The sequence below is a fragment of the Cupressus sempervirens genome, chromosome 7, assembly GCF_028749045.1.
Source record: "Cupressus sempervirens isolate cs-2001-9-10 chromosome 7, ASM2874904v1, whole genome shotgun sequence".
NCBI classification, from domain to species: Eukaryota; Viridiplantae; Streptophyta; class Pinopsida; order Cupressales; family Cupressaceae; genus Cupressus; species Cupressus sempervirens.
This window is the reverse complement of record NC_143124.1, coordinates 279,888,091-280,032,269: the sequence shown is the minus strand read 5'-3', so window position 1 is coordinate 280,032,269 and position 144,179 is coordinate 279,888,091. Positions and strand designations below refer to the sequence as shown.

General features: G+C 35.1%; 3 protein-coding genes and 1 pseudogene across 8 annotated transcripts; 1 reads left to right on the top strand and 3 right to left on the bottom strand.

Annotated features, from left to right (window-relative positions):
• Positions 1-25,590: 25,590 nt before the first annotated feature.
• Positions 25,591-122,615, bottom strand: LOC149546513 (caffeoylshikimate esterase-like; annotated as a pseudogene).
• LOC149546512 (uncharacterized) lies at positions 122,092-125,889 on the bottom strand. Its single transcript, XM_089791232.1, has 10 exons — positions 125,472-125,889; positions 125,263-125,385; positions 124,830-125,155; positions 124,517-124,659; positions 124,339-124,410; positions 123,867-124,252; positions 123,569-123,770; positions 123,171-123,471; positions 122,891-123,032; positions 122,092-122,785 (listed from the first exon to the last, which is right to left on the bottom strand). The coding sequence occupies exons 1-10, from the start codon at positions 125,577-125,579 to the stop codon at positions 122,657-122,659; spliced, it is 1,932 nt and encodes a 643-aa protein (XP_089647358.1). The 5' UTR covers positions 125,580-125,889; the 3' UTR covers positions 122,092-122,656.
• Positions 125,890-126,082: 193 nt separating this feature from the next.
• Positions 126,083-135,058, top strand: LOC149546511 (uncharacterized). Its single transcript, XM_089793987.1, has 11 exons — positions 126,083-126,173; positions 126,272-126,459; positions 126,543-126,665; positions 126,769-127,094; positions 127,251-127,393; positions 127,493-127,570; positions 127,659-128,005; positions 128,102-128,303; positions 128,482-128,782; positions 128,908-129,034; positions 134,607-135,058. Exons 1-11 carry the CDS (start codon positions 126,083-126,085, stop codon positions 134,967-134,969), a joined length of 2,289 nt encoding a protein of 762 aa, XP_089650113.1. The 3' UTR covers positions 134,970-135,058.
• A 5,690-nt stretch (positions 135,059-140,748) lies between these two features.
• On the bottom strand, positions 140,749-143,444 carry LOC149546510 (uncharacterized). Of its 6 annotated transcripts, none has more exons than XM_089794604.1 (6): positions 143,123-143,444; positions 142,988-143,043; positions 142,598-142,706; positions 141,612-141,934; positions 141,289-141,461; positions 140,749-141,120 (listed from the first exon to the last, which is right to left on the bottom strand). In XM_089794604.1, the coding sequence occupies exons 3-6, from the start codon at positions 142,631-142,633 to the stop codon at positions 140,795-140,797; spliced, it is 858 nt and encodes a 285-aa protein (XP_089650730.1). In that variant the 5' UTR covers positions 142,634-142,706; positions 142,988-143,043; positions 143,123-143,444; the 3' UTR covers positions 140,749-140,794. The 6 variants fall into 6 exon arrangements, with proteins under 6 accessions (XP_089650730.1, XP_089650726.1, XP_089650725.1 ...); XM_089794600.1 differs by having other exon boundaries at positions 142,593-142,706; positions 142,878-143,025; positions 143,123-143,443; XM_089794599.1 differs by having other exon boundaries at positions 142,593-142,706; positions 142,878-143,043; positions 143,123-143,442.
• Between the last annotated feature and the right edge of the window lie 735 nt (positions 143,445-144,179).

Here is a 144,179-nt window from a genome sequence, read left to right as displayed (position 1 = left end):
CAAATTAAACTAGACAATCATTAAATGAAATACAAACTATATATATATATATATATATATATATATAGAGAGAGAGAGAGAGAGAGAGAGAGAGAGAGAGAGAGAGAGAACCATTGAGATATTATACATAGCATAATACCATTTCAAGAATAACTATAGAATAAATGAGTTTACAGGCTGAAAGATGAAGATGGATGCAAGAAATGATTTCAGGTAGGTTAGTTATAAAAGGATTTGAACCAAAAAACAACATTGATTCAAATTAGATATTTTCTCCAATTGTTAAAATGACTTATATTCCTATTGTTTTAAGTATTGTGGTTTCTGAAGGTTTGCATTTAGAACAACTTAATTTTAAAATTATTTTTATTCATGGTGATTTGGATGAAGAAATATATATGGAAGAACCATTTGAGGTCAAAGGTAAGGAGAATTTAGTGTGCAAATCTAATAAAATTTTATATGGCTTGTAACAAGCACCTCATAAATGGTATATTAAATTTGACAATTTTATGAATGAGAATTGATACAATCGGTGTCATTTAGACCATTTTGTTTATTTTAAGAGTTTGATGATGTCAAGTCTATTATTCTATGGTCATATGTTTTGATATTCTTGTACATGGGGTCTAACATGGATCACATCGAGGAATTGAAATAAGAGTTAGAACATTTATTTTCCATGGAGGATTTGGTGGTAGCAAAACAAATATTTATTATGAAGATTTAAAAAGATTAAAAAAAAAAGCTAGAAACTTGACATTATCTCAAGCCAATTAAATTGAGAAGGTGTAGAAAAACAATTCTATATGGAGAATGTCGAAGTTGTCAATGCACCTTTTCCTAGTCATTTGAAATTGACTAAGGAGATGTGTCCTAAGACACAAGAAGAGGAGGGTAAAATGTCCAAGGTACCTTATGATTTAGCTATAGGGAGTCTAATGTATGTCATGGTGTGTACTACACCAAATTTTGCACATGTTATGGGAGTTATTAGCAGGTATATCAATCACCCTAGGATAGAGCACCAGAATGAAATTAAATAGATTTCCAAATATTTGAGAGGAACATCCAATAAATGTTTACATTTTGGGGACTTTACTACTTATTTAAAAAGCTATGTTGACTTAGATTTGGCTGGGGATCTAAATACCAAATAGAGTGCTATAGTATATGTATTTATTGTTGGTGGGACAATAATGAGTTGGGTTTCTCAATTATAGAAGGTGAATGCTTTATCCACTAACATAGGAAGATTATGTTGCTTCTATAGAGGTATTCAAGGAGATTATATCACTTCAAATCTTCATGGAATAATTGGGACACCCATAAAGGGACAATTATCTATAAACAAATAGCTAGAGTGTCATTCATATTCCCAAGAATTATTCTTTACACTCAACGAAAAAATAGATACAATTGTGTTACTAGTGCATTCAATTAGTTTTGAGATAATAGATAGTTAAAGGAGAAATTGAACTCATCTTTAGCTTCTATTGGTCTTCTAGAATGAGTATAATAAAAGAATTGTTGAGCCTAGAGTGTTTTTTTCTAGTGGGAGCTTCAAGGGAAGCATTGTGGATACAAGGTTAGTTTGCAAGTGGAGGTGGTTTAGTGTGGAGCTTGATTAGTTCCCAAGTGGGAGATTATTGATATTTGGTGATAGAATAGGAAAGTATTGTATATAGTTTTTCATAATTCTTTTAGGCAACCCAAAAAATATTTTTTTGGTTAGCTCGTCAAAGATTTTTGAGTTAACTCATCAACCATTTCCCAAGGTTGTCTTGTCAAGTATTTTTAGGGTTAACTTGTTAAGATGAAATGTAATATTTGATTAAAAAATAGATCTTTTAAGCTCAAGAAACCTGCATGCAAAAAAATTTTCATAGAGAAGGAGAGAGAAGAAAAGTACAAGGAATTTTCTCTAACAATATCCAAGATTGAATTATCAGCCAAAAGAATAAGTAAACATATACAATGGATCAATCCTTATAGAAGGAGATTGTAAAGCCTAAAAGGGAAACCCTAAGAGGTAAATTACATTTAATAATTAATATTTAATTATTAAATGGGAATGCATGTTGATAAAGTGAAATCTTAAGTAGGGAGTAAAGGTAATTAATTATACATAATTAAATTATTCATTTACTCTAACACCTACTTAAGATGAGCAATAATGTAGTTACAAAAAATGCATGAAAAAAAAGGAAACTACAATGTTGAAAGCATAAATGGGTCCCAACAACATGGGCTGATAAGGTACTGAACACAATCAAAACTCTAAAAAATGAAGAAATAGGGAAAACCTTGTGGGAAGAACCCTACTCCAAAAAGAGATAGAAGAACATTAAAAAGAAAAGAAGGAAGGATGGCCTCATTACTGAGACCCCCCAAGGAAAAATTCCTTCACCCCAAGCATTGAACACAACTAAAGATACTACATGGATAAAAAAGGTTTAGTGAATATGTTTGCAACCTTCTCAATAGTGGGAATATACTCCAACCTAAGAGATATATCATGAATCAAATGTTCAATAAAGTGCATATGAAGCTCAATGTTCTTAGTTCAATGATGCTCAACTAGGTAGTGGGAAATGTGTACAAAACTATGATTATCACACCACTAAAAGGTGTAACTATCAAGGGAAATCCAAACTTTGTCATCAACTGTCAAAGCAATAAAACCTCTTAACTAGCTAGCACAAGACCATGTGATAGGACTAGAACCAACATAGAAAATAAATCTAGAAGTAGACTTCCAATCATTAATATCACCAGCCCAATCCGAGTAAGTATAACATAAAATGTGAGGATCCCTTGATATAAAGTGAATTCCATGACATGTTGATGTAGGAGCATCCTGGGTTGCCTTTTAATCCTACTCATTTTTGTTCTTTTTGGCAATTTTCATTAAGTTTTTGTGTTAACCTATAGTGTTAACCAAGTTATAGTGTTAACCTATAGTGTTAATTGAGTTGCAGTGTTAACCTGTAGTGTTAAACAAGAGTTAACTTATAGTGTTAACTAAATTGTAGTGTTAACCAAGTGTTAACCTATAGTATCAACGAAGTTATAGTGTTAATTGAGTGTTTACCTGCAGTGTTAGCCAAGTTATAGTGTTATCTAAGTTTTAACTAGTAGTGTTAATTGAGTTCAGTCTTAACTAATAGTGTTAACTGAGTTTGCGGTGTTAACTGAGTGTTCCTTCATGTGTTGAGTCAACCTGATAGTTGCTGATACTTAGAAGTATTTTTTTGATGCTCACTCATGTCTTGGTTATGGCCTTGCTCGAGTTGTTTGTCTTCGATTTCTAGTGTGAGCCAACCTTGGAATTTAATTTGGTTGTACGTATTTAATTTTTTTTGTGAGACGACTTGTGGGTTAAATGTGCATTTAATGCAAGGGTTTATTTAATTTGTAACATACTAGGAAAACTTATGGCTTAGTTGGGTATAAGTAGGGGGTCTTGTGGAGTCTTAAGGGATAATAATCTAGCTTGGAGAAGAATATGTGGAAGAGGAGTGAACTTTGAAGAGCTAATAGTCGATGCTTAGGAAATAAGGAGATTTCTTATTGGGCTTGCAAGCACAAGTTTAGATCTTCCTTGGAGGCTTCTACTAGAGTGTAGTTCTAGACTAGCTTAGGATTTTGGGGTTGGATCTTGAGGGATCTTGCAGAACTAAAATTTTATTTTATTTTATATTTGGTCATAACCTAGAAGGCTTTATAGTCGGGCATATTGCATGTAATCAATTTTTTTTTTTATAAAGTGTTGAGGATTGGTATCAAATCTTATATCTTGTGTTGTGTTTCCAATGTGTGGTTATTTTCTAGGGGCTAGGACATCTCCTTTGGAGATTCTACTACCTTGCTTTGCATTAGATGTTATCAAAGTGAAGGTTTTCATGAGTGTGTAGACAGATTGCCGAAACTAAGGTAGTTTGTACCATGACCTAGGGTGAAAATTATCTGATCAAAGGTTGAAACTAGTTGATTTGTTATGGAGGGTTTGCAAAAATCTTAGAATATACCTCCAAGACAATTGGACCCTAGGGAAATTGAAGATCTCTATGATGTTGTTGAACTAAGGATCTTAGAGACTAGTAAATTTGGACCCAACTTTTTACCAATGTTGGTTGAAATTTTAACCTAGGTTCATCACTATTTTTCTCATCGAAAATTTCACCAAATTGTAGGTTGGTCAAAATTTCAAGTGATATGATCACTGAGATCATAAGTGCTATAGGTGGTGTACCTCTATAAGAAATACTTTAGCATAACTAAGAGGGGGGGTTGAATTAGTTATCCAAGGTCCTAATGCCCTAATAATACTTTTTCACTAAGTATAGTGAGCCCATTAAACTATCCATACACCCAAGCTTAAACATTCATCTTAGCAAGTTACTAAAAATCAACATGCAGGAATAAAACGTGCAAGATCAACACATAACATAGTGATTTACATGGAAACCCAATTTAGGAAAAACCACCAGTAACATGCTACTCCTTTTTCACTCTTCTAAAGTGATGCCCTATGAAAGGCATGCCCTGTTAAAGGTTACAAAAAACTGTTAAATGTGACTTGGTTAAAGGATTTAACCACCCAGTTAGAGGTTAGCCTAGTCAAAGGATTTTACAACATTCACTTGGAATGTCACCCTATTAAAAGATTTACAACATGGCTATTAAACCAACCTAAGTCCATAGGATTTAACCTAACTGTTACAATTTCTAGAGAGTAACAATAAGGGCTTTAATTTGATACAACTCACAACATAACTTGTAGACTTTAGATCTTACTTTAGTCCATTCATTTGCTTGGCTTCAATCACTGTAGCTCTGACAACTTGTCCTCCTCTCAAGCTTTGTCTTCTTGAATCTCCATGCTCATTATGCTAATGCAATCATATCTATGGTCACCTATCAAAGTAGAGTCTCTATACTCTCTTCCTTCTCAATACCTTCTTCAGCACCTCATGCTCTCAAACTAACCAACCTATGGCTTCATGACGTATGACTCCTTAAATAGAAGTCTGGAATACTTTTCCCATCCATTCTTCCCTCTCAAATTTTAGGGTTTCAATGGATTAGGTAGGATACAATGTATTTACCCCATATCTTGTCTCTTCTAGAAACTTAACATGGAATCCAACTGTATTCGTCCAAAAACGTTCAACTAGAACTTTGTGCCACTAGCTAAACATCCTAATCTTCCATCTGGTTCACAAACTTCAAGGTAAAAAACTTATTAGCTCAAATTTGGTGAATCTATGACTTTTCAAATAATGCAATAGCTCGGCACTATTGACTTTCTAACACTTGGCACATACTGTGTTACTCGACATCAACTGTGGATTCACTCAACATAAACTAAGTTTTACTGATGCTTGGTACATGATACTTGCTTGGCACTTGATACCTGCTCAGCACTTGATACTTGCTCAACACTTGATGTTCACTTGGCTCCCACTAGACTTAACTTTTACTCAGCTCCCATTGAATATTTTCTCAGCTTTAACTAGCTTACTTGGCTCCCTCTAATGAATTTAGTCAAGCTTTGTAGACAGTCTTGTTACAATTTTTTTTTTCTAAAATTTCTAAGTGTAGCCAACCTCTTCACCTTCAAGTGTATTGTCAATACATCATTTTACCATTATCTTAAATGATCTTTGTACTTCATTACAAAATCATAACTCAACCTTTCCCTTAGGTGCTTTTGTTACATCTTATTGATTAAATCCTCTTCATCGATAAACTAAGTGATAGTACTTAGATCTTATAAGCAGTTGTCATTCTAGCAAATAGTAGGTTTGACATAAGTGAAAAAACAATGATTGAACACATTCTGTAGCAACAATCTTCCTTCTTTACTTCAAAAATCTCCCTTCTTTTCTTATGAACTTTTCAATCAGATTCCAACAATCTCACTCTTTGACATTGATGGAAAACCAAATTTATCAACCATACCAAAATTGACTGATCAACCAAGTTAACAAAATCCTAACTAGGCTATAATAGTAAGTCAAAATGCAAAAAAAGAAAACTTGTTGACTTTTGTATCTCCCTCTAAACTTATTCTTCTGATTTGTCTCTTTACTGAATCTCCTAAGATGCTCCCTCTGAGATCTGTCATCTTGAATTCTTTGCTTGTGCTTTCTCCCTTTCATATCTCCTATTCATTTCTGTTATTTCTCTATTTTTGGGATTTGATCAATTTCAATTCTTTCTCCCTTTGATATCTTAGAGCTTCTATATTTGATCAGTTTCTGCTCTTTTATCCCTCTTTGACAACAATGCTAAAGACACATTATTTTAGCATCTTATCATGCAAGTGTAGCATTTACAAGAACTTCCAATATCTCCCTCTATCACCTTGCTTGTGACTTGTTTGGAATTTTAGTAATTTGATTACTTCAAGCTAAACCTAAAGTAAGTATCCTCTGCATCAACTCATATCATCTGAACAATCAACTATTTGATCCAAGGCAATCTTGTTGTTACTTAAGTAGCCTTGGTTAGGGGTATTACCCCTAACTTACCTCTAAGATATTCAAATGCATCTTTAGGTAATGGTTTTTTGAAGATGTCAAAATTTTGTTCCTTTGTGTTGACATATTCCATCTTCACTTGCTTGTCTTCTACCAATTCTCTTACATAGTGATACTTGATTGCAATATGCTTTGTTTTGGCATGCATCACAGGGTTCTTTGGTATGTTGATAGCACTTGTATTATCAAAATAGAGTATCATAGGTTTAGTTGTTTCTTCCTTCATACCTTTCAATAGATGCTTGATCCATATAATGTTGGTGCAGTTAATAGCAATAGCAACATACTCAGCTTTAGCCGTGGACTGAGATGTACAACTTTGCTTTTAACTAGTCCAAGTGACTAATCTTTTTCCTAAGAAAAGTGCTCCTCCACTGGTGATTTTTTGTCATCTATGTTACCTCCCCAATCTGCATCAGTGTGGGCCTTCAAATCAAACTTTTCAGTCCTCTTGTTGTATAAACCAAAATCATCTGTACCTTTTAGATACCTCATTATTCTCTTGATAGCCATAAGATGATTTTCTCTTAGATTTGCAAAAAATCTTTCCACTATCCCAATAGATAAAGCAATATCAATTCTACTATGTACAACATATTGGAGCTTTCCAATCATTGATCTGTACATTGTATGGTTTACTTCAGCTGAATCATCATTCTTAGATAACTTATGTCTTGTCACCATTGGTGTACTAACTAGTTTTGAATCTTCTAAGCCAAATTTTTTGAGTATCTCCTTGATATATTTTGATTGGGTCACAAATATGCCATGTTTCAATTGATGTACTTGCAATCCAACAAAAAAATTGATTTCTCCAAACATTGACATCTCAAATTCATGTGTCATCTGATCAACAAAGTTTTTGCATAGGACATCGTTTCCTCCCGATATTATATCATCAATAAAAATCTTAGATATCAAAATATCTTTACCTTTTTCTTCCTTGATATACAGGTTTTTGTTGTCATTTGTCTTCTCAAATCCTATCTTCACAAGATATTTGTGAAGTCTCTCATACCATGCTTTAGGTGTTTGCTTCAAACCATAGAGTGCTTTATGCATCTTGCAAACCATATCCTTGTTATTCTCATCAACAAATCCCTCTAGTTGTTCAATATAACTTCCTCTTCTAGTATACGATTCAGAAAAGTAGACTTTACATCCATTTGATAGACTTTAAAACTTTTATAGGTAGCATATGCAAGTAGAGTTATCACTCCTTCCATTCTTGCAACAAGGGCAAATTTTTCCCCATAATCTAGTCCTTCTTCTTCTACATAACCCTTGCAAACTAATCTTGCTTTGTTTCTTGTGATCTCACCATTTTCATCTAGCTTGTTTCTAAATACCCACTTGGTACCAATCACATTCTTAACAGCTGGTCTAGGAACTAGACTCCAAGTTTTGTTCTTCTTTATTTGATCAATCTCTTTTTCGATAGCTTTATACCAGTCATCATCTTGTAGTGCATCATTCACTATTTTAGGTTTAATTTTTCTTAATAGACATGATTCATTTCTTAGTCTATTCCTTGTCATTGGTCTCACATCTTTGTCACCAATTATCTATTCAGCAGGGTGACGTCTTCTCACATATTTGGATAATCTTGGTTTTGTCCTTGTTTCCATGTTTGGTCTCTCAAATTCAGAGTCACTATACACATCTTTGTCAGGTAAAGCTACATCTCTTCCATGTGTATTGATTTTAGAGTTAGAATGTGCATTTTATTCATTTTGTAACTCAGCTTCTGAATGTAGCTCAACATTCACTGGTTGTGACTTGACTAAAACTAAAACTTGTTGTTGAATCCCAATTTGATTAATAGCTTCTTTAGCAGGCATTCCTTCATAGAAATATACAAAGGTTTTGTATTCTTCTGGTCTCTTTGGTTCTTCAACTTGAACTTCTATATGCTCATCAAAGTTTACATTTGCACTCCACAATTTTGTTAGTGTTAGTATTTAAACAATTATATGCTTTACTTCTAGTGGAGTAAACAAGGAATATGCCTTCATCACTTTTTGCATCAAACTTTCCATTTCTAGAATCTTTAAGAATATAGAACTTACAACCAAATACTTTGAAATGATTTACATTGGGTGAGTGACCCTACCATAATTCAAAAGGTGTTGCACTTGTATCGTTCTTGATTTGTTCTCGATTCAGGGTGTGGACAGCTATACTTACAGCTTCTCTCCAATGCTTTAGAGCAATATTCTTTTCCATCATTAATTTTTTGGCATAGTTAATCACTGATATATTTCTTCTCTCAGCAATTCCATTCTATGGTCAAGTTCTAGGAGCTGATGTTTGTCTCTTGATTCCTTTGTCATTGCAAAATGTCTCAAATTCATTTGATGTGAGCTCTACTCCTCTGTCTGATCTAAGGCATTTCAAACTCTTCCCTGTTTCCTTTTCAACTCTGGCCAAATACCACTTAAAAATTTGAAAAGAATCAGATTTTTGCTTTAAGAACATGAAAGTCATCAATTTGGAATAATCATCAACAAACAACATTATATATTTGTCTCCTTTGTAGCTTTGCACTTCTATTGGACCACATAAATCAGTATGGACTAACTTAATTACTTCTTTGGATGTATAGGTTTTACTCTTGAAACTTGACTTAGTCATCTTTCCTAGCTGACATTGTTGACACATTGTATTATCAGGCTTCTTCAGTTTAGGTAAACCTCTTACTTTCTTCATTTTGCCAATGTTAATTGGATTATCTAAGTTGACATGATATAGCCTTTTATACCATAACCACACATCATCAAATCTTACAATAAAGTAGGTAGCATCTTCCATATCTAGGTAAAATAGATTACTTCTAGTTTGGTCTCCTTTTCCTATCAGTTTTCCATCAGTGTCATAGATTTTCGTAGTTTTGTTTCCAAATTCTAATTTTCATCATACATTGCCCAACTATGAGACACTCAAAAAGTTGTAGTTCAATCCTTCAACATAGTATGCATTATCACGTGATATTTTCTCTGTAAGCTTAATGAAACCTTTTTTTTTGATTTGACATGGAGCATCATTTCCAAATCTAATACTATTTCCATCATACTGAGTAAAGTTAACAAACTTACTTTTCTCTTCTATCATGTGATGTGAGCACCCACTGTCTATGATCCATCTATAATTCTTGTTTATATAGGTTACTAGTGTTGTAGGCTCTTCTTCATCAAACTAATCCTTCATGGCTACATAGAAAACTTCATCATCATTATCATCAAAATCCTTTTCTTCAACAATGTAGCACTTTTTGCCTCTATCTTTGTAATCTCTCTATTCATCTTCTCTTCTATTTTTCTACTTGTTGCATTCTTTGTAATCCTTTTTCTATGTGTACCTTGCAGCAATATGTCCTACCACATTACAATTAAAACAAATGATAGGCAACTTACCCTTGAATTTTCCTTTTCCTCTATGAAATATTCTAGCCAAAAATGCTTCCAATTGTTCCACATCTTCTTCATCTGTGCTACTATCACTGGATGCATATTTTGTCTTTCTTCCCTTCTTCTTTGATTTCACTTCTTTAGTATCTTTTAGTGATAGCTTGGCCTTGAAAGAAGATTCAACATTCTCAAGTCTGTAGTTATCAAAGTTAGATAACTTAAATGTAATAAATCTACCCACTATACCTTCAAAGCTTAGATTATTTCTTGGTACACATCTTAAATCTTGGATGGCTAATACTCTAATAGCATAGATAGGGAGAAAATTTCTTTAGAATTCTTTGTTGACAGTATCATCATCTAATTGACCACCTAAAAATCTTATTGCACTTACTAGTTCCTTTATTCTAGAGTAATACTGAGAAACATTCTCACCTTCCTCCATTTTCATATCATCAAACTTTCCTCTAAGGCTTTCTCTTTTTTCTCTATGGACATTCTAATCTCCTCCATAGATATCTTATAGGTATTTCCACATCTTGAATGTAGAATTACATCCTTTGATGTCATCAAATTCAGCATAGTTGAGGGTAGAGGCAATCTCTAGCATTACCTAATTGTGCTCCTATTTTTTCTTCAAATCTTTTGTAGTAGGAGCACCAATTGGATCAACATGTTTAGTATCAATTGAACTTTGGGCATGATCACCTATAGATCCAAGATGTAGCTTCATTAAAAAAATTCATGCAAAAAAGTTATCTTTGTTGAGCTTGGGAACTTCTCTCTTGGCCATTTTTATCATTTCTGCTTCTATTACATTTAAACCAAATCAGCAACAAAGCTCTGATACCAATTGTTAGACATGCTTTAGAATAACTAAATCAGTTATCCAAGGTCCTAATGCCCTAATAATACTTTTTCACTAAGTATAGTGAGCCCATTAAACTATCCATGCATCCAAGCTTAAACATACATCTTAGCAAGTTACTGAAAATCAGCATACAAGAATAAAACATGCAAGATCAACACATAACACAGTGATTTACATGGAAACCCAATTTGGAAAAAACCATTAGTAACATGCTACTCCTTTTTCACTCTTCTAAAGTGATGCCCTATAAAAGGCCTACCCTATTAAAGGCTACAACACACTGTTAAATGTGACTTGGTTAAAGGATTTAACCACCCTATTAGAAGTGGGCCTAGTCAAAGGACTTTAGAACATTCACTTGGAATGTCACCTTATTAAAGGATTTACAACATGGCTAGTAAACCAACCTAAGTCCATAGGATTTAACCTAACTGTTATAATTACTAGAGAGTAACAATAAGGGCTTTAATCTAATACAACTCACAACATAACTTGTAGACTTTAGATCTCACTTCAGTTCATTCATTTTCTTGGCTTCAATCACTGTAGCTCTAATATCTTGTCCTCCTCTCAAGCTTTGTCTCCTTGAGTCTCCATGCTCGTTATGCCAATGCAATCATATATGTGGTCACCTATCAAAGCAGAGTCTATGTAATCTCTTCCTTCTCAATACCTTCTTCAACACTTCATGCTCTCGCACTGACCAACCTCTGGCTTCATGACCTATGACTCCTTAAATAGAAGTCTGGAGTACTTTTTTGGCTTGATTCTTCCCTTTCAAATTTTAGGGTTTCAATAGATTAGGTAGGATACAATTTATCTACCCCATATCTTGTCTCTTCTAGAAACTTCATGTGGAATCTAGCTATATTCATCCAAAAATAGTTCACCTAGAATTTTGTGCCACCAACTAAGCATCCTTATCTTCAATTTGGTTCACAAACTTCAAGGTAACAAACTTGTCAGCTTAGATCTAGTGAATTTATGAATTTTCAAATAATGCAATAGCTTGACACTATTGACTTTCTAATACTTGGCACATACTGTGTTACTCAGCATCAACTGTGGTTTCACTCAGCATCAACTAAGTTTTACTAATGCTTGACACCTATGTCTAGCTTGGCACATGATACTTGCTTGGTACTTGATACTTGCTCAGCACTTGATACTTTCTCGGCACTTGATGTTCACTCGGCTCCCACTAGACTTAACTTTTACTCGGCTCCCATTGAAAATTTTCTCAACTAGAACTAGCTTGCTCGGCTCCCTCTAATGAATTTATCCAAGCTTTATAGGTAGTCTTGTTACAAATTTTTCTTCTAAAGTTTCTAAGTGTAGCCAACCTCTTCACCTTCAAGTGTATTATCAATACATCATTTTACCATTGTCTTAACTAATCTTTGTACTTCATTACAAAAACATAACTCAACCTTTCACTTAGGTGCTTTTGTTACATCTTATTGGTTAAATTCTCATCATCAATCAACTAACTGATAGTACTTGGATCTTATAAGCAGTTTTCATTCCAACAAATAGCAGGTTTGACATCAGTGACAAAACAATGATTGAACACATTCTATAACAACAATCTCCCTTCTTTGTTTATGAGCTTTTCAATTAGATTCCAATGACCTTGAAATGTGGTTACTGAAGATGGCTATGAGAAAGTTGTTGAAGACATTGAGGTTTGGATCAAGTGGTGAGGATAGAGCTAATTGTGTGGAGAGACCTATGGGAGATAGGGCTGGTTAGTTTGCTAGACCTAGATCTCAGTTAAAGTTGAAGAATAAGATGCAAGTTTCTAATTTCTCAGATACTTTGAATCCTGAAGACCTAATTGATTGGATTGATGAATTGGAATACTACTTTGAGCTAGAGGATATTGGAGATTCACTTAGAGTTAGGTTGGCATAGACTAAGCTGAAGGGATATGCTACTCTTTGGTGGAAGGAGAGACAACATGATAGAGAAGAGGAAGGTGAACTGAAGATCACTAGATAGAGATTGACAGTGGCTAAATTAAAGGCTAAGTTCATTCCTATTGATTATGAACTCGAGTTTTTTAAGAGATTACAAAATTTGAAGTAGAAAGATATGATTGTGAAAGATTATACAAAGGAGTTTTACTACAAGTTGACTATTCGGTTTGGACATAGAGAACTATCTAAACAAAAGGTGGCTAGATATATTAATGGCTTGAGATTCAATATTCATGATGAGGTTGGTATGCTAAATATTGCTTCGGTTGAGGATGCTTCTTAGTATTCTTTGAGTGAAAAAGAGAAGCTAAATAGGAGACATCAAAGTAATCCTTGAGGGAAGGAGAAGAAGGATCACTTGGTGAAGAACAAACTGATTGCAAAAGATGAACCAAATCATGTTGATAAGAAGAAAGGATAGGTAGAGGTGAGTTTAAGGGTACTTGTTTTAGATGTCATGAAAAAGGACATAGAGCTTATGAATGTCCTACAGCTGGTCACATAAGAGCTATTGTTGTGAACGGGGTTGAAAACCATATTAGTGAACATGAACAAGGGGAGAATTTACTAGCTTAGTGAGTATTGGTTAGTTAGAGGACAAGAGAATCTTGTCAGAGGAGTAATTTTTTAGGACTCGTTGTAAGTCTGGTGGCAAAATCTATCATGTGATTGTGGATAGTAGTAGTACTAACAACCTTATTACTAAGGAGATGGTTTAGAAACTTGGTTTGATAAGAGTGACACATCCTTGTCCTTATAGGATTGGCTTGGCTCAAAATGGACATGCTTTATAAGTGAGGGAGATGTGTTGTTGATTTTTAGATTGGACAATATAAGGATAAAGTGTTCTAAGATATTGTGAACATGAGTACTTTTCACATATTGCATGGTAGACCTTGGTAGTATGATCACATGGCTATACATGATTATGTCAAGAATGTGATTACTATTGAGAAAGGTGACAAAAAGAATTCCCTGATTCCTTTGTAGAATGAAGAACTCAGTAGGAGGAACTATGGTATTAGCAGATAAGTTGAGCTAAAGGATTATGAGAGGGTTAGAGATCAACATGGAATACAAACTTGTAGCACATCAGGGATGGATGAAAAGAAGCAAAAGTGGAATAAAGGAAAGAGTGTGCAAGTTGAAGACTTGGAGAATATGTATGTGAAGAACTAGTTTGGGATTTATATGTGGTGAATCCCAGAAGATGTTCTTCCAGCTATTGAGAACATCTATTTGTACCTAGCGTGTCTAATGCATTGTAACACCCTACCAAGGGATCCAAAGAATTAACCTAAAGTTTCTCTAAGCTTGGTAGCATTTTTTTTTTTTTAATCATGGAAGTAAATCCATTTACACCTTATACATAGTAACGGAAGCAATAGCAACAATCCAAATAAAAGTAAACATACTTACATAACAGGTTACATTCTTTATGGATCCCTTAATGTTGAATCACATCTAATTTAATTATTAATGATTCCATCTAATAATACATCCACATAAAGTAATAATGAAAAGTCCAACATTCTTTGAATTATATTTCTGATTGCTCAATCATCCACTGTACATGCCACAGGGTATGAAAGGTATAAAAGAATATACATCTTGTGAAAATAAAGTATATCACCATCCTAATTCTAATCCATGATGCAAGTACAATGAAGTAAATGGAACCATATGTCATACATGATACATCATCATAGAAGTTATAAACATCCATCATAACAGATAACCATAAATCACAACATAACTAATTAAGTGCACGGTTCCTCCCAACTGTAAATAGCATCATTAGACCATTGTGGGCCCTAGCCATCCGTCCATGCGTAACATTCCAAGTTACTGAAGAGATCATTGGTATTAACATAGTAGGAATATCACTCCTAAATCATACTACATCATATGCACAAGGAAATCTAACATGCAAAGTAAAGCATAAGATAACAACATCTAACATATGCCAATCATCAATATAAGGATACATGTCCACCATCATAATCAAAGAATGCATCAGCCACGGTCTCTCAAACAGATCTCAAATGGTAAGAGTGAAAAAGCACTACCACCCGACCGTGTGGAACCTAAATGGTCCACTCCCACTGTGTTGAGGAGATAATCTAAAGTCCCAAACATGTTATCAAAATCACATAGCATAAATGCACTCTAAGTCCAAGAATCCTAAAAGTATAGTAACTCAAAGGTTCCAATCACAAAATGACATCTAATCCCACAGGCACACAAAGACATCTAGGAAACCTACTATGCAAGCGAGAAAGTGTCATCGCACGGATCACGCTAGAGTTACCCTGGTAGTCTCCGAATAGATCTCGGCCCCCTAGTGATCCCTATGCAGCCACTAATATCCTCTCATATTGATGAGGCATACTATAGAATGCAAGGTCACAACCAAGCATTTTCTCTACTCCCATCCTAGTATGTACTAGCACTCAAGGCATGGGCAAGAACAAAACAGTTATCTTTTTAGGTTCATTAAGTCAGTATTAGGTGTGAATGTTTTAACTTATTAAGACAACTTAGAATGAGTTACCCTGGCAGCCTCTTAGGGCCCTAACCCCCATTGCAAGCCACTTCCCGACACTACAAGTAGATAACCTACCCTAAGCTCATGGAATCATAAATCACAAAATACCAAAATATATAATCCACAATATAAACATCAAACCTCCATGAGTCAACTAAAAAGCATCATAGATAATCATGACCACAACAGTTCTCTATTGGCAACTGAAGGTATGCCTGATAATCACAATAATCATTGGCTCTTAACAAGCAACCAAAAGGTATCTCAAAGTAATATTGATCGAAGACTCCAAAATGGTTGAGTCAAAACATGTCACAACATGACATCATCAAGATCAAATAACAATACAACCCCACCAATTAACTGGAAAGTAATCCAATACAACTGATCGATAACTCATAAACAATTACATAAATCACAACTTACACAAGAAAACTGAAGACAATATCAATCAGCATGCCATCACCTAACCATGGTTGAGTTTTAAAAGATCGAGATCAAAAGACATCATCATGACATCACAATCATAACCCCCAAGCCTCTGGTAGACATCCTATAACTGGTCAATAGCTAGTCAACCCAAAACTCAAAACAAGAAGCATAAAGAAACACAATGCAAGCACATGTTTTGGTTTGCTAAAATTACATAGTTGAATAAAGTGTGGAGGTCTCAGTTTTTGTTTTCAAATTTAGACATCAAGTGGAGAAATCTGTGCATTTTTTTTCTAACCCATGTAATAGTTTAAAATTTCCCACAACTCTAGAATCAATTTCCCAATTATTCTAAGAATAAACGTTATACATTATTTTGGTAATGAGTTATCATTTTTCAATAACTCAATTTACGATTTTAAGAAGAATCAAAATATTTGATAACTTAAATGTTATAAATTTTAATTAACCTTAATTAGACTAAATTCTAATTAAGTAAAATGATTAATTTAAAACTATATTATTTATTTAAAATTTTGAATATTAAAATTTCATTAATATTTTATATATATACATACATACATATGTACATATATGTGTGTGTGTGTGTGTGTGTGTGTGTGTGTGTGTGTGTGTGTGTGTGTGTGTATTTACCAACATATATCTTTACCATTGAATTCATATGATAATATTATAACGTATAATATTACCATAGAATGATAACATTATACGTTATAACCTTACCATCGAACCACACTACAGATCGCATAACAAAATAAATTAAATCATGTAAATGCAGGTATTATTCTTTCCATCATACCCTGTGATCCTTAAAATTACTACAGACTATATATATACTAGTGTGGCATTTAAAGCACGAAAATTGGGACATGTCTTTAGGCTGTCATGCTGCAACTGTCACTTATGTGACTTACTGTCACAGGTACCCTGTGACTTATGCATTAAATGAATTGTCATAGGTACACTGTGTATGTAGGTACCCTATGACCATTAAAGGCAGTGGGATGTAGGGGGAGGGGGGGTGTAACCTGCCCCTCTCATATATATATGTGTGTGTGTGTGTGTGTGTGTGTGTGTGTGTGTGTGTGTATTTACCGACATATATCTTTACCATTGAATTCATATGATAATATTATAACATATAATATTACCATAGAATGATAACATTATACGTTATAACCTTACCATCAAACCACACTACATATCGCATAACAAAATAAATTAAATCATGTAAATGCAGGTATTATTCTTTCCATCATACCCTGCGATCCTTAAAATTACTACAGACTATATATATACTAGTGTGGCATTTAAAGCATGAAAATTGGGACATGTCTTTAGGCTGTCGTGCCGCAACTGTCACTTATGTGACTTACTGTCACGAGTACCCTGTGACTTATGCATTAAATGAATTGTCATAGGTACACTGTGTATGTAGGTACCCTATGACCATTAAAGGCAGTGGGATGTAGGGGGAGGGGGGGTGTAACCTGCCCCTCTCATATATATATATATATATATATATGTATGTATGTATGTATGTATGTATGTATGTATGTATGTATGTATGTATGTATGTATGTATGTATGTATGTATGTATGTATGTATGTATGTATGTACGTATGTATGTATGTATGTATGTATCTATATGTATGTATGTATATACATATATACATACATACATACATACATATATATATATATATATATATAAACTGTAATGATCCCATCTTTTGGCCTTCACGTTCTCCAAAGTCTAAGTGGAGGATCAGAAGAAATTAAATTAATTTCTTATAAAGTCATTCAATTAAAATTAAAAGGTGACTTTGTATTTAATTAATTTAATTATTAATTACAAGGGAGTAGCTTCTAGGGTATGTATTAATTATTGGAAGGACGAAAGCCTCTCGTGATTTAATTAATTATTGCCAGGGAGGAATTTCTAGGGTATGCATTAATTATTGGAAGGAGGAAGATTCTAGCTCTTGCAATTAATTAATATTTTAGTTCCTTCCAAAAGGATGAAGAAAAGGATAAATAGGGTTGAAAGTCTCATTGTTGAGGATGGGATTATTGTATCGGATGATGATGACTTGCATTTGATAAGAGCTTGGATGTGTGAATCACACTCCCTTCTTTTGGCAATAGATGACATTCATTCTCTATTGTAACATTCTAGATGTCATTCCTTTAGGGTTTGGCCTTTGGAATACATTTCTTTGTACTTGATTGCAACATTTTTAGAATTAATATAATTTTAGTAGTTGGTTCAGCTTTTGGGCATTCCTGGGTGTCCATTACAGTGGTATCAGAGCTTGATTACAAAGTGTTTCATGAAGTTATAACTAGTAGGTGCCCATTACAGTGGTATCAAAGCTATAAGTCCTGCCATCCTGTGGAGATCATATAGATAGCCGGATAAAGGGAAAAGTGTTTGAAAAAATGTATATTAGTCCAGATCAAGATGTGATGTTCAGACAGTTATTGGGTACATTGGAGAAGGGGCAACATATGCAACAAGAGTAGAATAGGATGCTACAGGAGCAGAATAGGTGAATGGATATGATGTTGCAGCTTATGGCTAGATAGATGGGCATCAACATTGATGATTTGTATGTTCCTCCAGAGCAGAAGGTAGTTGATTCCTCAAGTGGGATCAAGACACGTATAGAGCCAGCCAGTTATGATGTTGGTGATATGGGTGTTTCAGTGAAATTAGTAGAAACATGTGCACAAAGTCAGGAGACCACATACAAAGCTTTTTTGAGAGATGGTGCTATAGTAATAGTGGGATTAGGAGAACATGAGGATACTACCATATCAGCAGCCACTTCTATGTCAATTGAACCATCCAATGAGGATTTTAATGGTATACATGTAGTGGTTGATGTATTTTCTAATGAAGCCACACATGTTGATGATTATGAGTTTTCATCAACTACAAATTTAGTTCAATTTTCTATTGCAGCAGTTAATGTTGTTCCTATGTCCATATATTTCGATGCGGCAACACCTATTATTGATACAATTAGCATGAGTACATATAGTTCACCTAAAGCTACATCTTTTTCAATGCGTGATGGTGATAATATGCATTCCAGTCCAATATATATTATGTGGATGGATACAAGGAAGAAAATGTTTCATAGATCTTCTATGGAGTTTCCTTATGGTGACATTTTGACTTCATCAGTGCAAGTTTTGATTGCTAGGCTATAGGGGTTGGTCCTGATGATGTGGGTTTGCAATTGGTTTAACTTCCATATGGATATCACACATTACTTTAATTGGGATCTAGGTGGAGGTTGGCATTCATTATGTTACTTAATTGCTTGAGGACAAGCAATTTCAAGGAGGGCAGATTTATAATGATCCCATCTTTTGGCCTTCACGTTCTCCAAAGTCTAAGTGGAGGATAAGAAGAAATTAAATTAATTTCTTATAAAGTCATTCAATTAAAATTAAAAGGTGACTTTGTATTTAATTAATTTAATTATTAATTTCAAGGGAGTAGCTTCTAGGGTATGTAATAATTATTGGAAGGACGGAAGCCTCTTGTGATTTAATTAATTATTGCCAGGGAGGAATTTTTAGGGTATGCATTAATTATTGGAAGGAGGAAGATTCTAGCTCTTGCAATTAATTAATATTTTAGTTCCTTCCAGAAGGATGAAGAAAAGGATAAATAGGGCTGAAAGTCTCATTATTGAGGATGGGATTATTGTATCGGATGATGACGACTTGCATTTGGTAAGAGCTTGGATGTGTGAATCACACTCCCTTCTTTTGGCAATAGAGGACGTTCATTCTCTATTGTAACATTCTAGACGTCATTCCTTTAGGGTTTGGGCTTTGGAATACATCTCTTTGTACTTGATTGCAGCATTTTTAGAATTAATATAATTTTAGTAGTTGGTTCAGCTTTTGGGCATTCTTGGGTGTCTATTACAGTGGTATCAGAGCTTGATTACAAAGTGTTTCACAAAGTTATAACTAGTAGGTGCCCATTACATATACACATATATAAGTATATATAATTTTTAAAATAGGAAGGGCTTTTCAATTCTATCAATTAGGAATTCTACTCATAATGATCATTCCTTAGATTTACCTATTAATTCATCTAATAGGTTTGATCATTAACAACTAAATCCTAGTTTCAAAAATTATTCAGATCTACACATGTGGGGGCTTTCTCACATAGAAAATTAAATATCCATTACAAGATTTAAACAACTGGAACATTCACACATAAAATCCTCAGAAAGCATTCAGAAGACATGAAGAAGATAGGAAGTGCAAGAAGCGAAATATCATAAGCCAAAATCACAAGTGTCTACCTAGACACTGATGCTAAATCACTTCTCCTCAAAAACTACAGAGCAAGCTCCTTCCTTCTCCAACATTCTCGGGTCCTCCAAACGTGCTCCCTAAGCTTCTAGGAGTGCCTGAACATAAAGAATTCTTAGGAAGCACCTAGAATGTCTCTCGAAACAACCAAAAGGTGTTGGCAACTAAGCATGAGTCTTTTCCAACTTTCTAGATGAGTCACAAGGTTGTAGACACCATGTGCTTAATTTGTTCGCTAACTCCTATGTTTATGACATATGTGCAATCAAGAGGTGTGTTCACTCCTAGGTAGACTTATAACTTTTATTTTAATTCTTTTATTACTTCTATTATTTTATTATTATTATTAATAATTTTAATTTCTAATTTCTTTTATTTAATTCTTTTTCTCAATTAATTCCCATTTAATTAATTAAAATCAAAATATCAAAAGATTGTGATATTATATTAATTTTTTCAAAATAATTAAATTATTAATTAAATCTTTTAATTTAAGACTGAATTAATAGAAAATTCACCATAGACCTCCAAGATAAAATATGAAAACCCATCATAGAAAAATCCATACAAAATTAGTCTAAAGGGTTAAACATCATGAATTATGTCATCTGACACATTCGGAAGGTAAAATATCTCAGATACTTGTCCTACCTCTCTAAGACAAAAAGGTTTAAGGGTTTAAGATTTGGACTTGAGAATTTATCTCCCTTCTCTTACCATTGAGATAGTGCGATAAGGTACGCTCATCCTAGCAATTCAAAGAAGTCAATACCCAGTACCTGCAACCTGCATAAAAACCATGCATGTACATATTATATATATATATATATATACATATATATATATATATATACATATATATATATATATATATACATATATATATATATATATACATATATATATATATATACATATATATATATATACATATATATATATATACATATATATATATATATACATATATATATATATATACATATATATATACACATATATATGTATATATATACATATATCTGTATATATGTACATATATTTGTATATATGTACATATATGTTTATATATGTATATATATGTATATATATACATATATATATACATATATATGTATATATATATATGCTAAGCTAAACAGGCAATGGCAAGAAGTGGTGCATCGTGTAGATCCCATCTAGCAAGTGACTATGACTCCCTTCCTTAACCACATTAGAAATACCATACATAAGATCAAACACGCACACCATACACATGCAAGTATGGGGTAAGTATCCATAAGAAAAAACACATGTGATAATAAACCATCTAACTAATCATCATCAATAACTAAAAATAATGTAATAATCATCATGCATATATGAAATGTAGAGTCTAAGTAATCTCATCGCATATTAACTGAATCCATAACACAATATCTAATAGTCTCGAAACAAAAATATTATCCATCATCATAAACTAGTCTAAAATAGTTCGGCAATAATAGCAACAATGTGTCCAGAAGAATGTGAACGAGGGCAGGGACTACATGCATGAGCAGCCTGGGTTGCCTTTTAATCCTGCTCATTTTTTATTTTTTTTGGAATTTTTTACTGAGTTTCTATGTTAACCAAGTTGTAGTGTTAACCTACAGTATTAATTGAGTTGCAGTGTTTTTGATAAGATAAACAGGTTTTAAGGGATCCTAAAACCCATAAGTTTTATAGAAACAAAGCTGATAATAAGCCAAAGAGGCCCAGCCAAAACAGAGGTCCAACAGCTGATAAAAAAGCTCAGAGGCCCAGCCCAAAACAACGGCCCATAGAAAGGCCAAAAAATAAACAAACTAGAACAGACTACAGAAAGCCTATCGAAAAGCCAAAAGCCAAGAAGATGAAAAGACAAAAGACAAGATAACTAGTCTTCAGTTATCTTTTCCATTTCCTGCATAGTCTGAGCTGCCTCGACTATCTTTTGCTTCTTCTTAGCCATTTGATCCTGGACCTTCTCCATGCCTTGATCCATACTGGTGAGAGTGCTAATTGTGGCCTTGTCATCATTCGAACTGGCCTTATCCCTGTTCTATCCTCCCTCCTCCACCAGCAAACCCCTGTCCTTATGTTTTCCAGCAAGGGATTGGATGTTGTCATTAATCGAACTCAGGAGAGAAATCATCTGACTTGCCAAGTTGTGGTTGTAGTTTTCAAGATTTCTTAATCTCCTTTCATTTAAGCTTTCTCTGTTATCCTGGTCCTCCTGGCTGTCATTACCTGTCTTATTCTTTATACTTTCCATCTGGGATACCCTTTCTCTAACTTCTTCCAGCTCATGGAAGAGCCATTTGATTGATGTAAATTTGTCAATCATACTACTGCAGGCATTATTCAGAAGGTTCATTCCAGTCTCCCTCACATTGTCTGAGATGGCCAGGATAGCTGGGTCTATAAGCTTCAATGTTAACTAAGTTGCACTGTTAATTGAGTGTTAACCAATAGTGTTAACTGAGCTCAATGTTAACTAGCACTATTAACCAATTTCATAGTGTTAACCAAGTGTTCCTTCATGTGCCGAGTGAACTTGATAGTTGTTGATACTTGAAAGTATTTTTCTGATGCTCGGTCATGTCTTAGTTCTAGCTTTGCCTGATTCATTTGTGTTCATTTCTAGTGTGAGATGACCTTGGTATTTAATTTTGTTGTATGTAATTAATTTATTTTGCAGGCTGACTTGTGGCTTAAATGTGTATTTAATGCAAGGGTTTATTTAATTTGTAACATACTAGGCCAACCTATGGCTTAGTTTGGTATAAGTAGGAGGTCTTATAGAGTCTTAAGGGATAATCATTCATCTTGGAAAATAATATGTGGAAGAGGAGTCAACTTTGAAGAACTAGCAGCTGAGGCTTGGGAAACAAGGATATTGCTTGGTGGGATTGTGAGCACAAGTTTAGATCTTCCTTGTAGGCTTCTACTAGAGTGTGATTCTAGACTAGCCAAGGGTTTTGGGGTTGGATCTTGAGGGATCTTATAGAACTAAAATTGTAATTATTTTTATACTTGGCCCTAACCTGAAAGGCCTTATAGTTGGGCACATTACATGTAATCAAATATTTGTATATAAAGTGTTTTGGGTTGGTATCAGATCTTATATCTTGTGTTGTGTCTCCACTGTGTGGTTATTTTCTAGGGACTAGGATTTCTCCTTTGGGGATTCTCTTGCCTTTCTCTACATCACATGTAGTATCCCAAATGTACCTCAAAATAAATTTGACAAATTTCCAATGACTCTCATGAGGATCATGTGAGAATTGAGAGACAATGCCAGCTACAAAGGAAGGAACAAGATATGTGTGCATCAAGTATAACAAACTACCCACAAGATGTCTATATAAAGTAGAATCCACTATAGGAGTAGAGAAAGAGGTAGATAAAACAACACCCAACTAAAAAGGTGTGGGACAAGACTTGCATTCAAGCATCACTAGTAAATTTGGACCCAATTTTTGACAAATTTTGGTGAAATTTCAACCCATGTTGGTCGAAATTTTGACCAAGCAGTTCGTCACAATCTTTCTTGTCAAAATTTCAACCAAATTGTAGGTTGGTCAAAATTTTGACAAACATATTTGTCGAAAAGTATTTATTTCTACTGACCATGATTTGTCATTTTTGGTCAAAATTTTGACCAAATATTGGTCGAAACTTACCAAGAATCGGTCAAAATTTTGACCAAATCTTGGTAGAAAACTTTCAAGAATTGGTCAAAATTTTGACCAATTCTTGGTGGAAAACTTTCAAGAATTGGTTGAAATTTTGACCAATTCTTGGTGGAAAACTTTCAAGAATTGGTCAAAATTTTCACAAATTCTTGGTGGAAAACTTTCAAGAATTGGTCAAAATTTTGACCGATTCTTGGTGGAAAACTTTTCAGCATTGGTCAAAATTTTGACCAAACTAGGTTGTTTTAAAAAAATATATAGTGGGTGAATCTCACAATGAATGCTTACTTGTGGACTCTCTCTCTTTGATCATCTTCTTTGGTCACTTGACCAACACAATTTTAGAAGAGGCTTGGTAGTGGTTGCCATTCTATAGCGTGTCTATTCAGCTATTTTGAAGTTGATCTAATGGTGAGCCCTCATCTAGCATTAGGTGGCTACTTGGCACTCTAGCAATTTGTTATGAACCTATCATGGCTAATGGGAGATTTGATAATGAAAGCCCCCAGCAACCCTCCAATAGAATCAGTGTTGGTGTTCAAGAAAGACAAAAATTTTAGATTTTAAATATTGGCATTAGCATCCTTTCTATTGGAGGGTCATGAAGCATCTCGATTTCTATGCAAGGGTTCCCCAAATTTATCTCTATGCAACTTCATTGGCACAATTTGCAGAATGGTTCAACAATGGTTTTCATTCCAACATGTCGTTATGGTTGCCTAGAAATAAATCTGAAGGGCAAGCTGTCATCTAGTAGTTGGGCTTCTTATCATGAGTGACGAGGGAGCTTTTGTAATTGGAAGCTCCTTGTGGCCATTAGATAGAGCCATTTCCAAGAACAAGAAAAGGATGAATGCAATACTAGATTCCAAATGAAATCAATGACATTAGATCTATAAGAACAGAATGAAGTAGCAACTCACTTGCTATGCACAACTCCCTAAAGATGCTTTTCTTTCTCACTCCATTGGCACAAATTTGGGAGTGTGGTTCAATAGTAGTTGTTGTTCCAGTGTGTCATTACAATGATCTAGAAAGACATGCTAAGGGTGGAGCTTACATCTAGCACTTGGGATGTTTGTGCAAGCGAGTAAGGGAGCATCTGTTGTGCTAGCCTAGTTAGATAGAGTAGAGCTATTGGCACCATCACCAACCACAGATGAATATTAAGAGTAGAGTTTGAATCCATGAACCATTAGGGATATCAAGTTTGATATTCTCAAGGAGGCCCTTCAAAAAATCAACCACCACGAGGATGCACATGAAGATCTTCCATGATAATAAGGTTTTAGCATAAATGGAATCATTTTTGTGATAATCGCCAAAATTCAAACTCTCATTGGATCACTGCATCCATAGGTCAGGTGTCTTGATTGGGTTGATGTATCTACAAGACATGTGTCTTCATGGGACTATTGTGCTCATAGGTTGTACGCTTTCACGTAATTTTTAGCAACTTTATTTTGTTCAATCATGAGTGCATTCTTGCATATTTTACAGAATACTCGACCTATAAAAGAGCAAAACTTCACAAGCTAATGAGAACTATCAAGATCATAAAACCACACATCTTTTCCAGACAATGAAAAATTAACATGACTTCAATTGTTATTGAAGTTGTGAGTCTCAAGGTGCAAACATCAGCTGTTGGTGGCCAACTAGCTCTTAGTTCTTCATCACATAAATGCCACTAAAAAAATGCATATTTCACATGATAAGGTCATAGAAAGACTAATTTTTTTAATAACAAGATATTTTACTACATTTTCTTGAAATGGGCAAGGGCAAAGAGACAAACGTGGACCACATTAGGACTCTAGTTTATTATCCATCCAATCAAGGATCTCACTAACAACTTCATCTCGCTCATGTTCAAACAATAAATCATGAAAAAGTCCATCATAAACCTTTATTATTTTATGACTTGAAGCTGCTTGATCATATAAATCTTGAGATGTAGTAGGATCTGTCATGGTGTTTGCAGTTCCATGGAGGAATAAAAAGGGAACATTTACTCTTTTCATGTTTTGTTGCGAAAATGAGCAGATTCAAAGTACTTCATAGTTTGTTTGCACTCTAATTGGTCCAGTGTATACAAGTGGATCATAGTATTTAGCAATAAGTGCTTCTAGATCATGAGATATAGCTAATCCTCTCTTACTTGCTCCACTCAACTGATATCTTGGTAAAACAAGTGAAAATAATGGTGCAATTGCCTGCCATAATTCAAGCATACATTAATCAAAATCCTTTTTTTTTTTAATATAAGATTTAAAAAAACTAAAATCTTGTTCAAATTTTCTCTGTCTTAAAGCTGGTTTGAACCTTTTATTTTTATTTTTAATGTTAGCAACTTCTTAATTATTTTTTAAAGAAATTGATTTATGTATAAGTGCTAATATTAATGTATTGATCCTCCGGCCTATATTGATAGATGCCCCTAACATCATAGTACTCAATCATGAGTTCCATACTTCTTAAATGATCTTTGAATAGTTTAATATAGGATAGATGCTCTTAAAAATAAATCTAGTTCAAAATTTAGTGTCTTACCACAAAAATTGGATGTTAGTCCACACACACAGTGCTGGAGAAGTTGTGACAATTCCTCATACCATTTTCTTGACATTAGGATCTAATGCTACCTTCAAACATTTATTATATGAAAGTCAAGGTGAGTAGATGCTAGAAACATTTAATAATCATATTCACAGTAAATAAATGACAAGAGGTAGAAAAGTGATGTGTTTAATTACTTTAGGATTGAAAGCTAGAATTAGTAAATCCAACTTATTTATCAAAATCATGTCAATCAAGGAATTCTCCAAGTAGGATCTTAATAATTTGGAACCATTAAATCAAGAAGGAAATAATACTACCTTTAAGATAATTCCCCCTCCTTTTGAGTGGCCCAACAAAAAGCATGGCACTCTCGGTTATCTGATCTTACTTTTTGTAGAATCATTTTTTGTAGGATAAGGTGGTGTAATATATTATTGCATGATTATAATAATATCTTCCTATATTTGTTAAAATTATGGGAACTTGTTTATGCATACCATGCCTTCAACAACTTGATCTAGTGATGGTACATATCCATGCAACCCATCACTACCACCATGGCCTCTAAACCAAATGATTAAATAAGTATTCCCTACAAAGGACACCAAGGCCTATAAAAGAAACTTTTGCAGCTAATGGTTTGTATTCCTTATTAAGGAAAAATAAAGTGATAGCATGTCAAATCTTAGAAGGAGCTAAAGAATCTTGTACTCATGGATGCTTATAATAAATTATAATAAAGCATACAGATGAATATTTTTAATACATAATAAGCCAATGGTGGGCATTTATGAAAACTGATTTTAAACTATGTAGTTCAAATAAACTGAGCCAAAAGTGGTGCACAAAATAATAGAACTCGGTTTGCTGCCATAGAAATTACATCAAGAGAACGTAAAAAAATGTTGATAAAGAAATGTATGTTTTTAATTCAAATAAGACATCCAAAGAAAGGCATTAATACCCACAAAAATAGAGAAACACATAGACACAATAAACAAAAATTTAAAAAAATAGACATGGATACTAATAGTTGAGCATATGCTCTACCACAAGCACATAATTCTGTTCATTTTCTCTTCAAATCCCACGATGATCATGATATTGGATCCATCTTCCACACTGCCTTTAACAACCTTAGACTTTCCTTAGACTTCCCCAAGCTTCTTGTATTTCCCACTTAAAATACAACAGTAATACCATAGCTCTTTCTACAGCAAAAACAAAATTCAAAATCATGATTAATTTAAGAACCAAATGATATAAAGAATATACAGTCCAAGAAACATATGCATACATTACTTGTGTTGCCTTGTCCATTTAGATAAATCAAGAGGATATTGTTCATTCAATTTTTTAAATTTTAACATTTACAAAAATGAAAAACTTGAAAACCTTGTCTACACATTGCATCAACTTCCATACAATTACAATAACACCACAAGGATAATCACCCCAAATTGTTCAACCAAAATTATGATATAGACTCATACATCAATTTCTTGTTTTGACCTACACAATGTTTTGTATGCAGTCATCATATTGATGATTCTTTGTTTTCTTGTAAAATTTAGTATTTATAAGAATGATTGATGACCTACAATTTATCTATCAACAAGATAATATAAAAGTGGAAGACTCTTCAAAACCCATGATATTGAATTCAATGAAGAAGTTTACATTTCTAGAAACAAATTGTGTAACTAAGTAGAGACATTTTTCCTAACTGACTACTAGCAACAAGATACTTGTAATGAAAAAAAAAATAAGTATCATGATTCCTTCACTTATTGCTCTAATCCTTCTATGTTCCTCTTTTTTAGAACTTATTCTCACTCTTAACATTTATGAAATGCTCTATTCAGCTCTCTTACAACCACCTTCAAAGCCTTGTTTCAGTACTATCAAGTTATAGATCTCATCATGCATAATTTTGTAATACCATGAATGTGTGATTACGATGCAATGTAAATTGTGATTTTATTTTTACATATACAAAGATTATTCTCTTCTTTGGCATCAATTTATAATCCTCAAAATGTGAGGTTTTCAAGTACCATACATAACTGCTAAAAACAAATAAGTTGAGAACAAATCAAACTAGCTTACACACACACACACACACACACACACACACACACACACACACACACACACACGTCAAAGAAATATCCTCTTAAATCAAATTTTTCTAGATACCTTAGGTGCAAGGCAATGAATGGTGGCTTGCCCTATATTATACCAACAAGAGTGTGAGATAGACTCTGAATAGGTTCAACAACCTTGAATGCTTGGTAATTAGCATGGAAATAGAGCTTATGAATTGAATTAAAATAACTCAAGCAAAAAATGTGGAGAATTGAGCAACTTTATAGGTACAAGAACCAACTAGGCAACTAATCTACTTTTCAACTGTTCATATCAAAACATAAATTTGTCTGAATCATGATGATAAAATTGAGAATCAAATTGTAAGAGACTAGTACTAACCATTAAGTGATGCAAAATAGTCCTTAAGGAGGAAAAATTAAAAAGATTTAACTAAGAATGGCATGAAGCTTTTGAGTGTGAAGATATAGAAGACCCATACTCAAAAGTAAAGGAGACACTTGCCCTCCACAATTTGCTTTGGCATGAAAATAGAGTCAAATCATAATGGAAAAGAAAAAGAATAATCAAATACAGAAATTAATCTCAACACATACAAGCTTTTGGACAATGTGTTATTTTAACAAAGACAATGAGAGAAAGAAGAAAATCTGATGCAGAATGTAGAGTGATGGACAATTTGGGCAAGTCATATCCTATAATGACTATTGTTATGTGTAACTGTTACTAAAGGGTTTTTACCCTTCATTGTCTTAGACATGCATCATATAACATGAAATTTTTTATAGGGGTGATAAGTTGAAGTTCTATTTTGTTGAGAGTTCCTTAGAAGTAATGTCTCTCCTTTGATAACATTTTACAATTCTTGTATCATATCATAATTCAGTACAATCTTGTAAGATAAATGCTTTAAAGAATTGTAAAATGGACAATTGTTGCTATGCTATCCATAGACTTCACTCATTTGAAATTGAATTCTATTTTGTTTCTTAAAAGTCCCATTTTAGCATGTATAAATAAGGTAATTAAAGAATTTGTGAATGTATGTATGTTTTTTTTCATTCAATACAAATAATAGAGCATCACTATTAAGTTGTTTTTGCAGCAATATTTTTGTACTTTTCATTTTAAATAATTTGTTTTCATCTAATAGATATATATTTATGTTTTTGTTGTGATTTGCAGGAGGGGGCCTATCAAGTTTTTTCTTCAGAAAGTCAAAATCTTTTACATGTTTGGCAGATATTGCTTCAGTGAAGAAGCTTGCCAAGAGAAAAAAAATTCTTACAACAAGAGACGAAGAAATTTGTTATAATATAGTAGTAGCTAGGAAAGAAATCATTTTCACTCTTCACAAAATAATAGTTCTGGCATTTCCAATAAAGTGTTGCATTCTAGTAGAAGTATACTTGCTCTTGCTATTGCCATGAGCTAGTCAGATGACACTTTAGAAAGGAATGAAAAAGATATAGGCCTCCCTTTACTGCCACTGCAAGGGAAGTGTTAGAGAATTTTTATTTCTCCAAGATTATTCTCATTAGCAAATTTACAGGGTGCTTGATGTTGTCTCAAATTTATATTGGCCCTATTTTTTGGAAGTTTGATTGGGATATTTTGGTAATTCCCAAAGGAAGAAATATGGATAACTGGTGGTGGTAACTCTCCCCTAAGGATAAGTAGTCTCAAAATTAGATACCAATTCCATTAGGATAATTGCAAAAGCTACTACCTAATCACTCTATCTATATGAGTTACTGTTATTTGTAAATAGTTTAAGAACATTATATATGTAATATGATTTACTTCTTACTAACATCTGCTAAATTTGGGGCTTCTAAAATGTATCATCTATACAAAGTTGTATTTTAGTAGCTCATTTCTTAAGTAGTTTTTTATTGGCATTTGAGAAACTGTGTAGTGTTTGATAGTAGTCTACATGAATATGATTTGAAGCTTTATACATTTATGAGCTATTATGAATTTCTAATTTTACACATGTGTGTTTCATGTGTTGTGGTAGTGGGATGAATTGGCTAGTTTACTATTCATTTAAAAACCAACTATTCTTCATATAAGTCAGTGAAAAAACAAATTAAAATGACACACTTCTATGCATTGAGAGATCCCCAATTCGAGCAAAGAAACAAATTCTTGTAAACTTAATATTTTTGGTTGTTGTTTGGCTTTTAGCTATAAGATAGAACATATATACTTCAAGCCTTATAATGCTATTAAGAGGCCATCTAAATTACCATCACTAAATTTGTATGGTCTACCTACTAGAGGTAGGAAAGGTTTGAAGAGGTGATCTCTAGTTGAGTCCCTCAATTGGAAGTTTGTCATTTTCCTTTTTATTGGTAACATGCAAACCACAAAAAGAATGCAAAAAGATGTAGAATTTGGTCCAAATTGAAAGCATAAATGACATATGAATCCAATTAATATGCTAAACCACATAGAGCAATGCCTATGGGAGGTGGAGGGTGTTTCTATCATTGTAGGTGAAAATGAGAAGATTAGTGTGGGGCATTTGCCCAAGAAAGCCTATACTTGTAATGGTTGGTACCAAGTCTAGAGCTAGGAGATAAGGGAAGAATAGAAGAAATATTTCTCGAAGGTTACCAAGCAAGTCAATTTGATAGATTGGGCAAGAGTAATGTAGAAAATATAATTTTGACAACTTGGGCAAGTCATATCCTGCAATGGTTGCTATTACATTTAGCTATTGTTGAAATTCTCTTCATATCCTATTTGCAAGCAATGCTTCAGAGTTTGAGTTTACCTCTCAAATCCTCTAGCATATTTTAATTTTGGATAAGTGTAAAATTCAAAGAATGATTGACTCTAAAATCTTGAATTTTGGATGTTCTAAACTTTGAAGATGGAATTATATAACATTAGTTATGCTCATATGTTGGTCATGTCAGATTGATGCAATGCATTTTCCTATGACACTTGGTTCTAGAATTTGTTTGATACAATTCGTTTAAATGTTATGCTTACTAGTCCCATGATAGGGAACTTTTTTGTATCTACACAATTCAAATTTTAATCTACCAGAAGCTCTTCCCCTACACTTACTGATTTTATCACACATACAAAAACATAATTTCCCTTGCGTGCCTCGAATATACAATTCACCAACTTATTAGTTGACATAGGTTGAGAACTATTTATAAATCCTGCAATATTCCCAATTGCTTTTGGTCTTCCATTAATATACATAGTGAACATTTTACTTTGATCATTTTCTTTGCATTGCATATAATTTGGTGACAATGCATACCTACACATACTTTTTTTTATATTGCACAATCTGCATCCAATTGTTGTAATTGTAATAGGGTCCTACATACTCTATTAATTCAACAACTTTATTGTAACAAACATTTATGCTATCCATGGAAAATAGGCCCAAACCATTCATAACCTTCAAGTTCACCAACAACACTATAGCAGAGAGAAGAGTTGTTTGGGAGCCTTGATATAGGGGCTCATGTGCCTTCTCAAGTAAAGGTATATCAAGACCATCTTCATCATCATTATGAAATGTGCTAGTACCATCATCATGAGCATCTTCATCACCTACTCCAATACCATCTTCTTCAATCATGTCCTCTGGCACGTTATCATCTTCTTCTATGGGAGTGTTATCCTCAGCTTGGATATTCACACCTCCATGTTCCTCTAGTAGGAAATCCATTTTTAGCAATGGATGAAAATCGTGGCCCCCTTCAACAAGACCATGTTGCCTACAAGGACTCTAGGCTATTGTGATTAGAATTGTTTGATTCTTTAAGCCCTTACACTTTTTGTAAGGACAATTACTTTTATTAGCTTTTCTTCAGAACTGACACAACAATGTAGCCATTGTCTCATTATTTTGTTCTGGGTTCATATTGTCAGGTGTGGTCTTTCTTCACAGGAAAATATATTTTCAAAAGAATTGGACATGTTGTACTTAATGTTTATATAACATTCAGTTATTGTTGCCGAACTCTTTTAGGCCAGTTTATGCTTGATGATTAGTAGCATTATCTTTCAAATTATTAGATATTGTTTTCATACTTAGTTGATTATATCATGAGAGTACTTGGTACTAGTTACTTCATGTATGCATGAGTATACCTTGATGATGATTATTTACAGTCATTTCAGTTATATGATGATGGATTATTTATACGTGTTTTCTATGGATACTTACCCCATACTACATGTGTATGGTGTGCATGTATGTTTTTCTTTATGTATGATGTTTCTAATGTGGTTAAGGAAGGGAGTCATAGTCACCTGCTAGTCAGGATCTACATGATGCACCACTTCTTGCCATTGCTTATTTAGTTTAGAGTATATGTGTTTGTACATGCATGGATTTTATGTAGATTGCAGGTATCGGGTATCGACTTCCCTAAATTGCCAGGATGAGCATACCCTATCACAATATCTCAATGGTAAGAGCAAGGAGATAAATTCTTAAGTCCAAATCCTAACCTTTAAACCAATTGTCCTAGAAAATTAGGACAAGTATCTGAGATGATTACCCTTTTGAATTCATCGTATGACGTAAATTCATGATTATAACCCTTGAGTTTGATCTTGTATGTCATATTTTATGATGGGTTTTCATATTTCGTCTTTTAGGTCTTTGGTGATTTTTCTGTTAATTAAGTCAAATTAAAAGATTAATTAATGATTTAATGTAATGGAAAATTATTAAGATAATTTCAATATTTAATTAATTAGGGAATTAATTAAATAAAAATAATTAAATTTAAAGAGAAAATTATAGTTCTAATTTGAGAGCATAATAATATTAATTTAATTTAATAATAATATATTTCGGAGATCATTTTTTTAAAAATGCTAAATATTATTATTACTTAAGTTAATAAATATTATATTTAAAAAAATAACACTTCAAAAATTAAATAAAAAGTGAAAGAGGAGTTCATTTATTAAATATATTTTAAATTGCATAAAGTGTGCATGATTATCCAAAAAGTTAATAAAGAGTTTAAAAAAAAGGTTGTGATCAACAAGTTCCCTTGTGTGATCACACAATCAGTGCCCTGAATTTAGGGGAGAACTCCATATCAAAGATTGTGAGTTCTTTTCGCAGGGACCAGGATTTTTGGAGAAGGGATTTTTCAGAGAGAAGGTTTTGAGAGAAGAGAATTTTCTCATAATCTTTAGGTGATTGCATATTAGCATTAGACTCAGGTAGGGTCTTATGTTTTGATTGCTTAATGAATTATGTAATTAGATATTCCTGTCTACATTGTGTTTGTGGAATTTTTTTTCCAATTTTTTTTTGTATGAATCTTTCAATCTTTCATTCTGAATTTATTGATATTCATATCGAATTTATCTGTATAGCAGGATTGAAAAAAGTAATTAGAAGCCCTCATTCTGTAGATTTAAAAGTTATTAATTTAATCGAGAAGGGTTTTGAAAAGAAATGGAAAACTTTATAATATAAATTTGGCTGGTTTGTCATATTTTTCATATCAGGGTAAATTTGTAATTTCTATTTTATATATATATATATATATATATATATATATTGAGGTGGGGGCGGGGCCATTAATTCCCCACACCCCAATCTCCTTGTCACAACCATTAAAGCATGTGTGTGGCAGGTGGTACTGTTGCCTATGGCAGCAATAACACCTGCGGTCGAGGGGTTAAAGGTTGACAAGCCTTTTTAAAATAAATGCATCTTTCTTTTTTGTATTCAATTTTTTTTAAATTAAATTATTTAGAATTTTAAAATTAAATTATAATTTATTTATTAAAATTTTAATTTAGTTTAAATATGATTTAATTAAAAGTTAATTTTAATAAGATTTTATTAATTTATTTATTTATTTATTTATTAATTAATTTATTAATATATGATAAATAAATTAAAAAGAATTATTATTGAAATATAGTTATAAATAATTAATTTAATTAATTGTCGATAGAATGTTATAAATTGATAATGGGGATTCTTTATTTAAATTTTAATAATATTAAATAGTTGCCAACTAATTATTTAAAATTTAAGAAAATCTTTATAGAGATAATGCTTGCTTTAAGATCTTATGCTAATAAGGCGTTCATATTTAAATGTGAAAATGAATTGTGTTATATGGGATTATAGTAAACTTTATCAGACCAAAAATGTACAACGGAATGGAAACTTAAAACTAACTGTAAACTCAAACTACGTGTCTTCAAAATCAAATAAAACTATGAATTACACTATTTGTTAAGTGCTTTCTTGTATGTCACCTTTTGGGGATGGACTAGAGTATTGACCAATCAAGTTGTGTTACAAAAGGCTTGGGAGTTCTATGTTTTTGATATTATGACAATTTGATTACGATCTTTTATACTTAACCATGGTAATGAGTTTGGTATGCTTTATGATGAGTTTGTACTTATTGATCATTATTTCTTTTTAGTGTTCTTGTGTGAAATTGAGATGAATGGTATGGCCTATTTGATTTAACCTTTGAGTCTTTGATCAGTTATTTTTGGGATGTTTTCTAGTTGCGTGTAAAGAACTGAGGTGTCATTGTGAATTATCTTTTAATGCTTTCCAGTCATTTGTATAGGGCTGAGGTGAAAATTATGATTCTTTGATTTGTTCTTTTATGAGCCTAGGGTAGTTAATATGTATGTTAAGTTTGGAAGTGGTTTGCAATGGAGACTGGGGCCCAAAGTGGCTACTAGGGGAACCCATTGTAAATAGTTAATAAGTGAAAACACTACACTAAATGAGAGTAAAATGAACCTAATAAGAGTCTTTGTCTTTCCTTGCCCATGCCTTGAGTGTTAGTATAGACTAGGATGGGAGTAGAGAGGACACTTGGTTGCAACCAAGCATCGTTAGTATGCCTTGTTAGTACGAAAGGATACTAGTGCCGCATAGAGTCACTATGGGGGCAGACGATTAAAAGACTAGCTGGGTAACCCTAGAGTTGGTTTGTGTGATGACACTTGCCTACTAGTAGTATAGATTTCTTATGTGTCTTGTTTGCCTCTAGATTTAGATGTCGATTTATCTTGGAAACTTTGAGTTAGATTACTTTTAGGGTTTTCCTTGACCTAGATATTATGTTTGATTGTTGGGATTGATATCCTATTTGGGACTTGAGACTATCTCCTCAGTATGGTGGGAGTGGACCTTTTTGGGTTACAACAAGGTTGGGTGGTAGTGCTTTTTACTTTTACCATTGAGATCCATCTGTTGATGTCATGGCTAGAGTTGCTTGTTCTACATTTCCTTTCATTCTATCTTGGTGTATTATGATGGATGGTTATATTTATTTAATGGATCATTTTACTTATTGTATTGTACTTGTTTCATGGATCTGAAAGGGATGATGTAATCCAATTTATAAATGTATATTATTTTAGCGTTTCATACCCTGTGATATGTACATTAGATGATTGTTCATTCTGAATTTATTGCCAAGTGGCATTCAAAACAAATGTATATTATTTAAATGGACTTGGACTTGTAGTTATTCTTTCATGTGGATATGTTATTTATTTGACTTAGTATTAATTAAAATTTAAATGTGACTCAACATCTTGGGATCCTTAAGGAATGTAATTTGTTATGTTTGCTTATGTATGATTGTATGTTATTGCTTCCACTACTTTATGATTGTTGTACATGTTATTCTTTAAAAAAAAAATGTTTGGCAAACTTAGTAAAACTTTAGGTTAGTTCTTTTGGATCTCTTGGCAGGGCGTTACACAACTTCTTGCACTTACCCATATCTACACATATGGTTTCGAAAGAAAAAATATATCTAACTAATGTGTATATTATCCACAAAAAAATTGGACATTTTGTACTTAATGTTTATAGCTACACATATGGTTTTGAAAAAAAAATTTGGTGTAACTAATGTGTATATTTGCAAAAAAATTGGACATGTTGTACTTAATGTTTATATCTACACATATGGTTTTGAAAGAAAAACTTGATGTAACTAATGTGTATATTTGCAAAAAATGGATATGTTGTACTTAATGTTTATATCTGAACATATGGTTTTGAAATAAAAATTTGGTGTATTTAATGTGTATATCTACAAAAAAATTGGACATGTTGTACTTATTGTTTATATCTGCACATGTGGTTTTCAAAGAAAAATTTAGTGTCATCAAGAGTTCAATTGTTCTATGAAAGTCCTAGTTTATTCATACTTGTCCAAAAATTGTAAACTTTCTATTCATATGTTTTGATGGATTGGTGCTCACATTAAAATTCAACCCTTTCCATCTACATGATTTAGTTTGTAACATAGATCTTTTGGACTAAAGTTTATTCTTGGACTAAAAGCTTTTATCCATCCATAAATAGCACCATCAACCTCATCTATGTTATACTTGTTGTTTACCCTAAGTCTGGATTGAGGATTTATAGGTAAATTTTTGTTTTCTTTCATTCTTGCAACCCAAACTTCTTGGTACCTAGTGGATAATTGTATTGGAAGGTGGAGATAGTATGCAGGGTGAGGATATTGGGAGTTTTCATCAAATGGAGATGCAACACTAAATTTCATGACTGTGACTGCAAGTTTAACATGTTGATTGCTAAGAATCACAACACAGAAGGTGTTCTAGGATTGGTAAAGGAAAAATATTTTGTGACAAGGATGGAAATACCATGCTAATGATTTTTTTAGAAGAATTCTCTTCATGGGTTTCGTGGGAATGAGCCTATAAGGCCAAACAACATTTTGAAGCCTAAAAGGCCTAGGAACTATGGCTTGGTAGGAAAGAGCCAAAAACTTGTGATCTTAAACCAATATTAGATATTTAGATATGGTTTTACACCTAATAAAAGATTATGTAAATATTTTTGGTGGTTGTGTGGAAGCTTGTGAAGTTTAGAGTAAATTTGGCAAAAATAGGGCTACTAGGAATGAGCCCCTTTTAGACCTCCTAGTGCAACTTTTGAATTTGGAATATTGGGAAGGGCTAGACCTGTCAGTTGGCCACTAAACCTTGTAGAAGGTTAGAGAATGATATGTTAAGGCATATGGTGACTTAAGATCCTATAGGATGTAGGTGAATAGAGGTGACTCAATTGCATAGTAGTTATTGTATTTAAGAGGGAGGTGGGTTATTAAATTTGTTAGAGATTTACAACTTTAGTCAGATTACTCTAACCGATGCAATCAAATGTATAAGTGACATGTTGGCCTTGAAAATTTAATCTCTATCCTTTACCTTATCATAATTTATCTCTATGATATATATGATTAATAATCAGTGAATTAATAATCACCAATTGTGTATATGTATTTAATAACAGTCATATTATTAAATACATATACATGAACGATTATATTGAAATAAATAATAATCACATTATTGCTCAAGTGCATCAATAATTAATATCGATATATTATGGTGTATTGTAGAATATATAATCAATCATGATTGTGATAATGATATCATTGAGTAAGGGTAATCAAATAGTTGTTAATGGTAACAAATGATAAGTCCATAAATGGCATGTCTCACGTAGAGACATGTCTCTATGTGAGATGTGGCTCCACATTACCTTATTTATTGAAGTCATTCCAATACTTAGGAAAGCACATAAATTATTTTAAGTGCAGAGTAAAACAAGTATACAACCATTCAACTAATTATATCTCAGCAGTATTAAAGTCACTATAAATCAATATTGATAAACTTATCTTGGTGAGAATATTATGAATTGAAAACAATGGTCATTGAAGGTTACAGATCTATATAAGATTCAATACATATTCATTTGCTTATTACCTATTCTTTCAACCAAAATAACCATTGTATATTGGTATGATTCAATATCTTCAATATAAGCCAATATCTTATGAATTGCTTATAAACTGCACTTTCAATAGTGATAAGTTGTGTTCAAAGTTGTGAGCTTCTTATCTAAGAAATCTTAAGTTCAAATCTATTCAAACTTAAAAAATGATAATAATTAATATAAGCTTTGTTAATAGTGAGGGCACCTGGGATACTTTGAACATCAACTTAGTTTCAATTCTTTCTAATAATAATCTACCCAGTCCAATTTAGCATCTTGGGTGTATCCTAATTTGCTTCCATAGCCAATAGGGCTCCTAGCTTGTTCATTCTATACAATTCCTTTTCCTCCATGGAACAATTGAAAAAATCTTTGCCTACTTCTTGCATTTGAGAAGTCAGAGTGTGGGATTCCATGATTGATGATCTGAAAGAAACCCCAATTTTGTATAGCTCTAGAGATTATTGCAATGGTCTCTTTTTGAAGATGTGGAGAGCCCAAGTCATGCCAATCAATGACTAGAATCTGGGTGTTGTGTGTGGTTTGGAGGGGAATTGTTTTGATCCCACTTTATGATAATGTCTAAGCTCTTGGTAGACTACCCAATTCATCCATTATTAATGCATTCATTCTTACTACCGATGAAAGAACATCAGTGCCAAAGAAACCTCATAATGATCATGATAGAGAATACATTTTGGTAGTAATATAATGTTCTTTCATCAGTAGTAATATAAACGCATTCATTTATATATTTGTTTTTGGTGCATATTAGAACATGTGGTCTTTGTTGTCTAGGTGTTGATGATGAAACCATGGACCCTCTAATCTCTCTTATGGAAAGGGCTTCTATAGGTCTAAATCTTGACAATAGTGAGAAAAACTACTATAGGATTTCTACCTAGAAAATAGGAGCCCCAATTCTTTAAGCATATATTTTCAAAGACTACTTGGATTACGATAGTTTTGCCAATGATTATCAGGTAGCATTGTCTTGTCTAGACTCTAAACAAAACCAACATAGTCATTTTTTTAAGTAGAAACAAAAGGAAACAAATTGAAATTACCAAAATGGAAAAGAAAAATGCATATGAGCATTAAAAAAAAACATTGTCAATGTAGACTCAATTTCTAATCTTGTTATTCAAACATGTTCAAGTTGCTTCTTATAATGATAGAAGCAACTACAACATTTTTGTGTATGCATTAAACATGACTGTCAATAATATAAGCATTAAATTATAGATTCTCAGAGAAATTTTGATCAAGAATAGATTTTAAACACCAATGAGGTTATTGGAGAACCAAAGAAACCTTATAATGATCACGATAGAGAATACAATTAGAGAAAAGACCAGAACCTACACCTATCATCTTTCAAGAAAGATAAGAATGTTTTTTATTGTACCCACCCAACCAACTATATCCATCTGGGTTCCTAAAGTTGGTCAAGGAATAGTTGTCAAGTTTAGCAATTGGAGTTGTCAAGTTGACAACACTAAACTAAGAGGCAAGACTAACCAAATGTGGCTGTATGGTAGTTAGAGAGGTTAGTTATTGGTAACATGGGATGATACAAGTCTATAAATTTTATAAAAGCGTAACCACATAGAGAGGAGAGGAGTTAGTATATGAAGTGTTAACATCAATAACATAAAGGTTTCCTAAAATTTCTGTCTTTTTAACAATTTTTACAGTCATTTGCAATGTTATTTTAGGTCTAGATGCTTTTTTTTTAAAGAACACTTATATGATGTGTTAGAGTGTTGAATCAACAGTATCTTGGCTTTTGTGGCACCTAGACTCATTAAGGGAAATATTCAGGTCTGAATAAAAATCACTAAAATTTTCTTCTAGAGTAACCTAAGAGGGAAAAAATAGGATATATTGCATGTAAGTGATCATGGAACCCCCAAACCTTGGAGAAAGAGAGAAGAGGGTTGTATTTTATCCCTCCAAAAGTGCAAGTTGGCATGCAATAGTTTGTATGTGCTTTGAGTCAAAGCAAAGTGATTGTGTAACTATCTTTGTGTTACCAAAATAGTGACAAGGTATTGGATTAAGGGCTAAGTTATCCATTCAAAGAGTTGGAGAGTGCTATGAGAGTTAGGAAAAGAATATTTGGGAGTATAATTTTTCTTTGAGTGGTTGGGAGTGGTTGTGTACCCAAGGAATGATCTATTCAATGACAATTTAGTGGAATGGGTGATTGAACTGTAATAACAATAAAAGATGTAAATAATGTTATTGATTGGGATATGACATTTAGTGTGTTATTAGGCATTGAGGATAGAGTGCGATAAGTCCAATGTGTTGTAATGGCTAGAGTCCCAAGGGATTAAGGGATTTGGTTTAGGGTTAAGTCTTATTTGTAGTGGTTGATGGAATAGGACAGTGACAATGCTATGTTAGTAGAGTTTGGGTATGAAAAGAGTCTTTAAAAGAGTGGAATATGATTGAGGGATCAGTGGGAATGCCATATGATCCTAGGTTATGTTGAAGAGGATGGTATGTGGTTATAGGGTATAGGGGAAGCTCTATGCAATCAGTGGTCATGAAGAAAATAAATGGAGTCATTAAGTGTTGTGAGGGCAATCAGCAAGTGTTGAGGATACAATTAGTAAACGAGATGTGATCAAAAAATGAGTGTGATTAGAGATTGAGTGTGATTAGTATGTGGAGTATAGTGGAAGGTAGAGATAGCCAATGATTAGTTTTTGGCCATTAATAGTTCTTGAGAGTATGTGATCAGTTGAAATAATCCTTGTATTGATCCAAGAAATGGGATAGTGTCTTTGATGAAGACTAATGATGTGAGAAGTTGTATCGCACTATGACTCTGAAAAATTTGTCCTAAATTAATAGGACTTTTGATTGGGCCCATTATCTTCTACATCATAGTGGTACCAAAGCAAGGGATTAGATCCTTGCAAGGTGAAGATGGGTCCCACAAGGTCAAAGAGGGAAATGCTAGACTTCTTGAGTAATGGGAAGAAGAAAAGAGAGGAAGAAGAGAGAAGGAAACAAGAAGAGAAAAGAGATATGAAAATGAGGCAAGAGGAATTGATAAGCATAAGACAAGAGCTTGAGGCAAACATGAGGAAGTTGGATGAACTTATAGAGCAGGATAGGAGGAACACTGAGAGATGGGAAGAATAGTGTAGACCAATTTTAGGAGCCCAGATGGATATAGAATACAATTAGAGAGAAGATCAGAACCTACACCTATCATCTTTCAATAAATATAAGAATTTTTTTGGTTGTACCCACCCAACCAACTAGATCCATCTGGGCTCCTAAATACATGTTTCGACTACTGCAATAGAGGTTATCTGCTAGTCTAAAGTATGAAAAAAAATTGAAGGAACCAATTGAAGGGAAGCAATTTCAAAAGGCATATTTAGGAAAATAAATGTTTCTATTGCTACAAAAGAGCTTGGAAATAAGTCTAAAGGATGAGAATAAAATAGAAAAGAAGGGATTAATAAGCCAAAGAGTGTGTAGCCAGTGGTAGTGACTCTGGTATTTGAAATTGGTAACTTGTACAGAGAAGGGATTCACAAGATTAGGTAATTACTAATGAGAATGAAAACACTTTATCAATAGGTTAGTTTAAGGATAGTTAACATGCTTGAAAACATGTGATAGTTATGTAAGGAAAGTGACCAATGATCTAAGAAAATGAAAAGTTTAATATAAATTTCTAGGACTGTGATGATAGTTTATATGGTTGTCTTAACAAATAGGTCAAACCCATATAAGATGATTGTAAGGACTTGAGAATTATGAGTTGCTATGTTGAAAAACATGATGATCATGAGGAAGCTAATTCGGTTGAAAAGGTCCATTGTCAAGATGAAAAAGAATTTTTTGCACTTAGAAAGATGTTAGATAAAGATAGAATTGAAGATTTAATGCCTCGTGATGAGCTCTTGTCAAACTTGAGTGTTTAATCTAAGCCTAACACCATGGAATGAATTAGTTTTATATTGGATAAAGATAGAAATGAAGATTTAATGCCTCGTGATGAGCTCTTGTAAAATTTGAGTATTAAATCTAAGTCTAGCACCTTAGAATAAATTAGTTGTCTGAGACAAGTGCAAAGTTAACCCCACTCAAGACAGATGCATCTCTGTTAGGTCCCTATGGTTAGTATATATAGATATAGTGAAAGGTTGATCCATGTTTTGAAACTAGCATTGGTGGATGATTCTCGTCAAGGTCAAGAAGAGCTAAATGTCTATTCTATGCAACTAGAAAAACCTATCTTTAGCAACACCTAGACAATAGATGCCACATGTCCTGACATGCACCCAAAAAAAAAAAATAACTGAATGCATTTATATTACTACTGATGAAAGGACATTATATAAGTACCAAAATTTATTCTCTATCATGATCATTATTTTAATAACTACCAAAAAAGGAACATTATATAACTACCAAAATGTATTCTCTATCTATATAGAGAATATATAACTGATCATGACTATATTACTACCGATGAAAGAACATCCAACAATGCATACATTCAACAATTTGTAACTTGAATGTCTTTGAAGTGAGTGGATAGTGATATAATAGAGGCTTCATACATTACACTTAGTTGGATTTTGTGCAATTATTATGCAATTATTAACAAGACAACCAATTATAAATGACATAATATCATTTTGATGAAACCCTTACCAAATACATGCTTTAAAAAAAATTACTTATCAATTTGATGAAACCCTTGCAAAATACATTATGTGATAAGAAAAGTTGTAGATTTATACCACTTAACAATGGCAACTCAAAACCTTTCAATCATCTACAATGGCAACTCGAAACCTATCAAACGTCTGTAATGGAAACTAAAACTTGTCAAACATCTGCAATGGTAACTCGATCAACCTACAAAACATACAAGAAATTCAAACATAAATAGAAAAGGCACCTAAGGCAACTCGAAATACAATAAACAACAAAGGTATGAAAGTTAACTCGGTGGAAAATGATTGCTTCTTACCTAAAATGGCGCCTGTGCTTGATGTAATCATTCCTTGTCACATGTTAGTTCACTGATCAATCCCTCCCAATGATCAACTATTTAGTAGCTTCAATAAGAAAAAGGAATCACTAAGTAAAAGCCCTTCCAAATCAGTAGTAGTTGCTGAAAATTCCTACCCAAACAAAGTGGTAAACACTAAAATAAACTCACAATAATTAGTTATATTAAAAAAATGCTACTAATATGTAAAGCATGGTCAATGACTAAACATAAATAAGGTTGGCCAAAATCAAGCTACATATATATATGTGTGTGTGTGTGTGTGTGTGTGTGTGTGTGTGTGTGTGTGTGTGTGTGTGTGTGTGTGTGTGTGTGTGTGTGTGTGTGTGTGTGTGTGTGTGTGTGTGTGTGTGTGTGTGTGTGTGTGTGTGTGTGTGTGTGTGTGTGTGTGTGTGTGTGTGTGTACGTATGTATGTATGTATGTATGTACATACGTACGTACGTATGTATGCAATAACCTAGAAAACACCAAAGATAATTCATCAAAATTGTGATTCACTTTAGTATCTAGAACTTTTGTATCAAATGTATATTGTCCATGTTTTCTAAAACCATTCATTTGAGACATTTCTCCTTTTGACTATCATTCATAGAATTTATAAAAATTTGCAATTTGAGAGTTTGAAGAGTTGTAGGAAAAAGGATTTATTATGGGCTATCATTTGGAGAGTGCAATAAATGCATATCTTGATACAATAAAACTAGTATACCCTCTTGAAACTAATTATCCTTTCAATTGAATATGGATAATCCCAATTGAATTATTACTCTTCAGAAGGCATGTAATATGTTAGAGTATTGTAATTTGGTATAGCTATTCAAAATTGATTAGGGTGCTTCAAAAATTGGAGAATTTTCTATCAAACAAAATGTAAGATATCAATTTTTTCTCAGAGAGAAACTCCATATAAGAATTTAACCAATATATTGAATTCTAAAGGGTTTTGTTGGCATAGCCACTATATAGTGGATTCAATGGTATGTGATTGTATTCAGCTTTATCTTATAAGAGGTGTCGGTATAATGATAATGACAATATCTTTAATCAAATCCCTCTCCACAATCTATATATACATAAATCTTAGTGTGATAGCAAGATCTACAAATTTTGTGAAGGGAGAAACAATTTTACAATGTTCATCCTCGTTAGAAATTATCGGTCTAACATTACTATATTCTTATCATTTGTAGAGAATAGAGAGAAGATCCACATGTTTGGAGGATAGTGGAACCTTAGGGATATTTCTAAAATGCCCACCAAGCTTTTTTTGTATTGTGTATAGAAGCTCTTATAAAATTTTGATTGGGGATAGCTTCTAAACACTTACTATCCATCCCCACATCACAGGAATTGGGAGAAACAGTGATCTTAGGATAGAAATACATTTCAAGTTGCACTGGTGGTTCTTCAATAACTGGAATATGAACAAATATATATAATCTTGGAGCTAAAGAAAATTAAATCTATGGACACAAATCTAGGATTTAAACAAAAAATTCTTCAAATTGAATATTGAGACTGGGTGAGAGGTGCACCTTCATGGCTTTGCTATCATGATAGAATATGGTGTGTAGAAGTAGCATAAGCAATAGGATTTAAAAAGACAAAAATTAATGAAGTTTCAATTTTTGAAGGGTCATTATATAATACCCTTTCCTTTATTAAACTTGTCATAAATTTATTTAAAATCATAATCACTTGGAATATAAGATGATTCTTCAGTCCATTTTCATTTGCTCTTCATATTCTCATGAATTTTTATGAAAGCACACACATCAACACTTACATGAAGACGCACTAACGATATTTGTTGACAATGTTAAATTTAATGTTTTGGACCAAACCTTGTGATCCATCTTCAGGTTAACCTCATTTTTTTCACGTAGTTTCTTCTAGAAATTGTTTGTTGTCTAACATTTCTAAGAAGCCTTGCACATCCAATATTAAGAACTTCCTCTTTAATGACCTTTTAAAGCTTAAATTCCAACCTCCAAGTGAAGGTGCCCCTCGAATCTTAGCTGAAAACCTTTTGTGGGTGTGATGTTGTTCTTACATTGAAATAATTCAAGAAGAAAAGATCATGCTAGTTTTTGTTAGGTTTTCCTGCCAATATATTATTGACTTTATTTGTTATGCAATGAAGACAAAATAAACAAATAAACCAAATTTTTGACACACACACATACATAAAGGTCCCATCTCAGAACTATTGAATGTCTAAAAGCTATTTTAAAATACTTAGCTTGCAATGCTTGACTGACAAATTTTTCTTTGCATTTCAAATTTTCTACTTCAACTTCATGTAAAGGAGTATTTGGTACCAAGTTTTTTTCTTTTTCACTTGTTGGAAAATAATTTGACAAGCAAGTTGTTTTTTGGGAGAGAATTCTTTGTTCACAGGACATTATAGGGAGAACAGATGTTGAGATATTTATGGGGGCTGGTGTTAAAAAATCTCAAGATTTCAAGGCAAAATTTATACAACATGGATTACTAATGAAGCAGGAAATTACATTTGAAATAGAGTTGTTTGGATCAAAGACTTTCTTAATCTATGTAGAGCCTATTTTCAGCAAAACTAGAGATACGATTGGAGTCAATTATATGGGAATGGATATTACTAAATAGGTAATTTATTGTTCCTTGGACTTTCAATCTTGTTATATTCTTAGTTGTTCTCATGATTTAATGTTCATCCCAGTAATGGCTCCTTCACTTTGTTTAGAAAACATTACTTGGTTGAATTAGTTGAAACATTAAAAAATCAATTAAGTGCAACTAAGAGAGCTATTACTATCCTGATATATTTTATTTGACCACATATGATTATATTGAGAGATTGCATATGATACAACTATCAAAGTTCAAAATTTTCCTTTTAAAAGTAGTGAAAAGAAGACAAGAACATTAATAATGACTTGCATCTTGAAACTGCTATGAGATTTTAAAAAAATATGGCCTTCTTTACTCATACTTAAGTTAAGATAGCTAACTTCAAATTTTAAAGCATAAGAGAGTAAACATTAAACTGGAGGGAACTACCTTGTATCTAGCTAGGAAAATAGAGAGCGGTGAGAATCAAAGTCTTCAATTGGAATGCATTTTTTGTATTGTACAATTATATCATGCTAAGGAAGAAGAAGGTATTCAATAGTTGACGAGAAACTATTATCACCAATAGCTCTACTTTTGAAAAAATTAGAAGATTCCCCTATTTCAAATCATAGGTGAATCAATGGAAAGAAGGACAGAACCTGATCCAAAGAAAAAGGATCTATTGCAAGCCCCAGCTAATGGACCTATTTGGATCATGTAAGAAAGGAAGGAACTTAAATCAAAGTAGAAAGACATGTTGTAGGACCTAGATAATGGATCTATTTCTCCTAAAGAAAAGATTGTAGAGTTATAAAGTGTCCTTATGTAATTGCAACATTTACATTCTTACTATAGTACTCTATATGTTGGTATTTTCAATATTATTAATCTCTTCGCTACACATATTTAAGGATAGATGCTCAGATATTTAGTTCCTTTTATAATCAAAGCTAATATTGCTCTTCAGGTATATACTCTTTGTTTTGCCTAATGGACAGCTTGCCAACTTGTTTTCTTCATGATTTGCCTCAGTTTTTATTATATCTACATAGACTAATACAGAGCTCTTGAACCTTTTTTTGAAAAAATAATAATAATAATTTAAGTAAGGTATAAGGAGCAAAGGTACGTCGCTTGCTAGTAGTTTTTGCATTCAACAAAATTGCTAAATTTCCAAGACACTAAGTTTTATAAAGGCTTTAGAATATGTTATATTGTTAATGTCATATAGATACATACTTATTTAGGAAAAAATATCTCCATACAATTGTGTCTATCTAGGTAATTTGTATCTTTTATTATGAACACAACTCTGTCTAACTAGACATGACACAGTCCCATCCATTACTTGTACATATAAAAAATTGTGGAATTACTGATATACATGGTCCAACTCCAGATTGATATGTGAGCAACAAGTCTGCTATAAGTTTCTTTCTGGTAACTTAGCAGAATAGCAATTATAGAATTAGGTTCAATGGAAAAAGCCAAAAATATTGCCGCAAGAAAAATAAAAGAATGGTTTCAATTTCCATTTGAATTTGGATGCAAGGTCTTGGGCTGATTGGTTCACCATTATGATTTCCTTTTAGTTGATAATCTTTTAAATAATGCTATCTATAAGCATGTGTTAGTATGGGGAGGATGGTGATAATTAGAAAATCCACTACTCAATTTAACTCCCTGCCTCTTTCCCAATTGGAAAGTCATTTATTTCATGTGGTTCTTATGTTTCTAATGGTGAATTGGAAAGAAAATGTAGATACTTTCAAATAGCTAAAACTAATGAGATTCTTGTATGCCTAACAACCATCTAGCCTATATTATGTTTGAAATGTGAATTATAAGATGAGTCTTTTATGAACTAACAAGTTTTCTACAACATGAAATGTACCTAGCAAACTAATTGAGTTTGAACTAATTTAAGGTGCCAATTTTTGGTCAAGTCTCTCACCTTAGCTTGTTTACAATTTTATGTAAGTCATGTTATTAATTACTTGTTGGATCAAGGGAAATTCATTGTTGTAACAGGTAGAATGAGCATTAATTTTAAGATTGAAATATATGATATAATCTTATATTTAAATATAATCACATTATCTTATAGACAATCTTGTTCTAGTAGAGGACATTCAATACTTACAAGAACAATATAGATGCAGATATAGATACTACGATCTAGGTAATGTAAAATAAAGATAATCAACCAACAACAAAGGCCTTGAGAAAGAACTTACAAGAAAATTTTAATCGTGGATGAAAAAAATGAAGATAGTTGTAGAGGTTTCATAACCTATATTTCTTTATAGCAGGGTTTTCTTGTCATTACAACACATTTATTTTCTACTTTTATAGCTAGCTTCAAGTAGAAATGATGTTGAAGGATATAATTTGATTAGTGAAGGAAATAATTTAAAGCAATTTCCACTATTAAAATTTTAGTATTACCTTTTCAAAAATTTATGACACTTGGAACCAATAGAAAGACTTAGCTACTATGTTAGGCCATAGTTCTCCAAGTCACTGAAAAATGCTCTTTGTATGGGAAATTTTTGCAGGTTGCAAAGAGAGAGAAGTTGGCAAAGCTTTGCGAGGAAATAGAAGTGTGAAATTCTATAGAGACAAAACTCAACAAAACCATAGATATAACTTGTAAATAGGTGGAATGGAGATGGGAGGTAGGTTTTACTTTTATTAGGTCATCATGCCTACTACATGAGAGATATATAGATTATTCAATTATGTATAGTAAGTTGTGAAAGCATTTTTGAGGTATTATCCATCCATGAATTAGAGAACGCATCATTTTCCTATTTAATGCCTATCATTTCAATTATAATAAGTGAGATTTATTCAGTGTAGCTTAATCCATTAAAAATAAAATCCATGCATAAATATGGAGAATTGAATCTAGGAGGCATTACAAAGGCAAATTATTTTAAATTTGAAAGACCTAGAATACTTAGGATGAAGAGTAATGTTTTTATTTATAGTCTCAACTTTATAATATGTTATCATTATCTATACAAGAATGATGTTGGACACTTTATTGTTTAAAATTGAATGGTTTTTCATATAATTTTTATTTGTAGAGAAAATCACGAGGGAAAAAAAAATGTTAGCAACCATGTCTCATGAGATGCGTTCACCATTAACTAGTGTTGTTGGCATGGCTAAAATACTTTCAACAACCAAATTAGATCCAGAACAACAATAGTTACTAGGTCTCATGATATCCTCTGGGAATTTGGTTCTTCAACTTATAAATGACTTTCTTGACCTGTCCAAAGTTGAATCAAGTTGGGACCTTGACATTTATGTAGATTATTTTCTAATCTCTATCCTTGAGTTCTTATCTGAAATGTTCTTGTAGTAAAGAATGGTTCTAAGATAGGCATACTTGTAATCTTCAGTTGTGAATTTTTTATATTCTACTTTTTTTCATGCTTTTTTAAATAGTCATGAAAAATAAATAACACTAGTTATTGCCAAAGAAAGTCTATGTAGCTTGAAACAAATCAACATCAAATTTATTTAGATAGAATTATTAAGAAAATGAAACAAATAAACATCAAATTTCCCTTACGTCTCCTAATGATAAATTTTCATAAGTTGTCTTGAAGTACAAAACTAAGAGAAAATAACACATCTCTTTCAACAAACATAATCAGCAAGAAAAACATCATCATAAGGTAAAAACTCAATAGTTTTACTCCTAGCATTCCAAGGTTAAGAGCTCCAACCAAGTTGTGGGGAGACCAATGAAAATGAAAGGGAGCCATTTTGAAATATTGGTTTTCTTTCTATGATAGTTCTAGTTGAGAGTTTAAGAAAAAAGATGGTAGGCTATAGAAGTATTGTTTGATTTTTTTCAAGCTTGAGAAAGAGCTCTAATCCATGTGAAATATGGATTCAATAGATAAATTTTTGAAGGCAGCATAGATGTTACACAAGAATTTAAAAAAATAAATGTGATCAATATTAAAAAAACTACTAATGGCATCATCTCAACGCTAAGCTTTGGATTCTACCATATTAACACCTTGATTCCTATATAGCAAAGAATGAGATCTAAGATGTATCTGAAAAGTACAACTCAATATTGTTGGACAAAGAAGAAATAGATTAAATTTGGCATTGGGCACATATGAAGCTAATGATTTTCATGCAAAAAGATTGTGGCACAGTCCAAAAGAAAAAAAAATGTATTCATCTTGAGAGGAGAACTATCCACTAATTTTATTATTATAGTATAAGCTTCAACATAAGAGGAAATAAAATTAGGTCTTTTTACACCAGTTTGATAGAGAGAAATTTGAAGAAAAGAACCTAGAATTTTTTAATGGTTGATGGTGTATCTCACAAGATTTCCAATAGAATTTCCATTTTTGTTAATGGTTGGTGGTGTATCTCACAAGATTTCCCAGCTCCTTCAACTGAGTATAACCTCACTAGAGTCCATGATTGACTACACTACCTCTAAACTTGGAACAAATAATGTCAACATTTTTTCTATCCAATGTTTCCAAGATCACTACATCAAGATTGCAATAGTATTTTGTTGCTTTAGTTCAATTTGAAAGAAAACCCACTTCAAGACTTGTAGCTTGCCACACCCTAGGCACTATCAATTCAACAAAATAAACCTCTTTTAGTTGGCAATGATTCATGAACATTACATCCATGCCATCATCTTTTGTTTTCTTCTCTATGTGGATGTATTTTATTCACAGGGGAGATATTCTGAAATCATCCAAGGTGTTATATGATTTTTTAGTATTTCTCAAAGTTATACAGATTGTTCCACATCAATGACAAACTATTCTACTTGGGTATGTGTCTCTGAGAAAGATTGTTATTAAAAGTTTTAAGAGTTGCAGACAACTCTATTGCATTGGGCTTGTTTCTCGTGCTAGTTTTGCATTTTCACATGTATGGTAATAACAATATATAACCACTTAAAGCAATACAAGATGCTGAAACTATACCATTAAATGCATACCTTGTTTACTTTTTCCACCAAATAAAAGACACAAGAATGTTTAGATTTTCTTTGAAGAGTGATGAAGGAAAAAATGAAATAATGGTAGTTGTTTGTCATGAAGACACCAGTGAGTGGAGTCCTAAACACATTACCTTCAAGATGCTCAATTTGAAACCAGGCATGGAGTCAATCTACACTAGTTGGGATGAGAGATGGTGGTTCTAGAGAGCTTAGGGAAAAAACATGAATGTGATGACAAAAGTAAAACCCAATTTTCTTTGTTTTACCCATCCTATATTATTAAACCTGATTTGGTAGAAATTTTGACCAAATTGGGAAACCCTGATTTGATCAAAATTTTGACCAAATCGAGCAAAATAAAAAATAAAAAAGCATTCATAGGCCAATATTTACATTGGTCAAAAATTTAGGTCAAAAATTAGGGAGAAATGTATTAGTGCATGCTAAATCTCTGAAGCATATCAAGAGCATACTTCTACTAGAGTATGGCTATCCCATTTGAAGACTAAACAACCTATAGGCACAAAAATTAGTGCAAAAGTCCAAGGTCTTTCATATGAAACTACTATCTCAAAGCTTGTTGAACACTATGAATCATAGAGAGTGAGATACCTATAATAATGAGATCATCAACATATAGCACAAGTATGAATAGATCAGCCCCATGATGCTGAATGTACACTATAGGATCAAAATGATAGTGTCTAAAGTGTTATGCAAGAAATAAGGAATTCATCTTCTCATACCAAGCTCGAGGGTTTTGTTTAAGATCATACAAGGACCTCCAAATTTTTCACACCATAGAAGAGTCTTGCACAAAACCCTGAGGCTACTCCATATAGATTTCCGCATGTAGGTATCCATACAAAAAGGCATTGTTCACATCCATTTGATATACTATTCATCCCTAAGAAGATGCAAGAGAGAGTAGAAGGTGAATAGAATCCATCTTGGTGAGGTGAAAAGGTCTCAGAGTAATCAATACCCTCCACCTGTGAAATGGCCTTCGCAAAAAGATGTTTCTTACACCTATCAATAGAATCATCTGCAACATACTTGGTATGACACATCCACCTACTCTGAACCAAATTTATTCCTTTCAAAAGAGGACAAAGATCCAAAGTGCAGTTCTTCATCAAAGAAGAATACTCCTCATCTATAGCCTTGTCCCAATTTGAGCATCTTGTCACCTATTAAGAACACTATGGACCATCTAAAATGGCATGACTCAAAAGTCTAGTACTAGATGTCTAAGCACAAGTGTGATGAGAATCTAAAGGATCTCTTGTCAGAGGTCCAATTGCATCAGCAGTATCATGAGCCCACTTGGGCACTCACGAAACATCAGGGGGAGGAGGAGAAGGTGGATCATCATCAAGATCTTCCTCAAGAGATAAAGACTCGTGCAGAGTAGAATACAAAGTACTAGGAAGTGAAGGAGAAGTTGGTGATGGAGGCTCCATCAAAGGATAACACTCATCAAACTAGGCATCTCACAAAAACAAGACCTCTCTAGAATTAGGATCAAATAACCTATATACCTACACATCCTGATAGTAGCCAAAACAATATGAGTGGTCAACTCTTCCTCTTCACAGCTTTCCTCTATGCATCTAGAGTAAATTCCCAAGCCTCACTACCAAAAATACAAAATGTAGAAACATTGGGCTTGACACGAGTCCAAGCCTCCTCAGGAGTCAAATGTCACAATGGCTTACAAGGCATCCAATTCTAAATAGATTTGAAACAATTGATAGCCTCAGCCCAAAAAGGACACATATGTCGAGGCTGTATCATATAAATGGCTATCACTTATAATATTATGTTCTATCTCTCACGAACCCCATTCTACTGAGGGGTATGAGGAACTATGAACTAATGATGTAAACCATGCTCAGTACAAAAATCTCTAAAAGACTGATTCACATATGCCCTACCAATGTTAGTGTGTATATGCCTAATAGAAAGACTAGACTACTTCTCCAAAAATGTCTTAAATATGGAAAATGAATCAAAGAGATCTGACTTGTACTTCAAAAACTACACCCATCTGTGTCTAGAGAAGCCATCTATGAAGGTAAGCACATATTAGGCACTTAAAAATGTGAAGTGGAGAATGACATAAAATCACTATGTATAAATCCTAATGGTGCACTAGTGTTTGTGGATCTACCTATCGAAAAAGGATCACTATGATGTTTTGCAAGTGCACAACCTTGACAAACACTGCTAGTACAAGAGATATGAGGTAGCCTAGTCGCTAGTTGTTGTGTACTCATTTGCTATAGATATGTATAGTTGACATGGCCAACATTCTCATGTCAATTCTTTCTCACTGTGCTACATGAGCAACAAGGGAAACACCTATTGAATTAAAGCTCTCTAAAAGATTTGAGCAATACAAATTCACAAAGAATGAGGAATACCTGCATGTAAAAACTTGTCATAGAGAAGAAAAAGATAAGAGAACACAAGGGTTTTGCTCTAAAAATATGCAAATTGTATTCTTAGAAATTGAAAAAGATGCAAGATAATTACAAATGATCTATCCTTATAGAAGGAGATCGAAACTTGAGAAGGGTAACCTAAAAGATTAAAAAAGTATCCTAAAAGGTAAATGTTATTTAATAATTACTAATTAATTACTAAATGAGAATGAAAAGGTTCATAAAGTGAAATCTTAAGAAGTGAGTAAAGTCCATTTAATAAATAAAATAAAATTAATGCTTTTCTCTAACACACCCCCTTAAGATGAGCAATAATGCAGCTACAAACAATGAAGACAGAGCAAGGAAACTACAATGCAATGCTGAAAGCAAACTTGGATCCCAACAACAAGGCCTAATGAGGTACCCAATCACAACCAAATTTCTATGAAATGAAGAAATAGAGAAAACCCAATGGTAAAAAATCTACTCCAAAAAGAGAGCATGAAAAAGAAGGAAGGACTCATCACTAAGACCGCCCGAGGACAACTTCCTTCACCCCAAGCATAGAACATAGTTTGAGATACCGTAGGGATACAAAAGGTCTAGTGAAGATGTCTACAACCTATTGAGCTATAAGAATGTACTCCAAGCTCAAAGTGCCATCCTGAATCAAGTGCCTAATGAAGTGCATGTGAAGCTCAATGTGCTTGGTCCATTGATGCTTAATTGGGTTGCATGAAATGTGTATAGCACTCTGATTATCACACCATAGAAATGTGGGATTTTTAGGAGGGAATTCCATCTCTGTCATCAATTCTCAAAGCCACAAAACCTGTTGACTAGCCAATATAGTTTCCCTATATTCTACTTCTGTAGATGATAATACGTGAGCATCTTACTTCTTGCAAGACCATGTGATAGGACCAGAACCAAGATAGAAGAAAAAACTAGAAGTAGACTTGCGATCATCAATATCACTAGCCCAACCTGAATTTGTGAAACCAACAATGTAAGGATCCCCTAATGTGTATTGAATGCCATAAAATTTTGTACCTCTAGTATACCTCAAGATACATTTGGAAGCTCACCAATGACTCTCATGAGGATCATGGGAGAATTGAGAGACAAGTCCAACCACAAAGGAAACACTAGGATGTGTGTGTGTGTGTGTGAAGTACAACAAACTACCCACAAGTTGTCTGTATAAAGTGGAATCCACTATAAGAGTAGAGAAAGTGATAGATAAAACAACACCTAACTAAAAAAGGTGTGGGAGAAAGCTTGATATCAAGCATTTTGAATCTCTAAAGCATATCAAGAGCATACTTCTACTAGAGTATGGTTATCCCATCTGACGATTGAACAACCTGTAGGCCCAAAAATAGTGCAAAAGTCCAAGGTTTCTCATCTCAAGCTTCTCTCTCAATGCTTATTGAACATTTTGTATCATGGAGACTAAGCTTCCTATGATGATGAGATGATTAACATAAAGCACAAGTATCAATAAGTCAACCCTATGACATTGAATGTAAATTGTAGGATCAAAATGACACTGAGTGAACTATGAAGCAAGCAAGAAAAAATCCATCTTCTCATACCAAGCCCTAGGGGTCTGTTTGAGACCATATAAAGACCTCTGAAGTTGGCATACTAATGAAGAGTCCTACACAAAACCATGAGGTTGCTCCATATAGATCTCCTCATGAAGGTCTCCATGCAAAAAGAAACTCTTCACGTCCATCTAAAAAACTATCCATCCCTATGAAGTTGCAAGAGAGATTACAAGGTGAATAGAATTCATATTGGCAATAGGGGCAAAGTTCTCAGAGTAATCAATACCCTCAACCTATGAAAAACCCTTTGCAACAAGACATGCTTTGTACCTATCAATACAACCATCTATTAGGATTTCATCATAGACAAAAATAACAATTACATGCAAATATAACCAATAAAAAATAATAATAGATCACATAGAAAAGAACACAAGGCACCAAGATTTAACGTGGTTCACCCAATCCTTGGGCTACGTCCACCAAATAGTAAGTCCAATATTATTATGATCTGATGATTACAACTTGATTACAATTCATAATCCCTTATAGCTCAATACTGCCACAAGAACCAATTTTTGCGTCACCCACCAATGAAACAATCCCTAACCCTAAGCCCTTTTATACAAGTATTTTTGTGCCACTTTAGGGTTACAAAATGTCAACCATATGTCAGCCATACATCAACCACAACATATGAAGTATAAAGTATGAATTTATGAAGTATGTATAGTACTTCCCTAATTAGTCACCACAAACTAATAATCTCCCACTTAGGGACTGATCAAACTCCACACTAGACAACAATCCACTAGTACATTTGCACTTATCTTTCTACCAAATTTTTTTGAACAAAGCTATGATTTCTTCTTCTTTTTTTGTTTTCACTCCCATGTTGGTCAAAAATTAAAATTCTATGCCCAGTTTGGTCAAAATTTTGACCAACCTATATTTTCCCAAATTGAATTTCAACCAACTCAATGTTAGAAAAAAAAAATGTTTCAATCATTCATGGGTAAAATAGAAAGAATTTCATTCATTTGCGGGTATGAGTGCGGGCATCAAAAAAATTCAGATTCATTCACATTGGGTGGGCTTTTCTCATTTTGGTTTTGTGTAGATCTAGCTCCATACACTTGGGTTCCCTACATGTAGGCCTAGGGAAAAGAATAGTAGGGGTAGAATAGAATTGGGCCCCTACACTACAGTGGCATTAGGATGTAGTTGAATTTTCCTCCCACACACCCGACTATCAAACTCAATCTACAACCCATTGCTCCCTCTATATTCATGCATTGAAAACTACAGAATAAGAGCTCCATTTCATTTTTGGGCATGGTTTTAGGTTCTTTGACTTATCTAGAGATTCTCTTGCAGATTGCACACAAATCATTTGATATGTCGTCAAAATAAATTATTACCTCTACTTGGATGATGCAATAAAAACTAGAGAAAGTTTTTCTAAAACATTTTATGGCTTCTGACCACCTCCATTATCCATAGCTATGAGCTCATTCTTCTGGCATTGACATTGACAGTTTAAGGTGAGAAATATCCCTTTTGGTATGTTCAACATCATTTTATTCAATGGAAAATCTTTGTTCATTTTCCCTATGTTTGTAGGTTTTCATTGTCTCTTCAATTAGAAGAAAAATGATTTAGATTAATTTGATCATTTCTTTGATTCATCTCTTACTATTAATTTTTGTGGGGGTTTCAAATAGATAGATCTATGTCTAATTTCAATCACGTATTTAGCACAAAGTGTTTAATTTAAATTATGAATTTTATTGTAACACTTTTCTCTCTCTTTTAGTCATGGGATATTTGCAAGAAGTTGGTTGTGAAAGTTATTCTCTAAATAATTCATCTCCATCTTCCTCTGCTCTTCCAAAAGTTGAAGCCTACTTGGATAACCTAATTAAACTATAGGATTTCTAGATTAGGGAAGAAATGAAATCCATCTTTCTTGGATTGAGAGCTGAAATAAAAAATGATACACTTTAATTTAGGATCACCTCAACAACTAAAACTGGGGTTGTAGATATATGATAGAGAATATAACATGTAGCCAATTTATGTGATAAATAATTGATTATATTCAACTTAGGAGATGTATGAAGCCTGCTTGGATAACGTAATTAAACTACAAGATTTATAGATTAGGAAAGAAATGAAATCCATCTTTCCTAGATTAAGAGCTAAAATAAAAAATGATACACTTTAATTTAGGGTCACCTCAACAACTATAACTAGGGTTGCAGATATCTAATAGAGAATATCTTCAAAAATAAGAAAAAGAAAAATTATCCTGCTACAAAAGCATGGAAACATTAGCAGATGTTGCCAACAAGAAACTGGTTTTATAGGAGCTATTTTAAGGATTTGATGAAAGATGTTTATGAATTGATGTGGATCTAGGAAAATAAACTATATTTGTAGTGGATTTATTTTTTGAGATCATTTGGTGAAAAAGTCAACTTGCTTATTTATGTAGCTGAGATGTATGTAAGAGGGTAAAACTGAAGAAAGAAGGATGTGTACATTGAATGCAATGTCTCCCACCTTTTCTATCATTAAATCAAGAGATTTATTTGTAATATTCCATTTTATGGTAATATCTTTCAATGGTGTCTCTTGAGATTGACACATATTGGCATTCTCTATTTGGCTTGTGGAGATTCAATACTTGTTCAATTAAGAGCGTGTGTCATTAGCTCACAAATATATACCCAAATCTAACATGAACCACATTCCATCTATTTTGCATCAACATATTTGTAGTTGAAAGTTCTTTTCAGACATCAACAAAGAATTTGGTATCTATTTCAAAATAAAATATGTGTGGTGGAAAAGTTGCACAAAAAGATGTATGGAGAGGGGAATGTGTAGAACTAATTAGGGCTGTGAAGAACGAATGTTGATTATGAAAAGATGAGTTGGTAATGAATTATTTTTAAATGTATGAAGCTTAAGCACTATAAGAAAATTCTCAAACGGTGTCCAATTATGGTTGTTATACTTAAACGTATAATAGATGTGATTAGTGTTAAAATTTTCATTCATTCTCATAAGAGATGGGTTCTTTTGAACCACTACTCAAGAGTCATCTGTGTGAGTTTGACACAAAAACTATAGAGTAAAATCATGATATCAATATCACAATGTGCTTTAAGTTACATGATTGAATGTGCTCTTTAATTCATGGTCATTGTATGTTTTTGCATCAAACACTATGCTCATAGAAAAACCCATGGTCAAATGATGCATCCATTTTCTAGTACTGCAAATTCTATAATTTTCAAGAAATACATTTTAATCCCGAGACACTATTTAGAAATTGGTCGAGTATTGACTTCTTTTTATAAATGAAAATTGCTCATTGGACTCTTTCAAATAGACTTGGAAAAATAGCTTGCATCTATTACTCAACACTACAAACATGTATAACACCAAATTTATGAGCCTCAACTGTGACATTCCCTTTTTTTTAATAGAACAAACATGCCACATACACTAGAGCTCTGAGGTTCAACAATAATCTTGAGTATTGTCATTATGGTGAAACCGAATTAAGGTTAATTTAATCAACATGAAAACAATTGAATCAAACTTCATACCTTCACTCATATGCCCAAATAGGCTTAAGAAACAATAAAAATAAAAAAATGCTGAAAATCGTAGCAATGTCTGACAAGTATTCTTCAATTATCCATTGGGTTGCATTCTAGTTGTCAAAATGGGTGGGGATTTGGTTGAAACAAGGTTTAAGTGCTCAAATCATTTTTTACCCTACTAAAATTCATTCATTTGAGATCAAAAAACTAAAATAACATAATGCTAAGAGTGTGTTATCAATTTTCCCATCAAGCTAATAGTAAGGCACTGAAATTAAGTACATAATTAACTTTGGTATAGGCTTGCAAAATTTATTGCCATCCATTATTCAACACAAAAAATAAATATAACCCAGAATTCTCAACCTTAATGTTATCATTTTCTATTCAATAGAACAAACATGCCACAAACACCAAAGCTCTAAGAAACTCTTGTCATAATCTTTATCTCTAATTCAACTTGTTTTATTTATATCAACAATAATCTATAAACATAAAAAGTCATAATTTCAAAATTTTCTTAAATTTATTTTTAACTCCAACATCATATCTTCACTAATATGCTATGGGTGATACTGTGTCCCACATTTACTAAATTGGCTTCACAAAAAACACAAATAACAAACACCATGACTAGAGTAAGTCTTAAAAATACTTCATTAATTTAATGATTCATTAGGTTCCATTCTAGTGGAAATAATAGAAAATTTATTTACAATAGCAAAGACTGAGGTTCAAATTCAAGTTAAGAGCCTTTAATGTCGATATGGCTTGTAGATGTACCTTGGGGATTGGTTTTCAATCAATACTCAATAGATTGGTTTTCTTCCAACTAAACTTCCACAAGTCCTTTCAAACCTATTAAGGAGGAAAAACTTGTCAAAAAGGTGAATACTACTGAGAAGGAAAAAGTAAAACCTGTTGTGAAGACAAAGCCTTCACAGAAAGAGTTTGATGTAGGTTCTCAAGTTGCTCAAAAAAGTCGGTCAATAAGCTTGGATCTTTGGCTATTGAGAGGAATAGCCCAGGTTTTTTTCTACTAGCACTTGTGTTTTTTTTTTTCTTGGTACTATGAGTCTTGCTATTAAGTGGTTTTCACTATTTTTATATTTTCTATTTCTATAGATCACATGAAAGCATGTTGTAATTCAAATACAGGCTTCTTTCTCTAAGTCAAACATAATATTATACTTAAAAAATAAATACAAAGAGTTGTTTTTAATGGTTGAAAAAAACTTATTACTGATATCAGTTGTTCTCTTCAATATGCTTTGTAATTGAAGGAAATACTCAAAGTTCTACTTAGTGGTCCCCGACCATCACAGTATTTTGACATTTGTGATCATCTCACATTATTTAGATCACAGTCTAGTATACTTTAAGCCTTTTCAATGCTTGCATTTTAGTTCTACTCTCTAGGGGTAGCTATTTCTACCAATCATTTACAAATAGTTATTTAGATGTCATTTTAGTCACCTACCTAAAAAAATAGAATTTTTTGTGTTGGTTTTACTTAATCTTTTTTAATACAATAGATTAATGAAATACATAGCTTAAGTTATATGCATTTTCTTAGTGTTTTTCTTAAAGAAAATGGACACACAAAACATAACTTAAGTCTTTTTATTTGTAGGTTAATGAGGGCAATTATGAACATGCTATAGCCATATTCAATCAGGCAAGTCTTATTTCTAAATGCTCTATTTGTGGTGCATCATCAAGGGATATTTTTTTATTGTTTTGCATAATGTGGCATATGACATGAAACACACTTTTTTCATGTATAGCAATGACATATCTAATACATGAAGTATGCAGATATTAAGGGATAATCCAACATCTGCTAAGGCACTAATTGAAAGAGGAGCTACATATGCATTTCAAAGAAAGCTTGAAATTGCAATTTCAGATTTTGCTAAGGTTGAAAAGTAAACACTATATACTATCATCCAATTGAGTATTCTTATTGTCATTGCATTGAATGATTTAATTTTTTGGTTTTGCATTGGTAAGGAAATACAATCAAATCCATCAACTGGTGAGGCTTGGAAAAGATGTGGGCAGGAAAGAGAAACATTAGGAGAAAACAAAGAGGTAATAATCTATATTTTTTTATATTTTTGAATCAACTTGTCTCTTAGCTATAGCATAGCAATGCCATTGCTCAATTTACTTTTTAAAACTAAATACGAAAGTTTTGGGTCCTTTATGGAGAGATTGGAGATGGAGTAATATGATGCCCTCCTAGTGCCATGTGACTAAAACTCAAATCATATACAACAAGTTTCAGCACAAGTGTCCCATCTTCTTGAATTGAACAATGATTTAGGTACTCAATATTGAGGATTGATAGTTGGTTAGATGTGAATGTTTTGAGATGAATTCAAGTTTAAAATTGAGTAAGAAAGGGATCACTAATGTGATGTCTATTACAACAAGAAATAGTTGATGTTTCTCCATGCTTCTTGCATAGAAAAAAAATTACTCGATTCTTTTGGATAGTAGTGGGATGACAAATTTATAACTAGTGGAAATTCTTTTGCTTACTTCTATTTGGCGAGAATCCTCAATTGCAAGACATTTTATAAGTAATCAGTTTTGATCATGAGTGGTCAAAGATGCATTGCCCTAGTAGATAAAAAAAAAATAGATACTATTTCAATGTGTTTCTAACATGGTATCTTAAAGCTACATTGTAAAACTTGTGAGTGGCTTCCTATTTTTTTGGGTTGAAACAAGCTAAGTTATTTATATTCATATTGCTTAAGTATTCACTAGATGACTCACATATCTACCTACAATCTCAAGCATCTCGTTAACATAGGCCAAAATGAGCTTCCACATATCAAAAATAGGGATGGATATCTCATAGATATTGCTCAAAATTCATATGTACAAAACAAGTTCATGCCTAGACAAAACCTCCTCATTGCCATTTTTTGATTTATAAAAATAATATTTGAAGAGCTTAAATGTGAAAGAAAAGAAGCATTGATGATAGCAAAGCTGACATCTTCACTATAACTAAAACAAAGAAAAAACATTTGTAAGAAGATAACAAATCGATCTTAGCTCCAATTAGTTGGTCCAAAAAAATCTTCTCTTTACATTTTTTGTTCGTGAAAATGCATGCTTTCCAGGCTTTGCCATGGGTACACAAGGTTTGTCCTCTAGGTGGTGAATTTTCCTAGTTATGTCTTAGTTGTACCTGGAACAAACTTGTAGTGCTGGGTATATATTCTAGTATACCTAGTAGGGGCCAAAAATAGGCAAAGGCTATAGCATAGGCCATTGTAAATTCTAAGTATCATATAACATTATTCCAATTGCTTTATCCTAGGTGGGTGTGTTCTTGTTTGTCTTAAATTCTATTTTTCCATGAGGCTTAATTCATTCATGATCCTATTTTTAGCTTCCCACTCTAATAATTTTCTCCTCAATTTACCAATAGACCTACTTTATTAACCTTTCTACAAGTATTTAATACCTATTCCTTGCAATTTTCTATTTTGTTTTTTCCCTTAATCTTTTCAATGGAAGTGATTTGAAAAACATTGATGTTCTTAGTAAACATGCTCTTGGTTCTAGACACTTTGTTGTTCTATTTGGAGGTTGACCTAAGCTATGGGAGCTTTCAAGTTCAAACCCTACTTTCTAACAAAGTCACAGCTCTGAGTTAAGATTTCCAGAGCTTTCAACTAGATTGCCACTTCATTTGACAAGGGAAAAACATTAACAAAACCTTAGGTGTGAAAAGGAAAGCGACTGTTACAAACTCAAATTCTAAACAACCAAAAAGAAGAGTAAATATGATTGATTTCAATTGGCTTCTTGTGTTGAATAATGTCCAAATTTTAGACTAGATAGAATCTCAAAGGGAGCTCTCTAAATTTTGGAGATTCAACTTCATCAATGTGGCCTCCAATGAAAAGAGGGGATTATTAGTAGATTGGAGGAGAAATACAAGTTTGACATCTTAATTCCAAACTTATGAATGAAAATAGGGCACAAGCCATGTACCACGTTTTATGATAGAAACTAAAGTTGTGGGATTTGGAAGGCTTCCCTCTCAACTAATTGGATAGGCCCTTCATTCCTTTCTTGCTACTATGTTTCGTCGACATGCCCTGGATCTCTACAAAAAGGGTCACTAGGAATCTTACCCTTTATATACTACACAAAAATAAAAAATAAAATTAAGGGAGGGGGCAAGCATTGGACTTAATGACATAGCTTTTTGCCAATTTAGTGAAATGAGAACCATACTGCAATATTGGCACCATGGACCTGCAAGTTTGAACTAATGATCTTATATACTTGATCATTTTTTTTCCATGAAAATTTCTTTTAAGGATGAAGCTTTCCTCACAGAACATATATGAAACATAAAAGTGATAAATCTAATATTATTGTTTTGTCAGAGTATCTTCTGAATCTATGATACTACATAATTATAATTGACTTATGTCCTCTCTCCTCACATTTCTGTCTAGTTGCAGGAACTAAAAGAGTAGTGTGATGCAAAAAGGTAGATGGTAGTTTATTTATTCTTTATCCCACCCCCCCCCCCCCCCCCCCTTTTTTTATGTTAACTGGTACTATTAGATAAATATATATTTTTTATTATATTATCAATTTCAGACAAGCATACGAGCATATACAAGCAGAGAGAGAAAAAGGAAAATCTAAGACTGGTAAAGGGGAAATATTTACCTTTGAACATTTGCAGTCAGCTAAAGAGGACTATGAGAATGAAGTGACACTCCTTGTTTTCTAGTTAAGTCTTTGAAGCAAGGGCAATCTCGCAATCTTTTAACTCAAGCTAGTCATCACTATACCACTCAGGTTTATAACTGCAATGCTTGCACTCTTCCCTCACTCTATCTTTTTAAGTTTCAAGAAATCAATATTTTGTACCTTTCTCACCAATTCATTCCTTTTCTTGATGGAATAGTTGCATTTATATAGAAAGGGGCTTGCTACTCTTGAGGCACTTGAACCTCATGTAAAGAAGATTGTTGAGGAGCAGCATATTGAATATCAACTTATTGAGCTAGAGGAAGATGATGGAGAAGTGAGTTTTGAATTCTATCCAGAATATGATGAAAAAATGAATTCAATGTAGACCTATCAAAGACCTATTGATGAAAAAATGAAGTTAACAAATGTCCGCTATATTAAGATGCTTCCCAAGTTAAATGAAAGTTATTTTGGAAGCTTTGCCTCAGATGTATGCTTCATCCTATCAATCACCGCCTTATTTTAATTAAACCAAAAGCATAATAATGCCTAATGGAAAACTTATACACCCTCAAATAAAAATGGAAATACTCATTAAATGACCCATTATTTTGTGGTAACCTTGGTCATGTTCTAATTCTCTATAATACATCATTAGAATGAAGAAATTGGAATAAAGAAAATCCAAAAGTAATTACCAGTCATGATCACACTTAAAGTTTGTTCTTAACTTTTAACCATCTTTAAGTGTCCTCTATGAATTGCATGGTTTTAAGCCATAAAGATGATTTTTGTTTCTTCCACTTAGAGATCAAAAACCCATTGTTGTACTGAGATTCTAGTTTTTGTAGAAATTGTGTAAAAAGAGGAGCTAAGAGATAATCAAGAAATATAGAATATTTGGTGAAACATGAAAAATTAAATGATGACCATAATAGTGTGTTGTGAGAACATACATTATTTTCTCATTATATTGCTTCTTTTCTAAAAGCAATGGAGTAGACAAATAGTAAGAACCAACTTATACAATCATATAATAACCTTTCTTCCTCTACAAGTCTCCATGCAGTGATTAAATAGGTTAAAGATACACAACATAATGGTCACATGGATCTTTTTGCAAGTATTACAACTAACTTTTTTGAGCCTTTTGTAGCCAAGCAGTCATATAGTTTCTAATTTTTTCTGCCTGCTATTGTATTTTGAGATATCTATTAATAACTATTTTTTCTCTTTAAAAAAAAATTAATTAATTAACTCGTGTGCAATTGCCAATTGGCAAAAGGAAATCCTATAATCTCTCTACTGATGCTACAAACTCTCATTTCCCCACAAAATGTTGGGTTTGAACTTACTCTTCCGAGGTAACTGATGCTATACAATTTGTAAAGAACTTCTAGCACAGGCAGTTTTACAATGCAACAGCTTGAATGGGATTTCCTGAGGTGTAAGAATGGAAGCAATAGGCCCCTATATTCTACTTTTGGCTCTTTGTGGCATACATCTCCATTATCACAACCATAAGCACTCTGATAATTCAGGTCTAGGTTTAAGTATGAACATTTGATTAGTTTGAAGAGGCGAGAAGCTGAATTATAGAGAAATTTATAGGGCTTATAGAGTTGGAGCAGTCCTCTGAGTATTCAAGGTAGCACTGAAGAGTGCAAGGCATTGTTAATATCTTATAAATACTTTTAAAACTATCTCCTCTTTAATAAATTTAGAGACATAAAAGGAATGTTAGGATCGTAGTTTGAAAATAAGTCCAGTGCTTGCAAAACTCGAGATCCTCTTCACTAGGCAAGTCAAATAATAACTTGATGACAAGTTTCTATAAAATTGATAGCAACATTTTCTTAAAATCCTTGCAAGTAAATGTCAAAAAAATTTAAAATTGGGAATTCATCTAGTTTAGTTTTCTTGCATATAGATATGCATACAAGTCTATTGAGAATCTCTATTGTATTATCTATTGATTCATATCAAGTTGAAGACATCTGCTATAGTTCAACATACTAATCAGTGATCAGGTTTAGTATCACTGCTGATATTCTAAGTATCAGGATTTCATATGGATGATTAATAATCATTAGGCTATGCATATTTACCTTTCATATAACTTGATGTGCATAGTTGTTGAGTTTGCTTATTTACCTTTCATATAACTTGATGTGCATATTTACCTTTCATATTACTTGTTGTTCACAGTTGTTAAGTTTGCTTACACTATTTAATATATGTTTCTCATCCCATAGCTTCTATATTTTTGGTTCATGTGCTGTTGAATTGCTCTAAGGGTGAAGATTGTTTGAAGTAAGTCAACTATATGCTTGTACTCATTTTCATCTTTAGTTTTAGCTTCAGATGTTTTATGTGCTTCTGCCATGATAGAAACCTTCTCTCCAAATGAAAGAGTTGAGCAAGACCTATCAAAAAGTAAAACAAGAAATGGTTATTTTTTTTTCAAGCAAATAGATGCATTGCCAAAACACTTGAAACTAGGGATGGATGTAGAGTTGTGTTTAAGAAAAACCCATAAAGAAGAAAGTGCAAGGCTAGAAGAAGTAGCCAACAACCTATTTCCGCCTGGGGCTGTACATGTAATAGTTAAAGAGGATGCAATGCTACCCCTAATTGGAAATTGAAGAACTTCCCAATCCATAGCCCTTAAATCAACAATTTTGACGAAGTCGAGATTAGAAACCTTATTCAACATGCTTTCACTTTTTTTCCACTTTAGCTTCTACATCAGCACTCAAATAGGGGATAGGAGCCCACAAAAAAGATGAAGACCGTCAGTTTGTGGTGCAAGTTAATTAGTGATTAAGAAGACAATAAAGAAGTGCCCTCTCAAAAAATGTTACAACCACAATGTCAACCTCGTGGAGATTAGAAATCTTATATTAATTGGTGGCTTTGACCCCAAAAAATTTGGCTGCATCTACATCACTCACATAATTGATGCTGCCCTATGCATAAATGTCCATTTGTTCCATGCTATATCAAGCAATTGTTTCTTACCCAAGGCATTTAATTTGTAACCCTTTAAATCTCTACAAAGATAAAATTGGAGCAGGAGAATTTTTGTTCTCAAAGGTGTCCTCTGATTGTAAAGCATCCATTCCATTATCTATTGAACTAGATATGTCTTGTTTGTTGAACATATAATAGAATGGATGCTTTACAATTAGTGGACACCTTTGAGAAGAAAATCTATCTTTCTCCAACTTTATCTTTGTAGAGATTTAAAAGGTTGCAAATTAAATGGCTTGGATAAGAAACAATTGCTTGATACAACGTTAAAAAAAATAAAAAAATCAACCAAACATTGGTGGAAATTTCAACCAATTCTTGATATTTTTCTACCAAGAATTGGTTGAAATTTCCACCAATTATTAAAAAAATATGACCAAACATTGGTGCAAATTTTGACCAATTCTTGATAGTTTTCTTCCAAGAATTGGTCAAAATTTCTACCAATTCTTAAAAAAAATTGACCAAACATTGTTGGAAATTTTGAACAACAATAACAAATCAGAGCTAGCAAAAATTAAATTTTTTTGATGAATGTATTGATCAAGATTTTGACCAACCTAGGTCAAAATTTTGACAAAAATTCATCGAAAATTGATTCCAAATTTACTAGTGATCTCCCACTTGGAGATTGATCATTTAGCAATACTACTACCACATGGGGCTCCCACTAGATCAAACCACCCTAGACATTGTTGTTCTTTTATTCATGTTCAATCTAGAAGACCAACTGAAGTTGAAGAGGAATTCAACTTCTCCCTTGTCACTAACTTTGCAAACATATCCACTAGATTGTCATCTATATGTATCTTATCCAGCTTTAACTGCCCATCATCCAAAATTGATCGAATGAAATGGTTCCACAACTAAATGTGTTTTGTCTTTGAATGCAGAGTTGAATTCATTGCAACATGAATGACACTCTAGCTATTTGTAAAAAAATAACTATTCCTCTGAAGGTGTCCCAATTCTTCCAAGAAGAATTAAAGCCATATCATGTCCTTGGTTGCCTCTGTAGCAGCAACATACTTGGCCTCTATAGTGGATAAAGCATTAACCTTCTGTAACCTAGAAACCTAGCTTATAGCTACCCCACCAATAGTAAATACATACTTGTAGTACTCTGCCTAGTATCAATATCCCCTACCAAATCTGAGTCAACATATCCTTGTAAATTAGTAGTAGAGCCACCAAAATGTAAATACTTACTGGATGTTCCTCTCAAATATCTGAGAATCCATTTTACTACATTCTAATACTCAAGTCTTGGATGACTCATATACCTACTAATGGCTCCCACTACATGGGCAATATCTAGCATTGTACATACCATAGCATACATCAAGTTCCTATAGTTGAAGCATAGGGTACCTAATACCCATTTTGCCTCTCGCCAAAATTTGAACTTTGAACACTTCACCCCACCCAATGGTCACTCTCCATATTCAAATATTTAAAATACCATGAAATATAAAAAAAATTAAATATTTAAAACCTTATGGCATTTTCTTTTCTTCCCTAAATTTATTTTCGTCAAATTGCAACTTTCCACACCGTTAGATCTTTAGCGATCTACGATGGGTGCTTTCCCGTATTTTGAAAATGCACTACCTTTATGTAATGTGGGGAAGCCCCTTTGTAACAAGTGGATCAGTGGGTCCTTTCATTTTGTGTGGGCTGCAGGAAGGAAGAAGGTTAGTCCAGCTGCGATTCTATTGGTGCCCACTTTTCGACATTCTGAGTTCTGTCAGACTTCTTGAAAATGTAGGGAAGCACTTTTTGGCCACGTGGCAGGTGGGTCCATCTTCTTTGAGCCACTACAAATAGGGTGGGCAAGGTGGTAGGGTGAGTTGGTAGTTTGATTGGTGCTCGCATTCCCGCATTTTGTCTCTTGTCAGGCTTTTTGACAATGTGGGCATGCCCCTTTGTGACATGTGTCCCATGATGTCTTATGTTTCCAATTGTACCTTCCACTGTCAGATCTCCTGGGATCAATGGCTAGTGCATGCCCACAATAAGGAGTTGCAAGGAAATTAAACAATGCAAGTATGCACCCTTGTGACACATGGCATAGTGTGATGTCATGGGCCCACCCTTCTCAGAGGGAAATCAAATAACTTGTCTTCCGTAGTAGTTGTCAAGTGAGGTGGAATGTAGAGGAATTATTTCATTGGTCCATCCAACTAACTAGGTGTATGGTCATATGAGATTCTGATCGCCATAGATTGTAATGAGATCAAGGGCCAGCACTTTCCTGCATTATGAAGTTGCAAGGAGATTAAGGAATGTGGGCAAGCACCTCACTGCCACGTGTCTCTGTGGGACCTATTTCTTATGTGGGTCACCAAGGTGGTGCTAGTTGTATGCTAGGGTGATGCTAGTTGGGGCTAAGTTAGGCTGAGTTAGATGTCGAAGTGTCTTGTGGGCACGGGTTTTTATGGATAGTGACAGTATATGGAGAATCTCTCTCGATCGTTGATCTTATGGAGATCAATGATCGACACTTTCCTACAATATGTAGATGCGAGCACTTTAAGAAATGTAGGAAAGTGCCTGAAGGACACGTGTCCTAGTGGGCCTGGCCAAGGTATTAATAGTTAGCATTGACAGTTGGGCTGGTAGTTATGTGACTTTCACAGTTAAGATTTTGAGGAGGTGGTATATTTAGTAAAGAAGATATTGGTCAACTGCGTGGAGATCTTGTGGGGTGGCAAAATAAAATGAGACTATTGGCCCACATGGTGCATCCTAGTGATATAGTTAGGTTGACCTGATAACTTTGTTCATTTATGAGCTAGAAATGGAGGGAATCGAGTTCTGTTGCGTGATCTAATCCCTGTGATCGATGCCAACTACTCTTGAATGAATGTTGAACCTAAGAGAACACTCCATCTCCCCCAGTTGATCCATCTACCTAGTCAAAATTATTTAATGGCACTGTTTCTATCTTCTCAGGGTCCTGTTCCAATAAAGATCAGATATCATTGCATCTGGATCTGTGCTCAGATAAGATTTTCTTTAGATCTCCATGATTATTCTCTATAGGGCTTAATGGCGGTGGTTGTGGAGTAACTTTAGTTAGAGGACATCTCAATTATGCCTGAACTATAAAGGCAATTTTTGTAGATTTTGTTCTAGTCGACTCTTCTCTGACTTCTCTGATATTGCTCTACAATTTCATGTGTAAATTCCCTTTGCCTCTGAACTATATGAAATTCTTCCTTATCTCCTTCAGCCATTGGTGTGAAGTGCAAGAACTATTTTCCTCTCATTGGTGTATTGTGGATATCTACAATCTTGCATGACTGTATCTCTTTTGGCCTATGAATGACATATAAGTGAATCATTTCTTTCCTTATGTCATTTATTTGGGTTTTGTGATTTGCATGTGATTGTTAGATTAAAGCAAGTTTGAATGTGTATATCTTTTGGTGTCATGATCTTTCAATAGTGCATCTATGGGTAGAGATTGGTTTGAACACTCTATTTTGGTGCATCACCCCATTAGATTAGAATAGGTAAATTTTCTTTTGTGCATTCCTTCTCCCTTTTCCTCTCCAAGAGTTGTTAGGTGCATCCTAATAGTAAAGGAAATTGGCCTTCTCCAAAGACTCAACCTCATAGTTCAAGTCCCATAGCTTGGAGGTTGTTTCCATGTTTCACAAGGTTGTCCTTAGGTAAAAAATTTGGACAAGGGTGCAAACTTTTGTGACAACAGGTTTTGGCACGCCCAATTCCAAAAATTTCAAGTCTATTGGTGTCAAAAGGAAGATTTCAAGACTAATACTGAAGAGATAGTACTGGCTTCAGTGTTCAAGCCTTTAAGAGGCTCATTCTTCAAGTACTTGGTGACTCTGAGCTTCAAATACATCTAGTTCCAGACCGAAATTGCAATAATTCATGCCCAAAGCTAAAACAAGGGCATCTTCTAGAGGTAAGTTTTAGTAAAAAGAGCTTTCATTTTCAAATCCTAGAAGAAGGAGGACTAGAGCATCTTTGTCACCAGCTAGGAGTGCAATAGTAACAAATACAACTACAAGATCTATCTCTACTCATCCTACTATTAGATCTCAGCCTAGATTGCCATCAGCACATATCAATAGATCACTTGTCTCTATGGAACAACCTAGAGCCCACACTTTTGCCACCTTTAATGGTGGAAGTCCTCTTTTATTGGCCCAAAGACATGACATACCAATAGCTACACTCAAAAGTATACCAGAATTTACTAGTGAAACTTCTATCTCTCCCTCAGAGCACATTTAAGAGGTTGCAAATGTCTGTAATATCCATGGTATTACAGAAGATGATGTTGCAGTTAGGCTTCTAGCCTCATCCTTGAAAGGAAAATCATTACAATGGTATAGAGGTTTTGCTCATGGTTCTATAATGGATTGGGATGGATTAGCAGCAAGATTATGCAAACACTTTGAGGACAAAAGTGACCATTTGTCACTTTTAGAACAGTTGACTACTACAAAAAGATCCCCCCATGAATGTATGACTGATTTCAACTATAGATTTCAAAAGACATGGGATAAAATACCTACTTCAGTAAAACCTACCCCTAGTAATGCCTTCTTGCATTACCTTAGAGCTATTAACAGTGATATTGCCACTACAATCCAAACTATGGGAGGAGATACCTTGCCTAATGCCTATGACATAGCAATAAAGTCAAAAAATATCCTAATACAAGGAGGTAAGCTAGCTCCAAGGCCTCCTATGCCCTTCTTCCCTGAGACTCAAAACCACCAACAGATAATGGCTCCTCTTCCCACAACTTCCACATCACAATCCCTTGCCCTAGTCCCTCAACCTTCCACATCTTCAAATGGAATAGATGATATCAAGGAGATGATGCAATCTATGATGTTGAACATAGATAAAAGATTGCAAAGTCAAGAGAAGAAGTCGGAGGATAGTTTCTCTGGGATGCAGAAAATGAGCAATAAGGTAATGACCTTAGAAAGACAGCAAGCTCAAGGTAGTAAGGCTCATCAATTATAGCATCAAACTATGAATAGCAGTAGGCCTCCAAATCAGAATTATGGGAACAATTCTTTTGATCAAAATAGGCAAAGTAGTCATGCTTCAACCTCAAATGTAAACCAAAGTAGGGCCATAGTTCCTCAAAACAACATGGCCCAAGATTAGGATTTTTGTCCCTCCTATAACTACTCCTTTGGTCGTTGCATGTGTCAGAAGTCTAAATCTTATTTGGCTTTGACCATCCAAGAGCCTGTAGTAAGACAATCATACAAGGAGGACCAATTTAAAGAGGCCTCATATATGCAAGGACAAGGATATTGCTCCATTATGAATCATTAGGTGGAGAAACATTATAATGTAAACTAGGATTCCATTGCTCACAACACTAGGAGCAAAAGAAGAGCTACTGAAGATGCTACCCCTCCTCTTCCCAATCAAGCCTCAACTTCAAATGTAATATCTCATGATCAATCAGCAAATGATCAATCAAATACTTTTCAGTAGCAAAGGCAAAATAATGTCAAAAAGGATGTAAGTGATCCTCAAGTTGCCCCATCTCAACCTCCTACAAATGTAGCCCCCAAGGCTTCTACCAAAGCACCTACTACACCATTCAGCATGGTAGAACAAATGAAGAAAACAAATGTGAATATTTCCATGTGGGATGATGTTGTTACTATATCCATGCAAAAGAGGTCGTTGCAGTAAGAGATGGAAAATATTGAATTAAAGGATCAGCCACCGAGCATGGAAAGTGCCACAAGCCTAGTACAACTATCAAGGGAGGAATAAACAAGTAAAAAGGTTAGACCCCCTCCATTTTATGTTTCTTTAATTATAGGGATAAACTAGTCCACAATTGCATGATTAATTTAGGGGCTAGTAGTTCAGTGATGCCTAGGTGTGTTGCTGATGCTTTAGGAATGAAATATGAGCCCATTGTTAGGGATGTGTTATAGTTGGGTGGTAGTACTATCAAGATTGTAGGGATCCTTAGGAATGTAGAAATTTCCCTACATGCATGCCCTGGTTGTATTGTAACTCAAGATATATCCATTTCTGAAGTCAAGCCACATTTTTTCATCTTTCTATCAAGAGATTTCATTGCCCAAATAAGTGGTTACGTATCTTTTGATTGGTCATATATGTTTTTTAGGACAAGATATGGGACCAAAGCTTTGATCAGAGCAGAGCCTCTAGCCCTCCATCATATCGAGCCCTACACCCCTAATCTCATCAACATGAATTGCACTATCCTAGAAATGGATGAAAATGACATAGTGAATGAGCCTACTACTTCCCTAGTAGAGATACTTGATTTTCTCTTAGATGAATGGACTAATGCATATCAATTTGATCCTATGTCAGAAACCCTTGAAATAGGCCTCAATACATATTGTATATTAGAGAAAGATTCTCTAGTTCCCAATCTTGTGGAGACTAAAGAAGATATGAGTGGGGTATGGAGTATGTACTTTGATGGCTCGAGGCATAAGAATTGATCAGGGGCTAGTGTGATGTTGATTTCTCCTACACAAGTAAGGTATTGCTTCTCCTTTAGGCTCTTGTTCAATTGCACTAATAATGTGGCCTAGTATGAATCCTTGATTCAGGGTCTCCTACTTGCTTATAAAAGGGGAATTCAAGCCTTAAGTTTATATGGAGATAGTGAGTTGGTGGTTAATCAAGTGAGAAATCAGAATATCACCAAGAATGGTTTGCTCAAGTCTTATAAACATAGGTTATGGGATTTTCTTAACGGTTTCAATGCATTTAATATTCAAAGCATCCCTAGAAAAGAAAATAGACATGTTGATAGGCTTGTAGCAATAGGTGCATCTCATGATGTGCCAAAGAATATTTACGAGGAGAAGAAGAAAAAAATCAAAATGGTAGTAAGGCCTATCATCCCTAAAAAAAACATCCATTGGAAAGTGTTTGAATCTAATGAACAAATTGTAGGCTTCTTGCAGAATGAAGCAAAATTTTCAGATAGAAACTAGTCAAGACTATAGGATCAGTATAGTGATCAAATCATTAATCTCAAATCCAACAAATTGCCTAAGGGCCTCATTACCTTAGAGAGTGTTTTTAATCCTGATGACCAAGCAAGAGGAAAAATAATGAACCTAGCTACTGACGAAGATGATCACACCTCAATCATGGTTGCTGATGGAAAATCTTTAAACATGGGGAAGGTATATTCTTGAGATTGAGCAAGAAAGTTTTATTCATCTATGTCAAGAATTTAATGATATGTTTGCCTGGACATATGATGATTTAAAGGGTTTTGACCCAAGGTTGTTTTAGCATACCATAGATTTAATTGATAATGTCAAACCAGTAAGACAAAAATAGAGGCTAGTGAATCCCAAAATTGAACCCTTAAAGAGAAAAGAGCTATCCAAATTGATTGAGGCCAATATAATTTTCCCCATCAAGCACTCGTCATGGGTAGCAAACCTTGTCCCTGTTAGGAAGAAGAATGGAGAAATTAGATTGTGTGTGGACTTTAGGGGCTTTAACCAAGCTTCCCTTAAGAATCACTATCCCCTCCCTTCCATGGAGCAGATTTTGTCCAAGGTCAGTGGTTCAAAGAGTTTTTCATTTCTTGATGGATTTTTTGGCTACAATCAAGTACTGGTCAAAGAGTCTGATAGGTACAAGATTGCATTTAACACCAAGTGGGGTACCTATTTCTATTGTAAGATGCCATTTGGGCTAACCAATGCAGGTGCTATATTTCAGAAGGCAATGGAAATGGCCTTCAAAAATGTGATTGGAAATTTTGTATTAGTTTACCTTGATGATATTATAGTGTATTCAAAGAATGTAGAAGATCATTTTGATCATTTAAGGCAAGTGTTCTCAAGGTGTAGAGAGTTTGGGGTATCCCTTAACCCGAGCAAGCATGTCTTTCCTACCAATGAAGCAAAATTATTAGGACACATTGTATCTGAGGATGGTTTAACCATTGATCTAGAAAGAACAAAGGCAATACTTGCTCTCCCTCTTCCTAAACATAAGAAAGGGTTGCAAAGTTTCCTTGGTAGGATAAATTTTGTGAGAAGATTTATCCCTAATCTTGCTACCATGGTAAAACCCCTTACAGCTATGCTCAAGAAAAGTATTGTTTTTTGCATGGAACAAGGAAGGGAAGGAAAGTTTTGAAGAGATCAAGGTAGTCATAACCTCGGCCCCCACTCTCATTAATCCAAACTTTGAAAAGGATTTCATCCTTTATACCCTAGGTGGTGAGTTAAGTATTTCTGCTATCTTGACTCAAACAAATGATAAAGATGAAGAGCAGCCTGTAGCCTTCTTTAGTGAAGGGTTTAAAGAGTATGAGGACAAATACATCTATGTAGAGAAGCAAGCCCTTGCAGTCATGAGAGATTTAAAGAAATTTAGACACCTCCTATCTCATAATCAAATTCATCTGTAAGTACCCCATGCCCATGTGAAAGATTTCCTTTTGAGAAAAGATATTAGTGAGAAGAGAGCAGGCTAGATTACTAAAGTAATGGAATATGATGTTGACATCCAAATCACCAAGCTAGTAAAAGGGAAAGGCTTGTGTAAATAGATGATATCACCTTAGGAATCAGATGAGGAAGTTGCTATGATACAAACAAAACAACAAGGGACAAGAAATGATGACCCAAGGAACTGGATAGATGATATGAAGAATTTATTATTAGGTGATGGATACTCTCAAGGATTAGATAGAACCAAAAGGAGATAGTATAGATTATAGTCAATTCCTTATGTTATAGTTGATGGTATCATTTTCAGGAAATATTTTAATGGAGCACTATTAAAATGCATTAGCATAGACCAAGCTAAAAGAATGATCAAAGAGCTTCATGATGGTCCTAATGGTGGTCACTTCTCAGTAAGGACAACCACAATGAAGGTCATGACGGCTGGTTACTACTAGTCGTCCCTGTTCCATGATTTTCATAGGTATGTGAGGAAATGTGAAAAATGTGCTTTCTTTTCTGGTAAGAAAAAGCTTGCAGCTCTTCCTCTTCATCCCATTTAGGTGGACCAGCCTTTTGCTCAATGGGGATTGGATTTCATAGGCCCTATCAATCCTCCTTCTAGTTCTAGTCACAAAAGGATTTTACTTGTTATAGATTACTTTACCAGATGGATAGAGGTAGATGCATTAAAGGATGCCATAGAATCTTCAATTGTTGAGTTCCTTGATGGAATTGTGACTAGGTTTGGTGCCCCTTCAACCATTATTTTAGATAATGCAAAATCTTTTGTGGGAGCTCAGATTTGTGCATGGGTAGTTGATCATAATATCTACTTGAAGACATCCTCAAACTACTATCCTCAGGGAAATGGTTTGGCTAAGTCCTCTAACAAAAACCTTATTAGGATTATGAAAAGAACTATAGAGGATAACCAGAGGTGTTGGCATCAAAAGTTGAGGACTGCACTATGGGCTGACAGAATAACACCTAAGAGGTCAATAGGGAATTCACCATTTATGTTAGTATATGACAAGGAAGCAAGGCTTCCAATTTTATTAGAATTCCCATCTCTAGAGCTAGCTCATTAGCTGGAGCTAATTGAAGATGATGCCATGATAGTAAGAATGACAGAACTGATGGAGCTAGAAGAAAAAAGAAATTAGGCCATGCAAACCCTAGAGACACATCAATAATAGGTAAAAGGGAGTTTTGATAAGAAGGCTAGGGTCAGAACCTTCAGGGAGGGTGACTTAGTTTTGAAATGGGATATAGATAGAGCAAAGCCAAGAAGACACTCAAAATTTGATGTATTGTGAAGTGGTCCCTATGTGATTGTCGGTTGCAAGCAGGCTAATGCTTTCCAATTAAGCAAGCTTGGTGGTGAAATTTTTCCAATTATAGTCAATGGAATCTATCTCAAACCATGTCTCTAATAGGGTTCAAAGTTTTGTGTACATAAGTAGCTTAGTTTCTTCCTGTTATTTTCCTACTTTCTAAGAAGTGCATGAGCACATGTGTTTTGCTGAGTTTGTAGAGGCTGCAATGATAGAAATTTTCAGTGTTTTATTAACGCAGAGGTAGGGTTAGGGTTTTATAGTGCACTGACCTACATCTTTCATGACTCTATATCCCAATGGATGTTTCAGGCCACTGGTTGTATGCATAGCTAGCTTGTGTCCCCTCTGAGTCGCCAAAAATGTTACCCATTTTACCTCCAACCAAAATTTGAACTTCGAATACTTTGCCCCACCCAACGGTCACTCTCCATATTTAAATATTTAAAATGTCTTGAAATACAAAAAAAATTAAAATTAAAAACCTTATGGCATTTTCTTTTCTTCCCTAAATTTATTTCCGTCGGCCTGCAACTTTTCGCACCGTCAGATCTCTGGTGATCTATGGTGGGCGCTTTCCCACATTTTGAAAATGCACTACCTTTACATATTACGAGGAAGCCCCTTTGCAACACGTAGATTGGTGGGTCCTTTCATTTTGTGTGGGCCATAGGAAGCAAGAAGGTTAGTCCAGTTGGCAATTCTATTAGTGCCCGCTTTCCCACATTCTAAGTTCTATTAGGCTTCCTAACAATGTGGGGAAGCACTTTTTGGCCATGTGGCAAGTGAGTCCATCTTCTTTGAGCCACCACAAATAGGGTGGACAAGGTGGTAGGGTGAGTTGGCAGTTTGATTGGTGCATGTATTCTCACATTTTGTCTCTTGTCAGGCTTTCTGAAAATGTAGGCATGCCCCTTTGTGACATGTGTCCCATGACATCCTATGTTCCTATTTGTACCTTCCACTGTCAGATCTCCCAAGATCAACGGCTGGTGCATGCCCACAATAAGGAGTCGCAAAGAAATTAAACAATGTGGGTATGCACCCTTGCGATGCGTGGCATGGTGTGACATAATAGGCCCACCCTTTTTAGAGGGGAATCAAATAGCTCTTCTTCTGTGGTAGTTTTCAAGTGAGGTGGAATGTAGAGAAAGTGTTTCATTGGTCTATCTAGCTAACTAGGTGTACAGTGATATCAGATTTTCATTTCCATAGATTGTAATGAGATCAAGGGCTGGTGCTTTCCCGCATTATGAAGTTGCAAGGAGATTAAGGAATGTAGGCAAGTGCCTCGCTGTCACGTGTCTCTGTGGGACCTATTTCTTATGTGGGTTGCCAAGGTGGTGCTAGTTGTATGCCAAGGTGATGCCAGTTGGGTCTGGGTTAGGCTGAGTTAGATGTTGAAGTGTTTCGTGGGCTCAAGTTTTTTTGGACAAGTGCAGTATATGGAGAATCTCTTCGGATCGTTGATCTTGTGGAGATCAACAATTGGTGCTTTCTCACAATATGGAGATGCAAGAAAGCACCTAAAGGACACATGTCCCAGTGGGCTCAGCCAAGGTATTAACAGTTAGCATTGATAGTTGGGCTAGTGGTTATGTGACTGTCACAATCAGAATTTTGAGGAGGTGGTGCAATTAGTAAAGAAGATGTTGCTCAACTGTGTGGAGATCTTTTGGGGTGGTAAAATAAAATGAGACTATTGACCCACATGGCTCATCCTAGTGACAGAGTTAGGTTGACCTACTGACTTCATTGATTTATGAGCTAGAAATTGAGGGAATCGAGTTCTGTTGTGTGATCTGATCCCTGTGATCGATGCCAACCACTCTTGAATGAATGTTGAACCCAAGAGAACACTTCATCCTCTCCAGTTGATCCATCTACTTGGTTATAATTATTTAATGGCGTCATTTCTATCTTCTCAGGGTCCTATTCCAACATAGATCAAATATCATTGCATCTGGATCTGTGCTCAAATCAAATTTCTTTAGATCTCCATGATTATTCTCTGTAGGGCTTAATGGCGATGGTTGTGGAGTAACTTCAGTTAGAGGACATCTCAATTATGCCTGAACTATAAAGGCATTTTTTGTAGATTTTGTTCTAGTTGACTCTTCTCTGACTTCTTTGATATTGCTCTACAAATTTCATGTGTAAATTCCCTTTGCCTCTGAACTATATGACATTCTGCCTTATCTCCTTTAGCTATTGGTGTGAAGTGCAAGAACTATTTTCCTCTCATTGGTGTATTGTGGATATCTGCAATCTTGCATGAGTGTATCTCTTTTGGCCTATGAATGACATATAAGTGAATCATTTCTTTCCTTGTGTCATTTATTTGGGTTTTTTGATCTACATGTGATTGTTAGATTAAAGCAAGTCTGAATGTGTATATCTTTTGATGTCACATGATGGTTCAATAGTGCATGTATGGGCAAATATTGGTTTGAACACTCTATTTTGGTGCATCACCCCCTTATATTAGAATAGGTAGATTTGCTTTCATGCATTCCTTCTCCCTTTTCCTCTGGAAGAGTAGTTAGGTGCACCCTGATAGTAAAGGAAGCTAGCCTTCTCTGGAGACTCAACCTCATAGTTCAAGTCCCACAGCTTGGAGGTTGTTTCCATGTTTCACAAGGTTGTCCTTAGGTAAAAATTTTGGACAAGGGTACAAACTTTTGTGACAATAGTACCTTAGACATCTTATCCTCCTCTTCTTGTGTCTTTGGACACATTTCCTTAGTCAACTTCAAATGACTAGGTAAAGGTGTGCTGAGAGCTTTAGCATTCTCCAGAGAGAAACATTGAACACCTTCTCAACATAATCAGCCTTAGGTAGTGTCAATTTCTTATTCTTCCTATCTCTGCAAATCTTCATACCAAGGATTTGTTTTGCTGCCCCCAAATACTTCATAGCAAATGCATGTGCTAACTGGCATTTCAACCCCTTAATGTGATCCATGTTAGACTCATCTACAAGTATATCATCAACATATAAACATAAAACTAATGTAGCTATCATCATCCAAGCTCTTAAAATAAACACAATGATCTAAATGACACCTACTATGTTCATGCTCATGCATAAAATTGTCAAATTTTAGATACCATTGTTGAGGTGCTTGCTTCAAGCCATATAAACTTTTCTTCAATTTGCACACTAAGTTCTCCTTACCTTTGACCTCAAATCCATATGGATGTGCCATATATATCTCTTCATCCAAATCACCATGAAGGAAGGTTGTTTTAACATCAAGCTGCTCCAAATGCAAATCTTCAATAGCCACAATACTTAAAATAGTATGGATAGAAGTTATCTTAACAACAAGAGAGAATATCTCATCAAAATCAATGCCCTTTTTCTATGCAAATCCTTTTTACAAATAACCTAGCTTTAAATCTTTGCTTGCCTCCATCCTCTTCTTTTAACCTATAAACCCAATTATTTTATAAAGCATTTTTACCTGCAAGCAACTTGCATAAATCCCATGTCTTATTTTTCAGCAAAGAGTCCATTTCATCTTTCATTGCAAACTCCCTCTGAATCTTAGTATCCACATGCATAGCTTCATCATAACATTCAAGTTCACCAGAATCAGTAAGTAAAAAAGAATACATGGAAGGAGAAAATCTTTTTAGAGGTCTACTTAGCCTTGTTGATCATTTAACATTCATGGGGTTGTGTGTTGTTTTGGTTGTTGCACATCATGAAAAATTGCTAGAACATCATCCTTTGGAGTATCATTCAGCACTACATAATCATCTTCTTTCTTCTCATGTTGCTACAATAGATCTTTGTAGAATACTTTCTCATTGAATATGACATCCCTGCTTGTTACAATTTTACAATTTTCAAAATCCCAAAGCCTATAACCAAACTCATTAATGCCATATCCAACAAATACACATTTCTTTGACTTAGCTTCCAACTTGGTTCTATTTTTAGAATCTATATGAGCAAAAGCTTCACACCTAAAGGTCTTGAGAAAAGAATAACTCACCTTCTTACCAGTCCATGCTTCCTCTGGAATACCTTAACTCAAAGGAGTAGAGGGACCTTTGTTAATCAAATATACAATAGTATTGACAGCCTCTGCCACATGTGTAAGGGCAACCCAACATGCAACCTCATGCTCCTTACATGCTCCATTATAGTCTTGTTCATGTGTTCAACCACTCTATTTTAGTGTGGAGTCCTTGGAACAGTTTTTTGTCTATGAATACCATAAGTGGAGCAATAATATTCCAATTCATGACTACAATACTCACCACCATTATCAGATTTGAGACATTTTAATTTCTCGCCAGTCTCATTTTCAACCAAGCATTTCCATTTCTTAAAAGTTTGAAATACATCAGATTTCTATCTAAGAAAATAAATGCATACTTTTCTAATTGCATCATCAATAAATGTAACATAATAATGAGTGCCACTGAGGGAAGATACCTAAGCCAATCCCCATACATCTATATGCACAAGCTCTAATTTCTCCCTTTTATTTTCCTTCCCAGTCTTTACAAAACTCACTCTCTTTTATTTTCCATACACACAACTTTCACAAAAATCCATATTAACACATATCAGACCTGGTAAAACTTTCTTTGAATGAAGTACTTTCATACCTTTCTCACTCATGTGCCCAAGTCTGTCATGCCATAGTGTTGTATCAGAATCTATAGCAGCTATTTGTTCTCCTTTCTCAGCTATAGCAACTGTTCTTGAATATTCATTTTTCTCTGAAATAATCAAAGTAGAAGGAACAATATAACCTATACAAAGATATAAGGTGCCTACTTTCACACCTTTTGCTACTACAAGGGAACCTTTTGAAACCTTCCAATTTTTATCATTAAAAGTAACTACACAACCCTCATCACCGAGTTGCCCTGCTGAAATTAAATTTCTACTTAGCCTTGGAACATGTCTTACCTCATGTAGTAGCCAATGATTCCTATTCTGCAACTTAATCTTAACTTTTCCCTTTCCAACAAACTGATAGGGTTCATTATCCCCCAAATAAACAAGCCCAAAATCCCCTTGGACATAATCAATGAAATAACCTCTATGAGGTGTAGCATGAAATGAAGCACCAAAATCTAAAACCCAAGAATCATTAACACTTTCTAAACACATAAGCAAAACATCCTCTTTGGATTTGTTACTTACCACATTTGCCTCCTTGTCTCCATCTAGTTTATGTCCTTCATTTTTCTTTTGAGTCTAGCAATCTTTCTTTTTATGCCCTAGTTTCCCATACTACCAGCAGTCATTTGGTCCTCTTGATTGAGACCTCCTCCCTTTTGACTTTCCTCTTGAGTTCTCACAATTTCCAAAATTGTTTCCTCTTTTAGTCATTCTACCTCTACTTTGTGTGTTCAAAGCACTTCCTGATGTAGATCCACCTAAGGATTCCCTACAAGATTTCTCACTCAAAATAACATTGATCACGTCATCATACTTTAGAGTACTAGATCTAGGAACAAAATTACTCACAGCCATTACCAATCTATTCCAGCTTTCAGGTAGAGAACACAAAATCAAGAGAGACCTAATTTCTTCATCAAAATTGATAACTAAAAAAGATAATTGACTAGTAATAGTATTAAACTCATTTAAATGATTGACAATAGATCCACCTTTTTCCCTTTTCATATTAAATAAATGCTTCTTGAGAAATACCTTGTTTGAAGCAAAGGGGTTTTCATATAGTTTCACTAGGGTTTGCATCAACTCATCCACCTTCTTTGCTTTTGTAATATTAAATGCCACTAATAGTGCTAGGCATAATTGAATGCCTCTAAGTGCCTTTCTGTCTAAAAGATCTCAGTCGTCATTTGACATAGATCCTTGATTCTTGGTTTTGCCTTCCAACTACTTCCATAAATCTTTTTGATAAAGATAGTCTTCAATTTGCATCTTCCATAACTAAAAGTTCTACCCATTAAACTTGTCAACCCTCAACTTACCCTCATTTTCCATCACTCCCACTCAACCATGAGACTCCCACTCAATAGTGATACTTTCCTATAGAGGATAATTGAAAAAAAACAACCTCGCTCTAATACCACTTATTAGGATTTAATCACGGATAGAAATAACAATTACATACAAATATAACCAATAATAGAAAATAATAGATCACACAGAAAAGAACACAAGGCACCAAGATTCAATGTGGTTCACCCAATCCTTGGACTATGTCCACCAAACAAAAAATTCAATATTATTACAATCCAGTGATTACAACCTGATTACAATTCATAATCCCTTATAGCTCAATACCACCGCAAGAATCAATTTTTGCAACACTCACCCATGAAACAATCACTAACCCTAAATCCTTTTATATAATTATTTTTATGTTTCTTTATGGTTACAACATGTTGGCTATATGTTGGCCACAATGTATGAAGTATGAAGTATGAATTTATGAAGCATGTGCAGTACTTTCTTGATTAGTCACCACAAAATAACACCATCTGCAACATACTTGGTATGGTACACCCATCGGCACTGAACCAATTTTCTTCCTTTTAGAAGAGGACAAAGATCCCGTGTGTAGTTCTTATCAAAGAAGAGTACTCCTCATCCATAGGCCTATCCCACTCTGAGTGTGCTATTGCCTATAAAAAAACTTTGTGGATCATCTAAAATGGCATGAATCAAGAGGCCACTACCTGTAGTCTAAGCACAAGTGCGACGAGCATTAGTAGGATCACCTACCAAAGGTCCAACTACATCAACAATATCATGAACCCACTTGGGCACTTGCTGCGCAACTAGTGGAGGTGGTGAATGGGGATCAATATCAAGATGTTCCTTAGAGGATACATAATCCAGTGGAGAAATAGAGAAAGTACTGGATAGTGAGGAAGAAGTTGGAGGAGGATCCATATGAGGATAACGCTCATCAAACTAAACATCTCGCTAGAACAAGACATCTCTAGAATAAGGATCAAACAACCTATATCCCTTCACATCCTCACAGTAGCCAACAAAAATGAGTGGCTGACTCTTCTTCCCCATGGTTTTTGGCTGAGCATTTGGAATAAATGCCCAAGCCTCACTACCAAAAATGTGGAAAGTAGAAACATCAGGCTTGACATGAGTCCAAGCCTCCTCAAGAGTCAAGTGCCATAATGCCTTGTGAGGCATTTGATTCTGAATATAGTTGGCACAATTGATAGCCTCATCCCAAAATGAAGAACTCATAGCTCAAGACTATATCATGCAATTGGCCATCTCCCATAATATTGTGTTCTTTCTCTCTACAACCCCATTCTGCTGAGGGGTGTAGAGAATGAAGAACTAATGTTGTAAACCATGCTTAGTGCAAAAATATATGAAAGACTAATTCACATATTCCCCCCATTGTCAGTGCCTATATGCCTAATCAAAAGACCAGACTAGTTCTCCACAAATGTCTTAAAGATTCCAAAAGAATCAAAGACATCAAACTTGTTCGTCAAAAAGTACACCCATGTGCATCTAGAGAAGTCATCTATGAAGGTGAGAACATATCAAGAACCTAAAAAAGATGGAGTGGGAAATGACATAAGATCACTACACTCAACTCCAATGGTGCCTTAGCATGTGTGGATCTACTCGTCGAAAAAAGGATCTATGTTATGTTTTCCAAGGGCACAACTTTGACAAACACTGTCAGTACAAGAGATCTAAAGTAACCCAATCACTAGCTCCTATGTACTCATCTATTGTAGATATCTATAGTTGACATGGCCAAAATTCTCTTGCAAAGTTTGTTCACTGTGTCTGCATGAGCAATGAGAGAAACACTTGTATAATTGGAGCTCTTAAAGCCATTGAACTAATATAAGTGAGACTTAAGATCAACACTCCCTGTAGTAATACCCAAGTCATGATCATAGAGGTCTCAAATAACCACATCATGTGGTGAGAACTCAATTCTCTTTCCAGAGCCTAAATGACAAATCTGAAAGATAGACAGAAGGTTCGTAGAAATGGCTGGAACCAAGAGAACATATTATAGTGAACCACCTTCTAAAGAGATAGTTCTTGAACCTATGACTAAAAGGTGAGAAGAATCACCAACTGCAATATGTATAGTAACACACTGAGAAAATGAGGTAACCAAATCTCTTGAGTGTGTCATATGGTGTGAAGCTCAAGAATCAAGAATCCAAGTAGATATAGAAGACAATGCTCATCCAGAAAGAGCATGTCCTTTCCCTGAGGGAGGAGGTGGTGGCTTCAAAGAATCAATAATATGCTATTGCATGGCCTCCTCTAAAGCCTCAAGATATTTCCAACATTGGGAAACTAGATGTCCTTCCTTGCCACAAAAATTGCAAGGATCACCCGTGAACTTCTTAGTCTTGGAGGAAGACTCGCTAGACTTAGAAGATTTACCCTTCTGAGAGGGTTTCAAGCACCTGATTTAGGAGTAGGTTTGGAGGAACTCTCACTGCCTATGTTTTCGTGTAGATCTCTGAGCCACCAATGCCTATGGGTATGTGCAGGATCATGGTGTGCCAAAAAGTGGCAATGTGAAAAAAATAGAGTTTGAAGATGTCTAAAAGCGCTTCAAAATCCACTTTGACTTTTTTCACCTATCTAGGTACCAATCTTGGAAAGTAAGGCCCAACCCTTATTAGATATCTGATTTCATATCGGATATCGGATTTCATATCGGATATCTAATCTGAAATCGGATATCTGATCCCAAATCAGATATCCGATCTCAAATTAGATATTCGATATTGTCAGCACAAAAATATTGGAGGGACAAAGAATTTATGAGTTATATGACTAATTTGAGTTATGAAATATATAAATATATAATATGACTAATTAACGAGTTATGACTAATCTATAAATTTAAAATATATATTAATATATATATATATATAATTATATTATATTATATTATTATTATTATTTAATATAATAACGTAACAATTAATATATAATAATATATTATGTTGTTATTATTATTATTATTATCTATAAATATAATATATATTATTATATTATATTATTATTATTTTTTCTATATTATTTATATATATGTTATTAATATATATCATTATTATTATCAACTATAAATTATAATCTATAATATATTATTATTATTATGACCTATGTTATTAATATATAATAATATATTATGTTATTATTATTATTATCTATAAATATTATATATATATATATGATTATTATACTATATTATTAATATTATTACTATAATTTTATATTTCTACTATATTATTTGTATTTGTTACTATAACAATATTTTATAAATGTTTATATGAGTCGAAAGGGGTCATACAATTACCTATGACCCCTTTCGACACATTCTATGATGACATATGTCTCTAGGGGTCCTAGGACCCTTAGGGACATATTAGAATCATTTATATGGGTCGAAAGGGGCCATAGGATGACCTATGACCCCTTTCGACACAATCTATGACAACATATGTCTATAGGGGTCCTAGGACCCCTAAGAACATATTACAATCATATATATGGGTCAAAAACTATCATAGGATGACCTATGACCTCTTTCAACATATTTTATTACAACATATGGGACCCATAGGGATATATTAGAATCGTTTATATGGGTCGAAATGGGTCATAGGATGACCTATGACCCCTTTCGACACATTCCATGATGACATATGTCTCTAGAGGTCCTAAGACCCCTAGCAAAATATTAGAATTGTTTATATGAGTTCAAAGGGCTCATAGAATGACCTTTGACAACTTTCGACACATTCCATGATGACATATGACTCTAGGCATCCTAGGACCCCTAGGGACATATTATAGTCATTTATATGGATCAAAAGGGGTCATAGAATGACCTATGACCCCTTTCGACACATTCCATGATGACATATGTCTCTAGGGGTCCTAAGACCCCTAGGGACATATTATAATCATTTATATCGGTTGAAAGGGGCCATAGGATGACCTATGACCCCTTTCGACACATTTTATTACATCTGTCTCTAGGGGTCCTAGGACCTCTAGGGACATATTATAATCATTTATATGGGTCACAAGGGGCCATAGGCTCACCTATGACCCCTTTCAACACATTCCATGACAACATATGTCTCTAGGGATCCTAGGACCCCTAAGGACATATTATAATCATTTATATGAGTTGAAAGGGGTTGTAAGATGACCTATAACCAATTTTGACACATTTTATTACAACATATGTCTCTAAAAGTTCTAGGACACTTAGCGGCATATTGGAATCGTTTACATAGGTTGAAAGGGGCCATAGGATGACCCATGACCCCTTTAAACATATTTCATGATGACATATGTCTCTAGGGGTCCTAGAACCCCTAGGAACATATTATAATCATTTATATGGGTCAAAAGGGGTCAGAGGACTTTTAACACAATTTATTACAACATATGTCTATAAGGGTCCTAGGACCCCTAGGGACATATTATAATTATTTATATGGGTTGAAAGAGGTCATAGGATGACCTATGACCACTTTTGACACATTTTATGATGACATATGTCTCTAGCAGTCCTAGGACCCCTAGGGACACATTAGAATAGTTTATATGGGTTGAAAGTGGTCATAGGATGATTTATGACCCCTTTCAAAACATTCAATAATGGCATATGACTCTACAGGTCCTAGGACCCCTAGGGATGCATTAGAATCATTTATATGGGTCGAAAGGGGTCATAAGATGACTTATGACCCCTTTCGACATATTTTATTACAACATATGTCTATAGGGGTCCTAGGACTCCTAAGGACATATTATAATCATTTATATGAGTTGAAAGGGGTCATGGGATGACCTATGACCCCTTTTGACACATTTCATGATGACATATGTCTCTACGGATCATAGGAACCCTAGAGAGATATTAGAATTGTTTATATGGGTCAAAAGGAGTCATAGGATGACCTATGACCCCTTTCGACACATTCTATGATGACATATGTCTCTAGGGGTCTTTAGGGGTCCTAAGACCCCTAAGAACATATTAGAATCATGTATATGGGTTGAAAGGGGCCATAGGATGACCTATGACTCCTTTCGACACATTCTATTATAACATATGTCTCTAGGGATCCTATGACCCCTAAGAACATATTAGAATCATTTATATAGGTGGAAAGGGGCCATAGGATGACCTATGACCTCATTCGACACATTTTATTATAACATATGTGTATAGGGGTCCTAGGACCCCTTGGGACATATCATAATCATTTATATAAATCGAAAGGGGTCATAAGATGACCTATGACCCCTTTCAACACATTTCATGATGACATATGTCGCTAGGGGTCCTATGACCTCTAGGGACATATTAGAATCATTTATATGGGTTGAAAGGGGCCATAGGATGACTTATGACCCCTTTCAACACATTTTATTAAAACATATGTCTCTATGGGTCATATGACCCCTAAAGACATATTAGAATCATTTATATGGGTCGAAAGGGGCCACAGGATGACCTATGACCCCTTTCGACACATTTTATTACAACATATATCTCTAGGATCTTAGGACCCCTAGGGACATGGGTATGTGTAGGATCATGGTCAACCAAACTATGGCCTTAAGTGGTAGTGAAAAACTAACAAATCAGGGTTATGTCAACTTGACACATAATTTTAAAGTGGTTATGGAATTTATATCAAAAATTTGTAAGAAAATAATCTGTAGGACATTGAATTTAGTTTCCAAACTACTAGGCCTTATCAAGAGAAAAAAAAATAATTGATTGGTCAAAAGTTTGAATTTTAATGCACTACTGCAAAAATTTCAGGGCAAAAATAAAAAGTAGGTGTATGTCTGACCATCTTAATCAAAATAAAATGATAATATTTTTTAAATATAATTATAGATATGAAAATTAGACTCATGCTCGGATGTGAAACATATTTTTCGATATTTTTATTCCAAATAAATAATTAAATATGAATTTTCTACCAAAACTTTTTTGAAAAAAAAAGTCTCGTGTCTGACCACCTTAACTAATAGAAAATTTTACCAAATTAAATTTTTTTTTTTTATACTAGGTAAAGCATAGAACGTGACACAACTTTTAGATTTAAAAAATGTTGTACTATTTGAAGTTATAGCTATTTTTCAATCAGTATGTCAATCAGTACTTTACAATAATCTTCATTGATAATTAATTAATAAATACTTATCGATCTCAGAATTTGACAAAAATTCTATTGATGGAATCTAGAGAGCGATATTAAAAAACCCTTTTTCGTTTCATTCAATTTCGATCAAAATAGCATTGTTAGATGCCTAGCTGAAGTTTGAGTATCACTAAAACCCTCTTCAAACACATCTTTTGGGTTGACCAGGTAGGATTGGTAAATACCAAGCCTAATTGAATATCCGATATCAAATCAGATATCCGATATACTTCGAAAGAATTTGGGTGAGAAATTTCAAATACCAACCCATTTTGGAGGTAAAATTGTGTTTAAAAGTTATAGCTTATGATTTATAAAATATTTCGCTTATATTACTATGTAAAGACGTATTTTAATATATTATATATATAATAACGTAATGTAAAGATATAAGATATAATCTATTAATATATAGTAATATATTATGTTAATCTTATTACAATCTATAAATATAATTTATATTATTATTATTTTTACTAAATTTAATAACGTAATATATATATATATATATATTATATAATATGTATTATATATTATTATATTAATATGTATAATAATATAATATATGTATAATAACGTTATATATATATATATATATATATATATATATATATATATATATATATATATATATATATATATATTATTAATATATATGTATATTATTAATATATGAGTCAAAAGGGGTCAAAGATCAACCATTGACCCCCTTTGACACATTAAATGAAGACATATGTCCCTAAAACTCCTAGCGACATATTACAATGGTTAATATGGGTCAAAGGGGGTCATAGGGTGACCTATGACCCCTTTTGACCAATTAAATGATGACATATATCCCTAAGGGTTGTAGGAACCCTAGGGACATATTAGAAATATTCATATTGGTCAAAAGAGGTCATAGGGTGACATATGACACCCTTTTACCTATTAAATGACGACATATGTCCTTAGGGGTCCTAGGAATCCTAGGGACATATTAGAATCATTCATATTGGTCAAAGGGGGTCATAGGGTGACCTATGACCCCTTTTGACCCATTAAATGACAATATATGTCACTAAGGGTCCTAGAAGCCCTAAGAACATATTAGAATCGTTCATATGGGTCAAAGGGGGTCATAGGGTAACCTATGACCCCCTTTGACCCATTAAATGATGACATACGTCCCTACGGGTCCTAGGACCCCCAAGGACATATTAGAATTGTTCATATACGTCAAAGGTGGTCATAGGGTGACCTATGAACCTCTTTGACCTATTAAATGATGACATATGTCTCTAGGGGTCCTAGGACCCCTAGGAGGACCCCTAGGGACATATTAGAATGGTTAATATGTGTCAAAGGGAGTCATAGGTTGACTTATGACCTCTTTTGACCAATTAAATAACGAGATATTTCCGTAGGGATCCTAGGACCCCTAGAGACATATTAGAATCGTTCATATGGGTCAAAAGGGGTCATAGGTACCCATTAAATGATGACATATGTCCTTAGGGGTCCTAAGACCCCTAAGGACATATTAGAATTGTTCATATAGCTCAACAGGGGTCATAAGGTCCTTTGACCCATTAAATGATGACATATGTCCCTAGGGGTCCTAGGACACCTAGGGACATATTAGAATGGTTAATATGGGTCAAATGGGGTCATAGGGTGGCCTATGACCTCCTTTGACCTATGGACATATTAGAATAGTTAATATGGATCAAAAGGGGTTATAGGGTGACCTATGACCTCTTTTGACCCATTAAATGACGACATATGTCCCTAGGGGTCTTAAGACCCCCAGGGACATATTAGAATGGTTAATATATCTGAAAAGGGGTCATAGGTTGACCTATGACCCCCCATGACCTATTAAATGATGAGATATGTCCCTAGGGGTCCTAGGACCTCTAGGGACATATTAGAATGGTATATATGGGTCAAAGGGCATCATAGGGTGACCTATGACCCCTTTTGACCCATTCAATGATGAGATATGTCTCTAGGGGTCCTAAGACCCCTAAGGACATATTAGAATGGTTAATATGTGTGAAAGGGGGTCATAGGTTTATCTATGAACCCCACGACCCATTAAATGATGACTTATATCCCTAGTGGTCATATTAGAATGGTTAATATGGGTCAAAGGGGTTCATAGGTTGACCTATGACCCCCCATAACCCATTAAATGATGAGATATGTCCCTAGGGGTTCGAGGACCTCTAGAGACATATTAGAATGGTTAATATGGATCAACGGGGGCCATAGGTTGACCTATGACCCCCTTTGACGAATTAAATGATGAGATATGTCCCTAGGGGTCTTAAGACCCCTAAAGATATATTATAATGGTTAATATGTGTGAAAGGGGGTCATAGGGTGACCTATGACCCCCCACGACCCATTAAATAATGAAATATGTTCGTAGGGATCTTAGGACCCCTAGGGACATATTAGAATGGTTAATATGTGTGAAAGGGGATCATAGGTTGATCTATGAACCCTCACGATCCATTAAATGACGAGATATGTCCCTAGGGGTCCTAGGACCCATAGGGACATATTAGAATGGTTAATATGGGTTAAAGGGGTTCATAGGTTTACCTATGACCCCATATGACCTGTTAAATGATGAAATATGTCCTAAGGGTCTGAGGACCCCTAAGGACATATTAGAATGGCTAATATGGGTCAAAGGGGGTCATAGGTTGACCTATGATGCCCTTTGACCCATTAAATGACAACATATGTCCCTAGGGATTCTAAGACCCCTGAGGACATATTAGAATGGTTAATATATGTGAAAGGGGGTCATAGGTTGATCTATGAACCCCCATGACCCATTAAATGACAACTTATGTCCCTAGGCGTCCTAGAACCCCTAGGGACATATTAGAATGGTTAATATGGGTCAAACAGATTCATAAGTTGACCTATGACCCCCCATGACACATTAAATGATGAGATATGTCCCTAGGGGTCCGAGGACACCTAGGGACATATTAGAATGGTTAATATAGGTCAACGGGGGTCATAAGTTGACCTATGACCCCCTTTGACCAATTAAATGTCGAGATATGTCCCTAGGGGTCTTAAAACCCCTACGGACATATTAGAATAGTTAATATGTGTGAAAGGGGGTCATAGGTTGATCTATGAACCCTCACAACCCATTAAATGACGACTTATGTCCTGAGGGGTCCTAAGACCCCTAGGGACATATTAGAATCGTTAATATAGGGTAAAGGGGTTCATAGGTTGACCTATGACCCCCTATGACCCATTAAATGATGAGATATGTCCCTGGGGGTCCAAGGACCCCTAAGGACATATTAGAATGGTTAATATGGGTCAAAAGGGGCCATAGGTTGACATATGACCCCCTTTGACCCATTAAATGATGATATATGTCTCTAAGGGTCCTAGGACCCCTAAGGATATATTAGAATGGTAAATATGTGTGAAAGGGGGTCATAGGTTGACCTATGACCTCCATGACCCATTTAATTATGACATATGTCCCTAGGGGTCCTCGGACCCCTAGGGACATATTAGAATGGTTAATATGGGTCAAAGTGGGTCATAGTTTGACCTATGACCCCCTTTGACCCATTAAATGATGACATATGTCCCTAGGGGTCCTAGGACTCCTAGGGACATATTAGAATGGTTAGTATGGGTCAAAGGGGTTCATAGGTTGACCAATGACCCTCCATGAACCATTAAATGATGAGATATGTCTCTAGGGGTCCGAGGACCTTTAGGAACATATTAGAATGGTTAATATGGGTCAAAGGGGGTCATAAGTACCCCCTTTGACCCATTAAATGATGGCATATGTCGCTAGGGGTCCTAGGACCCTTAAGGACATATTAGAATGGTTAATATGTGTGAAAAGAGGTCATAGGTTGACCTATGACTCCCCACGACCCATTAAATGACGAGATATGTCCCTAGGGGTCTTAGGACCCCTAGGGACATATTAGAATAGTTAATATGGGTCAAAGGGGGTCATAAGGTGACCTATGACCCCCTTTGACCCATTAAATAATGAGATATGTCCCTAGGGGTCCTAGGACCCCTAAGGACATATTAGAATGGTTAATATGTTTGAAAGGGGGTCATAAGTTGATCTATGAACCCCCACGACCCATTAAATGACTACTTATGTCCCTAGGGTTCTTAAGACCCCTAGGGACATATTAGAATGGTTAATATGGGTAAAAGGGGTTCATAGGTTGACCTATGACCCCTCATGACCCGTTAAATGATGAGATATGTCCCTAAGGGTCTGAGGGGTTCATATGTTGACCTATGACCCTCCACGACTCGCTAAATGATGAGATATGTTCCTAGGGGTTCGAGGACCTCTAGGGACATATTAGAATGGTTAATATGGGTCAACGAAGGTCATAGGTTGACCTATGACCCCTTTTGACCCATTAAATTATGAGATATGTCCCCAGGGGACCTAAGACCCTTAGGGACATATTATAATGGTTAATATGTGTGAAAGGGGGTCATAGGGTGTCCTATGACCCTATGACCCCCCACGACCCATTAAATGATGAAATATGTTCGAAGGGTTCCTAGGACCCCTAAGGATATATTAGAATGGTTAATATGTGTGAAAGGGAATCATAGGTTTATCTATGAACCCCCACGATCCATTAAATGATGAGATATGTCCTTAGGGGTCCTAAGACCCCTGGGAACATATTAGAATGGTTAATGTGGGTCAAAGGGGTTCATAGGTTGACCTATCACCCCCCATGACCCGTTAAAAGAGGAGATATGTCCCTATGAGTTCAAAGACACCTAGGGACATATTAGAATGCTTAATATGGGTCAAAGGGGGTCATAGGTTGACCTATGACTCCTTTTGACCCATTAAATGATATATATGTCCCCAGGGGTCCTAAGACCCCTAGGGACATATTAGAATGGTTAATATGTGTGAAAAGGGGTCATAGGTTGACCTATGACCCCCCACAACCCATTAAATGATGAGATATGTCCCTAGGGGACCTAGGACCCCTAGGGACATATTAGAATCATTAATATGGGTCAAAGGGGGTCATAGGGTGACCTATGACCCCCTTTGACCTATTAAATGATAACATATGTCCCTAGGGGTCCTAGGACCCCTAACGACATATTAGAATGGTTAATATGGTTCAAAGGGGTTCATAGGTTGACCTATGACCCCTCATGACTAGTTAAATGACAAGATATGTCTCTAGAGGTCCGAGGAGTTCATAGGTTGACCTATGACCCCCCATGACCTGTTCAATGACGAGATATGTCCCTAGGGGTCTGAGGACCCCTAAGGACATATTAGAATGGTTAATATGGGTCAACGAGGGTCATAGGTTGACCTATGACCCCCTTTGACCCATTGAATGATGAGATATGTCCTTAGGGGTCTTAGGACCCCTAGGGATATACTATAATGGTTAATATGTGTGAAAGGGAGTCATAGGGTGACCTATGACCCCCCACGACCCATTAAATGACGAAATATGTCCATAAGGGTCCTAGGACCCTTAGGGACATATTAGAATGGTTAATATGTCTGAAAGGGGATCATAGGTTGATCTATGAACCCCCACGATCCATTAAATAATCACTTATGTCCCAAGGGGTCCTACAGCCCCTAGGGACATATTAGAATGGTTAATATGGGTCAAAGGGGTTCATAGGTTGACCTATGACCCCCCATGACTCATTAAATGACGAGATATGTCCCTACGGTTTCAAAGAGCCCTAGGGACATATTAGAATGGTTAATATGGGTCAAAGGGGATCATAGGTTGACCTATGGCCCTCTTTGACCCATTAAATGATGACATATGTCCCTAGGGGTCCTAGGACCCCTAGGGACATATTAGAATGGTTAATATGTGTGAAAAGGGGTCATAAGTTGACCTATGACCCCCCACAACCCATTAAATGACGAGATATGTCTCTAGGGGTCCGAGGACCCCTAGGGACATATTAGAATGGTTAATATGGGTCAAAGTGCTTTGTCCCATTAAATGACGACATATGTCCCTAGGGGTCCTAGGACCCTTAGGGACATATTAGAATGGTTAATATGGGTCAAAGGGGTTCATAGGTTGACCTATGATCCTCCATGACCTGTTAAATGACGAAATATGTCCCTAGGGGTTCGTGGTTCATCAGGGACATATTAGAATGGTTAATATGTGTCAAATGGGGTCATAGGTACCCCTTTTGACCCATTAAATGATGACATATAGAATGGTTAATATGTGTTAAAGGGGATCATAGGTTAATCTATGAACCCCCATGATCCATTAAATGAAGAGATATGTCTCTAGGGGTCCTATGACCCCTAAGGACATATTAGAATGGTTAATATGGGTCAAAGGGGTTCGTAGGTTGACCTATGACCCCTCATGACCCGTTAAATAATGAGATATGTACCTAGGGGTCCGATGACCCCTAGGGACATATTAGAATGGTTAATATGGGTCAGAGGGGGTCATAGGTTGACCTATGACCCCATTTGACCCATTAAATGATGAGATATGTCCTGAGGGGTCCTAAGACCCCTAAGGACATATTAGAATGGTTAATATGTGTGAAAGGGGGTCATAGGTTGATCTATGAACCCCCATGACCCATTAAATGACAACTTATGTCCTGAGGGGTCCTAGGACCCCTAGGGACATATTAAAATGGTTAATATGGATCAAAGGGGTTCATAGGTTGACCTATGACCCCCCATGACCCGATAAATGACGAGATATGTCCCTAGGGGTCCAAGGACCCCTAGGGACATATTAGAATGGTTAATATGGGTCAAAGGGGGTCATAGGTTGTCCTATGACCCTCTTTGACCCATTAAATGATGAAATTTGTCCCTAGGGGTCCTAGGACCCCTAGGGACATATTATAATGGTTAATATATGTGAAAGGGGGTCATAGGTTGACCTATGACCCCCATGACCCATTAAATGACGAGATATGTCCCTAAGGGTCCTAAGACCCTTAGGGACATATTAGAATGGTTAATATGGGTCAAAGTGGATCATAGGTTGACCTATGACCCCGTTTGACCCATTAAATGATGGCATATGTCCCTAGGAGTCCTAAGATGCCTAGGGACATATTAGAATGGTTAATATGGGTCAAAAGGGTTCATAGGTTGACTTATGACCCTCCATGACCCATTAAATGATGACGTATGTCCCTAGGGGTCGAAGGACCCCTAGGGACATATTAGAATGGTTAATATGGGTCAAAGGGGGTCATAGGTACCCCCTTTGACCCATTAAATGATGACATATGTCCCTAGGGGTCCTAGGACCCCTAGAGTCATATTAGAATGGTTAATATGTGTGAAAGGGGGTCATAGGTTGAACTATGACCCCCCACGACCCATTAAATGACAAGATATGTCATTAGGGGTCCTAGGACCCCTATGAACATATTAAAATCGTTAATATGGGTCTAAGGGGGTCATAGGGTGACCTATGACCCCCTTTGACCCATTAAATGACAAGATATGTCCCTAAGAGTCCTAAGACCCTTAGGGACATATTATAATGGTTAATATGTGTGAAAGGGGGTCATAGGTTGATCTATCAACCCCCACGACCTATTAAATGACGACTTATGTCCCGAGGGGTCTTAGGACCCCTAGGGACATATTAATAATAATAGTATATATTAATAATAATATATATTAATACTATACATTAATAATAATATTATTAGCTATTAATAATATTATATATTAATACTATACGTTATTAATAATATTATTATTAAAATTAATATTATTAGCTATAATAATAATATATATTAATACTATTATGGCATAGTATTAATATATATATTAATACTATTGTAGCATAATAATTATAATAATATAAATAAACACTAAATATTAATACTATTATATCTATAGTAATAATAATAATACTATTAATGGTATAATAATATTGATGCTATATATTAATACTTATAAACTAAAGTCGGTTTCCCTCCAATAATTATTCTAATATTAATACTATTATAGCAAAGGTTGTTTTCCTTCCAAATGTCATTGGAAAAAATTGGATATCCAATTTTGAATCGGATATCTGATTTGAAATCAGATATCTGATTTCGAATCGGATATTTGATTGAAATCGGATATTTGATTTGTTTTGGCACTAGTTTCCATCATATCCCTATCCCTGCAAACCCAACAACTTCACTTTTTCAAAAAAAATTTATAGGTTTTGCAAAAAAGTTCATTTTGGGGCCCAACCAATCAAATTTTTTTTGAAAATATAACCTTTGGTATTTGAATTTGTCATCTCAATGGGGAGCAACAGTCGTCGAAAGGATAAATGCAAAAGGAAGATATCCAATGAAGACATTGTGGCATATAGGGAAAGAGACAAAATGGAACACCAAAGAAAAAGACAAGGTATGCTAAATAGCAGTCAAGTTGATGATGAATTAGTTGAAGGTGAAATCATAGAGTCAGATAATGAATCTGTACAGGTGGGGAATGAAAATGTACCTACTAAAAATGATAATGCCAAAATTGAAAATTTAGAGAATGAAAATTTTGAAGATGAAATGCTACCAAGTCATAATCCAAATTGCATAATTGACCATGTCGAACATGACAATGTACAAGAACCTATTGCACAAGAACGTTACATACCTCCTAATTATAATCGACATGAAGGTTATAAAACACAAAATGGATAATTGAAATTGATGAAATGATTATTGCTAATTTGGAAGGGAAACAATCAGATAGAACCATTCAGTTATGGGCTTCAAGACTATATCAGATGTTTTTTGGCAACAAGACAGTGGTATAGCAATGTCAGCTTTTCATGCACTTATTAAAGATTCAAAAGATGAGACCTATGCTTTCCAAATTGAAGATTCGTGTCAATAAAAAGTTGGAAAGAAATGCCATTATTGTGAAGAATCTTTTCAGTGCTCTCAATAGCATTGAGAAAAATAATAGGGAGAAGGATAACAGAGCTGCTCAAAGGGTTATTACAACCTCTTTGGTAAGTCATCATTTGAGAAAGGGTAGATATATAAGACAAACTTGTATTGATTTGAATCTAAATCATACTACTTTGAGAAGAGCACTTAGTCGACAAGAGAAAATTGATAATCCTCTTCAAAATGAAACATGGGCATTTAGTGGGAGACTTCCACGTTTTGATAAGAAGTTATCTGATGATGTGAAGGAAGAAATTATACAATTTTGGCACTCTAACTCATGAGTATCACCCAATGCTAAAGACATGTTAAAGTTGAGAATTGGCATTAGAGACCGCATGCCACATCCTAAACACTATTTGTAGGTAAGTCAAACTATGTTGTTCAAACAATTTAGAGAGAGTCATCCAAGTCTTCATATATCACAAAGGGCTTTTGAATCTTTGAAGCCATTTTATTGTGTGCCACTAAAAATTTGAAATACATGTTGTTGCAAATATCATGTTGAGTTTTCTATGCACTATGAACTATTACGCTCCATCTGTTCTACTTTGCATAGTAAAAAAATGTTGGAGGATTATGGTGCTAGTGAGCTTCCAAAATCATCAAGAGACTTGCTAGATCAACTTTTATGTCGTAGAGTCGATGGTTGTTTCTTTTATAGAAATGCTTGCTTAAATGAGAAGTGTTCAGAATGTGGTGGCTTATCCAAGTTTGACACATGTTTCCATGAGGGGTGCGAACAAGATCTTGGAAAGACAATAGTGAAAAAAAAGGTATATGAAATGCTGAAATACACATTGAAGAGTGGAGGTGAGAGCTCTAGATGTGAATTGGTTGGAAAAGATATCAGTGTGGCTAGTTTCATTTTAGATTTCAAGGCAAATCTTTTTTACAAGTATGCAAGACATAGTCACAGGTCACAGTGGTTGGATGAACAATTTAGAATGTGCAAGGAGACTTTTCCAATTGGCACTATTATATCAGTTGTTGATTTTATTGAGAACTACACATTGCAACCTCAAAATGAGACACAATCTCAGTATTACAACTCTATTCAAATTGCAATTTTTTTTCACATAACATATAGACATTCCCCTAATAGTGTGGAAGATAATCAAAAGATTATTAGAGAGTATCATTTTTATATGAGTGATGATAGATCTCACTCTCACGAGTTTGTGCAACATTGTTTTGAGAATTATTTTGATTTCTTACATGAGCATGCAATTGCTATGGATAGACATATCATTTGGTCAGATAACTGTACAGGTCAATTCAAGAATGCTCGCATGTTTTATTGGTTGTGTAGGATGCACATAGAGAGAGGGGTGCCTCATATTTGGAGTTTTTTTGAGTTTGGCCATGGAAAAGGGGAACATGATGGAGCCGGGGCATGTGTGAAGAGAGCTCTAGTCAAGGAGCAACTGAAGATTTCAGTAGCAGAGCTTCTAGATGCTCATAGCATTGTTGATTGGTGTAGTTTAGCATTATCACAGGGGGGGACTCTTGATTCAGTGGTACACAGGTTCTTTTGGTCGGTTGAGGAAGGGACTATAGCTGATAGATTAGATTGTGCTACAGTGAGAGACTCATCAAAAATGCATTCATTCTAGAGCTCTGATTCTAGTACATGGACCATTTGGACACGACATCTAGCTTGCTTTTGTCTTAGTTGTTTTCAATGTGACTGGGATCGCTGTGAGTCAAGTGAGTGGGTGGACACATGGGCTCCACATTATCTTATTACATTGTCTATCATATCCTCTATCAAAAATGATGACATGGAAAGTTCACTTGAGCATAACCATATATCAGATCTACTTTAGCCAGGACATGTCTTTGCATTGGTTGCACCACAAGGGAATGATGAGAAATCTGATTATTGGTTAGCACATTTTGTAAGAGGTAAACAAAAACTTGCACAACTAATCACAGATGATGATTGATTCACATATCCTACTAGTTCAGTGGTTGTCGTGGGAACATGGATGCGGACATACATGCTTAGAAGGAACGAAATTCCTACATTTGAAGACTATCAGAATTACAAAATAATTCTCATATATTCGCATCTTATTATAGCAACAAATGTAAAGTTTTTGAAGCATCAAGGAAGACCAAAAGTAAAAGAAATTTTTACTATTGCTAATGTGGATCATGAAGCGTTGTTGGAGACCCTAAAACAGAGAGAGGACCCTATTGGAACACTCGACTGGGTATATTTACTTCTTATGTTACTTTCTTCATAATGATTCAATGAACTAATGATTATCTTGTTTAATACAATAAGTTACTAATTTTTTTATGATATTGGAATGTTGATACATCATGAAGAGTTCAGGGGGTGGTATTGGGGAGAATTCGTAAGATTTATGATGTATTATGATGTAAAATGTGAACTTTTTTGTATTTGGTTTTTGTAATAATGAAAAAGACAGGTTAAATTAGTTGCACATTCTAATTTGTATTTTGGAAGGTTCTTTGTAAGGAATTATAAGAGGAAGATATTGAACAAGTTCTTGCAAATCATATTTGCATGTGATACAAGGCTATAAGGACAATTTTAAGAGCATTTATAACGATATGAAAGATAATTTCTTGCGGATATCTTATTACAAATTTGATTTTTTCCTTATTTGACATAAAACTGACATTATGATTATTAAAACTATTTTTATCAAACTAATCAAATAAGAAAAATCTAAAAAGTACAGATGAACAATTAGAATAGTTGATTTCTTCCATTTCACAACCAATCATAGCATTTGAAAGCATAAAGAGTCATAATATTGTATAATGTTTTGAAAGACTTTCATATTGAAAAGTTGTAAAGGACCATGAGATTTGAACTTTAATAATTTCTAGGTTTGCATAGGGTAAGTGAGTCATTACATAGGTCCTAATAAGGTCTCATAATAATCTCAAGTCATTTCATAAGTTGAAACATTCAATAAGTTACTTAAAATTTAGCTTATTTCTTTAGAAAATTCAAATCTTGAATGTAACGGCTACATGAGCATTTTGGAAGGAAAATCTATAGTTTAAATTTATGAAATACAGGGAACACTAGTGCAAAGCACCTAATCATTTTTCTTTTCTTGATGTAATAAGTTCTAGGGATAGATCTAATGATCTTCCTATGACCATCCACATTTGTAATGGACACAAGACCCCATGGTGCAACTATAAGCCTTGGCCATCAATTGCTCCAATAAAGTGATTTTTTGGTAAATTTCATGTTTTTTAAGTAAGTCTATATGTTTAGAACATTATTAGGGTCCCTAGGAGTTTTTAGAGTCTACTTGCAATCAAATTTGCAATAAAACTTGTCTTAGCGCAAAAATTGCAAAAAGTTGCTTAGCAACTTTTGCAATTTTCTTGACAACTTTTCAAAATCTAACTCCTAACGACTAGAACTATTTGAATCATCAGTGCCATTAGCTCCAAGTGGGTGGGTGAACCCAAGTGACACCCTTGTTCCAACCACAGAGACCCTCTATCATCTATGGCCACCCCGTACCGAGGAGTCCCCAAGGTTCTCTAAGTGCATTTTGAGGTCAATCTTATGAGGGTCATAACTCGAAGCTCGTGAGGACTATCAATAAACTATTAAATGCTATAAGATGATGATGTTGAGGCCTAAAATAACCTATCTCATTTTTGAGAGCACATTCTGTTTGGATTCGGTACAACGATCTCACTCGATGCCAAAACTCGCAATGTGCCTCAGTTCATAGGTGCACCATAGCATAACTTTGAAACCGCTGATCTTGGCATCAAATCATTAGTGCCATTAGCTCTAGATGGGCAGGTGAACCCTATTCAGACCCTTGTTCTAGCCACGGAGACCATCCATCATTTGCGGCCACCCCATACCGAGGAGTCTCCAAGGTGCTCTAAGTACATTTTGAGGTCGATCTTTCAAGGGTCATAACTCAAAGCTCGTGAGGGCTATCGATGAATTGTCAAATGCTACAATACGGTGATACTGAGGCCTAAAATAACCTATCTCATTTTTGAGAGATCACATTTCGTTTGGATTCGGCATAGCAATCTCGCTCGATGCCAAAACTCGCAGTGTGCCTTAGTTCATAGGTGCACCACAGCGTAACTTTGAAACTATTGATCTTGGCATCGAATCATTAGTGCCATTAGCTCTAGATGGGTGGGTGAACCCTATTCACACCATTTTTCCAACCATGGAGACCATCTATCATTTGCGGCCACCCCATACCGAGGAGTCTCCAAGGTGCTCTAAGTGCATTTCGAGGTCAATCTTTTGAGGGTCATAGCTCGAAACTTGTGAGGGCTATTGATGAACTTTTGAATGCTATAAGACGGTGATACTAAGGCCTAAAATAACCTATCTCATGTTTGAGAGATCACATTCCGTTTGGATTCAGCATAGCGATCTCACTCAATGCCAAAACTCGTAGTGTGCCTCAGTTCATAGGTGCACCACAGTGTAACTTTGAAACTGTTGATCTTGGAATCGAATCATTAGTGCCATTAGCTGTGGATGGGCAAGTGAACCTAGTCACACCCTTTTTCTAGCCACGAAGACCATCCATTATTTGCAACCACCCCATACCGAGGAGTCTCCAAGGTGCTCTAAGTGCATTTCGAGGTCGATCTTTCGAGGGTCATAACTCGAAGCTCGTGAGGGCTATCGATGAAATGTCAAATGCTACAGGACGGTGATACTGAGGCCTAAATAACCTATCTCATTTTTGAGAGATCACATTCTGTTTGGATTCAGCATAGTGATCTCGCTCGATGCCAAAACTCATAGTGTGCCTCAGTTCATAGGTGCACCACAACGTAACTTTAAAATCGCTGATCTTGGCATTGAATCGTTAGTGCTATTAGCTCCAGATGGGTGGGTGAACCTTAGTCACACCCTTGTTCTGGCCACAGAGACCATCCATCATTTGCAGCCACCCCATACCAAGGAGTCTCCAAGGTGCTCTAAGTGCATTTCAAGGTTGATCTTTTGAGGGTCATAAATTGAAACTCATGAGGGCTATCGATGAATTGTCGAATGCTACAGGACAATGATACTAAGGCCTAAAATAACCTATCTCATTTTTGAGAGATCACATTCCATTTGGATTCGGCACTGCAATCTTGCTCGATGCCCAAACTCGTAGTGTGCCTCAGTTCATAGGTGCACCACAGTGTAACTTTGAAATCATTGATCTTGGCATCGAATCGTCTGTGCCATTAGCTCTGAATGGGAAAGTGAACCCTATTCACACCCTTTTTTCGGCCATGGAGACCATCCATCATTTGCGGCCACCCCATACCGAGGAGTCTCCAAGGTGCTCTAAGTGCATTTCAAGGTTGATCTTTCGAGGGTCATAACTTGAAGCTCGTGAGGGCTATCGATGAACTATTGAATGCTACAGGATGGTGATACTGAGGCTTAAAATAACCTATCTCATTTTTGAGAGATCACATTCTGTTTGGATTCGGCATAGCAATCTCGCTCGATGCCAAAACTCACAGTGTGCCTCAGTTCATAGGTGTACTACAGCGTAACTTTGAAACCGTTGATCTTGGCATCAAATCGTTAGCACCATTAGCTCTGGATGGGCGGGTGAACCCTAGTCACACCCTTGTTTCAGCCATAGAGACCATCCATCATTTGTAGCCACCACATACTGAGGAGTCTCTAAGGTGCTCTAAGTGCATTTCGAGGTCAATCTTTTGAAGGTCATAACTCGAAGCTCATGAGGGCTATCAATGAACTGTCAAATGTTACAGGATGGTGATACTAAGGCATAAAATAACCTATCTCATTTTTGAGAGATCACATTCCGTTTTGATTCGACACAACGATCTCGCTCGATGCCAAAACTCGCAGTGTGCCTTAGTTCATAGGTGCACCATAGTGTAACTTTGAAACAGCTAATCTTGGCATCGAATTGTCAGTGCCATTAGCTCTGAATTTATGGGTGAATCTTAGTGACACTCTTATTCCCGCCTCAGAGACCATCCATCGTCTGTGGCCACCCCATACTGAGGAGTCTCCAAGGTGCTCTAAGTGCATTTTGAGGTCAATATTTTGAGGGTCATAACTCAAAGCTCGTGAGGGCTATCAATGAACCGTTAGAGGAGACAAGTTTGTAAGAAGTAGTGGCTTAGTGTTTTTGTTAAAATAAGTTAGTGGGAAGGCTTTATTAGAGGGTATTGGCCAAACTAGTGGGGTGTCTACCCACTCTCTAATTTTAGAGACAGCTAGGTTTTGGAGGGAGATTAGGGGAGCTCTACTGCAACTATCCTTACCCTAACTTGGACCAAGGTTGGTATCTCAAACTTTCTTCTTTTCCATTTATTTCTTTTAGCATGGTTAAGCAAATATGCAAGTGTGGAGTAGCATTCATGTGAGTGTTTGAATGGTGTTCATTCCATGTAGATTAGTGTGACACCATTGTGCATCTTGTTGTATTGTGTGGAGTATTGTGAACATAAGGTTTGGATTTCTTCTATTTCTTTGTTGTATTATGGGTGTTGATATTGTGTTGTGAAAATGTGATGTGCTCTTGAAAATTTCTTGTTTTATTTCTACTTGGTTTTGTTTTCTTGTTTTGTGCTTGAGTGTTGTTATGGGTGTGGGACTTACACTCACCCTTGTGGGAAGGGAAGAGAAGTCCAGGGTGAAGGGCTTAAGTTGGGTTCGAAAAATGTATTGAGAACCTTAGAGTATGGGCTCCATTGTATGCCATAACCATTCATATCTTGCTGGGGGTGATAAGGAAAGTATGGTGTAGAAAGGAAGTTTGAGGAGTTACAACTAATGGTAGCGGGTTTGGAGGAGGAAATGTGGAGGCCCTGAGAGGGCATTAAATTGTTGATTTATGATAGCCCCGAGAGGGCATGAAATTTGTTGAATTATGATAGCCCTGAGAGGGCATGAAAATTGTTTATTGCATATATGGTTTGGTATGGCATGGCAATGTAGCTAGATTAGTTAGTAGTTGATGAGCTAGATAGTTAGTAATTGTCTTTTGTTAGAGTGAGTTTAATTTATGTATTGAAATAGTAATTTTTGTGTTTTGGCAACTGTAGTGAGTGCTAGTTTGGTGAGGAAGCAATGTTGATAGAATGCATAACGATGACTAAATAGAGTAAAGAGGGAGAAAATGACTCAGTATTGGTCCAATCTTCAAGAGGACCTGTAACCAATAAGATATGGATGCAAGCACATGATACACATTTGGCACATAAAACAAATTTTTTATTCCATAAGTTGTGTATAGTATGTGTTGAATAATGGATACTATCAATACAAGTGGCCCCTTCTCCATCATGTAGACTTCAGAGCTACCTTTGGGGCATATCTTTTCTAATTTCCAATGGTTAGATCCGATATAGTGTGGTAGATAAGTGTACATTTTCTTATTTGACTAAGGGTGCTCATGTGATGAGTACTAAATCTAAATTCTCTAGATACGTGTGTTTAATCGATTAAGATATACTACACTTCCACACCATATAGTAATTGTCACATTAATATATATTGTAATGATTAATGAATGTGTGTACATTGGTAATGAGGATAATAAGTAATTCTGATCCCCTTCCCTTACATGCTAGAATCATGACCTAGTCCATATGATACAACCGATAGACCCTAATAGAATATTAGTATCAGAGGCTTGTTAGGATATGAATTACCTCACCAATTTATGAGTGTTGTATCTTGAAATTGCTCTTTTGACTCATGATGCTAACTTGAACTAGACTGTCATCCAATCTATTTGAAAACCACCTGTGATTAAAATGTTACAACCAGATGACACTATCCACATGAGTCTTGAACTCTTATTCAATGATAACCTTGTTTTACAATATGTAATTTCTTATGTGACTTCATAAGCTACAAAAATAAATAAATAAATAAATAAGTGTTGTGTTTTTACTAGTGAAATTTAGGGCATGACATATGATCCACGATAAATTGAACAATACTAGATACTAAATTAATATGTATATCATTGTGCACATAAATGACAAAAATATATATCAAAATATATGTATCCATAGACAAAATTTTACACAAATATATATCAAAGATCATGTATCCATAGACAAAGTACTCAAATATATATCAAAATACATAGATCCATATACAAAATGTGACTGATCATGCCATCCAAATGTGTATAATATCAATATTTCTGTATACAATGTGGCATATGCCATCTCAAAATTTCTCATGATGCATCCTACGACAACTATACTATCCTAGGATGCTGGTGGATGATCAAAATGCAGCCTCTTCGCTGCACTAGGTGGATCGAATGCCTCCTACATAAACAAAAAAAGAAAACCCAAAGTTAGACTACTAAATTTATATGATTCTACGTATCTAACATTGAATTACTCAAATGCATATAATGATATTTTTTGTAATGGAGATTAATACTATCAAATTTTCATAATAAATACCTCTCTCGTCAACCTCCTGCGCCGGTTAAGAGTCCTCTCGTATGCCCTTGACAATGCTAGTACCTCTCTGATTGTGGGTTGTATATGTTCAAATACCTTTGTCAGATGAATCTACAATTTAAACTATAACATTATAATTCATAGCATGCTAAATTTATAACATATTTAATTATGAATTCAAACTAGAACTTACTATTGTAGGTTCCTCCTCAGGAGTGAGTGGCCGCGTCATCAAATCTACATAACTCTCTCATCGAACCTCATGTGCACTAGGAGTCTCCTATGAGATACAAAATAGTAGTTGTTAATATCACGGAAATCAGTTTTGAATTTATTTATGAAGATAAGGATAATAAAAAATAAATGATACTTATAAATACAATGGGGCTCTCAGTGCGAATGGAAATCCCTGATGGTCTACGATGTGGAATCTATATAGGCTCATCACTAGTAGCGACACCCTATATACAATAAAGAATGTAATTAAATGGGATTACCACAAAAATTTTACAAGAATGCATCGATATTTAATCAAATAAAAAGTGCCTAATAACCTTTCCTTTGTCAATTCATGCTGGCTCACTCTCCGCACTTTGTCCCTCCAAGACAAGTGCTACCTGCAAGATAAAAGAAAGATTAGCAACCATATATGCTACAATATCAAATAGAAAAAAAAATGTGAATACAAAATAATATACCGTAGATGTGTCAAGGCCAAATGAAATAGAAAAGAGAGTGGCATCATCAATCTATCTAAGCTCCTCCTCGGTCATCAACTAAACGTGAATGAAGATCACATACATATAAAAGTCAATATGGCTTAAAAATTAAAACTACTCTATTATAAAAATTAACTTTAAATCACATATGTCATAACAAAAATATATATACACGTACTGACACCGAAGGAGTCCATTCCTCTGCATTCCCCTCCTCTCTCGCATTAGGGTCTGTAGCCTCTGCGTGTGTGTCTGGTGTATCCTCATCTAATACAAAATGATACTCAAGAAGATCACCTATGGGACCCAGGAAAATATTCTTGCACGTAATGCAAGTGTGAGGCACACAAACATGTGATGAGCTAGCCGATGATGAACTGGCACCAACATCATCAACACGAGGAGGCAGGATTGACCTAGCCTGAGATATCATTAAGCTACTCAGCCTATGAATGGATCTGATAGTTTGAGAGCTAGCCTCTATCATAATATCTAGATGTTGCACTCAAGGAGGAGGGGAGATATCAGTGGGGGGGACAAAAGTGTTAGCTTTCTTCCATTGGGAAGAGGGTCTATCCTGAGGAGCTCCTAGTCCTAAGCCCATGTTGGGCTTCATGCTCCAATAGTTCACTTTAAGTTTCAACACAAATTCAGCATATAATTTTCCAAAGAAATAAAATGGTATGTCTAAACTGCCATGTGGAGGGATATCAAAGACCATCCACCAATGATCACAAAAGTTTGCATGTATGGCGTCATTTGTGCACCATTTAATCGATAGTTTGGATTTTTTTGGGTCAACTGGTAAACTCATTTTTGGGTTCACAAAAAGGCTTGCCAAATTGTCTTTGCTTATGTTGAGGGCCACAACCTCATCATAATCCAAACCATCATCAAACATCTCATGCATTTGATCACGCCAATGAAGAGCGGCATTTTGTTGGTTTGTAAAGGTTTCAATATTATCCACTATGGTGTTTAACGTGGATAACATAGGAGCCAATGCGGGTACATTATTATATATTCTATGCAAACCTCTCAACTCATTGAGATTTTCATTTATCAAATCTTCGATTCGAAGAGGGTTTTGAGGGGGTAGAGGATCATTTGGTGGACAATTTTGTGGGGGTAGTAGATCGTTTGGTAGGGGGTTACGAGGAATATTATTCCTTGCCTCAATGTCATCATTCTGATCAACCATTCCTACTGAATTGCAAAACATAATATATATTAAAAAAAACCTTAATTTTAACCTTTTTTTCAAAAAAACCCTAGATTCAACTAAAACAAACAAAATCATGCTAAAATCTATTGAATTTAGATTAAAAATTAGTTTAAATTTTTTTTTTAAATACCTCAATATCCGATATCCGATTCTATATCCGACATCTGCTCGCGCGATAATATTGGCCCCAAAATGTTAGAAATAAGGGCTCGCGGGTCTGTCTTTCATTTTTTTTAATGTGATGCTATAGGTATCGGATATCCAATCGCCAGGATATCTCATATTTTAGATATAAGATACATAACATATAGCTATGAAATATTATATTATATTATATTTTATATATTTTTATATTATATATTATATATATTATAATACATTAATATATATTATAATATAAAATATAACATAATATTATTATAATATAATATTATTATTATATCATATTATTATAATGTATTATATTATATTATATTATATTATTATAGTTTATAATATATTATACTTTTTTATTATTATATTATATTATATTATATATATATAATATAATACATTATAATATAATATTATTATTATAGTATAATATTATACGATTATAATATAATATTATTATTATTATTATATTATAGTATAATTATTATAATAATAATATTATTATACTATATATTTAATAATAATAATATTATTATATTAAATATTTAATAAAAATATTATATTATAATGTATTATACTATTATAATATAATGTTTTTATATTATTATAATATTATAATAATAATGTCATGATTATCGAATATTCGATATATAATCAGATATCTGATAATATCAGATATCCGATATTAAATCGAATATCCGATAGTAGATCGGATATCTGATAAGGCTTGGCTTTTCCTTCCAGGTTTGATACCTGGATAGGTGGAAAAAAGTCAGAGCGGATTTTGAAGTGCTTTTAGACGTGTTCAAACTCTATTTTTTTCACATTGCCACTTTTTGGCACACCATGATCCTACACATACCCACATATTATAATCGTTTATATGGGTCGAAAGGGGTCATAAGATGACCTATGAAACCTCTTGACACATTCCATCATGACATATGTCTTTAGGGGTCCTAAGACCCCTAGAAAGCGGTCATAGGATGACCTATGACCCCTTTCAACGCATTCCATGATGAAATATGCCACTAGGGGTCCTAGGACCCCTAGGGGCACATTAGAATCGTTTATATGGGTCGAAAGGGGCCATAAGATGACCTATGATCCCTTTCAACACATTCCATGATAACATATGTCTGTAGGTGTCCTAGGACCCATAAAGACATATTATAATAGTTTATATGGGTCGAAAGGGGTCATAGGATCAACACATTTTATTACAACATATGTCTCTGAGGGTTTTAGGACCCCTAGGGACATATTATAATCATTTATATGGGTCGAAAGGGGACCATCCTATGACCTCTTTCGACACATTCCATGAAGACATATGTTGCTAGGGGTCTTAGGACCCCTAGGGACATATTAGAATCATTTATATGGGTCGAAAGGGGCCATAGGATGACCTATGACCCCTTTCAACACATTCCATGATGACATATGTCTCTAGGGGTCCTAAGACCCCTATGGACATATTATAATCATTTGTATGGGTCGAAAGGGGTCATTGGACGACCTATGACCCTTTTGGACACATTTTATTACAACATATGTCTCTAAGGGTCTTAGAACCCCTAGGGACATATTAGAATCATTTACATGGGTCGACCTATGACCCCCTTTCAACACATTCTATAATGACATATGTCTCTAGGGACCCTAAGACCCCCAAGGACATATTATAATCATTTATATGGGTCGAAAGGGGTCATAGGAAGACCTATGACACCTTTCGAAACATTTCATGATGACATATCTATCTAGGGGTCCTAGGATCCCTAGGGATATATTATAGTCATTTATATGGGTCGAAAGGGACGATAGGATAACCTATGACCACTTTCGACACATTTTATTACAACACATGTCTCTAGGGGTCCTAGGATCCCTAGGGACATATTATAATTGTTTATATGGGTCGCAAGGGGCCATAGGATGAGCTATCACCCCTTTCAACACATTCCATGATGACATATGTCTCTAGGGGTCCTAGGACCCCTAGGGACATATTAGAATCGTTTATATCAGTCAAAAATGGCCATAGGATGATCTATGACTCTTTTTGACACATTTCATGATGACATATGTCTCTAAGGGTCCTAGAACCCCTAGGGACATATTATGATCATTTATATGGATTAAAAGGGGTCATAAGATGACCTATGACCCCTTTCGACAGATTTTATTATAACATATGTCTATAGGGATCCTAGGACACTTAGGGACATATTAGAATCATTTATATGAGTCAAAAAGGGTCATAGGATGACCTATGACCCCTTTCAACACATTCCATGATGACATCTATCGTTAAGGGTCCTAGGACCCCAAGGGACATATTACAGTTATTTATATGGGTTAAAGGAGGTCATAGGATGACCTATGACCCCTTTCAACACATTACATGACAACATATGTCCCTAGGGGTCCTAGGACCGCTAGGGAGGTATTACAATTGTTTATATGGGTCTTTCGACACATTCCATGACAACATATGTCCATAGGGGTCTTAGGACCCATAGGGAGATATTATAGTTGTTTATATGGGTCGAAGGGGTTCATAGGATGACCTATGACCCCTTTTGACACATTTCATGATGACATATGTCCCTATGTGTCCTACGAATCCTAGGGGCATATTAGAATCATTTATATGGGTCAATGGGGGTCATAGGATGACCTATGACCCCTTTTGACACATTCCATGATGACATATATTCTTAGGGGTCCTATGACCCCTAAGGACATATTAGAATCGTTTATATGGGTCGAAGGGGGTCATAGGATGACTTATGACCCCTTTTGACACATTCCATGATGACTTATGTTCCTAGGGGTCCTAGGACCCCTAAGGACATATTAGAGTCATTTATATGGGTCGAAGGGGGTCATAGGTCATCCTATGACCCCTGACCTCTGACCCCTTTTGACACATTCCATGACGACATATGTCCTTAGGGGTCATAGGACCCCTAGGGACATATTACAATCTTCTATATGGGTTGAAGGGGGTCATAAGATGACCAATGACCCCTTTTGTTGAATTACATGATGACATATGTCCCTAGGGGTCCTAGGACACCTAAGGACATATTAGATTCATTTATGTGGGTTAAAGGGGGTCAAAGGATGACCTGTGACCCCTTTCGACACATTCCATGATGACATATGACCCCTAGAGACATATTAGAGTTGTTTATATGGGTCGAAGGGGGTCATAGGATGACCTATAGCCCCTTTTGATGTATTCCATGATGACATATATCCCAAGGGGTCATAGGACCCCTAAGAACATATTAGAGTCGTTTATATGGGGCGAAGGGGGTCATAGGATGACCTATGACCCCTTTCAATGCATTCCATGATGACATATGTCGCTAGGGCTTGTAGGGCCCCTAGGGACATATTACAATCATTTATATGGGTCGAAGGGGGTCATAGGATGACCTATGATGCTGTTTGATTTATTCTTTGATGACATATGTCCCCAGGGTTCCTATGACCCCTAAAGACATATTAGAATCATTCATATGGGTCGAAGGGGGTCATAGGATGACCTATGACCCCCTTCGACCCATTCCATGACAACATGTGTCCTAGGGACATATTAGAATCATTCATACGGGTCGAAGGGGGTCGTAGGGTGACCTAGGACCCCTTTCGACACATTCCATGATGACATATGTCCCTAGGGTTCCTAAGACCCCTAGGGACATATTAGAATTGTTCATATGGGTCAAAAGAGGTCATAGGGTGACCTATGACCCCGTTTGACACATTCCATGACGACATATGTCCTTAGGGGTCCTAGGACCCCTAGGGACATATTAGAATGGTTGATATGGGTCTAACGGGGTCATAGGGTGACCTATGACCCCCTTCAACCCATTCCATGATGACATATGTCCCTAGGGGTCCTAAGACCACTAGGGAAATATTAAAATAGTTCATATGGGTCAAAGGGGGTCATAGGGTGACTTATGAACCCCTTCGACCCATTCCATGATGACATATGTCTCTAAGGGTCCTAGGACCCCTAGGGACATAGTAGAATCTTTCATATGGGTCAAAGGGGGTCATAGGGTGACCTATGAACCCCTTCGACCCATTGCATGATGACATATCTCCTTAGGTGTCCTAGGACCCCTAAGGACATATTAGAATCATTCATATAGGTTGAAGGGGGTCATAGGGTGACCTAGGACCCCCTTCAACCCATTCCATGACGACATATGTCCCTAGGGGTCCTAGGACCCCTAGGGACATATTAGAATTATTCATATGGGTCAAAGGACCCTATGACCCCCTTCGACCCATTCCATGACGACATATGTCCCTAGGGTTCCTATGACCCCTAAGGACATATTAGAATCATTGATATGAGTTGAAGGGGGTCAAAGCGTGACCTATGACCCCTTTTGACCTATTCCATGATGACATATGTCTGTAGGGATCCTAGGACCCCTAGGGACATATTAGAATCATTCATATGGGTTAAAGGGGATCATAGGATGACCTATGACCCCTTTCAACACATTCCATGATGACATGTGTCCCAAGGGGTCCTAGGACCCCTAGAGACATATTAGAGTCATTCATATGGGTCAAAGGGGGTCATAGGGTGACCTATGACCCTTTTTGACACATTCCATGATGACATCTGTCCCCAAGGGTCCTAGGACCCCTTGGGACATATTAGAATTGTTCATATGGGTTGAAAGGGGTCATAGGTCACCCTATGACCCCCTTCTATCCATTTCATGATGACATATGTCCCTAGGGGTCCCCTAGGGACATATTAGAATCATTCATATGGGTCGAATAGGGTGACCTATGACCCCCTTCGACCCATTCCATGATGACATGTGTCCCTAGGGGTCTTAGGACCCTTAAGTACATATTAGAATCATTCATATGGGTTGAAGGGGGTCATAGTTCACCCTACGACCCCTTTGACACATTCCATGATGACATGTGTCCCTAGGGGTCCTAGGACCCCTAAGGACATATTAAAATCATTCATAAAGGTCGAAGGGTGTCATAGGGTGACTTATGACACCCTTTGACACATTCAATGACGACATATGTCGTAGGACCCCTAGTGACATATTAGAATCGTTAATATGGGTCAAAGGGGGTCATAGGCCTTTGACGCATTCTATGACGACATATGTCCCTAAGGGTCCTAGGACACCTAGGGACATATTAGAATCATTCATATGGGTCAAAGGGGGTCATAGGTTGACCTATGACCCCCTTCGACCCATTCCATTACGACATGTGTCCCTAAGGATCCTAGAACCCCTAGTGGCATATTAGAATCGTACTTATGGGTTGAAGGGGGCCATAGGTTGACCTATGACCCCTTTCGACCCATTCCATGATGACATGTGTCCCTATGGGTCCTAGGACCCCTAGGGACATTTTAGAATCTTTCATATGGGTTAAAGGGGGTCATAGGGTGACCTATGACCCCCTTCGATCCATTCTGTGAGGACATGTGTCCCTAGGGGTCCTAGGACCCCTAGGGACATATTAGAATCTTTCATATGGGTTGAAGGGGTTCGCAGGGTGACGTATGACCCCTTTCAAGCCATTCCATGATGACATGTGTCCCTAGGGGTCCTAGGTCCCCTAGGGACATATTAAAATCTTTCATATGGGTCGAAGGTTGTCATAGGGTGACCTATGACCCCCTTTGACCCATTCCATGACGATATGTGTCCCTAGGGGTCCTAACAGCCCTAAGGACATATTATAATTGTTCATATGAGTCGAAGGGGGTCATAGGTCAGGGTGACCTATGACCCCCTTCAACACATTTCATGATTAGAATCATTCATATGGGTCGAAGGTGGTCATAGGATGACCTATGACCCCCTTCTACACATTCCATGACGACATGTGTCCCTAGGGGTCATTTCGACACATTCCATAATGACATGTGTCCCTAGAGGTCCTAGGGGTCCTAGGACCCCTAGGGACATATTAGAGTCATTCATATGGGTCGAAGGCGGTCATAGGCCATTTTGACACATTTCATGACAATGTACATCCCTAGGACCCCTAGGGACCCATTGGGAATGCATCGAAAGGGGTCACTAGGGGCCCTAGGGACATATGTTTTCATGAAATGCATCGAAACGATGCATTTTATGATAATATTATATTTAATAATTATATAATATTATATATTTAATATAATAATAATATATTGTTAGATTATATAATAATAATACTCATATATGTTACTAGATTATAGATTTAATAATAATATATATCACTATATTAATTTTAGTTATAATAATAATTACTATATTTATAACTATATTATATTTAATAATAATAATCATACATATTACTAGAATGTGATAATTATTACAATAATATATAATAATAATAATATTAATGTCCACACTTTCCCGAAATAAATTTCCCTCTACAATAGTCTAAAGTTTCCCTCTTAAATTTATTTCCTCTTAAATTTCTCTCCCTCCAAATTTAAAATTGAAAAAAACTCCCCTCTCAAATTTCCCTCCAAATTGCTGTGTAAAATTGTCGGGCCTAATCGGATATTCGATTTGAAATCAGATATCCGATTCATATCGGATATCTGATTTCAAATCGGATATCCAATTAGGCCTAGTAATTACCAAGCCTATTTGGTCAACCCAAAAAACATGTTTAAAAAGGGTTTCAGTGACACTTAGACTTCAAATAGCCATCTGACAATGTTATTTTGATCAAAATTGAATGAAATGAAAAAGGGTTTTTTTTTATATCACTCTCGAGATTGCATCGATATAATTGCTGTCAAATTCTGAGTTCGATAAGTATTTATTAGTTAATTTTCAATGAAGATTATTGTAAAGTATTGATTGACATACTGATTGAAAAATAGCTATAACTTTCAAACGGTATAACATTTTTTAAATCCAAAAGTTGCATCAAATTTTATGCTTTGCTCAGTATAAGAAAAATAAATAAAAAATTAAATTTGGAAAATTTTTCTATTAGTTAAGGTGGTCAAACGCGGAAGTTTTTTTTTCCAAAAAATTTTTAGTAGAAAATTAATTTAACAGTAACAGATTTCCACAATCCATTTGTAAAGTACTGAGTTTTCTGGATTAGAAAATTCATATTTAATTATTTATTTGGAATAAAAATACCAAAAAATATGCATCACATCCAGGCATGAGTCTACTTTTTATATCTATAATTATATTTAAAAAAATTATCATTTGATTTTGATTAAGGTGGTCAGACATACACCTACTTTTTATTTTAGCCCTGAAATTTTCATAGTACTGCATTAAAATCCAAACTTTTGACCAATCAATTTTTTTTTCTCCAGATAAGGCCTAGTAGTTTATAAACTACATTAAATTTCCTACAGATTATTTTCTTACAACTTTTTGATATAAAGTCCATAACCACTTTAAAATTATGTGTCAAGTTGACATAACCCTGATTTGCTAATTTTTCACTGCCACTTAAGGCCATAGTTTGGTACACCATGATCCTACACATAGCCCTATGTTTTTGAATCAGTGATAGAATCCAACTATATAAGCTTGGACTACTCTCTAGTCAAGCGATCACAAAAGACCTCAAAAGTAGGCATAACAAATCTGGGATCCAAGGCATCCATAGTGGAATGGAAGGTAGAAGAGAAAATCTGAAAGTTTCCTCAAAGTTTGGAGAGAATTAGGTAGATGCACTGCTTATTTGTCTTCACTTTCCTGTATCCCTTTAAAAAGATCCTCTACTATTTGAACTTGATAAGAAAGTCCTCAATAGAAGAGAAAGCATTAGGTACAAGAGAAGTGAGCTCTACCTCAATCTGAAGTGCTCTGAACTTGTTGATGGTGCCAAACAAGTCATTAAACTTGTCCCACATTTCTTGAAGAGTGGAACACTCATCAAGATGAAATTTTAAGCTATCTAAAAAATACTCAAATAAATCAAACCCATGGATTCATCCATTTTATTCTTGTGTTGCAAAGTCTGGTATTGACTCTAAAAAATTGGTTTCACTATATCTAGACAAGACCGCAAACCCTTTAAATAGAGAAGTTGTTGCATATGGGATTTCCATGCATGATAGTTGTGTGGGTATAGAAGTACTAGAGAAGAAGAGGTCTCGACCATTGTTTTAGAAGGATTTTTTGAAGTTTTCTAATATGTTGATAAAATAACATAAAGTAATATAACAATACCCCCCCACAATGCAATAAAAATGAACCCCAACTTACAAAAGGAATGCGTAAGCGAGAAAAGAGAAAAAAAGCTTCAGATATGAATCACAAATACCTAATACAAAATACTACTAAAATGATAGAGAATTTGGAAAGTTCTTGAGACAAGCTTTTCAATGCTTTTTTTGGATCGAAAAATGGAGCTATAACGAAGAAGTTATGCCCCACGGAAGAGAGAAGTCATCAACAAACTTTTAAAAAAACATGTACCAAAATGGAAAAAATTCTCAGAAATACCTACTCCATCATCTCCATCTTGGAAACAAATTTTTGACACTTCTTTTGGATCGAAAAAAAACCTTTGTATGCTTAAGATATCACAAAAAAGTGATAGGGCCCCCAGAAATGCTTGAAAAAGAATTTATTTTAAAAATAAAAAATAAAAAATAAAAAAATCCACCCTTGGCAGAGTGGAGGTGGAGCTTGAGAGTAGGGAGGGTGGTTGAGCCATGACAACAGTGGTGGGAGGGAGGAGCTACTGGCAGCGATGGCTAGTTGAGCGACTGGCAGTCGCCAGAGCCGCAGCAGTCTGTGAGACCGTTGGAGGATTTTCCAAACTGCTGCACTAAAAAAACTAATTTTTGCATTTTTTAAAAAATAAAAACTTGCCTCAAATTGTGTGCAGAGGCCATACGATCCTATTGTGCAAATTATTTTTGCCTCCTAGATCAATGTTGTCCAAAATTGACAAACTTACTATGAAAATAGGGGTTTGACACCTCTTGAATCCATTTGTGAGCTCTATTTGGCCTCAAAGCACTCTAAAAATTAGTGACCCTCTATTTTCACAAGGAGTACCTGAAAAACTCTAGATTTTAACTGTCAAACCCTCAATCTCCTTTTTCTCCAAATACTAAATAAGCTACAACAAATCTAGCTCTGATACCATGAAGGATTTGAGAAATACAAATCCGCAAAGCCTAAAGAATACCTGCATGTAAAAACATGTCATAGAGAAGAAAAAGACAAGAGGAGGCAAGGTTATTCAAATTGTATTCTCAAAAATGAAGAAGATGCAAGATAATTACAAACGATCTATCCTTATAGAAGGATATTGAAACCCAAAAAGGGTAACCTAAAAGGTAAATTATATTTAATAATTACCAATTAATTATTAAATGAGAATTCAAAAGGTGCATAAAGTGAAATCTTAAGAAGGGAGTAAAGCACATTTAATAAATGAAATGAAAGTAATGCTTTACTCTAACACTCTCGAAGCCATTAAACTAATATAAGTGAGACTATAAATCGACACTCCTTGCCGTAACAACCAAATCAAGATCATGGGGGTCTTGAATAACCACATCATGTGGTGACAAATCAACTATCTTACTAGAGACGAAATTACAAATCTGATAAACAAACAAGAGGTTCATGGAAATGGCTCGAACCAATAGAACATCCTATAGGGAACAACCCTCTAGAGAGATATTGCCAGAATCTAAAATTGAAAGTTGTGTTGAGTCACCAACTACAATCTATGTAGTAACACTCTAAGAAAGTGAGGTAACCAAATTAGGTGACTGTGTCATATGGTGAGAAGAACCTGAATCAATGATCCAAGTGATGGAAGAAGATACAACTTGTGTAGAAAGAGCATGTCCTTTCCCTGAAGAAGGAGGTGGTGGCTTCAGAAAAGAAATATCGTGTTGTTGTATGGCCTCCTCTAAAGCCTCATGATATTTCCAACACCTAGAAATTGGATGTCCTTCCTTGCCACAAAAATTACATGGATCACCTATAAATTTATTAGTCTTGGAGAGAGACTCACTAGACTTATAAGGTTTACCCTTCGTAGTAGATTTTTGAGTATCTAATCTAGAAGATGGCTTGGAGGAACTCTCACTTTGAGCTGAATGTGCTTTGTGCTTTGGTTTTGGCTTTGAATTCCTTGTAGATGTCTAAGAAACCAATGCCTAGTTCTTTGAGCTTGGTAGAGAATCCAACTGTGTAAGATTGGCCTTTTCTCTAGTCAACTGATCAGAAAATACCTCAAATGTGTACATGGTAAATCTAGGACCCAAATCATCCATAGTGGAATGGAAGGTGGAAGAAAAAACTTGAAAGTTTCCTTGAACTTTGATAGAATCAGATAGATGCACTTTGTATCAATCTTGTTCTTTGCACAACCTTGTCACAATGATCTCTATTGTTTGAATCTCATCTCAAATTCCTCAATGGAGGGAAAAGAATTAGGTACAAGTGATGTAACCTCTACCTCAATTTGAAGTGCCCTAAACTCATTGATAGTACCAAACAAGTTCTTGAACTCGGCCTACATCTCTTGAAGAGTATCACACCCATCAAGTTGAAATTTTAAGCTATTTGAAACACTCAAAGAAATCAAACCCATGGTCTCATTCATATTCTTGTGCACAAGGTCTAATAGGTACTCTAAAAAATCAGTTGTCTTTCATCTAAACAAGACCACACACCCTTTGAATGGAGAAGTCATGTCATGGTAGTTGTCCATGTGTGATAATTATGTGGGTTTAGAGTCCAACTACATAAGAAGTGGTCTTGGCCATTTTATTTTTAGAAGATATTTGCTTTGATATAATTCTAGTTTATTGATGGAAATTAAAGTTCTAAACAAGAACAAAAATGCCCCCCACAATGCAAAAATATGAACCCTAGCTACTAGAAGGAATGCTTATACAAGTAAGAGAAAAAAAAAACTTCTATTGAGTATCATGTGTACCTTTGAATTTTTTTGATGCAAGTAACAGAGAAGATGGAAGGAGTTCGAAGGCACTTCTTTCAGATTAAAAAATTGAGCAAGTTATGCCCCCCAAAATCAGCTTTTCGATGGTATCTTGTTTTCCCAATTTTGATACCATATGGTCAATATATCACAAAAAAATTAGGTATTTCTAAAAAAGCCAATAAAAGAAAGCCCCCTTGGAATAAAGATTAAGCTCCCTAGACTGACATATGACCATAGACTGGGTATTGAGGCCACAGGTTGTGTAGCTAGCGATGGTGCTTGGGTGACTCCTCCGGTGGAGAGGAGGCCCGAGTAGAGGGTGTTAGAAATTTGTTCAGTGCTTCCCTCAGGATTCATGACAAGAGCTTAACCGCTCCCTATGTACTATAAGTTGAGTGGTTGTATCGAGCATTGACAAATCGATCTTTTGGTGCCATGACAACCCCACTCTGACAAGTGGTATCAAAGCCTGGGTACAGATTCGAATCCTTAGACCTTCAAGTAGTGCTAAAGGGTAGATTGTTAGAAATTTATTCTGCTCTCCCCTTGCGATTTGTGACAAGGGTTTAACCACCCCCTGTGTATTATAAGTTAAGTGGTTGTATCGGGCGTTGACAAATCAATCTTTTGGTGTAATGATAACCCCACTCTAACAGAGGGTTGGCGGCATGTGAGAGGCAGGAGGCCACAATGAAATGTGAGGGGTGCATAGGCTGTGGGGAGGTGCGCATGCGGCCATTGGGTGACACGGTGGCAGCTACTTAGTGGTGCACCCTCTTTTATAAATGTTGCATTTTCTAATAAACACAAATTTTACTTTATTTTTTATTTTTCCACCTCAATCCACGTGCTGAGAGCTGTACAGACTTGGGAGGAAAAATGTTTTTGCCTCAAAATTGTGTAGACTTCAAAATAGGCATGCTTTATATGAAAATAAGGATTTTAACGTCCTCATAATCAACCATGAGGTTTGTTTGGACCTTAAGTGCTTCAAATTTTAGAGAACCCCTTATTTCCATAATAGATGCTAAAAAAATACCAGATCTAATCCAACAAAGCCTTGATCTTTGTCCCTCCAAAAATTCTAAACAAGTTGCAGAAGATCTAGCTTTGATACCATGTAAGATTTGATTAAAAAATAAATCTTCTAAGCTCAAGAAACTTGCATGCAAAAAACTTGTCACTAAAGAGAAGAAAAGTACAAGGAATTTGCTTTGACAATATCCAAGATTTAATTATCAACCAAAAGAATAAGTAAAAATATACAATTGATCAATCCTTGTAAAAGGAGATCGTAAAACCTAAAAAGGGAAACCCTAAGAGGTAAATGATATTTAATAATTAATATTTAATTATTAAATGGGAATGTATGTGCATAAAGTGAAATCTTAAGTAGGAAGTAAAGGTAATTTAATAAATGAAATGAAATTATTCCATTACTCTAACATAAAATAATGTAGCCCTAATTTTGTAAGCATTAAAAAACTTGTACAAAATGGCTTAGGGTTAGGGATTTTATGATGTATGATAATTTAGTACCTTCTTGCGCTAATATTAAGTTGCAAGAGATTGTAGATAGTAATCAGGTTGTAATCACTAGATAATAAGAATATTAGACTCACTATTTGGTAGTAGCCTAGGAATTGGGTGAACCATGTTAAATATGTTGTGTATTTTTCTATGTGCTTTAATATCCTTTTATAATATTTGTTATATTTGCATGTAATTGTTATTTTCATCTCTCTAAACTTAACATATATTAGCCAACAACAACAAAAAAATCATAGATACAACAAATATTTCATAGATTTAGTAATAGTTCAATAACAAAACACTGCTCAAAACATTTGACTATAAACATAAGAATCTCAGCAATCCAAAGTTCAAAGAACAACCCTAGTATAGCCGAATATGAAGAATGACCTTCATACTATTTAGAGGGTTGATATTACGAAAAAAACTTAGAGATAGATGCCATTTAATCCTAGTAACCAATAACCCTTAAAAAAAATCTTAGAACAGAACTCAACAACAAAAAAGGGAAAATAAAATACTTGTCTGACATCATAGACACCTTGACTTGTTTTATTAGTTTCAAAACTCTAGAAATTCATATTTTGATCTAATGTTAATATTATAAAATTTTATTCAAAATCTTTCAAAGTGAATGTTGCAACCATTCTAGATGCTCAAAAAGATAATAAAAAATCTCAAGCTCAAGCTCTTACAACCAATATGCAACTTTAGGAGGAAAATGGATAGTCAAAGGAGGCAAAACCACAATAGAAGACCTACACTCAAACATACATTCCTAATAACAAGCTAAGACAAAATTCTATGTCAAAATTCCCATCGAACAAGGAACCTTGACTCTTTAACAATTTAGAAACATCCCTTCTAGAACCCTCAAGAGCTCAAAGGACACTTGAAATAAGGGAACGAGTCCAGATCAATAGTCGCATCACTTGTATCCAAAATAGTATAAGGAGTCATTACATATATAATAGAGGACTAAGAACAAAAGAGAACCCTTCATGTAGCTAACCCTAGATGAAAAATCAATTGTAGAGTTCAAATAGTAGAGACTAGATTAATAGATTCCAACTTTTCCTAATTCATATCCGCAATAATTAAGATCATGTTTAGAATGCTTGATATTAAATTGTAAGATTTTTTATACTTGCACTAAAAATAGTTTTTTAATAAAGCAAATGAATTCATAACATCACTAATTATTCATTATAAATAATTTTAGTACTGACTTCTCAATCCTCATTTATTGCTTAAATATTATTACAGGTTTATTAACCTATATTAGCTAGTGCATTATTGATCACTATAGAGGATCGTAGGGACAATTTCATCTCATGAAATGCAAATTTAGTTTGGTGTCAACTATCTTCTAGATAGAATACACCAAAAGTCAAACAATTTTTTTCCAGATTTATGAAAATACAGTAATTTTTTCTTAATTTTATTGTTTTTTTAATATAAAACATGCAAATCATAATCAACAAATGCTAAAATTTTCAGAAAGATCTATTGTACTTCCAATGTTTTAAATTTTGATCAAAGATACATTTAGCCATGTCCATTTAATTTGTACTTGATTGACATGACCTAATTAGAAATGATAATTTTTATGCGAGTGATATTGCTTGGAGAAATGGAAATGATGTGAACTGGGCCAAAGAAAATTTGATAGTACACCCAAGAAGAAATTTAAAACCAATGAGGCACTTCATTTTTTGGCAAGCGGCCATTACATCTTGGACGTTTTAGTTTATTAGCCACTACCCTTCATTTGATTGTAAGTGCAGAATATAAATGCACTTTTCCTATGGAAGACGCGTGGTGCGTGGTCGTACATGTTCAGTAGTGGAAAGTTGTTGAGTGCAGAATTAACCTACAGAACTGCCAAAAAAACACAAAAATTTCCAAATCAAACAAGACTTAGTTTCCTTTATTTTTCGTTCTCCTTTTGTAGACCAATAATTACAAACGAAATTTCATGAAATGAAACAAAGTAATCTTTTGTGCGTCTGCCTCTTCAATATTCACAACTGTCCCCGCTCAGCATATGTGTGTGAAAACTCTCACCCCTCCGATCAGTTGATTCGAAACTCTCACCTCTTTTGTAACTGTCGTCTCCCCCATCACTTGATTCTAAAAAGTCAGAACTCCTCAGAGTTGTGTGACTCCATGTTTGGGTGGGAACAGCAATATCTTCTTCTGATAAAAGCATTGCTAATGCTCGTGACGCTGATGGGCGTTTTTCAAATTCGTTTATAGAGTACACAAGAGACCTATTTTAACTGTTCTTATTATGCTGCATGAAACAATTAAACCATCAGTCTTCAGTAATCGAGGGTCGATTAGCTCATGAAGTCGATCCTCCCCATGTAACTTCCACACCTGCGTTCACACATGACCAAACCATAAATTAAATCATTATATTAGTTTGCCAAACCCTCTACAAACAAATGTTGTGGTAACGATATATGCCAGTTTAATTCTTACGTGCTCCCCGAGCATCAGGTCATCTGTGACATCAATACTGCGTTTGCCAGAGACGATTTCTAACACCGTGATTCCAAAGCTGTAAATGTCTGATTTCGTACTTAACAGACCACGTGCAATATACTCAGGATCAGCGTAACCTCTGTAGGGCCAAACGGGGTAAAAAAATACATTAGTCAGCTGCCCAAAATTAAAACATTACTCTTCCACTAAAATTGTCATACTGCGTAGACTAATCATTTTCGTAATTATAAAGGGTTGAAGGGTAAGGCGATTTTACAATGTTCCAAGAACTCGAGTTTCTTCATGGCTAGAAAAATCAGTTGCGTCCTTCAGAAACGACAAACCGTTCGTCGAAACCACCATGTTGGAATGTTGAATGTGATCCGATTGCATTATTCGAGCAAGACCAAAATCACAAATCTTGGCGGTGAAATTCTCGTCCAGAAGAACGTTACCTGGTTTAATCTCTCTGTGCACTATACACACATCTGCACCCTCATGAAGATACGCGAGTGCCCTTGTTATGTCCATTATAATCTTGAGTCTTGTTGGCCAGTCAATAGTCATCTCATTTGACCCTGCATATGATGATTAAATTATTTATATATCGGAGGGAAGCCATCCAATGAGGGCTTAAAATTAGACAAAGTAAAGGAACGGCACTTTGGTACTTACGCCAAATGGTGTTACTCAAGTCTCGTGGGAAATAGTCGTAGACTAACATATTGCCTTCAAAGCAGTATCCCACGAGCTCAGCGATGTTTCGATGATGTAGCTTTGGTAGAGTCCTCAACTCGCGCATCCACGCTGGTTTTCCTAGTTGGCTGTTTTTGCTCATCATCTTTACTGCCACTCGTTTTCCATCAGACAGGATTCCCTGTAAAAGAGGAGAAGAAATCGTATTTACATATTAATTACTAATCACAGTTACTTGTAGACAATATTCAACAGTTTGATTTCAGAAGATACTTACGTAATACACATTCCCAAAACTACCACTCCCTAACGGTTTTGCAAAACATTTTGTCGCCCTCCATAATTCGTCGCGTTTAAACTCGACTGGAAATTTTCGGATCTGCTTCACCAGAATTACTGATTCCATATTGACGGAATCTTTTATGAACCCTTTTGTTCCCCTCTTCATTTCGTCGCGTTGGAACTCGATTGAAGGGTTTTGGAATCCAAATAATGTTGGAATCCGCTTTTTCAGAAGTCTACCCACCCCAAGAGTGCTACGTTGGGGCGTTTTGACTTGTTTGGGCTCATTTACCCCATTATAACTATCTTCTACTCCCTCAGACGAAACAGAGTCAGACCCTGATCCTTCGACCTCTGTTTCATAGCACTCCTCAATCTCACCTGATTACATAAATTCAAAACTTCTGAGTCATAAAATTGAATCGACGCGACAAAGTTTAGTAATCGAATTACTATTAGTGTCTTACCATCCGTATCTTTGGATTGCTCGGAGGGGTCTTGATCTATTATTGCAAGACAATTGTTCTCCTTGTTCCGACCTAGTTATGCCAAATCAACGCCTCACTTGTATTGGTAATCAATATTCAACTAATTGTAAATGTTAACAAAATGTGGGAAGATTAAAAATTGGAAGAAAACCGAAACCTGTAACATTATGTGGCCGGTTAGAGATGGTAAGTGTCGTTAAGGTTAAATATTGCATCTGAAGCATAAGATCGGATTTCATAGAATCTACTTTCCCCCGAACATAGACAAGTTCATCGCGGATCTTCTTGGTCAACAGAAACCTTCGGAGTTACGGACAAATGTCACTAAAGCATAAAAAAATTTCTTTTCTTTTTATGTAGTGTATATTAAAGAATCTCAATCAACCAAGTTAATGAAACAAAGCTATGCTCTGTCTGTAACTTCTAAGCGGGAAAGTTTATCGAAGAATGTATCGAAACGAACTACTTACTTGGATAATTTATTCGATGTGATAAAGGAACAACACAAAATTGCACCAGAAACTATTAATTTAGCAGCTTCGCTCATACATTCTAAAATCTCTTTGTGCAAATCAGCACTGATACCTTTCATCTGTTTCAAGTATTTACCCAGTTTAAGCATAGCAATAAGAAGGTCTGTGCATTCTCTGTCATTTGCAGAAATGTTGTCGAATCTTTCCAAAACATTGGCTATCGCCAAAAGCCCCACTGCAACCCAATGTGTATTCCCCAATCCTTTCAGTACATCTACCGCCACTGAATGTGCCTCAGTAGAAAGCTGGGATTTCAAGAATTTCTACATCAAAGGGCGAAAAATAAATGTCATTTGGAACATCAGAAAGAAATGACTGTACGTTGTTCCTGCTTCTAAACTACAAACAAATTCATCAAGACCAGAATTACCTGATCCGAGAACATTTTCGCGGCCTCTGAAATGCCATTAAACAATTTAGAAAAATCTGAAGCAACAGGTTGCACTAAATCCCTTCGCTCTGTTCCACTCTCGATTATTTTGCGGCCCGAGCCCTATATGCAGTCCGTACAAATTTTAAATCCATTACAAACGAAATGGAAGACAATAAAAGCAGAAAAAGGAAACTAATTTTGTGCACCTGCCCCTGGTTAACGATAGCCTTCAAAACGTTATCGATGTAGCGTATAAGCAGATCGAGGGACAAGCTGGAAAGGCCAGTCGTGGTCGGAGTATGTGTGCGACTCATCTTGATGCGATTAGCGAGCTATCCCTCAATCAGGCCGGCAACATAAAAGAAGAAGAAAAATAGGAATCTAACAAATTGTCATCTTAGAGAAAAGATGTCTTAATGCAAAATTTGTGCAGGCCGGGAAGCGAAATTTTGAGTCACGCGAATTGCCGCGTCTTGATCAAAACTCCGCTCTCGCATTAATAGATGGCGATTCTTCGTAAAACCATCTTCTTCGTAGCATCAGAGAATACGCGTAGCATAGTGAGTTCTGCATCCTCGCGGAACTTTCCATAAGAAAACACACAAAAAATCCACAGAGTACGTTAAAATTTTATCAATCTATCTATCGGTTCTTTAATTTTTTATTCAAAAAGTAGAAAAATATATTTACCTGATAAAAATTCAATGCGACATAATCCGTGTGGAATTGCTGTGATCTTTCTTATGGAAAGCTCTGCGAAGATGCAGAAGTCGCTATTATACGCGTCTTTCAATGATGTGGCGAAGTTGCTGGCTTTATGAAGAGCAAGCGGTTAGAAATGCAAGATTGGGCTTTTGAAGAAGCACGAATTCCCACATCTCTCAAAATTCAGTGGGTTGTTGAAAAAGGTAAGCGGTACAGATATGTCCAGATCTGTAAGATGTTATATCCATTATCGTAGTATGTTATGCAATATCACTGATTTTTTATGTCTTTTTTACTCTAGGATTGAGGGAACCCTTTTATAGCAACAAAATGACTAACTCCTCAACGAGTACCGCTCCGGATAACCAAATTCCATGTGCTGTAACTGCTGTTACGCGCAAGCGTTCTTCTACGACTGGCCTCTCTAGCGCGTCCCTCAATCTCCTCATCCGTTGCATCGACAATGTTTTGTCTGCTCTCAATAACCAGGTACGGCGCATTTTCATCAATTCTCTGCTTTTACTTTCTGCCATTATTTGTAATGGAATTAAAATTTATAAGGATACCTACAGGGCTTGGGCTCCAAAGTAATTGACAGTAGAACAGAGTTAACGGATCTAGTGCAGCCAGTTGCCGCAGATTTTTCTAAATTCTTTGATGGTATTTCAGAGGGCGCGAAAATGTTCACGGATCAGGTAATCTGGATCTTGAAATATTTTGTTTGTTTAGAATCAAGAACAGTGTACAAATACTTCCTTCCAATGTTAACTGCTTTTATTTTTCCGCTGTTTGATGTAGAAATTCTCAAAGTCTCAACTTTCTACCGAGGCACATTCAATGGCGGTAGATGTATTGAAAGGATTGGGGAACGCACATTGGGTTGCAGTGGGGCTTTTGGCAATAGCTAATGTTTTAGAAAGATTCGACAACATCTCTGCAAATGACAGAGAATGCATCGACCTTCTTATTGCTATGCTTAAGCTGGGTAAATACTTGAAACAGATGAAAGATATTAGTGCTGATTTGCACAAAGAGATTTTAGAAGAAATGAGGGAAGCGGTTAAATTGATAGTTTCTGGTGCAATTTTGTGTTGTTCATTCATCACATCGAATAAATTGTCCAAGTAAGCAGTTCTTTTACTTATATTCTTTTGAGAAACTTTCCTGTTCAGATTCCAGAAGTAACAGAGCATAGCTCTGATGCGTTGACTTAATTGTAGTTTCCTGTTATTTCAGAAATATTTATACATTTTAATGACACTTGTTGGGTAACACTAAAGGTTCGTGTTAACAAAGAAGATCCGCGATGATCTTGTCTATGTTCGGGGCAAAGTTGACTCTATGAAAGCAGATCTGATGCTTCAAATGCAAGTTTTGACCGTGAACACATTTACCTTCTATCACGAGCAAAATAATGTTGCAGGTTCTGATCTTCTTGAAAATTTACATCTTCCCACACTCATAGAAAGATAATATAAATTGAATGTTGATCATACATATAATAGAGTTGTTGATTTGGCAGAACTAGGAGTGCATGAGGAGAATATTTGCCTTGGTGCAACAGAACGAGACCCCTCTGATCAATCTAAAGATACAGAGAGTAAGATACTAATTCGATTCCCATCCTTGATTCCTTTCTCAATTCGATTCAATTTTGTCACTCAGAAGTTTTCAATTAATGTATTCAGGTGATAATGAGGAGAGTTGTGAAAAAGAGCTCGAAGGATCAGGGTCAGACACTAATTCTTCTCAGGCACAGGATAAAAATAATGGGGTAAATGAGTTCGAACAACTGGAAATGCCACCACGTAGCTCTCTCGGGCTTGGAAAATATCTTAGAAAAAAAATTCCGAATATATTTAAAAGGCAGTCTCAAAAACCAGAATTGTTCATGGAGGACATCCGGAACATCAAGGAGATTCAGGAGATCCAGAAGTACAAATCTCTAATTAATTTCAAACGCGATGAATTGGTGAAGGCAACTGCCAATTTTACTCGTAAAATAGGGAGCGGAGCTTTTGGGACTGTTTACCACGTAAGTTTCTTTTCAAATCGAACTGCAAAATATAGTCTTGAAACAATTCTAATTAGTTAATAATTTGTAAATACATATTTATGTTATCTTTTAAAGGGAATTCTGTCCGATGGAAGAGAAGTAGCAGTAAAGATCCTGAGAATAGAAGCTCGTCAAGGCGAAACAGAGTGGATGAGCGACCTGCAGATTCTAACAAAGGTACGCCATCGAAATATTGTGGGGCTCGTAGGATATTGCCACGAAGACATGATGTTAGTCTATGATTATTTCCCACGAAACCTGTCAACCGCCATTTTTGGTGAGTACCCACTGCAGTTCATTTGCCTTGTCTGTTTCAATGTTGTTGGACTGTTTATCTCGAATATTTTAGTAGGTCTAGTGATATATGCAGGAAAAAAATGAGATGTTTCTTGACTGGTCAATAAGAGACTTAGGTTTATCTCGAATAATTTAATAGGTCTAGTGATTATATGCAGATGAAAATGAGATTTTTCTTGACTGGTCGATAAGACAGAGGATTATATTGGACATAATAAGGGGACTTGCATATCTTCACGAAAGTGCACACGTCAGTATAGTACACAGAGGCATTAAACCCAATAACATTCTTCTGGATGAGAATTGGAAAGCCAAGATTTGTGATTTGGGCCTAGCTCGAATAATGCAACCCGATGACGCCCAATACGCCAACAAGGAGATTTCTGCAGATTGCAACTTGTTTCTAAAGGATTTAAATAAACATCCTGGCTACGTTACATCGGGTCCTCCTGGAACAATGTAAAATCACCTGGTCCTTTCAGTCTTCGTAGGAACGAAAATGATTACTTTATGCACTAGCAAATTTTGGGGACGAGTAAAGTTGTCTGACTAATGCATTTTCCTTTCCTTGTTTGGCTCTACAGCGGTTACCTAGATCCTGAGTATGATTTCACAGGCTGCCCGAATGCGAAATCAGACATTTACAGCTTTGGATTGACGCTCTTAAATGTCGTTTCAGGCAAAGGAGTTGTCGAACTCAAAAATGCGCTGGTACATGAACAAAAACAGAGAGAATTTAACACAGCAAAAGACTCAGGAAATGAGCGCTGCTAAACTCCAGGCCCAGCCAGTCTATTTATAGCTGAATGTACAGAGTATTCTAGAGAAGAGTTTGGTAATCTTTTTAATGAGATTAGTTGGCAGTTGGAGGGATGGCCGCACATGCCTTCTGGAAGCATCTGGTCGGTGCTGACCATGCTTTGCTTTGGAATTAATTTACGTTGACATCCCCCCTAAATTAATTACAATAGCTATACTAAATATTTAATATCTAAATATCCCCCCATAATCTACATATGATGGGTCCTAGCCTAAGGCCTTGTTAGGTACCCATTTACAATCTGTTATTTCCTAAATACAGTGGTTGGAATTCATAAGAATCCCCCCTGAATGACAACCATGAGACAATTATGTCACTGCTCTTAAGCCCAAAAGATGTCGAAGAGATACAAACTTGGCTTCACTTAAAGCCTTGGTGAATAAGTCAGCAATCTGGTCCTCTGTCTTGCAATATTGAAGATGAATCACCTGTTGTTGGAGGAGATGCCTGATATAATGATGATAAACTTCAATATGTTTGGTGCGAGCATGGAACACGGGATTCTTAGACAATGATATGGCACTTTGATTGTCACAATGAAGTAGAGAAGGCCCTGCATGATGTTGCCTAAGTACTGATAAGATAGCTCGTAGCCAAGTGATTTCTTTTGCTGCTTCGTTTGCCGCAGTATATTCAGCTTCTGTAGTGGATAGAGCTATGGTAGATTGCTTTTTACTACACCAAGAAACGGGACCTGCACCAAGATAGACAACATAACCTGTAGTGGACTTACGATCATCCATGCATCCTGCCCAATCAAAATCTGAATAACCAACAAGGGAAATATCTCCATGAAATGAATAATAGATGCCCATCGTTAAAGTCCCTTTCACATATCTTAGTATTCTTTTAGCAGCTATCCAATGTGGGACTTTAGGTGAGCTCAAAAATCTAGAAACCACACTAACTGCAAAAGAAATATCAGGACGAGTGTGTGTTAAATATACAAGACTACCAACCAATTGCCTATATAAGGTAGGATCAACATCTTCACCTTCCATGTCCTTGCTTAATTTCAACCCCAGAGCAATTGGAGTAGATACACTTTTACAATCTGTCATTTGAAACCTCTTCAATATGTCTAGGGCATACTTAGTTTGAGAAAGATAAAATCCATCATCTTTTTGCCATACTTGTATACCAAGAAAATAGTGTAGAAAACCAAGATCTGTCATCTCAAATGTATTTTGCAAGCTTAACTTTATGTTACTAATTTTATCCATGCTATGTCCTGTGATAATAAGATCATCAACATAAAGCACAATGATTATGATATCACCACTAGCAAATTCTTTCACATACAAATTTGGATCATGTGGACTATTATGGAAGCCTTGAATTTGAAAATATTCATCAATTTTAGCATACCAAGCCCTTGGAGCCTGTTTGAGACCATATAAAGACTTCCTTAATTTGCAAACCAAATGTTCTTTCCCTTGTATTTCAAATCCTTGTGGCTGAGTCATATAAATCTCTTCATCAATTTCACCATTCAAAAATGCATTTTTAACATCCATTTGGTGTAGAGGCCACTTAAAATGAGCTGCTAATGCTATAATAACTCTGACAGTACTAATCTTTGCTACTGGGGCAAAAGTTTCAGTGTAATCAATCCCTTCTTTTTGTAAATACCCTTTGGCTACTAGTCTTGCCTTATGTTTTTCAATACTCCCATCTGACTTGAACTTGGTCTTATATACCCACTTATTGTTAACCATATTCTTACCTTTTGGCAACTCTACCAATTCCCAAGTGTTGTTTTTTATCAATGAATCATACTCATTTTTCATAGCTTCTTCCTATTCATGTTTTCCTTTGGCCTCTTCATATGTTTGAGGATCATTATTCTTCATTATGGTGGTCATCAAAGCATAATTAATTTGATGAGTCCTTTCATAAATTTCTTGAATACTCTTGGTCTTTGGAGAAGGACTAGATTTTTCATCCATGTCAAAGGGTTCCTTAGAACTTTCACCAGTTTCAAAATCATTAGGATCTTCATGATTCTCAATGGCCATATGTGGAATAGGAGTGGATATTGGCATATCGTCAAACCCTTCATTAAACTTGACATCCCTACTTGTAAACACATCTTCCACACTAGGATCATATAACCTATATCCTTTCCTTTGGTCATCATACCCCACAAAGATGCACTTAATGCTTTTCTTATCAAATTTCTTTTCTCTAATCTCATCTGGCACATGGGCATACGCTTCACATCCAAACACTCTAAAATACTTAACATTAGGTTTTCTTCCACTCCAAGCTTCTTCAGGAGTAATGTTTTGCAAAACATTTGTGGGAGATCTATTCAAAACATGAGATGCAGTATTAATAGCTTCAGCCCATAAAAACAAAGGAAGATTCTTAGATTGTAGCATACAATGTGCCATTTCCACTAAAGTCCTATTCTTCCTTTCAGCAATACCATTTTGTTGAGGAGTATATCTATTAGTCATCTCTCTTTTGATCCCATGATGATCACAAAATGATTTGAACCTATTGTTTACATATTCTCCACCATTGTCAGTTCTAATTCTCTTGATCTTATTTCCACTTTCATTTTCCACAAGAGCTTTAAATATTTCAAATTTGTTAAACACTTCATCCTTTTGTTTCAAGAAATAAACCCAAATTTTCCTTGAAAAATCATCAATAAATGTCAAGATATACCTAGCTCCTCCCTTTGATGTTGGATTCATAGGACCGCACAAATCACTATGGATAAGTTCTAGACTTCTCTTTGCTCTCCATGTAGACCTCTCAAAAGTGTCTCTATGTTGTTTACCTACCATGCATCCTTCACACACATTTGTATTTAATTTTATCCAGGGCAATCCATCAACCATATTCATCTTTGAAAGCATAGCCAAACTTTGATAATTTAAATGACCATACCTTTGATGCCATAACTCACTTAAGGATGATCTTGTAGTGATATAAGCCTTCTTAGCAACACTAGCTTGAAATTTATATAGTCCATCATTCTCAACTCCTCTAGCAACTATTTTGTATCCATCATTAATATTCTTGATTAAACACTTATCTGAATAAAACTCCACCTTATATCCATGTTGAGTTATTTGACTCACTGATAGAAGATTTTTAGCCAATCTAGGTACAAAATTCACATTAGTTATCTCTAAATTTTTACCATCATTACCTTTCATTGAAATTGTACCTATTCCTTCTATGTCATGTGAACTATCATCACCAAGAAATATTTTTGCACCTCTTGTTGCTTCTAAAGAGCTAAAACTATTTTTGTTGTGAGTTAGATGTTGGCTAGCTCCTGAATCAATATACCATGCATTACTTGAATCACCTTGAGCAGCCAAAGAAGCTATCATTATATGATGATCACCCTCTTCTTGAACAAAATTTGATTGCCTTCTTTGATTAAATCTCTTTTGCCATTTCTTAAAACATTGATCACTTTTATGCCCTTCTTTTCCACACTTGAAACATTTGATAGTATTTGCTCCTTTGAGATTATTATTGTAATTTCTCCCTTCATTTTGTGGCCTTTGATAATTTTTCCTATTTTGATTATCTCTTTGTTGAGACCATTGTCTTTGATTATTTCTATATTGATTCCCTTGATTAGGTCTTTGATTTTGATATGTTCTTTCTTGATTATAATACTTGTATTTCCCTCTAGCTACAAATGCTTGACTCTTGCTAGACTCACTTGTAAACTTGTGAAGCCTTTCTTCTTCATTTAACAAAGCACCATAGACTTCTTGCAATTTTATATTTTCAAATTTTTCAGTTAATTCTAAAGTGCGAATGAAATTATTATACTCCTCTGGAAGACTTTCAATTAAAAATTCTATGATTTCATCATCTTTGTACTCAACCTTCATCATTGCAAGCTGATTTCTTAAGTTTTTCAATCTAGCAATATGATCATTCATGCTATCTCCTTCTTTCATTTTCAAATGAGTTAATTGCCTCTTAATATCCATTGCTTTTAACTTACTTGTTCTTTCATACATTGTTTGTAAAGTTTCCCATATTGCCTTTGTTGTTTTTAAACCTTGAACATGAGGCCTAATCCCTGGACTAATTTGCCACAAAAGTGTAGCACGTGCATTCATATCTTTTTTATTCCATTTATTAAGTTTATCTTGATCCTCAGGTTCTTCTTCTATGACTAGTTCCCATAAATCTTTCATTTGTAAAATTAACTCCATCTCACATTTCCAATTAGCATAATTTGAACCATCCAATTTTTCACTAACCACAAGATTAGACATCTCACCAGCCATAGTTAGATTTCAATCAAATACCAAAAGACCACCCTTGATATTGACCTTCTTATGAACTAATCAAACAAGGACTTTTAAATAAAAATCTTTATCAAATTTGTCTTTTCCACACAAAGTTACCCACTTTCTATTCTTATCAATCTCTTCACGATAAATCTTTAATAACACTTCTTAATCACATACATCCACACACCTTGAAGCATACATAATTTGTATCTTCCAAAAGATACGCTCACTTCTCAATCATACAAACATATCTAAACAAACAAAGGATTAGTGCATCTTCTAAATCACAAGAGCATTCAACACTTCAATTGTACTTGAAAAATCACAGTAAGATAGATAACCATAATAATATAAATGGCACCCAATTTTGTCCCACATAGCAACTTAATCCTTCAATATTTCAAATAACTCTTCATCAACAAACTTACTCAGTTTCTTTGAAATAACCAAATGGTCATTAACAACTTCAGATTTAAAGAAACATTCGATAGTTCATTGCTTATTTCAGTGGCACAATATAATAGAGAAAGCTCTATATTAAAACAATAAGCATTACAGCCCCACACAACACTATTCTCTTTTATCTTTCAATACGTACCTCTTAGAAATTCAAATGTACTCTTTGACCAACAATAATTTCTGCTCCTCCAGGAATGGCTGCAACAGATCTGCTTTCTTCAGCACATTATCTTTCTTCTCTCAGACAATGCCAATGCCAACAGTTCAAAGAAACACTTCAACTCCAATAGCAGCTTGTAGATTGTAACAGCAATCTCCTTCAGTTCACACAGAAAAACAAAACATTCACCAATCATTAATCATGGCTCTGATACCATGAACAAAAACAGAGAGAATTTAACATAGCAAAAGACTCAAAAAATGAGCGCTGCTAAACTCCAGGCCCAGCCAATCTATTTATAGCTAAATGTACAGAGTATTCTAGAGAAGAGTTTGGTAATGTTTTTAATGAGATTAGTTGGCAGTTGGAGGGATGGCCGCACATGCCTTCTGGAAGCATCTGGTCGGTGCTGACCATGCTTTGCTTTGGAATTAATTTACGTTGACAGTACACTCTCAGCATTTTAAATTTATGTTTGCATACATTTTCAGTACAACAGTATTTTGTCGAGGGTTCATCGGACTATTATAATGATTTATTTTATGGTTTGGTGTATGAATGCAGGCATGGGGGTTATATAAAGAGGACCGGCTTCATGAGTTAATAGACCCTCGATTGCTCATCACTGATAGTTTAAATTCAAGTAGCAGACTACGAGCAGTTAAAATAGCTCTTTGGTGCACTCAAAAAGAACCTGAAAGACGTCCATTAGCTTCCCGAGTATTAGCAATGTTTTTATCAGAAGAAGATATTCGGATTCCACTCCAAGGAATTGAATCCTATTCAGATTTTTGCCCGAGTCACAAAACTATGCTTTGTAGTGAGTGTTTAGACTCGAGTCACGCATTTGTGCCGAATGCTCAAAATTTTGCCAGAGATATGTCGAGTGGGCCAAGTTCTGACGATGAGACAGACACTGAGTTCTGACAAAGAGCCAGACACTGAAAAGGTCACTACAGCTTTTAGAAAATAGTACAGTGTTAGTCTCTTTGGCCCGTGGCTAAACAGCAGAGGATTAGTACTGTAGTAGCTTGCCTTTTAGGTTTGGTGATAATCACCTTACCTTTCTTCCGTTAAGGCTCCTTTGCTTTTTCTGACTTGGTTTCCTCTTCTTCTTCATCATCTTCTCTTTGTCTTTCAGTAATCATTAGAGGACCAAGTTCTATTTTTAGCTTTGCAATCTTCCTCTTTCCTTTGCTAATGACCTAAGGGATTTTGATTTGAAGCTCAATTCTGGCCTTAGCTTCATCATAAGTTCCAAAGACTGGTTTCTTTGGGTCTACTGGTTCATTCACCAGTGCTTCTATGATATCTCTGGTTTCATCAATATTGACCTCATAAGGAAGAGGTTTCACCCATGCAATTCGGGGCCTGACTGCCTGTATGTATACTTTGTCACAATCTACCATAAAGCATACATCTTCTTTGTATTCCTCAACCAGTTTAGGTGGAACCCGGAACCTATTGTTCATTCTTTCCTTAAAATCTTCAAAGTAATTATCCAAAACACTGCCAAAATTTTCACCTAACTCTGTAATGAACTCATTTATTTGATAAAGAACGGGAATATCTTTTCTCCATACTACTGATCCTTTTGATGGAAAAGACTTTTGAACATAGAAAAATAAACAGATCAAAAGTGAACCGAATTTGTAGGAGTTTTTCTTTGAAGTCCTTATTCTTTCTATATTTTTATTGAATTGACACAAAAGCAATTCAGACAGATCAAACTCAACATTCTTCTTTACTACCTTATATGCTAAATCTACTGCTTCACAAGGTACACTGTTTGGACGGCTCGAACTGTAAATTTTATGAGCAATGACGTGAATACCAAATCTTAATTCAGCGTCAGCTACTGTACTGAGCTTAAGTCCTCTACCATCCCATTCTACTTGGGTTAGCCTTTGCAATTCTTCCCGACCTAGGGTTTTGGTAGACTTAGCTTTGTTCAACATGGGAAGGCCAGTAATCTTGTTAATCATTTTCTTTGTGATAAGCACTAGTTGTTCTAACCACAATTGCCCGTTGTGAACCCGACTGAGTACATACCTAACCCATTTAACTTGAAAATTCCTTGGCAAATGTGAAATGTGGGTTAACCATTTTGTTTCAAGATGCTTGTGCTCGAGTTTCAAATTTCCATCTACGCTCATTTCTCCTAGGGCATTATCAATTTCTAGGTTTCCAAGTTCTTGAATGGAACATTTGAAATGAGAGTGAATGTCATTTATAAGGAGTACCTTTGGAGGAATTTGAGACTGAGCACCGTTAGGGTCAAGTGATTCTACAATTACTGGTGCCAATTTGAAGTTCGGCGCCTTCCATTCCACACCTTTAACTAGCATTTTTGAGCCTCTCTTTGCCTTGGAGTTGCTACTTCCGGATGCCATTGTTGCTCGGTAAGTGAAGAGAAATTTTGAATAGATTCTTTGCCCTTTTAAAATTTGCTCAAAATTGCTTTAAGCTTGCTCTGGAATTGCAGAAGATAACTTAGCTCAAAGTTCGTAGTGAAGAATGAGATCAAATTTTGCCCTTTTTGACGAAACATTCATCATAAATGTTTGGTACGATGGTAGATGAAATGACAGGTTGTCATCCACTTGCTCGGTAGATACTATCAACTCGGTGATCAAAAGAAAACATTGATGTGCCAACCTAACTCGGTAAGGTCACGAACCGACCTTGCTCGGTTGATATAACTTGGTAAATGAAACTTTATTGCACCCAACTAAACTCGGTTAAGTCTAGGATCAAAGTGTATCTGAATATTGTTCTGATCATCTTTCTTCTTGTGGAACTGTTTAGGATAATTCTTGGAGGATGCAGTTCCATACTTTCTTTTATGAATATTAATCGGAGATGGTGGCGTCACTCATTTCTTGAGTGATATTGCCATTGCTTGACTTATCTTGTTTGGTAGATTTTGGAATCCATTGTTGCTTCATTTGCTTCCGAATGTTGTCTACTTTAATTTTCTTCTCATCTTCAATTCTTTCTATATTCATGTAATTTCTAGCTATATGACCAAGTTATGTACATGTATAGCACCTTACAGTAGTGTCCTTCTTCCTTAGGTGATGTCTTGCACAATTTATGCCAGTATGTCCATATTCTCCACAATAGTGACATCTGCACCAGGTGTTGTAGTCCCATCCAAATATGGCTTTGACAAGTTGTTCAACTAGATTGAATGATTTGGATCTGCATTGGAATGCCTTGTGACCATGTTTTTTGCATTTGTGACAGTTGCCTTCAAATTTTGGTTTTTCTTTGCACTGATTTGCTTTGTGACCATGCTGATTGCAATTGAAGAATTTACCATTGAATTTTGTTTTTCCATTGCTCCAACATTTGTTTGATGTATGACCTAACTTGCCACAGTGATTACAAGTGGGTTTTTGATTCCTTTGTTCACCTTGTTTGGAGGATTCACCTTCTTCCTTGTATCCAAGACCAGCTTTACCTTTATGTCTATAAAGATTTTCCTTATTTTGTTGATTTAATTGATTCACATCTGCTTGAGATTTCATCATTCTTTCATTGACTTGTCTTTCTGAGATTAGATCATTTTCCAAGCTTTCATTGATTTGTCTCTCACTTCTTAAATCATTCTATAGACTTTCATTTTGTACTCTGAGAATCCTGATTTCTTCATTGGCATTAGAGAGTTGGTCTATAAGGTCTTCATGCTGATGGGATTGATTATGAATTTTATGACTTTTATCTTCCAATTCTTCTTGTGCTTCATTTCTTTGTTCCAAAACTTCACATAGCCTAATTGACTGTATTTCTTGCTCTCTTTTAAGCTTTCTTACCTCTTCTTAAAGAGATCCATTCTTTTCTAGAAGTTCTTTGATTGCCTTGTCAGCTTCTTCTGAACTACTTGATGGTAACAAATCTTCAATCTTTTCTTCAACATAGTGATGGTCATTCATTTGTCTTGCAAGTTCCTTTCTTCTTTTTAGGGATTGAGAAAGATGCTCCTTTGGTTCTTTGAGTTGAACCATGGCCATTTCTAGATCTAACTTTTCATTTTCAATAAATTTCTCCAGTCTGAATATCTCCATAACTTAGATCTTTGCTCAAGCTATCAAACTTTGTCCTACAAACCAAAAAAAGCTCTGATACCAATTGTTAGAAATATTCAAGATATAATAGGTTACTGAAAGGGGAGGGGTGAATCAGTAACAATAAAACTTTTAAGTCAATTCAAAATAACCATATACAACATTCACTCATCTAGCCTATTGCATAAAAGAACTATTAAACATTTAAACCATATATGCACAGAGATTTGGTGATCCAGAAACCTTCCAAAATAGAAAGTAAAACTGGGGTGGGGATGATACCCACAAAGCTTTGTTACTGCAGTATGAAGTTGGCCGTTTAAGGCTTACAATGATCACTTCTGGTGATCTACCCTGTTAGGAGCACAGAGGATTGCTAGATCCACCTTGTTAGAGGATTTACAAACATACTTTACAAGTATGCACTCTGTTAGGAGATTTGAATAAAGATAGTTAAGTCTACCCTATTAAAGGATTTACAAGAATGATTCACCTGTTAGGATGAACAAACAGATCAACTTACAACTTGATTGGAATCTTTATTGTAGATCACCTTCTGTGATTGATGAAATCATTTTTGCTCCTGGTAGACCTTGCTGAGTATTCTTTACTGCTGATGAATTCACATATCATATCTTATGTCCCTCTTTTGTGCAATATTCTATATCTTGTATATCTTCCTTGTGTCTATATTTTGAATGATATAATACATTACATATATATACCATTCCAATAATTATTCATGCAAGGTCGGCCAAACACAAGTAAACAAAATATAACTGAGTCGGCCAAATAGTAAAATAAACTCGGGTTCTTCAGACAGACTTGATGACCTTCTGATACACGGCATCCACCATGTCACTCGGCATCATCATGCACTCGGTAGAGGTAGGGGCTTGGTTCATACTAGTCATACAACGTTGCCTGGAACTCAGTGACCATTGGTGACTCGGTAGATATAGTGTCACTCGGTAGAAACTAATTTCTTCGTTGACCTCCTGAGCTCGGTTATCACTGAGTCTTTCTTCACTCGGTCATCACTGAGTGCTTCCTCACTCGGTCATCGCTAAGTGCTTCCTCACTTGGTTAATACTGAGTGCATCTTCACTCGGTTGACACTAAGTGCATCTTTACTCGGTTAACACTAAGTGCATCTTTACTCGGTTGACACTAAGTGCTTTTTCACTCGGTTAACACTATGTTTTCGATGCTCGGTTTGGTCTGTTTCTTCAGTGCTCGGTTTGAACTGAGTTGCCATCACTCGGTCTGAACTGTATTACTTGATGCTCGGTTAGAACTGTGAGATGAGTGTTTGTCACTAATGGCAAATAACTTTATGCCAACATAACTATGATAGTTTTTTCATCGATATGCCCTAATTAATGCTCTTAAAAATATTCCCAAAAAATGAGACCACATGTACTAATAGTCGATCATTTCTTAGCTTTATTGGTTGGTGATTGACCAATTTGTGCACCACTAATGGGACATTTCATAACAACTACTATGAATTTAATCACAAGTACTGACTGACTATTGGTGCGTGAACCTAACGGGTATTAGATGACTGTTTTGAAATGATATTTTTTACCACTATGTGCTCTATGATCCCTACAAAGACATCTATGAATACCTAAAAGTTGAAACCTTAGATTTAATCTCTTCGCTCACCTATGAAGGTACACCAATAAAATTGACAAAATTTGACTTATGGTTTAGGAGATCTAGGTCTGTGAAGTTAGCATGAGTGAATATTGGGTCTATTCCCCTACAATTTTTATGTGTTTTCATTTATTTGAATGATACATTTTTTGAATAGGACCTATGAAAAACACAAAATGACAATACTATAACTTTGATTCATCTAAAATAAGTGCTACTATATACAAAACTACTTTATATAATGATACATGTTTCTAGACCCACATTTTCATACACTTCTTTTACCATGTAAAGCTTCATTTATGTTTTCATATCAAACAACTATTGGTATATTCCTTACACCTCCTGATACAAATGCTAGTTATTTTAATGACACATAATAGTCAAGAGCCCCAATCTTTTATAACATTGCAAAATGTTAAACATAAATATACATATTTAAACATTTCTTAAGATATATGTTTTCAAAGCAGCAAATAATTTTAATGGAAGTTTGATAAGGTATCTGTTTCCAAAGCAGCAAATAATTTTAAATGAAGTTTGATACGGTGAAAATATAAGCCATAAATCAAATCTCATATTCTATTTTCATCAGTTTAAACTTAGTCTTTCCCATTTGTTTGTGATTTTTAATTAGTGCGTTTCGTAATACAAGATTAGTCGTATCTTATCAGGAAAATATCTGATAAGTAGGACATGATTTCCACAGCTAGTCAAATTGTGATGTGAATATCAGGATTTAACTGTGTGATTTTGAGTCAAACTCGATGACCCATGTTTCATGAGTAGTGATTCAACATGAATCCATCTCTCATGAGAATAAATGGAACACTTAGCACTCATTGGATCTAGGTGATGCTCACAGGGGTGAAGCACCGGGACTTCCCGGGAGGTCACCCATCCCAGTACTACTCCAGCCTGAGCAAAATATCTCCTCTCAAATGCCATTTAAGTAAGCTTGAACAACAAAAAAATGATTCAAACTTTATAAATAATCTTTATTTATTTAAATGAAATACATCAGTTTCTCTTATTTCCATCCTTAACTCTTAAATAATTATTGTCCTCCAACGCCATCCATGGTCTCGAAATAGGTATTACGTCTTCTCTGAACGAATGTGTATGCACAGACGTTCGGCATAGATTAAAAACACGTGCGAGCAATTTTACAAGGCCTTTTGCTCCACTCTTTAAAAATCTGGTTAATGTAGCAAACATCCGGACTAGCCTTCGCCTTTCTTGGCGACGCTTTTCCCACGTAAAATTACGGCATTGACCAAATGCAGGTAAAATAGCGTCTGAAGCTCTTGTATGAAATGTACTTGCAATTACATCAGTCATTTCGCCTGCTAATGCAAAATTAATAGCACATTGATTAAAATATAAATTCTAATAAGTACAAAGAAATTTCCAGTGCCTTCAATTTTCTCCTGTCTTACATATATGAAAAGGGGCACCTAAAGTTTTAAATTATTTTGTAATATAATTAACTGAAATAAGTTCCAAATTATTACCTGAATCATTCCAATCTTGCGGCTGTGCAGTAAGATTTTGTTGATTTGATGATTGCGAGACAAGAGATCTCATCAATATGAAATTCATGCGAAGAAGAATATCCATTTTCATGCTCTCGACTTTTCCGCGTAGATAGACAAGTTCTTCGCCAATGCTCTTAGTCAACACAAACCTTTTCGTTCATAAACATTGGTACCAATTTGTCAAACATATGTCATGGCGAAAATGAATGCTTTTGCTGAAAAAAAAAATCTATAGATGATTTTGTGCTTTCTGAATTTCACATTAAAAACAAAATTGAAACAAATGGTTAGGTACATACTTGGACCATTTGCTGGTTGTGATAAAGGAGTGACACAAAATTGAACCAGTCAATATCAAATGCAGAGCTTCTTTCATTTTTACTAAAATATCGCCAGCAAAATCAGTTTTTATATCTTTTACCATTTTGATAAACTTGGTGAGGTCCAGCAGGCTTTTGAGAAGGTCAATGCAATCCCTCTTATTTGTAGACATCTTGTCTAGTCTTTCTAACACTTTAGCTATTGCTAAAAGTGCCACTGCGGTCCAATGTGTATTCCCCAGTCCATTCAATAATTCCAACGCCACTCTGTGTACTTGACCAGGTAGAAATCTAGAGGATTCCTAATTCATATTAAAAAAAAATCTATTAAATTATAGATTCGGGAACGAAGAATCATAAAATTTGAAGAGATGTAATAGTTTTATTAGTGATTGAAATAAAAATTGTAAAACAAATAAAATAAAATATTATATGAACTTGGTTATGATAATATTGATAGATGAATTTGTTTGAGTAGTTCTAAAACAAATTCAGTTTAGTAGAACTCTGTCTTTTTTAGCATTTATTGTATTTAAATAATGTTCATTGATGAATCTTTCTTTCTTAGAGGTCATATGTCTTAGTACTATTTCAATTAAACATGTTTAATATGGAGTTTCGTCTAAATTTAAGATCATATTTTTCAAAATTTTAAAGAAATGCTACGTCTCATGAACCATTCATTAACAATAGAAAACAGTTTTCACAATAATAATTTTGATATTACTTTCAAGTCAATAAATTTTACTTAACATTTTGTAAATAATGATTCTTAACACTTCTATTCTTTAAAATGAACCAACATTTAACAATTGCAAAATCCATCTAGTGCTCATTGAAATAAAATATTAGCACCTTCCTAACCATCTCACTACTATTGCAACTCAAACACTTAATACCTCACAATCAATCATTCATGAAGAAGTTTAAATGTTTCTTATTCACATTCCTTAGAATTACCTTACTTGAAAGCATCGTTGCACCATGTGAAATACCATCATATATCTGTGAAAAATCTGATGCAACCGGAGCCATGATATCCCTTAGTTTTGTTCTGATTTGCGTAGGTGAGCCCTGCAAATATGAAATGATGGTATGAACTACTTATTCAATAAAATTGAAAGGTAAACAGCGAGTATATCTTTCGTTATATTGAAATCAAAATTCCAAGACAAAAAACATCTTTGAGAATGATTTAAGGAATATAGCTGTTAAAATCCAAAATAGCAAATAATATGGCATTGCCTCATTAGTAAAAGGAGATAAAGCCTGTTCTATATAAGCTGTAGCTAAATCAAAGGAGAAATCTGAACGAGAACTGGAAGTCAAGGCATTGGAAGATGTAGAGCCTTCACCATTATCCATCTTCCGCTCTTGAGATTGATATGGAGTACTGCTACGTGCCCTCAATCTACAATAAAATTAGAATGTTTCTTAAACTTAATAAAATTCATTTTACATGCATTGTAACAGGGGAAAAAAAGTATTACCAAGGTATTTGGCCATTTGAGTACTTGATATCAACAAAATCTTCAACCTCAACTCAAAGCTCCCTTTCTCTTCTCTATATGTTCTTTTAACTTTCAAGATTTATAATCTTTTAACGAATTCCAAAACGAACTATTTAGAGTATATATTTTCTTCTAGGAAAGAAATTTTCTCTTATGGAGTGCCGATTTCTTAGAAATGCTCTCTCTTGATATTCAGGACGTGTTAAGTTGCTTCGTTGTTAATCTTCTTCAATGTTTTAATAGTCAAAGCCGCGTGTGTTGAAGAACTGAGGGAACATTAAATGAAAAAAACATAATAATGAGGAACAAGTGATGAAAAAAGAAATTTTGATGAAAAAATCCACAAATCAAGGGAAGATGAACAGGTGTCTCTCACTATGTCTGTGTATGTCATCAAAGAGAGAGATTTTGAATTGAACTCACATGCAACATTGGAAGTTCCGCTGGTGCAACGAAACCACGAATAGATTTACGAAAACGACCAAATATTTTATTCTTGACTGAAGGAGCGCCACTTGGGGCTCTAGTCAAGCACGTAAACTGCTGTATCCAAGTTAGTGTGGAAACTGGAATGAAGTTTCCATGTGGTTTGCTTAACTTTGACCAATGAAAAATAACACCTACTGCTTGGTGGGAAATGTTCAGTCACGGAAATCGGTATTAAATTCCTGATACGGGTCAATATCGCCGAAACCAGATGTCAAAGTGGGGAAACTATGGGGAAAATATTTATAAGTAGTGGTTGTGAATATATTTGTTGATGAAAATCAAACTAAAGATCATTTTACTAGGTTTTGCATGTTGTACGATACTTTTTTTAATTCCACCTTTGGTTTGGCATCTGTCATATCGTATCGCATTAATTGTGAGATCATTAGGGATTTTTATTATGGTTCCAGTTAGTGTTAGCCCAGTGATTTCTACTGGTGTTGGAGTTGCTGCGACAAATGCTCATGGTGCCTCCTCTGAACAAATGGTCGAAAAAGTTTGTTCTGAAAGTATTTCACGAGGTAAGCCCTCCTCCCTTGATATTATT

Bases quoted from the DNA above. Each gene is read 5' to 3' on its own strand.
- LOC149546511 (XM_089793987.1), top strand. From the start codon at position 126,083: ATGAAGAGCAAGCGGTTAGAAATGCAAGATTGGGCTTTTGAAGAAGCA. The intron at 127,095-127,250 runs GTAAGCAGTTCT...GTAACACTAAAG, and splicing joins ACATCGAATAAATTGTCCAA to GTTCGTGTTAACAAAGAAGA. The intron at 128,006-128,101 runs GTAAGTTTCTTT...TATCTTTTAAAG, and splicing joins CTTTTGGGACTGTTTACCAC to GGAATTCTGTCCGATGGAAG.
- LOC149546510 (XM_089794600.1), bottom strand. From the start codon at position 142,997: ATGGATAATGGTGAAGGCTCTACATCTTCCAATGCCTTGACTTCCAGT. The intron at 142,707-142,877 runs GCAATGCCATAT...TCATATTTGCAG, and splicing joins TATCTCCTTTTACTAATGAG to GGCTCACCTACGCAAATCAG. The intron at 141,935-142,592 runs GTAATTCTAAGG...AATATGAATTAG, and splicing joins CAACGATGCTTTCAAGTAAG to GAATCCTCTAGATTTCTACC.
- LOC149546512 (XM_089791232.1), bottom strand. From the start codon at position 125,579: ATGAGTCGCACACATACTCCGACCACGACTGGCCTTTCCAGCTTGTCC. The intron at 124,411-124,516 runs GTTTCGGTTTTC...TGGCATAACTAG, and splicing joins CCGGCCACATAATGTTACAG to GTCGGAACAAGGAGAACAAT. The intron at 123,033-123,170 runs GTAAAATCGCCT...TTGGCCCTACAG, and splicing joins ACTCGAGTTCTTGGAACATT to AGGTTACGCTGATCCTGAGT.